We start from the raw sequence: 121896 nt of genomic DNA on the forward strand, positions 1-121896 counted from the left end.
ACAAGCACTGTGACACTAACGTATGTGAAAATGATACAAAAACTGGTTTAGAAAGACATGACACACTTATAGTCTAAAACTGCAGTTCTCAATTTTGTCAGTAGGATGCAGTGCAATACAAGAAGTAAAGTCGTCCACAGTGACTCACAGTCACAGAATGCTTTTTTTTTTTTTTTACTTCTCAAAACTTTATCAGGCACTCTATAAACAATCAAGATATATTGCTTATGGTTCATCTTCACTGGATAAACACTTCACAAACACTTTTATTTTATTAGTCTTTCTCCTTTAAGTGCACGTAAGCTACATATATATATATATATATATATATATATATATATATATATATATATATATGATATATGAATTTAAGCACTTAGCTACAGATATATGAATTCATATATTCAGTTCGTATATCATATATACAGTCAAGCCAAAAACTATTCAGTTTTAATATTTAATATACTATAATATTTTACTAGTGGGTGCAGGACGTTCTAATTTATATCTTAATGCACTAATTTAATAAATCTCCTGTCAAAAATGGTTTGGAATTTTTAGAGGACATTTTCTCAAAAGAAAAAAAGAAAAAAAAAGAAAGGGTTTTATGACAGCCATGCACCATTTAAATTATTATATCTTGACAATGGTTTGAAACATGATTATTATGTCATTAGACAGCAAGCATAGACTTTCCATTTTCATTCCGTGTAATAAAATCAATGTTTTCAGGCCACAATGATTTAAATGATTCTAGCCTACTGATTTTTATTAATAAATTATTGTTTTGACATAATTTAACTAAAGAAAAAAAGCAACAACTAATACATGTGTTTATGTAAATTTTTTGCCTGAGATATAACCAGTGGACACGAGTCAGTTCATCTGATCTCTAGAGGAAGGGAAGAACTGTTCCTTTTCATTCAATCTGTCACGTCACCATGTTCTCTGCAGTTTCAGTCTTGCTTCTGGCAAGTGTAAACTGTAAGTTTTTTTGAACATACAATTTTCTTGCAGATTTAGATGAAGCTTGTTAATAATCATTTTGTATGATTATTATTTTTCCCAACAGGTATTGATTCATATGAACTCACTCAGCCTGAGTCTCTGACTGTCCGTCCTGATGCCAGTCTAACTATCAGCTGTAAAGTCTCCTATTCAGTTACTAGCTATTATACAGCCTGGATTCGTCAGCCTGCAGGAAAAGCTCTGGAATGGATTGGATTGATCTATTATGATGGAAGCTTAGCCTACAAGGATTCACTGAAAAGCAAGTTCAGCATCACCAGAGACACCTCCAGTAACACAATAACACTGCAGGGAAATAATATGCAAGCTCAAGACACAGCTGTGTATTATTGTGCCAGAGAATCACAGTGACAGACGCCAACAGCCTCCCTGTACAAAAACGTAAATTAGGGTATTCATCATGTTTTTCATTAACAACAGATAACACATTTACAGAACAAGAGATTTACAGATAAAGTATTATATGTTTCAATAGGAAGTCATTAAAATCAATAATCTCTTCTATCTGTCACATTGGCTTTGCTTTCTTTGCCTAAGCCAGACTCAAAGGAATATTTTGATGATTTCTATGGCTCTGCCTTTTGGTCAATAAAGTTCTGTATTGATGGCTTGTTTTCACAGTGTGTTCGAGTTTTTAGACACTGTTTCATCACCACAGATTTATGTCAATGAACTAAAATCTTTCTGTGTGATATGAGTCGCTTACAACAGTATTGATCAAAATTGATCTTCAACATTGATTTTAGTGATTTTAAAATTGCAATGCTGTTTTATTTTAAAAATGTAGACTTACTATTCTTGTAATTTCATATTTTATAATATTCATATCTGAATTTTATATTATAATTAATAGCAATTACATTAAAATCCATTAAAGAATTTAAAAGTAATGACTTTGTTCTCTAATAATAGAAAAATAACAGTATGTTTATACAGATCTCAAACATTAAAATCTAAATCTGGACCAAACATATGTCAGCCTTTCATACCACCAGTTCTTTGATTTGAATATATGCAAATCACCTTCCCACTTTAAATGTGTCAATGTCTTGTTCAATGATCTAACCAGACATCTGAACTCTAGGAACAAAGTCTGTCTTTCTGGTTTAAACTTAACATACACCATGTTTAAAGAGTTTCTTGTATTTGTAATTCTGGCAGTTTTACCATGTAAGTCACTGCATAGAATAATCATTATGAGTGCAACAATTTAACATGATTACATCTTCATAAATGTAATATTGTTTCTTTTTCCACAGGTATTGAATGTCAGACATTCACTCAGTCTGAGACAGTGGTTAAAAAACCGGGAGAGTCTCATAAACTTACATGTACAATAACTGGATTTACATTCAGCAGTCTCTATCTTCATTGGATCAGACAGAGCCCTGGGAAAGGTCTGGAGTGGATTGCATACATCAGCACATCCAGTTCTTATATCTACTATTCCCAGTCAGTCCAGGGAAGGTTCACAGTGTCCAGAGATGACTCCAGCAGTAAACTGTATCTACAGATGAACAGCCTCAAGACTGAAGACACTGCTGTGTATTACTGTGCTAGAGAGTCACTGTGAATGAGTTCAGGGTCAAAGCAATACAAAAACCACTTCCTCATTCACATATACAGATGAGGAATATTGACTTTATCAGCTGCATTGAATAGAAATATTAAATAAAAAGCTCGTTCAGTTCTGCCCCTATTTTGTGTTTGTAGAATTCTTCTGGTCTAAAATACTCATGGATGCTTTTTACTGAATCAGAATCACAGTGGCTACTGTACGCTTCCCTTGGTCATCCAAAAACCAACATGCTCATATAATGACAAACTTAACAATACACAAACAATGTTATCAGCACAGCTGTGAGTAGTCATCACAGATGTGATTATAGGCCTATTCAGAACAAAGGCACAATTGTGATATTGCTTTTAATTCAATAGTTTGATAAACACTAAGTTAATACTGAGTAACTTACTTTGCCTATTTTCGGTCTATCAACGAAGATATTTCCAAACGAAGCTACAAAAGAATTAACCATCACGTCTCCGAGCAACACACACACTTATTACTTCCTGAATGAATCAGTGTTTTTGAACGAATAGGTTAAATGAATGACTTATGAATGATTCACTCAGAAACTTGTCGCCACCTACTGGCGTAACGCTTTATCCTGCATAAAGAATCGCGGCTCTCCCACACCAAGGCAAACTAGTCCGTCTGGATCGAAGAAATACATGACAAAATGGAAATCAAATTCGACGAACAGCATATATTTTGTATAATTTGAATGAGCAAACATATAGTTAATTATATCTTTATTTCCCTTCCAAAAACATGACATTATTTCCACAGAATAAACAAACTGCTTTTAACAGAGTGTGCAGGTGCTCCTAACCATACATGTTACAGCAAGACTTTTTCATCATTAAAGAAAACATTTATTTAAAATAAAGTTCATCCTGCAATAATTTAAACATTTTTGTTGTTTGAGCATAGAGGCCATTAGCTCTGATGAAAGTTGGATCTATGTTCAGTGTAAATGACAATTCACAAATACATAAAAAACTTTTTGAATGAATAAAATATAGAACATTTGAACATACTGATATGTGCAGAACTGTATGCAAATATTCTTTCTCCTCCTCTTTGTTTTAGTATTAAGGGGAAAAGAAACAGCTTACTCTCTCACTTCTCAAACCATGGTCTCCTCATCTCTCTGGTTGTTTCTGCTGCTAGCAGCCGTCTCTCGTAAGTCTTCATAGTTTCTATAGAAATATTTCATAATAAAAATTTATTATATGGTTATACAAAATGTTTCCATGTCTCTAAGATGTCAGGCCATATTTGTTTTCCCAGGACACATCTGTGTATTTCTGCGCCAGAGAGTCACAGTGACACAAACCACAAGCAGCTTTGTTCAAAAACATCTTGAATGAAAAGAGCAAGAGAAAGTTCCCCTACAGTAGGAATACAAAAATAACTTTTCCAAAAGATTTTTTTTCTGAATGTAATAACTATATATAGCCTATATATATATATATATATATATATATATATATATATATATATATATATATATATATATATATATATATATATATATATATATATATATATATATAATTTAATTGTACAAGTTTGAAACATCAGTGTTTGCAGCCCAACAAACGTTTGAGAAATGAGCTGCAGACCGGTCTTTGTTGGTGTAACCTAAGACAGTCATGTTGGTTCAATTAGATTAAATAATATTTTTGACTTAAATGCAACTAGTTCGTTAGAAGCCACATGAAATATATCTTTCATGTCATGACTTCTAATGAACTGGTTATGACCCCTTTTTGTTGCTGTGTTCAGTCACAGTAAAGTTATTAATCTCTAATGAGAATACTGCTGATATTACAATAGAGGGCACTGTCTGCCTTTGTGATGCCCAGTCCAGCAGATCAGATACTGTAGTATTAATGTAAATGGCCTTTTTATTTTTCTCTTGCTACATTTTCAAGCAATGAAACATACTGCTAATTTTAAAAGTTTTTTTAAAACATTGAAAAATCCCAACAAAACAGTCAAAAGAAACACACACACACACACACACACACACACACACACACACACACACACACACACACACACACACACACACACACACACACACACACACACACACACACACACACACACACACACACACACACACGTAATTCATATACATACACAATTCATATACAAACACATTCATATCTTCCAAACATAAATATAAAATATGGAAAAATTTACAAAAAACAAAAAACAAAAAAAAACAAACAAAGGAGAATTACTCAAGTTCAGGAGCTTAAATTAATGAGTAAAGAGAAATAATAAATCAGATAAAGAAAAGTGATCATCTCAACCAGGCTTTCAGTGCCTCATCAACAGTGTGCCAACTACAGAGATTCTTTAAGTAGATTCGAGCAGTAGCAGATATCCAACATTTAACAGAAAGTGAATGATGTGAACATTTCTTAAAGCTTGCAAATAAACACGCCCCTATTAGGAAGTTTAGGATTAAAAACAGAGACAACCCTTGGTTTTCTAGAGATATAGCTGACCTAATTCATGCCAGAAATAATCAATGGTCAATAGCTAGAAAAACACAGAGTGCTACCGATTGGCGTCTTTTTAGATCTCTTAGAAATCAGTGTACAGCGCTCATTAGAAAATCTAAAGCTGAATACTATTTGGCACAAACGTCAATTAGTTTGCATGACCATTCTAAATTCTGGAAAACTATTAGAGCATTACAAAATAAGAAAGTTAACGGCTTCCCTCACCAGTTGAAAATAGGAAATGCTGTGATAACAGAGCAGAGGGATATGCTGCTTTTAATGAGCACTTTGAAAAGGCAGGACATATCTTTGAGAAAACATTGGGTGAAACCTCTATTGTTCAACATAGTTCCCAGGTAGAAACAGGTGAAATTCCCCATGGCAAAACCAACATGCAGGAATCTTGGAAAAATCTATTCCTGGCGGAACCTAGATCCCAGTCACTACCAGGGGAAGTGGTTGCTGATATTGTTTCTTCTTCGATCCTTGAGTTTACGCCATTCTTGGAATCAAAAGTTTTACATGTTTTACAGAGCATTGATTCCAGGAAGGCAGCTGGGCCAGATGGTCTTGATCCTGGTTTGTTAAAAATGGCAGCAGAAATTATAGTGAAACCACTCACTTATATCTTTAACCTGTCCATTTGCACAGATACAGTGCCTATTTCGTGGAAGCAGGCTTACGTCACACCATTATTAAAATCTGGGGATCCATGTGATGCAAATAATTACAGACCTATCTCAAATCTTTCGGTTTTAGCTAAGGTTTTGGAGATTTTAGTGTCTGATCAATTAAAAACTTTTCTGGTTTCACAAAATATTCTTAACAACATGCAATCTGGTTTTAGATCTGGCCACAGCACAGTTTCTGCCTGTCTAAAAGTTATCGATGATATAAAAACGGCAATTGATAAAAAGTTATTCTGTATGGCTGTGTTGACCTTACAAAGGCATTTGACACAGTGGACCACTTCATGTTAATCAAAACTCTGTTGAATATTGGTGTTGGTCATAGAGCTGTAAATTGGTTTCACATCTATCTCTCTGAACGGATGCAAATTGTAAGACATGGGAATGTAACATCTGACCCTGTCGTCCTAAAAAAGGGTGTCCCACAAGGATCAGTTTTAGGTCCTTTGCTTTTTATCATCTATATAAATAATGTTTGTAGTGAATTTAATTACTCACATGTATCATTTGTATGCCGATGACACAATTATGTATTCTTGTGCCTCTACACCTGAGACTGCCTGTGCGAATTTGCAGTCAGATTTCGCCTCAATCCGCCTTGTTTGATTTGCAGCTACTTTTAAATGCAAAAAAGACGAAGGCAATGATATTTGCCCCCATAGGTACTAAAGTCCCAGTTCTTGCTATTAAAACACTCCAAGATGAAGCTATTGAACTTGTTGATACTTACAAGTATTTGGGTATCTGGCTTGATAAAGGTTTTACCTTTAAAAAACACATTGAAGCTCTCGCTATGAAACTTAAATTCACTCTGGCATTCTTATATAGATTAAAATCTTGCTTTTTTAGGACTATAAGAAAAAGACTGGTTGCAGGACTATTCCTGTCTCAGATAGATTATGGGGATATCATCTATCAATTTGCTTGTCCATCTACTCTGTCAATACTAGACCCTCTTTATCATGCGGCTCTCAGGTTCATTACAAATGCTGGCTATCAGACGCATCACTGCATCTTATACAATATGGTAAATTGGCCGTCACTTAAATCGCGCAGGATGCGACATTGGTACATTTTTATTTATAAAGCGATTTTAGGTATCTTGCCGTCTTATATTTGTTTAAAATTTGTTCGTACTCAAAGTACATATCAATTAAGATCTAGTGATGTACTACTTTTTAAGGTACCAAGAATGAGGACAGAAGCAGGAAAGAGGGGTCTGTCTTACTATGGTCCTTCGTCCTGGAATGAACTCCAGTCTAGACGTAAGATTGGTGCGCTAATTTCCTTAGCTGCTTTTAAAAAAAGAATATCTGATATGCGGACGGACATGTGCCATTGTTTTAATTAATGGTGGGTGGATATTGACTTCTAGCCCTTATTTTGTTTGTTTATATATTATAACCTCATTGCATCTTCACATGCAAATATTTTGTATATTTTGTGTAAATCTGCTTTGTATTTTATATTGTAATTTATTGTCTTGCAACCTATGATTGAACATGCTATACAGGACTCCCTTGTAAAAGAGAGTGTCTCAATGGGACTTTTCCTGTTTAAATAAAGGTTATATATATGATGAGGTTTCCATCTCAATGCAATCGTCTTTTTAGCAGCTGTGAGGCCAGCTAGTACTGTGTGTTTATGCTGATAATTAATATTCAACATTGTTAGCTTATTCAATAACAAGACAGGCCCTGTTACAGGTATTGTTGCTGAAACCAGATCAGACAATCTGATGATACAATAAAAATGTATTGCAATTCACTGATATGGGGAGAAAAGCAAATGTTTCTGATGTAGGCTCAACAGAAACGTATATACAGTATGTATACATATGCATACATACAATACACACATACATATGTGTAAATATATTATATATTTACACTATAAACAGAAATTCAAGGGGTAACAATTCTTTCTTTCTTTCTTTCTCAAAACACTGAGTTTTGATGTCTAAGTGATCAATTCATGTCTAAGTGTTTCACACATGATCACTGGGTGTTGGTCATCAGTAAATGAATGTGGCATTTAAATGGCAGTGTTTCCCAAATGAAACAAAAGAGCTGTTAGTTTTTAATGATGTGTCTAATGTAGAAAACTGTGAGATATTTTTCAATTGCAAACTGAGTGTAAAGCGTATAATGTGCTTGCAGTTTTGCAGACTTGGTCTGAAGAGAAGGACCATGAGTGAATGGTTTCTGTGAGTGGGTCTCAAGATCCACAAGCAATGTGAAAAAAAACTAATTATTTTTTGTCACTTTGGTGTTCAACTCCAAAAAAATACAACATTAAATGAGGAAAAATAAATAAAAATAATATAAAATAATAATAATTAAAACATTAATGTTGGTAATGTTTATGTAAAAGGCCAAATAATGCAAGAAAAAAGCTAAATTCTTTCAAATCAGATTTTGCTCTCATTAAATGTAAGTTTTGCATGATTCAGAGTGATACTATAATAATTCCATCAAAGAATACTTCCTTCATTTTATATTTTGATAGTTTGAATCACTTCAGTCATTATAATCTGTTTGTATTTTCTGCTAATGGACTTCAAATAAATAATGACTGACATCAAATTAAAAACTTAAAGGCTTGGACAGTGTGATGCCTTTTCATGTAATCCCAATATTCATGTTTGAGCATGTGAAGTTGGTTAGTTACTCTGTATGTTTATGTAAATCATCAGTTGCATATATTTAAACACCAGGCATGAGTCAGTTTATACATTCCTCTGATCACTAGAGGGAGGGAAGAACCGCTTCAGTCCATTCAAACTGTGCCGTGAAACCATGATCTCTTTATCTTTAGTGTTTCTGGCTGTAGTATCCTGTAAGTTTAGTCGACTTTTCTGTGTGATACATCATTTTGTTGCAAAAAAACTTCATGCTATTACTAACAGGTATTATTTCATTTGATACAGGTATTGATTCATATGAACTCACTCAGCCTGAGTCTCTGACTGTCCGTCCTGATGCCAGTCTAACTATCAGCTGTAAAGTCTCCTATTCAGTTACTAGCTATCATACAGGCTGGTTTCGTCAGCCTGCAGGAAAAGCTCTGGAATGGATTGGATGGATCTCGAATGGTGGAAGCTTAGCCTACAAGGATTCACTGAAAAGCAAGTTCAGCATCACCAGAGACACCTCCAGTAACACAATAACACTACAGGGAAAGAATATGCAAGCTCAAGACACAGCTGTGTATTATTGTGCCAGAGAATCACAGTGACAAACGCCAACAGCCTCCCTGTACAAAAACATCATCATATCACAAATAAAGGCATTTAATAAATTAAAATTTCATTACAACAATTCTATCCTTAAAAAACATATTACACTAGTTCATAAAAGTGTGAGATTTTGTGGTTCTCCTTACATTTTGTATTACAACCATGATGACTAGATTAAACGCTTACAAAAACTAGATAGATAGATTTTTTGAATACTTTTATTTACTCTGCAATGCAAAATAGGTCATAATAAAGCATGTGAATTCTAAAATGTTTAGAATTAAAAAAATGGATCCAACATTGTTTAACACACATTGACATGCACCTGTTCCCACTTCAGATTACTAATTTTTCGATTCTCTTTTCTGTTGATTCAGTTCAATTCAAGAATAAATATATCATGTTATCTAGTTGACACTGCAAACAGCAGGAGCACATGTGTGGATGTGACACAATCAACAAACAAAAAATGAAATGAAGAAAATATACATTTCTTAATTGTGTCCCATTTACAGAGAATTCTGTATTAAACATAACGGTGAACGGAAAGGTGTATGTTCACATTCACGTCATACTGTTCTTAAATACTTTGGCCCTTCAGTCATGATTATACCTTGTGACCCTCCCAATGCAAATCAAATCAATCCTGTATGTTTGCTTAGTATTTATGTGCTTCTGATTGGAGCTGGAGCGTTACATCACCACTCTCAAGATGAAGAATTTACTCTGCTTATTGCTGCTCTCATTCAGCGCATGAGTTTTCTCATGAGACACATTTCTATTATCAGCTCTAATACATATATATTTCAAATTAAATCAGTCTTTTCAATCTTCCTTTTAGGTATAAAATGTCAAAATATGGAGTCCATTGAAAGCACGGTTCAGAAAAAGCCTGGAGAAACTCTGACTCTGTCCTGTAGAGGATCTGGGTTCAGCTTTGGCTGCTGTACTATGCACTGGATCAGACAACAAGCTGGAAAACCTCTTGTGTGGATGGGCCTGGGCTACAGTTCGGGAAGTGGACACAAGGCAGAATCCTTTAAGGAAAGACTTGAAATCAGCAGAGATGATTCGAAAAGCATGATGTATCTGAAACTGTCCGGACTGACAGAAGAGGACTCAGCTGTGTATTTCTGTGCAAAACAAGCACTGTGACACTAACGTATGTGAAAATGATACAAAAACTGGTTTAGAAAGACATGACACACTTATAGTCTAAAACTGCAGTTCTCAATTTTGTCAGTAGGATGCAGTGTAATACAAGAAGTAAAGTCGTCCACAGTGACTCACAGTCACAGAATGCATTTTTTTTTTTTTTTTACTTCTCAAAACTTTATCAGGCACTCTATTAACAATCAAGATATATTGCTTATGGTTAATCTTCACTGGATAAACACTTCACAAACACTTTTATTTTATTAGTCTTTCTCCTAATACGTAAGCTACATATATATAATTTATGAATTTAAGCACTTAGCTACAGATATATTAATTCATATATTCAGTTCGTATATCATATATACAGTCAAGCCAAAAATTATTCAGACTCCAGATATAATATTTTACTAGTGGGTGCAGGACGTTCTAATTTATATCTTAATGCACTAATTTAATAAATCTCCTGTCAAAAATTGTTTGGAATTTTTAGAGGACATTTTCTCAAAATAAAGAAAGAAAAAAAAGAAAGGGTTTTATGACAGCCATGCACCATTTAAATTATTATATCTTGACAAAGGTTTGAAACATGATTATTAGCCTACTGTATGTCATTAGACAGCAAGCATAGACTTTCCATTTTCATTCCATGTAATAAAATCAATGTTTTCAGGCCACAATGATTTAAAATGATTCTAGCCTACTGATTTTTATTAATAAATTATTGTTTTGACATAATTTAACTAAAGAAAAAAAGCAACAACTAATACATGTGTTTATGTAAATTTTTTTGCCTCAGATATAACCAGTGGACACGAGTCAGTTCATCTGATCTCTAGAGGAAGGGAAGAACTGTTCCTTTTCATTCAATCTGTCACGTCACCATGTTCTCTGCAGTTTCAGTCTTGCTTCTGGCAAGTGTAAACTGTAAGTTTTTTTGAAAATACAATTTTCTTGCAGATTTAGATGAAGCTTGTTAATAATCATTTTGTATGATTATTATTTTTCCCAACAGGTATTGATTCATATGAACTCACTCAGCCTGAGTCTCTGACTGTCCGTCCTGATGCCAGTCTAACTATCAGCTGTAAAGTCTCCTATTCAGTTACTAGCTATTATACAGCCTGGATTCGTCAGCCTGCAGGAAAAGCTCTGGAATGGATTGGATTGATCTATTATGATGGAAGCTTAGCCTACAAGGATTCACTGAAAAGCAAGTTCAGCATCACCAGAGACACCTCCAGTAACACAATAACACTGCAGGGAAATAATATGCAAGCTCAAGACACAGCTGTGTATTATTGTGCCAGACGTACACAGTGACAGACGCAAACAGCCACTCTGTACAAAAACATCATCATATTCACATTAGGGTATTTATCATTTTGTCCTCAAAGGTTCACAACCGATATTCATAAACTATTCATCATTCACAGCTGATATTCATTTGATGACATTAAAATGTATGTATACCAAATAATTTAGAGTCTCATAGAGATCATAGAGTCTCATCCACAGATCTGTGTCCGCCAATGAACTGAAGTGCTTATTCTGTTTCTGTGTGCATGGAATATAGGCATTATAATGATTACAGTTTTTTTACGATTGCTATGACAGATTTTTCAATACTTTTAACAATTTTCCAAAACTCTTAACACAGTTAGCACTACATCCGTCTGTGTAAGCTATACTATTAACACATTTCTTGTTGCTTTAACACAAAATGCATACAATTAACACAAATTTAAAATGCTTGGACTTCTTTTACACACAAGTTCAAACAAGACCAAAACAATGGACTTTTACTATGGGGCGCCATTTGTAAAGCGGCTCACGCTGAAAATAACAGCAACATTTTGTCACATTTAGCTTCAAACGATGTTTAAAAAACTGGTAGGAATTTTTGACTGTCACTTTTTAGCACATTTACAACAATATTTGTCAACTTAGAGATATTTTAAATAGTTAAATCTAAATATTAAATGTTACACCTAAATGTTAAATGTTAAATCTAAATGCTAAATCTAAATCTAAATGTTAAATCTAAATCTAAATCTAAATGTTAAATCTAAATATTAAATCTAAATGTTAAATCTAAATATTAAATCTAAATCTAAATGTTAAATCTAAATCTAAATGTTGAATCTAAATGTTAAATCTAAATCTAAATGTTAAATCTAAATCTAAATGTTGAATCTAAATGTTTATCATTTATCAAATCTAAATTTGCATATTAGTTAAATATTTAGTTTCACCCGAAACATTTAGATTCAACATTTAGATTTAGATTTAACATTTAGATTCAACATTTACATTTAGATTTAACATTTAGATTTAATATTTAGATTTAGATTTAACATTTAGATTTAACATTTAGATTTAGATTTAACATTTAGATTTAGATTTAACATTTAGATTTAGATTTAACATTTAGATTTAACATTTACATTTAGATTTAATATTTAGATTTAACATTTAGATTAAGATTTAGATTTAACATTTAGATTTAACATTTAGATTTAGATTTAGCATTTAGATTTAACATTTAACATGTAGGTGTAAAATTTAATATTCAGATTTACTGTAAAGGTCCCATGACATGAAATTTTCAATTTCTGAGGTTTTTTAACATTAATATGAGTTCCCCTAGCCTGTATATGGTCCCCAAGTTTCTAGAAATTTCAATCGGTATAAATCGTACTCGGTTACTAACGTAACCTCGGTTCTCTAGAGAGGAAACGAGTACTGCGTAAGTCTTACGCTAGGGGAAAATCTCTTTTCCGCGAGATACTGAAGCCAAAAATTATCCTTAATTTTGAAATAATGTAAAACGCGTTGCGGCAGCATGCAGACACAGGCGAGACGGCTTGTGCGCCTATTGGCTGCCCTGCGGCAACTGCAGCAGCCTATCGATAAGGCCTTTTCGTGACGTCAGCTCCAATGGGGGCGCTTCGCGCCCAATACGTCACGTCCCGCCAGAATGGGCGTGGTCTAGGGCTATAAATATAGCTTCGAGAGGCTAGCTCACTGGTTTTTCATCGCCGAAGCGAACCAGAGCGTGTGCAGGCACGGCAAGATACGCAGTACTCGTTTCCTCTCTAGAGAGAACCGAGGTTACGTTAGTAACCGAGTACGTTCTCTTACGAGAGGTACTCTCGTACTGCGTAAGTCTTACGCTAGGGGAAACAGTGTAAAACGCCGTGCATGCTAAGATCCAGCACCAAAGTCCCAAGGGCAAGTGCCCGGGCTCATATAGTACATGATCATAAGGGACTCACAGAGAGCCCAGGAAAGAGTGGCTAGAATAGCATAATTCCTGTAATAATATAACATCCTATAAGGAGCAGTTATACTGATGATGTGTCGTACAGTCAGGGCGACCCCCGGCCTGGACTGACGAATATAGTGGGTCTTACACACTGCCCATAGAGCTGCGCGATCAAACAGCGAGCATTTGCTCAAGCAGTTTCAGTATTCTGGCCCGAACACATCAGGGCAGACAGTACCGATTTTAGACCGAAAGCAGCTTAGCCTGCAAGGCGGGAACCTCTAGGTTATAAAACCTTATAAATGTAGACGGGGAGGCCCAGCCTGCCGCCATACAGATATCTTGCAAGGCAATCCCACTAGACCAAGCCCACGACGAGGCCACGCCTCTCGTGGAGTGTGCTCTGACTCCAAATGGGCACTGTAAGCCCTTAGAGGTATAAGCCAGCGCTATAGCATCAACTATCCAACTGGATAGGCTCTGTTTCAACACGGCAAGTCCCTTAGAACGTCCGTAGAGTGAAAACAAAGAGCTGCTCTGTCTGTCTGAAAACAGACGTGCGAGACACATAAGCTCTTAATGCCCTGACTGGGCAAAGGAAGCTTGCGTCTCCTTCCTCGTCAGAGACCGGTAGGGCTGACAGGGAATGACCTGCGCCCTAAACGGTGTGTTGAGGGATTTTGGAACATAACCGTGCTTAGGTTTGAGTATAACTCTTGAGTCATTAGGCCCAAACTCCATACACGTCGCGCTTACTGAGAGCGCGTGTAAGTCCCCTGTGCGCTTCACTGAAGCGAGAGCCAGAAGAAACACTGTCTTGAAAGACAGGTGTTTAAGATCAATCGTCTGTAAAGGCTCGAATGGGTCACCTTTCATGGCTTCCAGCACTGTAGAAAGGTTCCATACAGGGACTGAGGGAGGTCTGGGAGGATTCAGTCTCTTAGCTCCTTTAAGGAAGACGATGACTAAATCGTTCCTTCCTACTGACTGACCCAGCGTTGTTTTTGAGAACGCTGCTATGGCCGCCACATACACTTTGAGCGTGGAAGGGGTCCTGCCCTTGTCCAACAGTTCTTGTAGGAAGGAGAGAACCTCCGTCACCCCACAGTCTAGGGGCGACACGCCACAAGCTGTGTACCAGCTGGAGAACACTGACCATTTCGAGGAATAGAGACGTCGCATAGACGGAGCTCTAGCCTGCGTGATCGTGTTTAACACTCCGCTTGGGAGGTCAGCGGGTACCCGTTGATGGCCCAAACATGAAGGGACCACAGCTCTGGGCGCGGATGCCAAAACGAGCCCTTGGCCTGAGAGAGGAGGTCCCTCCTCACTGGCACTGGCCATGGGGCAGTGCTTGCTAGCTGCATCAGAACTGGGAACCAGGGTTGGTTTTTCCAGAACGGCGCTACGAGTAGCACTGAGCATCCTTCTCTGATCCGTTCTATCACCTGAGGCAGGAGAGAGACGGGAGGAAAGGCATAGAGCGGCCGGCGGGGCCATACGTGAGCCAGCGCGTCCCTGCTCTTGGAGAAAAATTCCAGACAGTGAGCGTTTTCTTGAGACGCGAACAGGTCTACTTCCGCTCTGCCGAATTTCTTCCACAGCAGCTGGACTGTCTGTGGGTGTAGAGGCCACTCGCCTGTCGGAACATTGTTCCTGGACAGTCTGTCCGGTCCTACGTTTAGGAGCCCTGGCACATGCGCTGCTCTCGGCGAGAGCAGGTTGCGCTGAGCCCACACCAGGAGGCGTTCTGTCAGCCTGTGCAGGTTTCGGGACCTGAGGCCGCCCTGGCGATTTATGTAGGACACCACTGACATGTTGTCCGAGCGGACCAGGACGTGGTGTCCTCGTATTTGGGGACAAAAACGCGTCAGTGCGTTGTCTACTGCCAACGTTTCGAGGCAGTTTATGTGTAGAAGCTTCTCCCGTTCTGACCATTGGCCGAAGAACGGTCTGCCCTTGAGCAGTGCTCCCCATCCCAAGGTGGAGGCGTCCGTAGACACTACCTTCACACTCGAGGAAGTCCCCAGGCTAACACCTGATTGGTACAAGTCGTTTGCTTTCCAAGGTTTCAGAGCTGCGATGCATTTCTGATTGACCTTGAGACGAAGCAGACCGGAAGCCCACGCTCGGCGCGGTACTCGCGCTTTCAGCCAGAACTGTAGCGGGCGCATGCGAAGCAAGCCCAGCTGAAGTACTGATGATGCTGAGGCCATGAGACCTAGCATCCTCTGAAATTTCTTGAGCGGGATAGATGCGCCGCAGCGGAAAGAGCTCGCTGCGCGCTGAATGTCTAGTACGCGCTCTGGTGACAGTCGCGCTATCATAGACAGCGAGTCCAGTTCTGTGCCCAGAAAAGATATTATCTGTCTGGGAGACAGAGAACTCTTCGCCCAATTGACCCAGATTCTCGAGGTGATCGAGCAAAATGGTCCTGTGCTCTATGAGCACCGAGTGAGATTGAGCTAGAATCAGCCAATCGTCCAAGTAGTTCAATACTCGCATGCCCTGTAGTCTGAGGGGTGCGAGCGGCTAGAGACAAGCCGAACGGTAGGACTGAGCACTGACATGCCTGGCCCTCGAAGGCGAATCTCAAACGTCGCCTGTGACGTGACGCTATTTATATTTGAAAATATGCGTCTTTCAGATCTATTGACACAAACCAATCTCCTCGGCGAATCTGCGTGAGGATTTTTCTGGTCGTGAGCATTCTGAACTGTTGCTTCGCAAGCACTCTGTTCAGTTGCCTTAGATCTAGTATGGGTCTGAGACCCCCGTCTTTTTTCAGTACCAGGAAGTATCTGCTGTATAGCCCTCCTTCACTCTGAGCTTGAGATAAAGGCTCTATGGCCCCTTTGCTCAACAGTTTCAAAATTTCGGCTCGAAGTAGGTGGTGCTACTTCTGTTTTTACCGTAGCTTCGACGCGCGTCATATAGCGGCGAGGGCGTCGGCGAAACTGTAGCGAATAGCCTCTTTCTATAATGTCTAGCACCCACTTCAAAACCCCCGGGTAGCCTTGCCCATGCATCTGCACGAATGGCTAGGGGCTGAATGCGGAGCGCGCTCTGGTCGCTCAGCGACAGAGGGGCTTCGGTGTGCTGTAACATAAGCGTCGCGCTTCGAGGCAGGGGGCGCGCTGATAACAGCGGGCAGATTGCCCGCGCTCGACTCCTTTGCGGTGGTCAACCGAGAGGGGAGGGCTGGGCGAGTCCCGTAGGACCTGTCATGTCTATGTGTGAATGTGGGCGCGGGATAGCGGGCACATTTACAACACTGAGAGCATTGTCCGCCTGAGCAGAGCGAATGCACGTTGGTTTTGTTTTTACAGAAACCTTGAGATATGCGGAACGTAGTGTTTGTGGGCACTGGGCACATTTACCACGTTTAATGCGCAATCGACCTGGGTCGATTTCATGTGCGCGAGCCCTGTGTGACGGGCTGTGTTTGTGTATGAGCACTGGGCAGTGGGCATTTCGTCTACATTCGTAACACCATCGGCCGTGGCCGGGACACCAGAAAATACACTCTTATGGGATTTATCTGGGTAGCCGTAAAAGCGGCGTTTGTGTGCAGGCAAGCGGGCTGCTTCGCCGACTTGTTTACTGCAGAATACACTGGAACAGTCGCATTTACTGGAACTGAACGAGCGAGAAGTTGCCATAGAAACAGAGAGCGTCAACATGCTGGCGTTTGTTTGCAGGCGTGCGTGTATTACAGCAGGCTTGTTCACTGCAATATTGACATTTCCAGTCGTCTGAACTTCAGAGGCGGAAACCATAGAAACAGAGTTTGGGTGCAGGCGAGCGGGTTGTACCACGCGCTCGTTGGCTGCAAAATACACATCTGCAGTCGCCTTTTCAGGGAACTGCCAGAGCGAGAATTGACGGCAAAAAATTTTTTGCCAGTCTCAACCTGATGATCTACCACTGGACCACAGAGGAAGACACATAGACATTCAGTAGCGCGAGTATTATCAAAGAGCGTCAACATGCTGGCGTTTGTTTGCAGGCGTGCGTGCAAAACAACAGGCTCGCTCACTGCAATATTGACATTTCCAGTCACCTGAACTTAAGAGGGGAATGAGAAATGTGTCAGGAGTGGAGGTCGGCCCGGCCGCAGCGGGGCTAAAAACACCCTTTTCTCCTTTCGCTAGTGACGCACGGGAACCATAGAAACAGTGTTTGGGTGCAGGCGAGCGGGTTGTACAGCGCGCTCGTTGGCTGCAAAATGCACATCTGCAGTCGCCTTTCAGGGAACTGACAGAGCGAAGCATTGGCGGCATAATATATCTGCCGTTAGACCGGGATTCGAACCCCGGTCTCTCGTGCGAAAAACCTAAGATTCCGCCACTGAGCCACAGGGGGGAACACAAAGGTGTATAGATGCGTGAGCATATAAGAGAGCGTCAACATGTTTTCTTCGGCGTTTGCTTGCAAGCGTGCGTGTTACAACAGGCTCGTTTGCTGCAATATTGATATTTCCAGTCGCCTAATCAGGGAACTGAGTTCTCTTTTCGCCGGTGAGTGACGCGTGAATGGGGCGCAAGGGCAGGGTAGCTTTCTTGTAACGTAAAGAAAAACTAACCCCGACCGTCCGCTTCCGGCTTCTCTCCGGATCCAGCGATGCGAGAGCTTCGCTGAAGAGATGAAAAATCAGTGAGCTAGCCTCTCGAAGCTATATTTATAGCCCTAGACCACGCCCATTCTGGCGGGACGTGACGTATTGGGCGCGAAGCGCCCCCATTGGAGCTGACGTCACGAAAAGGCCTTATCGATAGGCTGCTGCAGTTGCCGCAGGGCAGCCAATAGGCGCACAAGCCGTCTCGCCTGTGTCTGCATGCTGCCGCAACGCGTTTTACATTATTTCAAAATTAAGGATAATTTTTGGCTTCAGTATCTCGCGGAAAAGAGATTTTCCCCTAGCGTAAGACTTACGCAGTACGAGAGTACCTCTCGTAAGAGAACGAGCTTTTCCTATCTTTCTCTGCCTTTGAGAAAATGGAGGCTCAATCAGGCTGATCTTGAATCCCCTCTTTATGACGTTACAAGGAGAAATGTTACCTCCCCTTTCTCTGCTTTGCCCGCCCAGAGAATATTTCTCGCCCATGAGAAAACGGCTAGGAAACAGGAACGCGCCCGCGCGATTTTAGTTTGTCCACGAGAGACATAATGGCTTTTGAGCGAGCAAAGCATAACAATTGCTCAATAATTGGATGTACAAATGAACACTGAAGGGTCAATACAAAGCTGGACTTGCTGAACGTCTGAAACTAAAGTCTGGATCAATCTCTTTGGCTCAGCTACACACCTCGGACAAGTAAGTCAACTAATGATATATAAGTGTGTTGCTTTACTGTTTATGGTTACCTAGCTTGTTACACGTAGAATGTGGCTGTCACATGAGCTATGCAGTTTATGTGTGTGAATACACACACTGTAACGCGAGTGTTGTACACTTCTTTGTTATTTGGATAACCGTTTTCCTGTTGGTTATATGGCGCGCGCGATATCCGCATTTCAAGATCGCAGAGCTTGATGTAATTGTAATAAGATAAATGACAGACGTTACAGATCTCTCATGAAAAGGCAACAGTAGGTTAGCGTTAGCTACATGATAATAACTGTAAACCATCCGAATAAAGTACCGTATCCAAACATAATATTTTAAACTTACCATTCGGAAACGTCCTGCTGGAGCTGCTGAGTTGCAGCTTCTCCATCTGGATCAGATTCTGGGTCAAACTGAAATGCTTGAACGACTGCGTGTCTTCCTGCCATTGCAATATATCCAACATAAACAAACATGCATGGTATCGTTGCGCAAGATGGTCAAGGCCACGCCCACCCTCCACCTTGCGCCGCCTTTCTCCTCCTCATTATCATTTAAAGCTACAGACACCGAAACGGCCTGTCTGAAGGAAGCTCTTTCTGGGACTGGTTTGTAGTGGCTATAATTCTGCACCGAGGCTGAATTTTTGGAAAGAGATTTCAGATACAGTACTAGGGACCACTAAGGTCTATATTAAAGCCTACAAAAAGTAGCATGTCATGGGACCTTTAACTATTTAAAATATCTCTAAGTTGACAAATATTGTTGTAAATGTGCTAAAAAGTGACCGTCAAAAATTCCTACCAGTTTTTTAAACATCGTTTGAAGCTAAATGTGACAAAATGTTGCTGTTATTTTCAGCGTGAGCCGCTTTACAAACGGCGTCCCATATTTTACTGCCAAATTTACCAATGCTTAACAGTTTTTTACAATCGCTATGACAATTTTTTCAATACTTTTAACAAATTTCCTAAACTCTTAACACACCAACACACCTACAACACACAATTGGCAAAACAGTTAATTTCATGCTCAAAATCACAGATTGTAAACTAAACTCCAACACTAATTTTCAAAATACAATAATACACTAGCAACAATACACTATGTCTACCAAAACACTGCAAACATGTCTCAAAATTAAATATTTTTTCAAAACACTAACATATGTTCTCGTCCAACAGGAAGATTTAGTCAATCATAACACAATGTCATAAAAACACTATTATCAGATGGAATTACAACTGCATTATTTTATATGTGTCAGGTCTGCCCTTATACAACAGACAGTATATTGTATTGATCATAAATTGTGTTTTGCACTGCAGTTTCTTTTGAAGCCTCTCTACATTTTTGTTTTGTTGGGTTTAGGTCTTTCGCTGCAGAAATTCAATAAAAAAAGACCCATCTCAGAGTGCTTTATAGAATGTACTGTTACTGTATGAAAAAACAAAGACAGAGACAGAATTGCTGCAATAAAGACTTTATTTGCAAAAGGACATTACTGCAAGATAACAAAAATATGCAATATAGCTGCCATTTATTATGTGAAAATACAAAATATACGAATAGAAAAAGCACCAGAAGAATAAGAATAAAAAAATTTTAAAAAAGAGTAATCTTCTAAAGATCTATTTGCATAATTCAATCAGCTGTTTCTCAGTAACAATAGAATAAAATACAGGGGATATATTTGTGTTTCAGTTCACAATATAAACAGCTGTTTACCTTGACTTCAGTCTGTAAGGTTAGGTTTAGAACATGGTGTTATCTGTTCTGACATACAGTGTTAAAGCATTGGTAAATTTGGCAGTAAAAATCCATTGTTTTGGTCTTGTTTGAGCTTGTGTGTAAAAGAAGTTCAAGCATTTTAAATGTGTGTTAATTGTATGCATTTAGTGTTAAAGTAACAAGAAATGTGTTAATAGTATAGCTTACACAGACGGATGTAGTGCTAACTGTGTTAAGAGTTTTGGAAAATTGTTAACTTAAAAGTATTGAAAAATCTTTCATAGCAATTGTAAAAAACTGTAATAATTAAAACATCATGTAAAAGGCCTGATATATTCAAATAATGAAAGCATGAGAAAAAAAAGCTAAATTCTTTCCAATCAGATTTTGCTCTCATTAAATGTAAGTTTTGCATGATTCAGAGTGATACTGTAATAATTCCATCAAAGAATACTTCCTTCATTTTATATTTTGATAGTTTGAATCACTTCAGTCATTATAATCTGTTTGTATTTTCTGCAAATGGAATTCAAATAAATAATGACTGACATCATCAAATTAAAAACTAAAAGGCTTGGACAGTGTGATGCCTTTTCATGTAATCCCAATATTCATGTTTGAGCATGTGAAGTTGGTTAGTTACACTGTATGTTTATGTAAATCATCAGTTGCATATATTTAAACAGCAGGCATGAGTCAGTTTATACATTCCTCTGATCACTAGAGGGAGGGAAGAACCGCTTCAGTCCATTCAAACTGTGCCGTGAAACCATGATCTCTTTATCTTTAGTGTTTCTGGCTGTAGTATCCTGTAAGTTTAGTCTACTTTTCTGGGTAATCATTTTGTTGCAAAAAAACCTTCATGCTATTTTACTAACAGGTATTATTTCATTTGATACAGGTATTGATTCATATGAACTCACTCAGCCTGAGTCTCTGACTGTCCGTCCTGATGCCACTCTAACTATCAGCTGTAAAGTCTCCTATTCAGTTACTAGCTCTCATACAGCCTGGATTCGTCAGCCTGCAGGAAAAGCTCTGGAATGGATCGGATGGATCTCGAGTGGTGGAAGCTTATACTACAAGGATTCACTGAAAAGCAAGTTCAGCATCACCAGAGACACCTCCAGTAACACAATAACACTGCAGGGAAATAATATGCAAGCTCAAGACACAGCTGTGTATTATTGTGCCAGAGAATCACAGTGACAAACGCCAACAGCCTCCCTGTACAAAAACATCATCATAACACAAATAAAGGCATTTAATATATTAAAATTCATTACAACAATTCTATCCTTAAAAAAACATATTACTCGTTCATAAAAGTGTGAGATTTTGTGGTTCTCCTTACATTTTGTATTACAACCATGATGACTAGAATAAACACTTAGATAAAACTAAATAAATAGATTTTTTGAATACTTTTATTTACTCTGCAATGCAAAATAGGTAATAATAAAGCATGTGAATTCTAAAATGTTTAGAATTTAAAATATGGATCCAACATTGTTGACATGCACCTGTTCCCACATCAGATTACTAATTTTTTTTTATTCTCTTTTCTGTTGATTCAGTTCAGTTCAAGAATGAATATATCATGTTATCTAGTTGACACTGCAAACAGCAGGAGCACATGTGTGGATGTGACACAATCAACAAACAAAAAATTAAATGAAGAAAATAACATTTCTTAATTGTGTCCCATTTACAGAGGATTCTGTATTAAACATAACGGTGAACGGAAAGGTGTATGTTCACATTCACGTCATACTGTTCTTAAATACTTTGGCCCTTCAGTCATGATTGTACCTTGTGACCCTCCCAATGCAAATCAAAACAATCCTGTATGTTTGCTTAGTATTTATGTGCTTCTGATTGGATCTGGAGCGTTACATCACCACTCTCAAGATGAAGAATTTACTCTGCTTATTGCTGCTCTCATTCAGCGCATACCGTGAGTTTTCTCATGAGACACATTTCTATTATCAGCTCTAATACATATATATTTCAAATGAAATCAGTCTTTTCAATCTTCCTTTTAGGTATAAAATGTCAAAATATGGAGTCCATTGAAAGCACGGTTCAGAAAAAGCCTGGAGAAACTCTGACTCTGTCCTGTAGAGGATCTGGGTTCAGCTTTGACTGCTGTACTATGCACTGGATCAGACAACAAGCTGGAAAACCTCTTGTGTGGATGGGCCTGGGCTACAGTTCGGGAAGTGGACACAAGGCAGAATCCTTTAAGGAAAGACTTGAAATCAGCAGAGATGATTCGAAAAGCATGATGTATCTGAAACTGTCCGGACTGACAGAAGAGGACTCAGCTGTGTATTTCTGTGCAAAACAAGCACTGTGACACTAACGTATGTGAAAATGATACAAAAACTGGATTAGAAAGACATGACACACTTATAGTCTAAAACTGCAGTTCTCAATTTTGTCAGTAGGATGCAGTGCAATACAAGAAGTAAAGTCGTCCACAGTGACTCACAGTCACAGAATGCTTTTTTTTTTTTTTACTTCTCAAAACTTTATCAGGCACTCTATTAACAATCAAGATATATTGCTTATGGTTCATCTTCACTGGATAAACACTTCACAAACACTTTTATTTTATTAGTCTTTCTCCTTTAAGTGCACATAAGCTACATTTTATATATATATATATATATATATATATATATATATATATATATATATATATATGATATATGAATTTAAGCACTTAGCTACAGATATATGAATTCATATATTCAGTTCGTATATCATATATACAGTCAAGCCAAAAATTATTCAGACTCCAGATATAATATTTTACTAGTGGGTGCAGGACGTTCTAATTTATATCTTATATCTAATTTAATAAATATCCTGTCAATAATTGTTTGGAATTTTTAGAGGACATTTTCTCAAAATAAAGAAAGAAAAAAAAGAAAGGGTTTTATGACAGCCATGCACCATTTAAATTATTATATCTTGACAATGGTTTGAAACATGATCATTATGTCATTAGACAGCAAGCATAGACTTTCCATTTTCATTCCGTGTAATAAAATCAATGTTTTCAGGCCACAATAATTTAAAATGATTCTAGCCTACTGATTTTTATTAATAAATTATTGTTTTGACATAATTTAACTAAAGAAAAAAAGCAACAACTAATACATGTGTTTATGTAAATTTTTGGCTTCAGATATAACCAGTGGACACGAGTCAGTTCATCTGATCTCTAGAGGAAGGGAAGAACTGTTCCTTTTCATTCAATCTGTCACGTCACCATGTTCTCTGCAGTTTCAGTCTTGCTTCTGGCAAGTGTAAACTGTAAGTTTTTTTGAAAATACAATTTTCTTGCAGATTTAGATGAAGCTTGTTAATAATCATTTTGTATGATTATTATTTTTCCCAACAGGTATTGATTCATATGAACTCACTCAGCCTGAGTCTCTGACTGTCCGTCCTGATGCCAGTCTAACTATCAGCTGTAAAGTCTCCTATTCAGTTACTAGCTATTATACAGCCTGGATTCGTCAGCCTGCAGGAAAAGCTCTGGAATGGATTGGAGTGATCTGGAGTGGTGGAGGCTTAGCCTACAAGGATTCACTGAAAAGCAAGTTCAGCATCACCAGAGACACCTCCAGTAACACAATAACACTTCAGGGAAATAATATGCAAGCTCAAGACACAGCTGTGTATTATTGTGCCAGAGAATCACAGTGACAAACGCCAACAGCCTCCCTGTACAAAAACTTAAATTAGGGTATTCATCATGTTTTTCATTAACAACAGATAACAGATTTACAGAACAAGAGATTTACAGATAAAGTATTATATGTTTCAATAGGAAGTCATTAAAATCAATAATCTCTACTGTCTGTCACATTGGCTTTGCTTTCTTTGCCTAAGCCAGACTCAAAGGAAAATTTTTATGATTTTTATGGCTCTGCCTTTTGGTCAATAAAGTTCTGTATTGATGGCTTGTTTTCACAGTGTGTTCGAGTTTTTAGACACTGTTTCATCACCACAGATTTATGTCAATGAACTAAAATCTTTCTGTGTGATATGAGTCGCTTACAACAGTATTGATCAAAATTGATCTTCAACATTGATTTTAGTGATTTTAAAATTACAATACTGTTTTATTTAAAAAATGTAGACTTACTATTCTTGTAATTTCATATTTTATAATATTCATATCTGAATTTTATATTATAATTAATAGCAATTACATTAAAATCCGTTAAAGAATTTAAAAGTAATGACTTTGTTCTCTAATAATAGAAAAATAACGGTATGTTTATACAGATCTCAAACATTAAAATCTAAATCTGGACCAAACATATGTCAGCCTTTCATACCACCAGTTCTTCGATTTGAATATATGCAAATCACCTTCCCACTTTAAATGTGTCAATGTCTTGTTCAATGATCTAACCAGACATCTGAACTCTAGGAACAAAGTCTGTCTTTCTGGTTTAAACTTCACATACACCATGTTTAAAGAGTTTCTTGTATTTGTAATTCTGGCAGTTTTACCATGTAAGTCGCTGCATAGAATAATCATTATGAGTGCAACAATTTAACATTATAACATTTTATAACAAATTTTATATTGTTTCTTTTTCCACAGGTATTGAATGTCAGACATTCACTCAGTCTGAGACAGTGGTTAAAAAACCGGGAGAGTCTCATAAACTTACATGTACAATAACTGGATTTACATTCAGCAGTCTCTATCTAAACTGGATCAGACAGAGCCCTGGGAAAGGTCTGGAGTGGATTGCACACATCAGCACATCCAGTTCTCCTATAAGCTATTCCCAGTCAGTCCAGGGAAGGTTCACAGTGTCCAGAGATGACTCCAGCAGTAAACTGTATCTACAGATGAACAGCCTCAAGACTGAAGACACTGCTGTGTATTACTGTGCTAGAGAGTCACTGTGAATGAGTTCAGGGTCAAAGCAATACAAAAACCACTTCCTCATTCACATATACAGATGAGGAATATTGACTTTATCAGCTGCATTGAATAGACATATTAAATAAAAAGCTTGTTCAGTCCTGCCCCTATTTTGTGTTTGTAGAATTCTTCTGGTCTAAAATACTCATGGATGCTTTTTACTGAATCAGAATCACAGTGGCTACTGTACGCTTCCCTTGGTCATCCAAAAACCAACATGCTCAGATAATGACAAACTTAACAATACACAAACAATGTTATCAGCACAGCTGTGAGTAGTCATCACAGATGTGATTATAGGCCTATTCAGAACAAAGGCACAATTGTGATATTGCTTTTAATTCAATAGTTTGATAAACACTAAGTTAATACTGAGTAACTTACAATGCCAGTTACTTTGCCTATTTTCAGTCTATCAACGAAGATATTTCCAAACGAAGCTACAAAAGAATTAACCATCACGTCTCCGAGCAACACACACACTTATTACTTCCTGAATGAATCAGTGTTTTTGAACGAATCAGTTAAATGAATGACTTATGAATGATTCACTCAGAAACTTGTCGCCACCTACTGGCGTAACGCTTTATCCTGCAGAAAGAATCGCGGCTCTCCCACACCAAGGCAAACTAGTCCGTCTGGATCGAGGAAACACATGACAAAATGGAAATCAAATTCGACGAACAGCATATATGTCGTATAATTTGAATGAGCAAACATATAGTTAATTATTATCTTTATTTCTCTTCCAAAAACATGAAATTATTTCCACAGAATAAACAAACTGCTTTTTACAGTTTTTTTCAATTGCTTACACACTAAATTAAAACTTTCCCACAATTAGTAAAACCTTACACTCAAGGAGCAAAACACAAGGCTAGATTTGCACAACTGTAAGCACATTGTCAGCTTCACACTTTTTGCAAAACATTACACACAGTGATTTGCAAAACACTAAACACACTTGTATGCATTTGACACAGAAATTTATCACAATGTCATTTCCTTGCAATTTCAAAGCAAAGGCTTTCAAATGAACACACTGAACCAATTGGTTAAACACAGCCACCAGGAGTGCACACACACTGGTGCTTAATTGTAGACACACCAATCAGGTTTAAGCACTATAAAAACTAACACTGAGGCTGGACTGAGAGTAAAGCCTAACCTAAGCAGGTACACGGTGGCATCAATAGTTCGGACATTTTGTCAAGAGCACAGGTGAGAAACTTCTCTTCAGTCAACAGAAAATCCATTGCTTACTGCATGTACTATATCAACAGTTTTGGTATATATTCCTGTATGTATCATTTTACAGTAAGCTATGTATTTTGTTTGGCCAACATAGGATTGAACGTCGTGAACACCAAGGAGGGAGGGGCCCCATATTCACACAGGAACAAGAGAGAGAGATCATAAACCTCATTTTGGCCAATAATGCAATCAGACTTCGAGAAATTCAAGCCCATATTGTCAATGATCACCTAATTTTCAATAATGTCCAACAGGTCTCTCTGTCAACAATAGCCCGTATCCTTAAAAAGCATCAAGTTCTGATGAAACAACTGTATAAAGTGCCATTTTAAAGAAATTCAGACAGGGTGAAAGTCCTGCGGCGTGAATATGTGGTGGTACGTTTTGTTCACTGACTGTAGTATTGTGTACTGCACACATAACCTTTTTACTGTATGTAATTTTACTGTACAGCAGACCTACAGTATATTGATCTACACAATGTGATCTTTTGCTGTATTTCAGAGAGTTTTGCAAATGGATGCGGAGGAAGTCCCGCATGAGTTTATATACATTGAGGCTGGATTTAACCTGACAACAGTGCGAAGAAGGGGAAGAAACATCATTGGCCACAGGGCTATTGTCAATGTACCAGGGTAACGTGGGGGTAACATTACCCTTTGTGCTGCCATTACACAGAATGGGGTCCTCCACCGCCATGCCAACTTGGGTCCTTACAACACTGACCTCATTCTTAAATTTTTAGACAGATTACACAATATTATCACAGCAGCAAACCAAAGGGACCAGATGCAATACATTGTCGTCTGGGACAATGTAGCTTTCCAACGTTCTGCTCTGGCCCAAAACTGGTTTCATCAACACCCAAAATTTACAGTTCAATACCTTCCACCATACTCCCATCGAGGAGTTCTTCTCAACATGGTGGTGGAAGGTTTATGATCTCCGGCCCTATGTCCAGATGCCCCTCATTCAAGCTATGGAGGAAGCATGTGATCAAATTGAACCAGCATCCATACAAGGGTGGATTCGTCACTCGAAAAGATTCTTCCCACGTTGCCTTGCAAATGAAAATATAGCCTGTGATGTTGACGAGGCCCTGTGGCCAGATCCAGCAAGGCGGAGATATTATTATTATTACAGTTTTTCTCGATTTTTTACACACATTTTCTGAAAGCATGCCTCATATTCTCAGAACTCTACACACAAATCCCAAAAAAACACACACAATGGGCAAAACCCCTCAATTCTCCTGCAAAATTAAACTTTACATTCAAAACAATGTTATTTCTTCTCAAAATGGTATTTTGTTTTCAAATGACACACACAAACCATCTGTCACATGCCTGTCCTGTCTTGTGCTGCACATGGGTGTTTTGTTATTTTGGGACATGTGCTTGTATCATTGTCTGATCCCTCCCCCTTGTTATCTGATTATTGTTTGAGTTCATCCACCTGTTCCCTCCTGATTAGTTTCCCTTTATAAGTCCCCTCTTGTTTGCAGTCTGGGACATGAACATGAACATTTTTAGGATGTTCATGTTCATGTTCATGTTCAGTATTTATTAGTTATGTTTTCCCCCTCGTGGGTTTTCTTTTGTAATAAACACCATTCTCCAGCACTTGAGTCCTCACACCTTTTTGCATTACACCAGCCGTGACACCATCACATGAATAGACATTTATAAGAACAAGTTGAACACTATGATGAATGGAAAACACTTCTTCTCCATTCATCATAATGACTTAGGCCTTTTTTTGTTCAGTGTTACACTTACTACAGACAGTAAATACATAAGTGTGTTGTAAAATATTTGAGAATATTGTTTTTATACTCAGAACACACAAATACATGGTAACAAATATATTTAATTTTTCCCACAAAAACAATGTACACAGTGTAGCGTAAATGCCTCTGGGTAAATGTGAATTAGCTCAAGAATATAGGGAATTTTGGCAATATTAATATTTATGACTCATGGTCATAATTCATAAGTCGCATGTACATTTATTTTATCAATTATCGAGATTACCTTGTTCTGTACTGTCTGATCATTACAGTTAAGAAGGGGGTATCTCTTTTCAAACTCCAAGAAAGTTTTATCTTCTGGCCGCGAATATCAAACTTTCTGAGTTTAGGAATTAAAACTACTCAAGGTAGTCAATATCGAGCTTGTAGCTTAGATCTTTTACAATTTCATTGACTTTATAAGGTGGGTTTTCAAACACAGAGACAATTAAAAGTATACATGGGTTTATTAATAAAATGGCACACACTAGAGATTATATAAACTACAAACATAAACGTACGTAAAAATGCAACCAAACAAATAAACATTTAACCGAACAAAAACATAAAACATAGCATGATCAGAATGAAATGAAATGAAAGAAAGAAAGATATAGAGGGAAGATAGAGGGTAACTTAAATCACAGACCTAAGACCTAGACACCTGGGACAGCTTTTATAGGAATCAATATACTTGCGAGTGCTCTTTCTGGTCAGGCTAGAGAGGGGGGGGGGGGGGCGCGCGTGCTCGTGTCCGGCTGGTTTGCGTCTAGCTTCGTCTTCTGGGTCGTTTCGCAAGACGATGTAAAGGCTCACTTGAATTTAATGTTACCGGAAAATAAGGTTCATCTCCCGGGATGGGAGAGGTTTACAGTCTTTGTTGCAAAGGACGCAGCTACGACTCGAACATGTGCTCGCTCGATGGAGAAGGCCAGGGCCTCCTCCAGATGTTCCTTTGGAGAAGCGCTGCGCCGAGGAAGAGGGTCCAGAGAAGTTGGATGAGTTGAGTTGGAAGAGATGAGAGAGCGAGTTACTGAAGGTCTGGACTTTTATCAGTGTCTAATGTGCCGTCCCCTCCTTCGTGTAGGACGAATCAGCTGTCGAGATTTTTCGAGCGGGAAGGTTCCTTTGTCCGGTTAGACACGCCCACTCGAATGAGTCATGATTGACTTTAACTTGAGAGGATTTTCTCCAGACATATGAACTTATTAAACAATGCGCATCACTGAATTCTGCTATCGGAATTCAACTCCGCCAGCTGGAGAGGATTACAGAGATATCAAAAATAGAATATAGGCTTTGTAGCCATGCAAAGATACATTATTATGCATTTGTATAGGCACTAGCAGTCCTATTAATGTTACAAATAGGACATATGCTTTCCTATGGTTTACACACACCTCTTAACACACAAATATATATATATAGTACATTTAAGAGTGACTTTATGGGTAAAAGTCCTTTTCTGTAGGGGGTTTCTGTTTCAAAGTCCAGAGTGTGTTTGTGTGTGTGGGTGTTGGAATGTTGCGACCCTGTTATCTCATGCATAGGGCTGGCTGATCTTGGTGGTCAAATTTTATGACCTGCCAATGAGCTCGGGTTACGGGATGCGATTCTACTGGGAGAACATTCTTCAAAAATACATTTCAGATCCAAACACTCGAAGATCATAACTATATGATCAAAACAACATTAATCACACATACATACAGGAAGTTCAGATACAAGTCTGAGTTACACACATTTAAAAGAATGTTAAGTTACACACAACGGATGTTTGTGTGTGTGTGTGTGTATGTGTGTATGTGTGTGTGTGTCATGAGACTGTAAAAGTCACAGGGAGTCCATGCTGAAATGGGGGTTTTAGAGGGGATTCTAAGAAAACAGGGTTTCCTTATGTGACTCAAATGTCCCTCGGGGGAGCCACAAAGATGCAATTTTGACCGTTCAAGCAGACTTGGAGACGCCATGAACAACTCGTTGTCTGTTTGGAGATCAGGATTTACTAATTTGAACAGCATGTGACCGCATGTCATAGTCATTGTCGTTACAACAGTGTACATCCCAACCAACACAAAGTTGTACATACAGTGGTCTACATAAAAAACAACAGAAGAATTTACTGTATACAGTTTCAGTAAAAAAAAAAAAAAAAAAAAATCCAATGTTGGCATCCATTGCACTATTGAAGAGCTGACCTGTTGCCCTTTTATGCTAAAGCTCTGATTGCTAATTGTAAAACTGTGTGACGGGTGTTTGCCCATGTGATGAGTCAGTGTGCATATTTGAATGGCAGTGTGTTCCTTGTGAAAACAAGAGATTTTCTGCATGAAAATTGTGTGTAGTGTTTTGAAAAAAGTGTGTTTTAGAACTGCAATTTGAGTGTAAAGCAGGAATTGTGCTTGTAGTTTAGCAGAATTGGTTCAGGGGGTTGGTGAATGAGTTACATGTTGTGGTCATTGTGTCTCAAGTACCAGAAAATGTGTGTAAACAATCGAGAGAAACTGTATTATTATTTTTTATTTTTGGTACTGAACTGGATATGCAATTTATGTTACAGTATTACTGTAAGCTTATACAATGGTATGTTCAGTAATACTGTATGAAAACTGGAAAATGTTTTGTTATGAATGTTTTGTTGAAATGTTCAGTACTGACTGACTTGAGTACATGAAAAGAAATAAATATTTTCATTAGTCTGCACAATTGGTGTCATGTGGTGTTGGTGAATTTATTTTTACACTTTCTGTGTAAATGCTAAAAGTGTTTTAGGTTGAGTACAGGAGTGTTTAACTGATTCAAACAGAGTCAGACCATATGATGGTTGTGTTTATGTTATGACAACAAAATAAGGTTTTTATAAGACATTGTATAGTTTTGACAAAAGTGTTCCATTTTGCAAATGATCTGAGGTGTTGTGCTAATTGTGTGTAGTGTTTTGACAAACCGGGCCCTGTTTTCAAAATTGTGCTTAAGCAATTGAAAAAAACTGTAACAGAGTGTGCAGGTGCTTCCTAACCATACATATTACAGCAAGACTTTTTCATCATTAAAGAAAACTTTTATTTAAAATAAAGTTCATCCTGCAATAATTTCAACATTTTTGTTGTTTGAGCATATAGAGGCCATTAGCTTTGATGAAAGTTGGATCTATGTTCAGTGTAATTGACAATTCACAAATACGTAAAAACTTTTTGAATGAATAAAATAGAACATTTGAACATACTGATATGTGCAGAACTGTATGCAAATATTCTTTCTCCTCCTCTTTGTTTTAGTATTAAGGGGAAAAGAAACAGCTTACTCTCTCACTTCTCAAACCATGGTCTCCTCATCTCTCTGGTTGTTTCTGCTGCTAGCAGCCGTCTCTCGTAAGTCTTCATAGTTTCTATAGAAATACTTATATGATTTTACAAAATGTTTCCATGTCTCTAAGATGTCAGGCCATATTTGTTTTCCCAGGTGTCCACTGTGTTGAACTGACCCAGACTGAATCTATGGTCTTAAGGCCTGGTCAGGTTTTGTCACTGTCCTGTAAGATCTCTGGATATTCAGTGACTGACAGCAGCTACTGCACTGGCTTCATTCGACAGCCTGCAGGAAAAGCTCTAGAATGGGTCGGAGAGATATGTTGTAGCGGTAGCACATATTAGACTACTAGATTTCAAGTTACCAGAGACTCTTCCAGCAGCACAGTGACTCTACAAGGACAGAATATGCAGACTGAGGACACATCTATTTCTGCGCCAGAGAGTCACAGTGACACAAACCACAAGCAGCTTTGTTCAAAAACATCTTGAATGAAAAGAGCAAGAGAAAGTTCCCCTACAGTAGGAATACAAAAATAACTTTTCCAAAAGATTTTTTTTTCTGAATGTAATAGGCTATATATAGCCTATATATATATATATATATATATATATATATATATATATATATATATATATGAAGAGTTCAGATGCAAAGACCTCTAAGTGCCATCTGAAAATTTCTTCTGGAACGATAATTTTTATCAAGCTGGTATATTTAAGGTCAGTAATTTCACTTAAATGGCAATTAATAGGTCATTTTCATAGCCATTTAAGTGAAATTACTGAATTTAAATATACAAGCTTGATAAAAATGATCATTCTAGAAGAAATTTTCAGATGGCACTTAGAGGCTTTTGCATCTGAACTCTTCATATATATATATATATGTATATATAATTGTACAAGTTTGAAACATCAGTGTTTGCAGCCCAACAAACGTTTGAGAAATGAGCTGCAGACCGTTCTTTGTTGGTGTAACCTAAGACAGTCATGTTGGTTCAATTAGATTAAATAATATTTTTGACTTAAATGCAACTAGTTCGTTAGAAGCCACATGAAATATATCTTTCATGTCGTGACTTCTTATGAACTGGTTATGACCCCTTTTTGTTGCTGTGTGAAGTCACAATAAAGTTATTAATCTCTAATGAGAATACTGCTGATATTACAATAGAGGGCAGTGTCTGCCTTTGTGATGCCCAGTCCAGCAGATCAGATATTGTAGTATTAATGTAAATGGCCTTTTTATTTTTCTCTTGCTACATTTTCAAGCAATGAAACATACTGCTAATTTTAAAACTTTTTTTTAAAACACACACACACACACACACACACACACACACACACACACACACACACACACACACACACACACACACACACACACACACACACACACACACACACACACACACACACACACACACACACACACACACACACACACACACACACACACACACACACACACACACACACACACACACACACACACACACACACACACACACACACACACACACACACACACACACACACACACACACACTTCATATACAAACACATTCATCACTTCAAATCAGTACTCAAAACCCACCTGTTCAAACTAGCTTTTCCTTAAAACCCCCTTTTTTTTTTCTTTTTTTTTTTTCATGTGAAGTGTCTGTCCAGAAAAGCGCTATACAAGTGTGATATATTATTATTATTATTATTATATCTTCCAAACATAAATATAAAATATGGAAAAATGTACAAAAAAACGAAAACAAAAAAACAAACAAAGGAGAATTACTCAAGTTCAGGAGCTTAAATTAATGAGTAAACAGAAATTAAAAATCAGGTAAAGAAAAGTGATCATCTGAACCAGGCTTTCAGTGACTCAGCAACAGTGTGAAACTACAGAGATTCTTTAAGTAGATTCGAGCAGTAGCAGATATCCAACATTTAACAGAAAGTGAATGATGAGGTTTCCATCTCAATGCAATCGTCTTTTTAGCAGCTGTGATGCCAGCTAGTACTGTGTGTTTATGCTGATAATTAATATTCAACATTGTTAGCTTATTCAATAACAAGACAGGCACTGTTACAGGTATTGTTGCTGAAACCAGATCAGACAATCTGATGATACAATCAAAATGTATTGCAATTCACTGATATGGGGAGAAAAGCAAATGTTTCTGATGTAGGCTCAACAGAAACGTATATACAGTATATATATATATACACATGAATATATACATATGCATACATACAATACACATGTGTAGATATATTATATATTTATAAACAGAAATTCAAGATCACTGGGTGTTGGTCATCAGTAAATGAATGTGGCATTTAAATGGCAGTGTTTCCCAAATGAAACAAAAGAGCTGTTAGTTTTTAATGATGTGTCTAATGTAGAGAACTGTGAGATATTTTTTTAATTTGCAAACTGAGTGTAAAGCGTATAATGTGCTTGCAGTTTTGCAGACTTGGTCTGAAGAGAAGGAACATGAGTGAATGGTTTCAGTGAGTGGGCCTCAAGATCCACAAGCAATGTGAAAAAAAACTAATTCTTTTTTGTTACTTTGGGGTTCAACTCTCAATACAACAACAAAAAATATATAAAAATAATATAAAATAATAATAATTAAAACATTAATATTGGTAATGTTTATGTAAAAGGCCTGATATATTCAAATAATGAAAGAATAAAAAATAAAAAAAAGCTAAATTCTTTCAAATCAGATTTTGCTCTCATTAAATGTAAGTTTTGCATGATTCAGAGTGATACTGTAATAATTCCATCAATAATACTTCCTTCATTTTATATGTTTGAATCACTTCAGTCATTATAATCTGTTTGTATTTTCTGCAAATGGAATTCAAATAAATAATGACTGACATCATCAAATTAAAAACTAAAAGGCTTGGACAGTGTGATGCCTTTTCATGTAATCCCAATATTCATGTTTGAGCATGTGAAGTTGGTTAGTTACTCTGTATGTTTATGTAAATCATCAGTTGCATATATTTAAACACCAGGCATGAGTCAGTTTATACATTCCTCTGATCACTAGAGGGAGGGAAGAACCGCTTCAGTCCATTCAAACTGTGCCGTGAAACCATGATCTCTTTATCTTTAGTGTTTCTGGCTGTAGTATCCTGTAAGTTTAGTCGAGTTTTCTGTGTGATACATCATTTTGTTGCAAAAAAACTTCATGCTATTTTACTAACAGGTATTATTTCATTTGATACAGGTATTGATTCAAATGAACTCACTCAGCCTGAGTCTCTGACTGTCCGTCCTGATGCCACTCTAACTATCAGCTGTAAAGTCTCCTATTCAGTTACTAGCGAGAATACAGCCTGGATTCGTCAGCCTGCAGGAAAAGCTCTGGAATGGATTGGAGCGATCTGGAGTGGTGGAAGCTTAGACTACAAGGATTCACTGAAAAGCAAGTTCAGCATCACCAGAGACACCTCCAGTAACACAATAACACTGCAGGGAAATAATATGCAAGCTCAAGACACAGCTGTGTATTATTGTGCCAGAGAATCACAGTGACAAACACCAACAGCCTCCCTGTACAAAAACATCATCATAACACAAATAAAGGCATTTAATATATTAAAATTAATTACAACAATTCTACCCTTAAAAAAAACATATTACACTCGTTCATAAAAGTGTGAGATGTTGTGGTTCTCCTTACATTTGTATTACAACCATGATGACTAGAACAAACACTTACAAAAACTAGATATATAGATTTTTTGAATACTTTTATTTACTCTGCAATGCAAAATAGGTCATAATAAAGCATGTGAATTCTAAAATGTTTAGAATTTAAAATATGGATCCAACATTATTTAACACACATTGACATGCACCTGTTCCCACTTCAGATTACTCATGTTTTCCGATTCTCTTTTCTGTTGATTCAGTTCAATTCAAGAATGAATATATCATGTTATCTAGTTGACACTGCAAACAGCAGGAGCACATGTGTGGATGTGACACAATCAACAAACAAAAAATGAAATGAAGAAAATATACATTTCTTAATTGTGTCCCATTTACAGAGAATTCTGTATTAAACATAACAGTGAACGGAAAGGTGTATGTTCACATTCACGTCATACTGTTCTTAAATACTTTGGCCCTTCAGTCATGATTGTACCTTGTGACCCTCCCAATGCAAATCAAAACAATCCTGTATGTTTGCTTAGTATTTATGTGCTTCTGATTGGATCTGGAGCGTTACATCACCACTGTCAAGATGAAGAATTTACTCTGCTTATTGCTGCTCTCATTCAGCGCATACCGTGAGTTTTCTCATGAGACACATTTCTATTATCAGCTCTAATACATATATATTTCAAATGAAATCAGTCTTTTCAATCTTCCTTTTAGGTATAAAATGTCAAAATATGGAGTCCATTGAAAGCACGGTTCAGAAAAAGCCTGGAGAAACTCTGACTCTGTCCTGTAGAGGATCTGGGTTCAGCTTTGACTGCTGTACTATGCACTGGATCAGACAACAAGCTGGAAAACCTCTTGTGTGGATGGGCCTGGGCTACAGTTCGGGAAGTGGACACAAGGCAGAATCCTTTAAGGAAAGACTTGAAATCAGCAGAGATGATTCGAAAAGCATGATCTATCTGAAACTGTCCGGACTGACAGAAGAGGACTCAGCTGTGTATTTCTGTGCAAAACAAGCACTGTGACACTAACGTATGTGAAAATGATACAAAAACTGGTTTAGAAAGACATGACACACTTATAGTCTAAAACTGCAGTTCTCAATTTTGTCAGTAGGATACAGTGCAATACAAGAAGTAAAGTCGTCCACAGTGACTCACAGTCACAGAATGCTTTTTTTTTTTTTACTTCTCAAAACTTTATCAGGCACTCTATAAACAATCAAGATATATTGCTTATGGTTCATCTTCACTGTATAAACACTTCACAAACACTTTTATTTTATTAGTCTTTCTCCTTTAAGTGCACGTAAGCTACATATATATATACAGTATATACATATATATAATTTATGAATTTAAGCACTTAGCTACAGATATATTAATTCATATATTCAGTTCGTATATCATATATACAGTCAAGCCAAAAATTATTCAGACACCAGATATAATATTAGTGGGTGCAGGACGTTATAATTTATATCTTAATGCACTAATTTAATAAATCTCCTGTCAATAATTGTTTGGAATTTTTAGAGGACATTTTCTCAAAATAAAGAAAGAAAAAAAAGAAAGGGTTTTATGACAGCCATGCACCATTTAAATTATTATATCTTGACAATGTATGATTATTAGCCTGTATGTCATTAGACAGCAAGCATAGACTTTCCATTTTCATTCCGTGTAATAAAATCAATGTTTTCAGGCCACAATAATTTAAAATGATTCTAGCCTACTGATTTTTATTAATAAATTATTGTTTTGACATAATTTAACTAAAGAAAAAAAGCAACAACTAATACATGTGTTTATGTAAATTTTTGGCTTCAGATATAACCAGTGGACACGAGTCAGTTCATCTGATCTCTAGAGGAAGGGAAGAACTGTTCCTTTTCATTCAATCTGTCACGTCACCATGTTCTCTGCAGTTTCAGTCTTGCTTCTGGCAAGTGTAAACTGTAAGTTTTTTTGAACATACAATTCTCTTGCAGATTTAGATGAAGCTTGTTAATAATCATTTTGTATGATTATTATTTTTCCCAACAGGTATTGATTCATATGAACTCACTCAGCCTGAGTCTCTGACTGTCCGTCCTGATGCCAGTCTAACTATCAGCTGTAAAGTCTCCTATTCAGTTACTAGCTATCATACAGCCTGGATTCGTCAGCCTGCAGGAAAAGCTCTGGAATGGATTGGATTGATCTCGAATGGTGGAAGCTTATACTACAAGGATTCACTGAAAAGCAAGTTCAGCATCACCAGAGACACCTCCAGTAACACAATAACACTGCAGGGAAATAATATGCAAGCTCAAGACACAGCTGTGTATTATTGTGCCAGAGAATCACAGTGACAGACGCCAACAGCCTCCCTGTACAAAAACATCTTCATATTCACATTAGGGTATTTATCATTTTGTCCTCAAAGGTTCACAACCGATATTCACAAAATGTTCATCATTCACAGCTGATATTCATTTGATGACATTAAAATGTATATACACCAAATCATTTGTAAAAACAAGAATTACCTAATAAATACTTTGTAAACTGTCATTAACAGAAATTAATACAGCATTATTTGTATCAACAAAAAGTCAATATTTCAGGCCATGACTCCATCAGCTCTTGCATCACTTTGCTTTCATCGCTTGTCAGTAAAGTTCTGTTTTGATAGAGCTTGTTTTGACCCAGTGTTACTGTTGTCTCAGAGGAAGGATTGGAGTTTGCAGCCACTGTTTGAGCACTTAGAGTCTCATCCACAGATCTGTGTCCGCCAATGAACTGAAGTGCTTATTCTGTTTCTGTTTGCATGGAGTAGAAGCATAATAATGATTACAGTTTTTTACGATTGCTATGACAGATTTTTCAATACTTTTAACAATTTTCCAAAACTCTTAACACAGTTAGCACTACATCCGTCTGTGTAAGCTATACTATTAACACATTTCTTGTTGCTTTAACACAAAATGCATACAATTAACACAAATTTAAAATGCTTGCACTTCTTTTGCACACAAGCTCAAACAAGACCAAAACAATGGACTTTTACTGCCAAATTTACCAATGATTTACAGTTTTTTACCATCGCTATGACAATTTTTTCAATACTTTTAACAAATTTCCTAAACTCTTAACACACCAACACACCTACAACACACAATTGGCAAAACAGTTAATTTCATGCTCAAAATCACACATTGTAAACTAAACTCCAATACTAATTTTCAAAATACAATAATACACTAGCAACATTACACTATGTCTAACAAAACACTGCAAACATGTCTCAAAATCAAATAATTTTTCAAAACACTAACATATGTTCTCGTCCAACAGGAAGATTTAGTCAATCATAACACAATGTCATAAAAACACTATTATCAGATGGAATTACAACTGCATTATTTTATATGTGTCAGGTCTGCCCTTATACAACAGACAGTATATTGTATTGATCATAAATTGTGTTTTGCACTGCAGTTTCTTTTGAAGCCTCTCTACATTTTTGTTTTGTTGGGTTTAGGTCTTTCGCTGCAGAAATTCAATAAAAAAAGACCCATCTCAGAGTGCTTTATAGAATGTACTGTTACTGTATGAAAAAACAAAGACAGAGACAGAATTGCTGCAATAAAGACTTTATTTGCAAAAGGACATTACTGCAAGATAACATAAATATGCAATATAGCATTTATTATGTGAAAATACAAAATATACGAACAGAAAAATCACCAGAAGAATACGGTATTGTATTTTGAAAATTAGTTTTGGAGTTTAGTTTACAATGTGTGATTTTGAGCATGAAATTAACCGTTCTGCCAATTGTGTGTTTTAGGTGTGTTGGTGCGTTAAGAGTTTAGGAAACTTGTTAAATGTATTGAAAAAACTGTCATAGCAATTGTAAAAAACTGTAAAAAAAGAGAAGAAAAAAAAGAGTAATCTTCTAAAGATCTATTTGCATAATTCAGTCAGCTGTTTCTCAGTAACAATAGAATAAAATACAGGGGATATATTTGTGTTTCAGTTCACAATATAAACAGCTGTTTACCTTGACTTCAGTCTGTAAGGTTAGGTTTAGAACATGGTGTTGTCTGTTCTGACATACAGTGTTAAAGCATTGGTAAATTTGGCAGTAAAAGTCCATTGTTTTGGTCTTGTTTGAGCTTGTGTGTAAAAGAAGTTCAAACATTTTAAATTTGTGTTAATTGTATGCATTTAGTGTTAAAGCAACAAGAAATGTGTTAATAGTATAGCTTACACAGACGGATGTAGTGCTAACTGTGTTAAGAGTTTTGGAAAATTGTTAAAAGTATTGAAAAATCTTTCACAGCAATTGTAAAAAACTGTAAGAATTAAAACATCATGTAAAAGGCCTGATATATTCAAATAATGAAAGCATGAGAAAAAAAAGCTAAATTCTTTCCAATCAGATTTTGCTCTCATTAAATGTAAGTTTTGCATGATTCAGAGTGATACTGTAATAATTGCATCAAAGAATACTTCCTTCATTTTATATTTTGATAGTTTGAATCACTTCAGTCATTATAATCTGTTTGTATTTTCTGCAAATGGAATTCAAATAAATAATGACTGACATCATCAAATTAAAAACTAAAAGGCTTGGACAGTGTGATGCCTTTTCATGTAATCCCATTATTCATGTTTGAGCATGTGAAGTTGGTTAGTTACTCTGTATGTTTATGTAAATCATCAGTTGCATATATTTAAACAGCAGGCATGAGTCAGTTTATACATTCCTCTGATCACTAGAGGGAGGGAAGAACCGCTTCAGTCCATTCAAACTGTGCCGTGAAACCATGATCTCTTTATCTTTAGTGTTTCTGGCTGTAGTATCCTGTAAGTTTAGTCGACTTTTCTGGGTAATCATTTTGTTGCAAAAAAAACTTCATGCTATTTTACTAACAGGTATTATTTCATTTGATACAGGTATTGATTCATATGAACTCACTCAGCCTGAGTCTCTGACTGTCCGTCCTGATGCCACTCTAACTATCAGCTGTAAAGTCTCCTATTCAGTTACTAGCGAGAATACAGCCTGGATTCGTCAGCCTGCAGGAAAAGCTCTGGAATGGATCGGATTGATCGATTATGATGGAGATTTATACTACAAAGATTCACTGAAAAGCAAGTTCAGCATCACCAGAGACACCTCCAGTAACACAATAACACTGCAGGGAAATAATATGCAAGCTCAAGACACAGCTGTGTATTATTGTGCCAGAGAATCACAGTGACAAACGCCAACAGCCTCCCCGTACAAAAACATCATCATAACACAAATAAAGGCATATATTAAAATTCATTACAACAATTATACACTGTTAGACTTTTCTGTAATTTCTACAGTTATTTACTTTAAATCCCCCAGTATTATACTGCTATTTCTCTTTACAGTAAATAACTGTGATTACAATTGCATCATGGGAATTTTCTGTGACGTCTAACACCACATACAGAGACTTACTGTATTTTTTAAATTTGCTGTATACTACTGTATTTGACGTAACTGCCTCTCTGGCTGGCACCATTCCACCGTGCTTTTTATTTCCTAATTTTTGCCTTACACCACGTGTCTACAACGCTATAATAGCCAGAGGCTGTCTATATTGGACACATTGAAGCGACCGGACCTTTAAATGCAAACCTGTTTATCCCTTGTAAGAACTAGTGCGAGCGCTTGGACTCGTATCGGACTACGTCTGAAATATAACGGCCGCGGCGCATCACTACACTGTCTGGGATTTGTCGTGTCGCGTCAGACAGACATCCAGTGTAGGTAATGGGGTCTGTCTTTTGTTGGATCGCGACGTTCGTGTCTGGCCCGGGGAAGAGACGGAATTCACTTCACCGAGAGAGAGAGATCAGCAAGCAAGGTAAAAAAAAAAAAAAAAAAAAAAAAAACATTCTGTGTATGTTGACAGGATTGTGCCCAGTTTAACGTATGTTATAACGTTAACGTTAGCCTAACGTTACTCGTCGTCAACATGGCGGTAACGAACTTTACCATGGTAAACTGAGCTAACGTTTCATTTTACACACTTTGTTAGATTATTGAATTGTCGAGTTAAAATATGCCAACGAGCAACGCGTTTACATTAACAATAAATGTGAATAAACTAATGTGAAATTCTGTTTATATCTTAATGTTGGCCTACTGATGAGAACCTTTATAGTTTTAGCATTAGTTTGCAAACTATACCATATTATAGTTTTTTTTTTTTTATGGAATTTAATATTTACTTCCATTTTTGTGTTTAAAGGCAACTGCAACAAAGCGCCAATTCGCGCCAGTGACTTAGCAAGATTCCAGAGGTAGGCCAGCCCATTTGTGATATATTTTGAAAAGTTTGCTGAAATGATTAGCATACACTATGTGAAAATTGCTTTTGAGCCACTGGTGCAGACTAGGTAGCTAACAATATCTTATAAAATCTCTATAAAATTGGCTAACTTTATATCAAATAAGTGACCTTTGCATTATGTCTAACTTTATTACACAGCAAATGAACCAATCAGAAGATGGACCATTGTCTTTGTTCAGTCTCACCAGATTAAATGTATCCAGGTAAGCACTGCAGTAAAACTCTCACTAAGACCAAATCTAGCATTCTAAACTTAAGTTTATATTTTTGCATTATTTTTATATTTTATTAGCCAGCGACTCTACCATTGCAGTTCCACCTGACTAGGAAGGTCCTAATATCAGCGCACAGGTGGGTTAACTACTGTAGGAAGGAGAACGATCATCACACAGTGATTTCTTGCATGTATCTTACTGTGTATTTGTCTCAAACAGGTACTCCTTCACTGCAGACAAGCTGAAATGGGCTAAAATCATCTATTTCAGTCGTTCAACTTCTTTCTATGCATCTCAGCATTTTTGGACAGAATTTAGGATTTGTAAGTATTAAAATTTAATCTGGCATAATTTAATTTAGTTCTTTTGTATGCTATTTATTGACAAAAGCTGTTTACAAATATATATTCTTAAGTTTTTGTGAAAATAATAATAAAAATTAACAAAAAAGGAGGTTAAAAATAATGTGACACTAATATTCTCTCTCTCTCTCTCTCTCTCTCTCTCTCTCTCTCTCTCTCTCTCTCTCTCTCTCTCTCTCTCTCATATAGTGTTGGAACCGGGATCTCCTCTGAAGGACTGAGTACATTTGTGTTTGTGGGCACGCATGCAGACCAGGGAACACTCTGATGTTGTCAATCAAGTTCTGAACAGGAACCAATCTTTGGAGAAGTTCATTTATTCACAAAGGTGGACAAAAACATTGTGTTGGCTTTTTAAAGATTATTTTGATGATGACTTTTACTCCTATGCTGTAGAAAAGATGGAGTAGACAGTCAGACATTGATAATAATAATAAATGTTTCTTGAGCATCAAAGAGACTTCTTTCAAAAACATTACGCCACTTAAATACTTCTTTTGGCCACCAGTGTACATGAATCCAACACATTTTTGGAAATAAGTGAAATTATTTTTAAGGTGGGGTTATGTGTCTTGTATTGTGAAAAGAACTGTGTTTTGTCCTGTTTTGGACATTTCCTTTTTGAATGCTTAAAAATGTATTTATATTCTGCAGTTTTATGAATGTAATGGTTGATATTTCATTATAATACTTGTATAAGCTAAACAACCAATGACTCTACATTCATTTAGTCAAATGCTAATGTTTTGTTTATGATTTTATGTATGTTTTCAAAAATGTTTGCAGTGAAGGACAGCACATAATGTGTTAATTTAACACGTTTACACATCTTTGTGCTAACCTCTCTGACATATTTACTTTGTTAAAATCATTAACACAATGAATGAGTTAAAATTAACACAAAAAAATTTGTCTCTAAACTTACCCATTAATGTGTAAAAATTTCACACATCATTTCCAGCATTGGCATGTTTATTTTGTGATATATATGAAATGTTTTAAATAAAAAAATGGTATTTTGTGATAACTTTGTCTAATTGGTTTGTATGAAAGTAGTACTTATGTAGGATAAAAATAAAATTAATCATATATCAAAATGATCAAATCTAATTTATATTTAGTACAAATAAAAATAATTACAGTAGTGTACTGATTAGCTTAGTTTTTACAGTAATGCACTGTACTGATTAGCTTCGTTTTTACAGTAATGCACTGTATTACACAAAACTGAAATACGGTTTGGTACTGTAACTCTTAATTACAGTAACTTACTGGCAACAGTGTTGCCAGTAAGTTACTGTAAAAAACCCTTGAAAAGTCTAACAGTGTATCCTTAAAAAAACATATTCATAAAAGTGTGAGATGTTGTGGTTCTCCTTACATTTTGTATTACAACCATGATGACTAGAATAAACACTTACAAAAACTAGATAGATAGATTTTTTGAATACTTTTATTTACTCTGCAATGCAAAATAGGTCATAATAAAGCATGTGAATTCTAAAATGTCTAGAATTTAAAATATGGATCCAACATTATTTAACACACATTGACATGCACCTGTTCCCACATCACATTACTAATTTTTCGATTCTCTTTTCTGTTGATTCAGTTCAGTTCAAGCAGAATGAATATATCATGTTATCTAGTTGACACTGCAAACAGCAGGAGCACATGTGTGGATGTGACACAATCAACAAACAAAAAATGAAATGAAGAAAATATACATTTCTTAATTGTGTCCCATTTACAGAGGATTCTGTATTAAACATAACGGTGAACGGAAAGGTGTATGTTCACATTCACGTCATACTGTTCTTAAATACTTTGGCCCTTCAGTCATGATTGTACCTTGTGACCCTCCCAATGCAAATCAAAACAATCCTGTATGTTTGCTTAGTATTTATGTGCTTCTGATTGGATCTGGAGCGTTACATCACCACTCTCAAGATGAAGAATTTACTCTGCTTATTGCTGCTCTCATTCAGCGTATACCGTGAGTTTTCTCATGAGACACATTTCTATTATCAGCTCTAATACATATATATTTCAAATGAAATCAGTCTTTTCAATATTCCTTTTAGGTATAAAATGTCAAAATATGGAGTCCATTGAAAGCACGGTTCAGAAAAAGCCTGGAGAAACTCTGACTCTGTCCTGTAGAGGATCTGGGTTCAGCTTTGACTGCTGTAGCATGCACTGGATCAGACAACAAGCTGGAAAACCTCTTGTGTGGATTGGACGTGTTTATAGTGATGGCAGCGGACATGACTACGCAGAATCATTCAATAGACGGACTGAAATCACTAGAGATAATTCAAAGAATATGGTATATCTGAAACTATCAGGCCTGTCAACAGAAGACTCAGCCACATATTACTGTGCAAGACAAACACAGTGACACAAAGTTATTGCACGGCTGAACAAAAACAACTTTGAGTGTTTCATCTCTTGTTGAGTTCAACAGGTGGCAGCAGAGAATAAACAATCCTGAAAATACAGACTAATGAGAAGATATACCATCACTGGTACTGTCACAGTATTATTATAGCCTATTATATTACAGTTAAATTTACAGTGAAGTACATATGCTCAGACATTACACAGCACAAAGGTATATCTGACTCCTTTACCACAACACATATTTTTTTATATAGATTTGTGGTAGTGGCTACACATTTTACAGTGACAAAGTAAAAAGTATGTTTCAGGTAACCAGAGACTCTTCCAGGAGTCTACAAGTGAAAGTGACTCTAAAAGGGCAGAATATAATAATGAATATCAGCATCTTACTGTGCAGTGAATACAGTAATGAACTACAGGCAGTTCTGTTCTAAAACATCTTGAATGAAAGTATAAAAAAAATCTGACATAGGAATATATATAAAAATGCATATTAATCGTATCATAATTCAAGGAATTCCCCCCCTTTTTTTCTATTTAAGTTTGCTAAATTATTACAGGTAAAAGTGAGGCCTTTAGACTATCTGATGCAGGTCCAACTGACCTACTGCTATTGTTGCTTTCCAATATTGCAATATAAGTTATATCAACCCCTGACAAAGAATTAAAATAGATGGAAAATTATTTAAAATGTCCAGTAGAGAAACAAATCTTGATAAAACAAGTTTGATGTCATAAAATTCTCTAACGAAAGCAATAAATTATATGAATGTATGCAGAGTTGGTTAGTTACTCTGTATGTTTATGTAAATCATCAGTTGCATATATTTAAACACCAGGCATGAGTCAGTTTATACATTCCTCTGATCACTAGAGGGAGGGAAGAACCGCTTCAGTCCATTCAAACTGTGCCGTGAAACCATGATCTCTTTATCTTTAGTGTTTCTGGCTGTAGTATCCTGTAAGTTTAGTCGACTTTTCTGTGTGATACATCATTTTGTTGCAAAAAAAAAACCTTCATGCTATTTTACTAACAGGTATTATTTCATTTGATACAGGTATTGATTCATATGAACTCACTCAGCCTGAGTCTCTGACTGTCCGTCCTGATGCCAGTCTAACTATCAGCTGTAAAGTCTCCTATTCAGTTACTAGCGAGCATACAGCCTGGATTCGTCAGCCTGCAGGAAAAGCTCTGGAATGGATTGGAGTGAGCTTGAGTGATGGAAGGTTATTCTACAAGGATTCACTGAAAAGCAAGTTCAGCATCACCAGAGACACCTCCAGTAACACAATAACACTGCAGGGAAATAATATGCAAGCTCAAGACACAGCTGTGTATTATTGTGCCAGAGAATCACAGTGACAAACACCGACAGCCTCCCCATACAAAAACTTAAAGGGATAGTTCACTTTGAAATTAAATTTTGGTATGTTTTAGCTTACCTCAAGGGCATCCAAGATGTAGGTGTCTTTTTTTCCGCAGTAGTTTCAATTTTGATATTTTTAGGTCAAACCGTTCTTGTCTGTCAGTCATATAATGCAGGTCGATGGTCACTTGTCTCAAACAGCATGCACAGAGTCCAAATTAAAACAATTGCACAGAGTCCAAATTAAAACAATTCCCCGTCGTCCAAATTAAACAATTCCCCATCGTAAGTACACATTGATGGCCTAAGACACGAAACGAGCCGTTTGTGTGAGAAAACGAACAGTTTTTATATCGTTTTTACCTCTTGAACTCAGCCACGTCCAAATGATCTGAGAGCGCGGGCGGGTATAGATATATACAATAGATGTCGCCTTGGCTACGGTTTCGCAGTAGCCAAGGCGACATCTATTGTATATATCTATACCCGCCCGCGCTCTCAGATCATTTGGACGTGGCTGAGTTCAAGAGGTAAAAACGATATAAATGCTACCTGGTCTCACAGGATTCCGTGAAATGTCCACGGGCCCTTAACTCAAAATCCGTGGAGCCATCACGGAATCGCCCCAAATTCCGTGATGCGGCCACGGATATTACTCCAATGCAAGTCAATGACATTGACCTTCCGTGGTCCACACACGGATACCCGTTTCAATGACGGAGTACAGATCTCACTCAATCGACGTGCTTTCTCATTTGGAAACGCAACATTTGAAGTATTTGTGAACTTTTCCAACATCAAATGCCATAATGACGTTAACCTCTCTGTTATTGAAGCTATTGCATTGTCCTGTCATCATAAAATTTCGGTTTGTTTCAGTTAGCCTAACCAAAGTCCCGTGATGGCACCACGGACCTCAACAACCTGACCTCACTCATGGACGTTGTAATGTTGCTGGCTTGTTTAGGAACTTATAAGCTTTAGGTCGACTGTGTTGCAATGGCATGTAATTAACTTGACATTTTGTCTCATCCTGTCATCATAAAATCCAGTTTGATGGCGTTTTACACCTATTGCTCGCTTGGCTATAGTCAGATCTAAAATCTGTGATAGGAGCACGGAGTGAGTCTGTGGTGAGACCACGGATAACTCCAACGCGCAAGTCAATGACACTCATCTTCCGTGGTCCACACACGGATACCCGTTTCAATGACAGAGAACAGATCTCACTCAATGGACGTGCTTTCTCATTTGGAAACACAACATTTTAAGTATTTATTTATTTTCCAACACCAAATACCATAAAGACTTTAACCTGTCTCTGTTATTGTAGCTAATGCATTGTCCAGCCATCATAAAAATTCAGTCTGATTCTGTTAGCCAAACTGAAGTCCCGTGATGGCACCACGGACCTCAACAACCTGACCTCACTCACTGGATGGTGTGATGTTGCTCACTTGTTTAGAGACTTGAAAGCTTTATGTCGACTGTGTTGCAATTTTGTCTTGTCCTGTCATCATAAAATCCAGTTTGATGGCGTTTTACACCTATTGCTCGCTTGGCTATATAGTCAGATCTAAAATCTGTGATAGGAGCACGGATTGAGTCTGTGGTGAGACCACGGATAACTCCAACGTTCGTGATATGGTCACGTAATTTAATCTATTGATTCGTGCCACGGACACGTTTATTTCGTTATTTTTCGTCTTTCGTGATAACAGCTCGATTATTTCTGCCTGTCGGCTGCAGCAGAGAAGCTGTTTAATCAACATTTATTCACGAGATCTTATCGTGGTTTATGTATTTTTTTTAATGTTATTATTTCGGTCTTATTGCCAGGGAAGCTGGATTGTTTTGCTGTTTATTGATATTTTTTAAATGATATTTTATTAGTAGGAAATCGCGCTGAAGAAGTCTCGTTCCGAACACATCGCGATATTTGGCATCAGTTCACGTGTGTCAGCTGTTGGTAAGTAGCCTAGTAAATAAATACCTAAATACGCTGTCCTAATAATGTGTGATATAATGTCTTTTCTGTTTGTCGATATTAATCTGCCAAATATATCTGCCATTTCCACGGAGACTTTGCGTTTCATTGCTTTCTAATTCAAAATATATGATTAAACACTGCCTGTCACGTGACGTGCTATAGGCTTAGATATTCATATCAGATTAAAAATAGTACAATTAGTTCCAAAGTTGTATTTGTAGTAGAAGCACAGTAAAAACAACACTTACCACTACTATTGGTAGTTTTAATGTGATACTTATTGTAAATGCACAGTAACCACAACACTTACCATGCTTTTACCACAGTAACCCTAGTTTTACTGTGATAGGGTGTGGTAAAAGGACAGTAACCACAAAACTTACCATGCTTTTACCTCTGTATTGATAGTTTTAAAGTGATATTTGTTGTAAATGCATATTAACCACAACACTTGCCATGCTTTTAACGCTTTATAATGTAACATCCAATATTTGTAAGGTAAATCAGTACTTTTTCCTTTAAATAATCCTATATATTATACATAATTATATTTTCTTTTCTCTTTTTTCAGCTGAAAAGACCAAAAGGGCCTTTCGGACTCAGTCAGCCCATTATTGTTTGAGGAGAAGTAAACGGAGGAGACGGACAGCTGCAAAGGCAAATATTCACGATGGTATGTATGTGTTGGTTTTAACCCTAAATCAAACATTTTATCAAGCATTTGTTGTTTCTTAAAACTTTTCTCACAAAACCCATAGCCCAATCAGTACAAACATAGTCTGAAAGTCTTAATAATTCACAAGATTTAACAAGTTGTCAAATTCGTACGATACTCGTACATATTTGTGTACTCGTACACAATCCTGCAGCTTTTACTCCTAGTGCTGTCATTGGCTACTGCCTCAATTCCTGTACATATTTATCGCGATATTTGTAAATCAGTTGCGCCACTTCTTGGAAAGTTGTCGGATATCACACACACTGTCAGAAAGTTTATATTAATTGCAAATTGGTCCCCGTCTGTTCATGTTCCAGTGATACATGATGTCTCTCCACACCTCATAACCTACCTCTGTTTGCAAGAGTGGAAAAGCTTATCTGACTTGTCACATGACATCAGATACTGGATTAGTTTGTCATAATCAGAATGTTACACTGCTGATAACTGTCCCGTTTGCATGTAAATCATTTTCATATGATTATTGCTTGCTATTAAAGACATACTTTTATTCATAGAAATGCCCACATATCAGTGAACTTATAACATAAAAATGCTTTTAACATTTAATTATGCAACACTCTTTACAGAAAACATATCCCACAGTTATGGATAAACTCACAACGTCATCATCAAGTGCTGTGCTGGGCACATTGGGCAACAAGTGTCCTCCAACGTATTCGATCCGTGGCCAAGTTCTCCACATCTTCCCATGGGACACTGACATTCTTCAGGTCTTCATGAAACATCTGTCTCTGTGTCTTCCTTGGTCTTCCCTGTCTCCTGCATCCTCCTGGTGGTGTCCACTTCATCACTGTGTTTGGGTGTTGTTGTTTGGGCATGCGTAGGATGTGTCCAGCGAGGTGCACCCTTTGCTCTGTCACAGTTTCTGAAAGTCTTCATGTGGAGTCCCACTCCTCCTCAGGATCTCTTTGATATATGCAGAACCAATATTGAAAATAGTGATTTATCTTTTTCCATATTGTTAAAGCATTTTGTTTTCTCTTTTCAGCTTCATAAACTGTACTTGATTTCTGCCTAATGCCTTTATAAAAAAGGGTCAGTGCTCATCAGGTGTTTTGCTAAAGGACATATTTATTGCATAGTTACAATAAAAGTGACCAATAATCACAAGGATATAGAATGAAAGTTGAGAATGTAAAATGTTGTGCTTATGTTTTTGCCTATTTGTTCTTTAAAGCGACGAAAACAAATGTATTTTCACATAACAAAGTTTAATCTCATATTTTGGTTTGTAAATATATAACTTCATCATAGCAATTTTTTTAACTTTAATGTATGTGTCACTATAATAGATTGCCCCTGTATCTGGATATTTTAAATTAACTGATTTTTATACTGTTGTGCAGTAGTTTTGGCGCTACATTTGTCTTTAAACAGTTTGACATGAAATATTGGAATAAGCTTTCAAAATTGTGTCCATTCATTGTGCTTTTGTTACATTTATTTGAATATAATTGATATATCTTTGACTATACATACACTGTAAATGTTAGAAGCACTTTAGTAGGCCTACATGCAATTATCTTTAATTAAAATACTGCAAAACTACTCCTGCTGTAGGCCTTTGCTTAGAAAAAAGTTTCTCTTTCAAATGTATTTATGCATCAGTCTAATCAAATAAGCAAATTTGTGTCATTGATCATGTGAACTCGTTTTTGGACGGTAACCACACAAAGAGTCTTTTGTTTTTAAATATGAGTTTTATAATTTAATTAGAAATAATACATGTTTAACAGCCTTAATTAAATATTTAAGGTATCTATCCCTGCAGCCGGAACCAGAAGAGATCTGTCATCATTTGCCATAAATGGGCATGTAAGTGTGACGCATTTATTCAGCTGGGTTTGTATTGGCTGTGACTTTATCGCAGAACTCGCTGTGATCGTTTAACCCATATAAACTGGCGCTTCATGTTACAAAGTATGGTTTGGTGTTATTATTACATTAGTTATACATTAAGCTAACTATAAAGTGTCTCTATAATGTGAGAAATTACTCCTTTACTGTGTTGGTTTTAACCCTAAATCAAACATTTTATCAACCATTTGTTGTTTCTTAAAACTTTTCTCACAAAACCCATAGCCCAATCAGTACAAACATAGTCTGAAAGTCTTAATAATTCACAAGATTTAACAAGTTGTCAAATTCGTACGATACTCGTACATATTTGTGTACTCGTACACAATCCTGCAGCTTTTACTCCTAGTGCTGTCATTGGCTACTGCCTCAATTCCTGTACATATTTATCGCGATATTTGTAAATCAGTTGCGCCACTTCTTGGAAAGTTGTCGGATATCACACACACTGTGTTCATGTTCCAGTGATACATAATGTCTTTCCACACCTCATAACCTACCTCTGTTTGCAAGAGTGGAAAAGCTTATCTGACTTGTCACATGACATCAGATACTCGATTATTTTGTCATAATCAGAATGTTACACTGCTGATAACTGTCCCGTTTGCATGTAAATCATTTTCATATAATTATTGCTTGCTATTAAAGACATACTTTTATTCATAGAAATGCCCACATATCAGTGAACTTATAAAATAAAAATGCTTTTAACATTTAATTATGCAACACTCTTTACAGAAAACATATCATACAGTTATAAACTGACTATTTGCAAGTAATGTATTAAAATTACCTTCCTTTCTGTTTTGCAGGATTGCTTAGTCCTTTTTTTTAAAGCTCTACAATATCAAACTCAACAGCTCTTTTAGGAGCCAACCATTACAAGAGCTACTAGTGAGTCGCAGCGAATCTTGCCGTGATCAGCCCTTCCCAGGTGAAGTTTCTAGAATATTGCAATCAGTATTTACTCATCAAATGCTCTCTCCTGAATCATATGGTAAATTAACTTATTTAATACTGTCTTAATTTATGTTTCAGGAACAATAGTAATTGCACATAGAGTAAGTCGAGACTATCTTGTTTTACAGCAGAGAAGGAAGACCAGTCCTTATATCAACGCAAGCTAATCGAATAAGTCCTTTGTTTCGGGTGAGGAAGGAACATCTGGTGCCCAAAGAAGACAGAAAAGTGAGCGAGTCCATTGGTATGTCTTGAATTGAAACAATGCTGTAAAATGTAGTACATAATTTGATGTTGACAATTTTACATTGTACAGGTTTTCACTTGGTTTTTGATCATGTGAAGCTCTTGAAACAAGTGACAGAAGAGTATGTTGTCTGGAAAGAAATCAAGCATCACTGGCAAAGGCTCAAAAGAGACAATGCCTTTCTTAAAAATCTTTTAAAATAGGTTGCTGTTGATATGGGTAAAACAGTTTTTGTTCAGTACTTAGCTTATATTATGTGCTCCAATATATATATAATAAATACTTCAATGTGTATATTATATAATGTACTGACTGCTGCTTTGTAAATTTATGTAAGGAACAGGCAACTCTGGCCCTTTGCATTCTACTTTTTGAGGTTAGTTAAGAGTTAACCTCCAACCCTAATCGAGCACATCTGAAAATTTTAACCAAAGTCTTCAGGTTTATTTCTAGACAATAGGCAGGAGGGTTTGAGGTCGGAGCAAAATCTGCTGGACAGTGGACGCTGAGGGCCAGAGTAAACCATCACTGCTTTAAATAATGCAGAACATAAGCTGACCCGACTGGCCATTAAACAACTTTATTTGAATGGTTTCTGTTTTCTGTTTTACTTTCAGACCAGCACTGGAGAACGCCTGACAATGGGATGTTGAGACTTCTTCTCCTGGTTGAGAAAAAGCTACACCACATCAGTGATCACATCTTCTGTTCTTCTGTTCTTCAACTGAACAAACTGTTTAGACGAGGAAGAAGAACACGAACATGATAGAGACGTACAGGGAAGAGCAAGAAACCAGTTTAGCTGTGATAATGAATCATTATTTTCCAACACAATATCAAATCTGTTTTCTGTAGGTGACTGAATATGATTCTCTGGCACTAATTTTATGGCTTCAGCAGCTGTGAATGGACTATTATGATGTTAATGTATTTTTGAAGACACATTTTTATTTATCTTGAATCTCATTTGTCTTTATGCTACTTTATTAACTTTATTCTGTGTCCTCCAATAAAGTGTTGTTTAATAAAGTATGGTGACTATTGTGTATTGAAAGTGGTGTTTGGTACAGTAAATAAACATTTTTATTTGAGAAATTGTAATTTCTTATTTCTTTAGTTTAATTAATTAAAAAATAACTAGGCCTACATATAATTAATAACTTATAAATTACTACATATAATTAATGACCATGATTCTTTTACTTGGGACATAAAAAAATGTAGATCTGGTTAATGATATTTGGGACAACAATGCAACAAAAGTTGCACATACTTGCATGTGTGCCAGTTTGCAGTGAAATAAAAGGAAGCTATGTGAATAACAAGAGGCTACAGTGGGCTATCTTGCTATAAATACTTAACGCTTAATTGAAGATGATCCATGTTGATCATTCTAGCACATCTACAACTGCTTTTTGAATGAAAGCATATATCACTGATGTCAGGCATATAAGCAGCAATCAGAGGGGGGGTGAAAAGGAAATGTTGGCACTGTTTTTTTGTTGTTTTACTGAATGGTGCATTACCCTTGTGTAATAGTAATAGTGTGTGTAGATCTGTGTAGATTGTATGGCCCAGCAATGGCCCCCAGAAGAGCAAACAAATGCACATTTCAAATGGCTGTAACTCGAAGTCCGGTTAGTGTATCAAAGAGAAAATCGGCAGGACGACTGCTTATGCTATTGTATAATAAATAATGTTGGCCACAGTTTTCAGATATATATGAAAAGCTGGCATAAAGGTTATTTTTAAAGTGCTCACAGTAAAATATCAAATTTCAGCCTGTCCCTCATATATGTCATAAAGGTTTGCGCAATGAAGATATCCAGTTGTCCATTAAATATATAATTTATTTAACATTTATTGTTTTATTACTAAACGTTTTATACTACATTACCCACATATCTCTGTCATTCTATCAGTGGAACAGGAAGCATTGTTCTGTAGTTCATTGAAATGTGCAGACATGCTTAGGGTTAGGGTTAGGATCTCGGTAAAGGAGTAATTTCTCACATTATAGAGACACTTTATAGTTAGCTTAATGTATAACTAATGTAATAATAACACCAAACCATACTTTGTAACATGAAGCGCCAGTTTATATGGGTTAAACGATTGTCCAATCACAGCGAGTTCTGCGATAAAGTCACGGCCAATACAAACCCAGCTGAATAAATGCATTACACTTACATGCCCATTTATGGCAAATGATGACAGATCTCTTCTGGTTCCGGCTGCAGGGATAGATACCTTAAATATTTAATTAAGGCTGTTAAACATGTATTATTTCTAATTAAATTATAAAACTCATATTTAAAAACAAAAGACTCTTTGTGTGGTTACCGTCCAAAAACGAGTTCACATGATCAATGACACAAATTTGCTTATTTGATTAGACTGATGCATAAATACATTTGAAAGAGAAACTTTTTTCTAAGCAAAGGCCTACAGCAGGAGTAGTTTTGCAGTATTTTAATTAAAGATAATTGCATGTAGGCCTACTAAAGTGCTTCTAACATTTACAGTGTATGTATAGTCAAAGATATATCAATTATATTCAAATAAATGTAACAAAAGCACAATGAATGGACACAATTTTGAAAGCTTATTCCAATATTTCATGTCAAACTGTTTAAAGACAAATGTAGCGCCAAAACTACTGCACAACAGTATAAAAATCAGTTAATTTAAAATATCCAGATACAGGGGCAATCTACACTCTAAAAACTCCTGGGTCAAAAATAACCCATAATGGGTTATTTTTGACCCAACTCCTGGGTTAAAAAGGGACCAACTAATTTATGGGTTATTTCAACTCAGAAAATTGGGTTATGCTTTTTGACCCAAATTATGGGTTAAATACCTGACCCAAATGTTGGGTTTAAAAAACCCAACATCTGGGTAGTGTAGCCACAACGACATCTGCTTCTCGCGTTAAGTGATCATATGGGAAGACACATCGTCTTGTGTCCGTACTGGTTAATAATTGCCCCACGAGGAGCAATTTGCCAGCGCCAGTTCGGCTGGCCTCGTGACATTCCAGAAGACACACACACACACACACACACACACACACACACACACACACACACACACACACACACACACACACACACTCGTGGACTTTCAACCAGAAACCCACCACGAGATGCAACTGAAGCACATTTCCATATATGGACTTCCACATAGTAAAATTTCATTTTACCATTCATTACAAATTTATAATAGAGGTGTGGTTTGCTAGAGTAAAATCTTTAATTCCGAAGATTCATTGAAAGGAAATCACTCCATAGTGTCTTGTAACTCGAACCTGGTCATAAACTTTTATGGCTCCAAAGCTGCAGCTCATCCAGCTCCTTTGCAAGCCAACATTCCAACACCTTAACACACATGGAACATTTCAGAGAAAACTCTTCAAATGTTTGATATGTATTCCTGTGTTTCTCAAGTGTCTTCACATGCCATAACGGAAATACTGACCATTTTATTGTGTGTTTAAGCAAGCTTTATTTGTGTGTAATGATGCATATGAACATAATGTTATGTGTGTCCAATATCTACCTGTAATTCTTGGTATCTGTCTGACCGCCCTGTTTTAATTCAACCAGTCCCGCACATAGTATTACAGTAAGATGTATTGTTCCAGGTGTACAATCTTAAGAAGAAATATGAATTCTTTCTCTCATAAGACATATGGTGAAAGTAGGCGTTTTCTTCTTCACACAAAGAGAATTTTCCCGCTTCAGAAAAGACAATCTGATTCGCTGTCGTTCCAAGAGAAGGCGTAAACAGATGTTTGTTAAAAGGCAGAAACCCCCTCATCTCTTCTCTTCTCTTCTCTTCTCGCTTCCAACTCAACTCATCCAACTTCTCTGGACCCTCTTCCTCGGCGCAGCGTTTCTCCAAGGAACATCTGAAGGAGGCCCTGGCCTTCTCCTCGGACCAACACATGTTCGAGTCGTAGCTGCCGTTCGTTGCAACTAAGATTTCCAGCCTCTCCCATCCCGGGAGACGAATCTGAACTTTTCCGGTAACGTTAAATTCAAGTGAGCCTTTACATCGTTTTTCGAAACGACCCAGAAGAAGAAGCTAGACGCAAACCAGCCGGACACGCGCACGCGCGTCCCCTTTTCAGCATCACACTGAAAGAGTACCACATCTCGCAAGTATATTGATTCCTATAAAAGCTGTTCCAGGTGTCTAGGTCTTAGGTCTGTGATTTAAGTTACCATCTATCTTCTATATCTTTCTTTCTTTCATTCCATTTTCATTCCGATCACGTCATGTTGTTTAAATGTTTATGTGTTTGTTTGCAATTTTACGTACGTTTATATTTGTAGTTTATAATCTCTAGCGTGTGCCATTTTATTAATAAACCCATTTATACTTTTAACTGTCTCTGTGTTTGAAAACCCACTTTTTATAAAGTCAATGAAACAAAAGATCTATAAAGCTACAGGCTCTATAATATTAGACTACATTCAGTAGTTTTAATTAATAAACTCAATAAAGTTTAATGTTCTTGGCCAGAACCTAAACTTTAGTGGAGTTTGTGAATACCCCTTCTTAACTGTACTGACCTTACATCTACTCGCTGGCCGAGTTAAAGGTTGGTCAGACCAGTTACAGAACGAGGCATTTCCTATAATAAAAAAATAAATAAATGTACATGCGACTTATGAATTATGACCATGTGTCATAGATATTAATATCCCAAGATTCCCCATATTCTTGAGCTAATTCATATTTACCCAGATGCATATTCGCTACATTTTGGTGGAGATATTTCGAGCAGTTTCAAACTTCATTTTTGTGGGCAAATTCAGTTTCAGTTGAATGTGTATTATTGGTATTAATAATTGTAGGCTATACGCGCGTTTTGAATTGTGAGAAAAGTCGCCAAGGCGAACTCACCCAGCTGATGGCGGGCACAAAGCCAGCCCAGCTCTGCTAAAACTGCAGTTCATGACATTACATCTGTCTCTGTAAAGACGAAACAAAACTCTTTGCATTTGATACATGTAACATGATTTAAACCGACTAAATGAAGACGAAGGATCTCTTTTAGGACGAAGACGTAAATCTGATAGTTTTTCAGTCGTAATAGGCCTTATTAATACGTTAACGGTAAACTCCTGGTCAGAAATTGGCCTCGCGATCCAATTTCGTAAACCTACGCAAAAATCATAAAAGTGCTAATTTGATTAATGCTTATGGGAGATGAGCAGATGATAAGTCCTGCTCACAGCTGTTCTGATGCCTGGTGTGCTCACAGCTTAAGTAAATAGATGTTCAACGCCTGTTTGCTCACAGTTTCTAGTGATTAAAACACGAAGTTTTAATACCTGTTGTTATTGTAAACCATGTATAATATGTAATTGGAGGCCAGTTTTATGAATTAAGAAAACGGATGATAATCCCTGTTCTCCTTCTTTAAACCGTCTCATGTGTATAATATATAATGTGTAAATTGGAGACCAGTTTTATGAATTAAGAAAAGATGATAATCCCTGTTCTTATTCTAAAACCGTCTCAATGTGTAATGCATAATGTGTAATTCCTGTTAGTCACATGTTGTGAAACTCGCGTCAGTCTTCCGCATGCAACAGAAGCGCAAAACACCACGTGATTCCACAGAAAAAAAAAAAATCTGCTGAATTACGCCACTGACCGACACTAGAGGGCAGCCTCTAAGTCTGGGGCAGTTCTCAAATTACGCGCCCCCACCGACGTCATCCTGCGTGAGCGTCGCCTCCCACTGACGTCAGCCTGCGCGAGCGCAACTACGCCATCTCGTGGCGTTCTAAGATAATACCTGCTTTCAATTTCTTTTTCTCTCTGCATTCATTTTCTCTCTCAAATACTTAACTGCATTCAAGCTTAGCTTATGCTGATATTATTTGGAGTTAGACAATTCCTTTTTCTGTTTTTGACTGTCACACTTTAAGTTAAGTTCGAAAAAAAGGGAAAACTTTTCGAATTAAAAACTTAGATTCGATTCACTCAGTTCATTGATAGGTCCACCTAGGAAGAAGCACGCCACCGTGTGGCGATCTTGGGTCGACTTATCAATATCTGTTTAACCCCCAGTCTGCAATTGAAGTGTCTCATTGCCACCCTTTTCGTTTGATTATTATTTTTTTTTTTAATCAATACTAATAACTTCAGTGTTATTGTAAGGATTATAGGAAGTCATTCTGAATTTCAGTTTTGATTATTTTTAGTATGGATACATCACTGTTATCATTCTAATTTTCTTTCCTTCCTTATTATTAGTATTTTGGACCTCTCCTTGCATGCTTATTTGAATTTTAATTTAAACAAGTTTGCATTTTTCAAATTGTGTCTATTCAACCAGGTGGACCACTGAGAGGAAACACGGCCCTCACCCTTGTGGCACAAACCCACTGCCGGGGCCTTTTCCTCTGCCTGCGTCTCAAACCTGTGTTGTTTATTCAAATTTTATTTCATTGATAATTATTTTTCTCTTCCCTCTTTCTCCAGTCTCTCCAAGGGGGGGGGGGGGGTAGGTTATTCTGATAATTACAACCAATTATCGTAATTTCCTTTTTGTTGTATCATTATTTTAGTAAAGCCTTTGCCTCTGACTCCTGCATACCTACTTACTCAATTTGATGAAACCAGAAAGCCTTAATTTACTTTAAGTCTAACATTTTAATCCCTTATTGTGTATCTATTGGCAGGACTCAGTCAGTGCACTGTGGTAATCCAAAAGTCATCCCTGGTGGTTTCCGGTGGGCGGGGATCATCTGTCCGGCGTTACTGACACGGCGCTCTGTCTGGTGTTGGAACCGTCGGAGAGTCTGACCGCGCCCGCTGGTTTCCACCTGGATAACCTCTATTCACCCCAGGTAAACTAAAATTTGATAGAACCCATCCACTTATTAGGAACCACAGAATACTAGCTATTCCTTCGGGTGTATTTTAAGTGCTTGGACTCACCTTTCTCTCTCTAAGACACACCGTCTTTCGAGGTCCTGTCCCGATAACCCACGCATCTCCTGGCCCGATCAGGAACTCTCGCAGTGTTAATAAGGCTTAGGCCTCTTTATTTTTATTTTATTTTTATCTTATTTGATTTATTTTCCTTAAATAACGCTCCCCGTGTTATTGTTTGCGACATTTCATTGCAGACCAATTCACTTCCTTGTGTTGTGTTTCCCTCTGATCTTCCCTACCTTCAACCTTGTCTCTTTCTCCACTCTGTGTGATTTGTTCCTTTCATTTCACTTAGACACAGAACCTAAGAGAGACCCCAGGAAAAGCTGAATAATAGAGTGACGATCAAAGCGGGCGTCGCTAGACGACCCCCCCAGGCTACCGCCTGTCCAAATTTCTATTGTGGGTTTCATCCATACCCACGAAATTGGCTCAGCTAACTGTCGGCATCAGTTAGCCCCGAAATTCTCATAAACGGCATAGCCCGTATGAGTATAGCTCATTAACCCTAAAACAAACTTGCATTGTGTCTCTTTTTGTGTGTGCTGTGCTTCTCTCACCACAGTAAGCAGAGATGTCGAGCTAACCCAGAAGTACGACCACGAGCAGCTGGCCAAAATCTTCGGAAAATCGCACCCAACCTCGTCACCAAGGCCTGGGCCAGCGAAAGGCTCAGCCTCGATATGGAAGAGAAGGCAGCCGCACTACAGCTCCAGGCCACAGAAGCCCGGAAGGACCGAGCCCACACACAGAGTCGGCTAGACCAGCTAATCTTCCTGACAGAGGAAGAGGACGAGACGGACACAACGCTACAACAGGAAGTTGAAAGACTTCAAAGAGCCCTGGACGATCTTCGTCTGCACACAGATCAAAGACAGCAGTCGGAGGAAAACACCCGGAAGGAACTCAACGAAAGGCTCCAACGGGCTGAAGCTCTCCTTGAGAGAGCAGAGACTAAAATCCATCAGCTCATTCAGCAGAGACACGATCTCGAAGACGAACTAGACATGGTTCGCAGAGAACTGAGACATGCTTACAGTTTCAACCGCGACCGGGAAGGGGAAGAACATCTCACACCATTTCCCCCTTCCAGCGAGTCTGCGCCTTTCAGCCACACACCCAGAGCTGAAAAGGGGGGCGAAAGCCCACTGCACAACACCACGCCTGTCAGCCAAACACCAAGAGCTGTAAAGGGTCAGAATCCTCTCCAGACGGATTGGGCCCCCAGCAACAGCTCTCGTCCAACAAACCTCAACAAGATGGCCAGAAACATTCCTACGTTTGCCGGAGACTGCAGTGTTCATGCGTACCTTCAAGACATTGACTTTCACCTGCAAACTGTCGCCAACGCGACAGCTTGGGACAAATTGTACCTGGTAAGAATCACCTCAAGCAGAGAGGTGCGTAGTTTTCTGGATCGCCAACCACAGCCTGTCAAAGCAGATTACAAGCAACTGCGACAAGCGTTGATCCGCGAATTCTCTGACCCAGAATCAGACCAAGGGTTTATCACGGCCCTCGACGTGAAACAGGCCCGACTTGAACACCCACACTCCTATTATGACCGACTCCGACAAACGTTCTTCGGAGCAACCAACACACCAGATATGGAAGAAGATATAACCTTTAGAACTTTGTTTCTGCGGAACCTGCATAGCACCGTGAGTAAACATCTCGGCGTGCTCGTCTGCCCACGAACCATGTCTACTCGAGAACTCAGAGACTTAGCCCACAAGGCTTACACCAAGCAAAGGGCCATGGATGAAAAGACGGTAAAGACACACACAATTCACTCCGTCTCTGAGCACCGCTCAGAACCAGACAGCAGGTGGCGGCACGACTGTGACGGTGCCCGTCCAAAGCGTCGGACCGACCGCTCAGAAAGATTCTGGAACCAGCATCACCCGCCGTCCAGAACTCCAAGCCCAGACCGTCGAACCTGTAACCACTCTCTCCAGAACACTGGTGAGGCAGAGTCTTCTTACATCACAGATGAAGACAGTGCAGCCACGTCTGACACAGACACAGAAAACGAACACTGACACCTACTGCTTCAAGGTCCTGACTGACCTGCAGTTGAGTAACCAAACCAATGTCTGCGCCACATACAGACAACCCATCCACCCACCCTAACCATTGCAGTGATTACACAGCACAAACGAACTTTACCAACTACACTGCACGCCTCAGAGCCGCTAAAACGCTACCTCCGCTGTGTACAAAGAAAGTCATGCGGGCCTCTGATGAACAGACTTTTCCTATGCCACCACTTACCCCTCCACCACCCTCACAGGCCATCCGAGCTCACTGACAACCAGTGCCTCAGACAGCTGTCTGCCACCACGCACATGTTGCGTTCACAAGACTTCAATACGCATTGTGCACCTGTTGCCATCACAGCGCCACAGCTCGTAAAGCCACAAAGCACAAGGGGGGCAGGCGTAACAATGACGCCACATGTGCCAAAAAGCCATGCATGGGACATCAAAGCATGTGGCATACCAACCTCAGCGAACCAAAAAGACTGTCCTAAACCAACTAAGGACCTCCATCGCTGGAAAAAATTTTTTTTCTCCTTCTCTCTCTCTCTCTCCCTATCGCCTCTAACAGGATGCAGGCCGCAGTGGTTCGCGAGAAAGCAGCCACACTCACCAGGTCTGGCATCCGACATCGCATGGAGAGAGAACACCCCCGACTCCTGACTGCCAAGGCAGGACTCACACTCAGAGAAGTCTAGCACGGTGATGTGCATCTCCACGGTCACCGACAACGCCCTGACACTCGTTGTGCCTATTTGTTGTTCAACGAATTCCATCCCGAATTTCGTTTAACAAAAAGGGGGAATGTAGCCACAACGACATCTGCTTCTCGCGTTAAGTGATCATATGGGAAGACACATCGTCTTGTGTCCGTACTGGTTAATAATTGCCCCACGAGGAGCAATTTGCCAGCGCCAGTTCGGCTGGCCTCGTGACATTCCAGAAGACACACACACACACACACACACACACACACACACACACACACACTCGTGGACTTTCAACCAGAAACCCACCACGAGATGCAACTGAAGCACATTTCCATATATGGACTTCCACATAGTAAAATTTCATTTTACCATTCATTACAAATTTATAATAGAGGTGTGGTTTGCTAGAGTAAAATCTTTAATTCCGAAGATTCATTGAAAGGAAATCACTCCATAGTGTCTTGTAACTCGAACCTGGTCATAAACTTTTATGGCTCCAAAGCTGCAGCTCATCCAGCTCCTTTGCAAGCCAACATTCCAACACCTTAACACACATGGAACATTTCAGAGAAAACTCTTCAAATGTTTGATATGTATTCCTGTGTTTCTCAAGTGTCTTCACATGCCATAACGGAAATACTGACCATTTTATTGTGTGTTTAAGCAAGCTTTATTTGTGTGTAATGATGCATATGAACATAATGTTATGTGTGTCCAATATCTACCTGTAATTCTTGGTATCTGTCTGACCGCCCTGTTTTAATTCAACCAGTCCCGCACATAGTATTACAGTAAGATGTATTGTTCCAGGTGTACAATCTTAAGAAGAAATATGAATTCTTTCTCTCATAAGACATATGGTGAAAGTAGGCGTTTTCTTCTTCACACAAAGAGAATTTTCCCGCTTCAGAAAAGACAATCTGATTCGCTGTCGTTCCAAGAGAAGGCGTAAACAGATGTTTGTTAAAAGGCAGAAACCCCCTCATCTCTTCTCTTCTCTTCTCTTCTCGCTTCCAACTCAACTCATCCAACTTCTCTGGACCCTCTTCCTCGGCGCAGCGTTTCTCCAAGGAACATCTGAAGGAGGCCCTGGCCTTCTCCTCGGACCAACACATGTTCGAGTCGTAGCTGCCGTTCGTTGCAACTAAGATTTCCAGCCTCTCCCATCCCGGGAGACGAATCTGAACTTTTCCGGTAACGTTAAATTCAAGTGAGCCTTTACATCGTTTTTCGAAACGACCCAGAAGAAGAAGCTAGACGCAAACCAGCCGGACACGCGCACGCGCGTCCCCTTTTCAGCATCACACTGAAAGAGTACCACATCTCGCAAGTATATTGATTCCTATAAAAGCTGTTCCAGGTGTCTAGGTCTTAGGTCTGTGATTTAAGTTACCATCTATCTTCTATATCTTTCTTTCTTTCATTCCATTTTCATTCCGATCACGTCATGTTGTTTAAATGTTTATGTGTTTGTTTGCAATTTTACGTACGTTTATATTTGTAGTTTATAATCTCTAGCGTGTGCCATTTTATTAATAAACCCATTTATACTTTTAACTGTCTCTGTGTTTGAAAACCCACTTTTTATAAAGTCAATGAAACAAAAGATCTATAAAGCTACAGGCTCTATAATATTAGACTACATTCAGTAGTTTTAATTAATAAACTCAATAAAGTTTAATGTTCTTGGCCAGAACCTAAACTTTAGTGGAGTTTGTGAATACCCCTTCTTAACTGTACTGACCTTACATCTACTCGCTGGCCGAGTTAAAGGTTGGTCAGACCAGTTACAGAACGAGGCATTTCCTATAATAAAAAAATAAATAAATGTACATGCGACTTATGAATTATGACCATGTGTCATAGATATTAATATCCCAAGATTCCCCATATTCTTGAGCTAATTCATATTTACCCAGATGCATATTCGCTACAGTAGAAATAACCCAAAAATTAGTTGATCATTTTTTAACCCAGGAGTTGGGTCAAAAATAACCTAACTTGGGTCACTATCCCAGTATGCCTTATTTCAGAAAATAAAACTTTGTTTTACATTATATTACACACTTCAAGCACTTTTACATTTTTATTGCATTAAATAAAAATCTATAAGAAAAAACACACACTTGGACATGTTTATTTTCATATTTATTTTAGGTCACACTGTAATAACAATATTAGAAATAAAAAATAGAAAAATAAACAACAATTCTCAGAGGAGCCTCAGGAATTTAAGCCTGGGGCCAACTTTGGGGACAAGATTTTTGATAGTGTCCTCATCAAAGAGAAGAAATGCCTCCTCATCTATCTGAAAGACAGAAAACAAGACAACATGAGTATTGTTAATAAGTCGAGACAATTGTGAACCACTCACCAGACACTCTTTCATTATCAAGCTAACAAATAATCACTTTTAAGGTAATGCAGTGGCTTTTTTTCTTTCTTTTTTTTTTACATGGCCCAAATTGCTAGTTAACTAATGTGGTTATTTTGCAGCATTAACATTACCCATTTTGTGTGAATGACATATTTTCTTTCATTCAAAAGTGTAATGACAGCCCATTCTTATGCATAACAGCTTAAAGACAAGGCACAATAATATTTTAGGGTTGTACATACCCCACTGTCGAAGAAGTTGTGACTTTCACAAAATCTTGCACTGACACATTTAAGTCTTATAAAAAAAAAAAAAAATGTAGGTATAGAGAGATGATATAAGGGCAATAAGAGTAAAATGCTCACCTCTAAAATTCTCTGTCAGCTCAGACAGCTGCCACTCAGTTAGCTTATCAGCGACAAAACTGTCCATTCAAAATGACCTGGAGAAAACATAGCAATATAGAGGTTAGCAACAATTTGAAGACTTGACCCGCTTCTTTAACTCTCACTACTTCAGCCAGTAGAGCACTGTATAATATGATAAGCATGGCACAGCTGGTAAACATAACTCAACTATTGTGTTGCCTCGTCGCTCTGTAACCGCGGCTATGGGGCTCGCACACCGGACGAGAAGCGCCGCGTCGCGTCTAGGACAACTCGAGGTATCGCTCACCGGGACGTGCACTCTCTCAAGGGGCTCGCACACCGGCCGCGAAGCGCAGCGCCACGTCTTTAAAATTCGAACACATTATTCTCTATGAGTGTAACGGACACACACACACACACACACCGGCGGTCTGTCCGCGGCACCCAGCAACGGCTCAGGACCGTGTTCAAAATCGCGTCCGGTGTGCGATAACGTTACCTCGAGTTGTCCTAGACCTAACGTTAGATGTTGTCGTGATAGCCGCGGCTACATGCCAACCACAGAATTACCACGGCTAACGCTAGTCTCAACGTAGCAACGTATTTTTTTTTTTTTTTTAGCAAATGGTGCTAAACTAGCAACAGGGTCATGGACACAGAAAAGTTAACATTACATCAACACTGAAAATACTCTCTTACCTTGAATATAGATGAAGTTGCACCGATGAAGCACAGGCCAAAACGGATCGAGCGCGAAGCGACGGTTATTTCAAACGACTGTTGTGAGAAAATTCCAGAACAGAAAATTCTGCGAGAGAGAGAGAGAGAGAGAGAGAAAGCCAACCCTATAACCCAGAACATGGGTTACTCTTTGAAAAATAACCCAGAAACCCAAACAACCCATAAATTGGGTCAAAATATTAGCCCTATAACCCAGAAAATGGTTACTCTCTGAAAAAATAACCCATAATTTTAACCCAACACAAATAACCCAGAAAATGGGTTGAAGAAATAACCCAGGAGTTTTTAGAGTGTATTATAGTGACACATACATTAAAGTTCCAAAAATTGCTATGATGAAGTTATATATTTACAAACCAAAATATGAGATTCAACTTTGTTATGTGAAAATACATTTGTTTCGTCGCTTTAAAGAACAAATAGGCAAAAACATAAGCACAACATTTTACATTCTCAACTTTCATTCTATATCCTTGTGATTATTGGTCACTTTTATTGTAACTATGCAATAAATATGTCCTTTAGCAAAACACCTGATGAGCACTGACCCTTTTTTATAAAGGCATTAGGCAGAAATCAAGTACAGTTTATGAAGCTGAAAAGAGAAAACAAAATGCTTTAACAATATGGAAAAAGATAAATCACTATTTTCAATATTGGTTCTGCATATATCAAAGAGATCCTGAGGAGGAGTGGGACTCCACATGAAGACTTTCAGAAACTGTGACAGAGCAAAGGGTGCACCTCGCTGGACACATCCTACGCATGCCCAAACAACAACACCCAAACACAGTGATGAAGTGGACACCACCAGGAGGATGCAGGAGACAGGGAAGACCAAGGAAGACACAGAGACAGATGTTTCATGAAGACCTGAAGAATGTCAGTGTCCCATGGGAAGATGTGGAGAACTTGGCCACGGATCGAATACGTTGGAGGACACTTGTTGCCCAATGTGCCCAGCACAGCACTTGATGATGACGTTGTGAGTTTATCCATAACTGTGGGATATGTTTTCTGTAAAGAGTGTTGCATAATTAAATGTTAAAAGCATTTTTATGTTATAAGTTCACTGATATGTGGGCATTTCTATGAATAAAAGTATGTCTTTAATAGCAAGCAATAATCATATGAAAATGATTTACATGCAAACGGGACAGTTATCAGCAGTGTAACATTCTGATTATGACAAACTAATCCAGTATCTGATGTCATGTGACAAGTCAGATAAGCTTTTCCACTCTTGCAAACAGAGGTAGGTTATGAGGTGTGGAGAGACATCATGTATCACTGGAACATGAACAGACGGGGACCAATTTGCAATTAATATAAACTTTCTGACAGTGTGTGTGATATCCGACAACTTTCCAAGAAGTGGCGCAACTGATTTACAAATATCGCGATAAATATGTACAGGAATTGAGGCAGTAGCCAATGACAGCACTAGGAGTAAAAGCTGCAGGATTGTGTACGAGTACACAAATATGTACGAGTATCGTACGAATTTGACAACTTGTTAAATCTTGTGAATTATTAAGACTTTCAGACTATGTTTGTACTGATTGGGCTATGGGTTTTGTGAGAAAAGTTTTAAGAAACAACAAATGCTTGATAAAATGTTTGATTTAGGGTTAAAACCAACACATACATACCATCGTGAATATTTGCCTTTGCAGCTGTCCGTCTCCTCCGTTTACTTCTCCTCAAACAATAATGGGCTGACTGAGTCCGAAAGGCCCTTTTGGTCTTTTCAGCTGAAAAAAGAGAAAAGAAAATATAATTATGTATAATATATAGGATTATTTAAAGGAAAAAGTACTGATTTACCTTACAAATATTGGATGTTACATTATAAAGCGTTAAAAGCATGGCAAGTGTTGTGGTTAATATGCATTTACAACAAATATCACTTTAAAACTATCAATACAGAGGTAAAAGCATGGTAAGTTTTGTGGTTACTGTCCTTTTACCACACCCTATCACAGTAAAACTAGGGTTACTGTGGTAAAAGCATGGTAAGTGTTGTGGTTACTGTGCATTTACAATAAGTATCACATTAAAACTACCAATAGTAGTGGTAAGTGTTGTTTTTACTGTGCTTCTACTACAAATACAACTTTGGAACTAATTGTACTATTTTTAATCTGATATGAATATCTAAGCCTATAGCACGTCACGTGACAGGCAGTGTTTAATCATATATTTTGAATTAGAAAGCAATGAAACGCAAAGTCTCCGTGGAAATGGCAGATATATTTGGCAGATTAATATCGACAAACAGAAAAGACATTATATCACACATTATTAGGACAGCGTATTTAGGTATTTATTTACTAGGCTACTTACCAACAGCTGACACACGTGAACTGATGCCAAATATCGCGATGTGTTCGGAACGAGACTTCTTCAGCGCGATTTCCTACTAATAAAATATCATTTAAAAAATATCAATAAACAGCAAAACAATCCAGCTTCCCTGGCAATAAGACCGAAATAATAACATTAAAAAAAATACATAAACCACGATAAGATCTCGTGAATAAATGTTGATTAAACAGCTTCTCTGCTGCAGCCGACAGGCAGAAATAATCGAGCTGTTATCACGAAAGACGAAAAATAACGAAATAAACGTGTCCGTGGCACGAATCAATAGATTAAATTACGTGACCATATCACGAACGTTGGAGTTATCCGTGGTCTCACCACAGACTCAATCCGTGCTCCTATCACAGATTTTAGATCTGACTATATTGCCAAGCGAGCAATAGGTGTAAAACGCCATCAAACTGGATTTTATGATGACAGGACAAGACAAAATTGCAACACAGTCGACATAAAGCTTTCAAACAAGTGAGCAACATCACACCATCCAGTGAGTGAGGTCAGGTTGTTGAGGTCCGTGGTGCCATCACGGGACTTCAGTTTGGCTAACAGAATCAGACTGAATTTTTATGATGGCTGGACAATGCAATAGCTACAATAACAGAGAGGTTAAAGTCTTTATGGTATTTGGTGTTGGAAAATAAATAAATACTTAAAATGTTGTGTTTCCAAATGAGAAAGCACGTCGATTGAGTGAGATCTGTACTCCGTCATTGAAACGGGTATCCGTGTGTGGACCACGGAAGGTCAATGTCATTGACTTGCATTGGAGTAATATCCGTGGCCACATCACGGAATTTGGGGCGATTCCGTGATGGCTCCACGGATTTTGAGTTAAGGGCCCGTGGACATTTCACGGAATCCTGTGAGACCAGGTTGTCGTTTTCTCACACAAACGGCTCGTTTCGTGTCTTAGGCCATCAATGTGTACTTACGATGGGGAATTGTTTAATTTGGACGACGGGGAATTGTTTTAATTTGGACTCTGTGCATGCTGTTTGAGACAAGTGACCATCGACCTGCATTATATGACTGACAGACAAGAACGGTTTGACCTAAAAATATCAAAATTGAAACTACTGCGGAAAAAAAGACACCTACATCTTAGATGCCCTTGAGGTAAGCTAAAACATACCAAAATTTAATTTCAAAGTGAACTATCCCTTTAAATTAGGGTATTCATCATGTTTTTCATTAACAACAGATAACAGATTTACAGAACAAGAGATTTACAGATAAAGTATTATATGTTTCAATAGGAAGTAATTAAAATCAATAATATCTTCTATCTGTCAGATTGGCTTTGCTTTCTTTGCCTAAGCCAGACTTGAAGGAAAATTAAAAAGATTTTTATGGCTCTGCCTTTTGGTCAATAAAGTTCTGTATTGATGGCTTGTTTTCACAGTGTGTTCGAGTTTTTAGACACTGTTTCATCACCACAGATTTATGTCAGTCAATGAACTAAAATCTTTCTGTGTGATATGAGTCGCTTACAACAGTATTGATCAAAATTGATCTTATCTCATTTTTTTTTCAACATTGTTTTTAGTGATTTTAAAATTGCAATGCTGTTTTACTTAAAAAATGTAGACGTAATATTCTTGTAATTTCATATTTTATAATATTCATATCTGAATTTTATATTATAATTAATAGGAATTACATTAAAATCCATTAAAGAATTTAAAAGTAATGACTTTGTTCTCTAATATTAGAAAAATAACGGTATGTTTATACAGATCTCAAACATTAAAATCTAAATCTGGACCAAACATATGTCAGCCTTTCATACCACCAGTTCTTCGATTTGAATATATGCAAATCACCTTCCCACTTTAAATGTGTCAATGTCTTGTTCAATGATCTAACCAGACATCTGAACTCTAGGAACAAAGTCTGTCTTTCTGGTTTAAACTTAACATACACCATGTTTAAAAAGTTTCTTGTATTTGTAATTCTGGCAGTTTTACCATGTAAGTCGCTGCATAGAATAATCATTATGAGTGCAACAATTTAACATTATAACATCTTCATAAATGTAATATTGTTTCTTTTTCCACAGGTATTGAATGTCAGACATTCACTCAGTCTGAGACAGTGGTTAAAAAACCGGGAGAGTCTCATAAACTTACATGTACAATAACTGGATTTACATTCAGCAATCTCTATCTTCATTGGATCAGACAGAGCCCTGGGAAAGGTCTGGAGTGGATTGCATACATCAGCACATCCAGTTCTCCTATAAGCTATTCCCAGTCAGTCCAGGGAAGGTTCACAGTTTCCAGAGATGACTCCAGCAGTAAACTGTATCTACAGATGAACAGCCTCAAGACTGAAGACACTGCTGTGTATTACTGTGCTAGAGAGTCACTGTGAATGAGTTCAGGGTCAAAGCAATACAAAAACCACTTCCTCATTCACATATACAGATGAGGAATATTGACTTTATCAGTTGCTTTGCATAGAAATATTAAATAAAAAGCTCATTCAGTCCTGCCCCTATTTTGTGTTTAGCACAGGTAAGCTGTCCGTGTGGAGTACAATGGAGGGAGCAGGAAGAGTGAGAAGAGTGAGAATTAGAGGAGGAAGAGGAAGAGGACACGGAGGTGAAGAAGTAGGAGGAAGAGGAGGAGGAAGAGGATGCGGAGGTGAAAAAGTAGGATGAAGAGGAGGAGGAAGAGGACGCGGAGGTGAAGAAGCGAGAGGGAGAGGACGACAAGGACAAGGAGGTGAAGTTAGAGGAAGCTGAACTTGAGCCGATACACTATAGCAACTAGCAAGCATCATGAAGACATTTTGAAATGAGAGTACAGTCACTTTGCACTAAGTTTTGTAGCACTGCCATAATGAGAAACACAACAATACCATACATGTAAAAATACTGAAATTGTTACTTTACAGGATTGCTAGACGTCCAGATGCTGGGGGCAGAGGAAGAATGTTCACTGCAGAACAAGAGACCCATATAGTCAATATGGTGATTGCAAATTATTCCATAAGGCTACGAGAAATACAGCAGTGCATAACTGAGGATGACACCACCTTCCAAAACATACACAATGTGAGCATTTCTGTATTATGTCGTGTACTTGCCCGCAACAGAATCTGAATGAAACAAATCTACAGAGTCCCTTTTGAAAGAAACAGTGAACGTGTAAAACAACTGTGATATGACTATGTGCAGGTAAGCTATAGTATCACTGGTACTGAATCTGGAAGTGCACACTGTAGTGCTGTGCATGGGCCTGCTGTGCTGCATTTGTTTTGTCTTGTCCAGAGAGTGATGGAGCTAGAGGCAGATGCCATGGGTCATGAGCTGCTTTTTGCCGATGAGGCAGGTTTTAACCTCACTTAAACAAGGAGACGTGGCAGGAACATTATTGGACACCGTGCCATAATCAATGTCCCAGGACAACGTGGTGGTAACATAACTTAATGTGCAGCTATAAGTCAAAATGGTGTTGTTCACCACCATGCAACCCTAGGCCCATATAACACTGCACAGATTATTACATTCCCACATGCTCACTAATGTTCAGAGACCAGAGCAGACCAGTGTAGATTTAAAAATCTTCCTTTCTCCTGTTGTTTGATTTCATGGAAACAGACACCAGTGATTTTGCCAAGAGATTTATTTTAGATAAGACATAGGAGGAAGAGACTATAGACAAACGAAGGTCTTGATTCAGCTTCTCAGTCATCTTCTCTGACCTAGACAAATACTTTCAGTTCTTATATATGCTGAACAGAAAAACTGCATTACCAAAGAAACATGTGGTTCCCATTAACATAGGAATGTATCCCCTATGCCATACTCGGTGGAAAAACTGCATTTACATTTCAGTCTAACTTCAGCACACATATGATTCACAAAATACAATGATTACAAATGATTATGAATGTATATAACACGTATAAAACAGATACATAATACTACTGATTATGAATATTAATAAAAAGTAATAATAATACTAAAAACAATATTAAATGATGAGATTTGAGTCTTCACCAGATACGTCATCATATGGGACAATGTTAGTTTCAATAGGGCTGCTTTGGTCCGCAACTGGTTTACAGATCACCCACTCTTCACTGTACTCAACCTCCCCCCATACTCTCCATTCTTGAATCCAATTGAAGAGTTCTTCTCTGCCTGGCACTGAAAGGTCTATGACCGTCATCCCCATCAACGCATAGCCCTTTTACAGGCAATGGAGGAGGCATGTAGGGATATTGACCAGGCATCATGTCAGGCCTGGATACGACATTCCAGAATATATTTTCCCCGTGCCTTGGACTAGAGGACATCGCATGTGATGTAGACACAATTTTGTGGCTGGACCCAGAGAGACGACACAATGTAGACAGATTTAAAAAAAAATTCTCAGTGAAATTACTATTTTGTGTTTTGACTTGGAAAACAACACTTGTGTTTGTTTTGATGTTTGTAAATAAACACCGATACTTGAAGTTTGGATCCCTGTATGTTTACAGAACTATGACAAAAGTATGACCTCAAACGGACATAGCCTACCTTGTGCACAGAGAAAGCAAAAGCCAGATGTGTTTTTATTCATCAGTGTGTAGTTGGCGCATTGTGTGCTTTTTAATGTGATGGCTTGTGTTAACTGATTGATACGAAAATACAATTTTTACGAAGGTTTGAAGAGTTAAGCAAGGTTTATTAGCTTTTGTAAGAGAACTACAATGTTTTGCTGATTTGGTGAAAGGTTTTCTTATTTGTGTGTATAGAGTTTTGCAAAAAATAGCCAATAGTTACAAAAAATTTGCTTAAGCCATCAGAAAAAAACTGCAAATGTAAAATTATATAAAATAATAATAATTAAAACATTAATGTTGGTAATGTTTATGTAAAAGGCCTGATATATCCAAATAATGCAAGCATAACAAAAATAATTAAAATTCTAAATTCTTTCAAATCAGATTTTGCTCTCATTAAATGTAAGTTTTGCATGATTCAGAGTGATACTGTAATAATTCCATCAAAGAATACTTCCTTCATTTTATATTTTGATAGTTTGAATCACTTCAGTCATTATAATCTTTTTGTATTTTCTGCTAATGGACTTCAAATAAATAATGACTGACATCATCAAATTAAAAACTAAAAGGCTTGGACAGTGTGATGCCTTTTCATGTAATCCCAATATTCATGTTTGAGCATGTGAAGTTGGTTAGTTACTCTGTATGTTTATGTAAATCATCAGTTGCATATATTTAAACAGCAGGCATGAGTCAGTTTATACATTCCTCTGATCACTAGAGGGAGGGAAGAACCGCTTCAGTCCATTCAAACTGTGCCGTGAAACCATGATCTCTTTATCTTTAGTGTTTCTGGCTGTAGTATCCTGTAAGTTTAGTCGACTTTTCTGTGTGATACATCATTTTGTTGCAAAAAAACTTCATGCTATTACTAACAGGTATTATTTCATTTGATACAGGTATTGATTCATATGAACTCACTCAGCCTGAGTCTCTGACTGTCCGTCCTGATGCCACTCTAACTATCAGCTGTAAAGTCTCCTATTCAGTTACTAGCGAGGATACAGCCTGGATTCGTCAGCCTGCAGGAAAAGCTCTGGAATGGATTGGAGTGATCTGGAGTGGTGGAGGCTTAGCCTACAAGGATTCACTGAAAAGCAAGTTCAGCATCACCAGAGACACCTCCAGTAACACAATAACACTGCAGGGAAATAATATGCAAGCTCAAGACACAGCTGTGTATTATTGTGCCAGACGTACACAGTGAGAGACACCAACAGCCTCCCTGTACAAAAACATCATCATAACACAAATAAAGGCATTTAATATATTAAAATTAATTACAACAATTCTATCCTTAAAAAAAATATTACAATCGTTCTTAAAAGTGTGAGATTTTGTGGTTCTCCTTACATTTTGTATTACAACCATGATGATAGATTAAACGCTTACAAAAACTAGATAGATTTTTTGAATACTTTTATTTACTCTGCAATGCAAAATAGGAAATAATAAAGCATGTGAATTCTTAAATGTTTAGAATTTAAAATATGGATCCAACATTGTTTAACACACATTGACATGCACCTGTTCCCACATCACATTACTCATGTTTTCCGATTCTCTTTTCTGTTGATTCAGTTCAATTCAAGAATGAATATATCATGTTATCTAGTTGACACTGCAAACAGCAGGAGCACATGTGTGGATGTGACACAATCAACAAACAAAAAATGAAATGAAGAAAATATACATTTCTTAATTTGTGTCCCATTTACAGAGAATTCTGTATTAAACATAACGGTGAACGGAAAGGTGTATGTTCACATTCACGTCATACTGTTCTTAAATACTTTGGCCCTTCAGTCATGATTGTACCTTGTGACCCTCCCAATGCAAATCAAAACAATCCTGTATGTTTGCTTAGTATTTATGTGCTTCTGATTGGATCTGGAGCGTTACATCACCACTTTCAAGATGAAGAATTTACTCTGCTTGTTGCTGCTCTCATTCAGCGTATACCGTGAGTTTTCTCATGAGACACATTTCTATTATCAGCTCTAATACATATATATTTCAAATGAAATCAGTCTTTTCAATCTTTCTTTTAGGTATAAAATGTCAAAATATGGAGTCCATTGAAAGCACGGTTCAGAAAAAGCCTGGAGAAACTCTGACTCTGTCCTGTAGATGATCTGGGTTCAGCTTTGACTGCTGTACTATGCACTGGATCAGACAACAAGCTGGAAAACCTCTTGTGTGGATGGGCCTGGGCTACAGTTTGGGAAGTGGACACAAGGCAGAATCCTTTAAGGAAAGAGTTGAAATCAGCAGAGATGATTCGAAAAGCATGATGTATCTGAAACTGTCCGGACTGACAGAAGAGGACTCAGCTGTGTATTTCTGTGCAAAACAAGCACTGTGACACTAACGTATGTGAAAATGATACAAAAACGCCTCGGTTACGACTGTAACCTCGGTTCCCTGAAGAGGGAACGAGCGTTGCGTCGAGAAATGACGCTGTGGGAACGCTTTGCGTGATGACGTCTTGAAGCACATGTAAAATCAGTCCAATGGTGTGGCGGAACGTCAGAGGCGGGTGACGTCACGTACCAGGAAACTATAAAAGCCGGCCCAAAACAGAAAACGAAAGCTTCGTAAAAGTCTGAAGTCGAGCTGACAGGCATGAAGGAGATATGGCAGGGCGACGCAACGCTCGTTCCCTCTTCAGGGAACCGAGGTTACAGTCGTAACCAACGCCTCCATAGCTACAAATGTCTGTCCTGTGTGAAATCCGTAGAGCAGCACTAGGAAGACAAAACATGAGACCCTGGAGCAGAGTCTAGATCCAGAGAGTAAAACCTGACGAAAGTGTGCGGTGAGGACCAGCCTGCCGCATCACAGACGTCCTGTAAAGAAACTCCTGAAATAAGGGCCTTAGAGGCCGCCATACTCCTCGTCGAGTGCGACCGGACAGCCAAAGGAGAAGGCTGCCCAGCCGCCTCATAAGCAAGTGAGATAGCCTCGACCACCCACTTGCTCATCCTTTGCTTAGACACCGGGCCCCCTTTGTTAGGGGACCCAAAGCACACAAATAATTGATCACTTTTACGCCACAGGGCAGCTCTGTGGACGTAAGCGTCTAACGCCCGCACAGGGCAAAGCAAATTATTAGCCTCCTGGTCAGCATTTTGAAAGGGAGGAGGACAGAAGGCCTGCAGAACAATAGGTCTAGCCACATTAGTGGGGACCTTGGGGATATAACCCGGTCTCGGATGAAGGAACGCTTTAACCATACCCGGAGCAAACTCTAAGCATGACGGAGCCACCGACAATGCTTGAAGATCCCCTATTCTCTTAAGAGAAGAAATAGCCAGAAGGAAAAGAGCTTTCAGAGTAAGAAACTTCTCAGGAACCTCCTCAATGGGCTCAAAGGGGGCCTGGGATAAGCCTTGTAGCACAAAGGACAAATCCCAAGGTGGCACCCTAGAGCGAACTGCAGGCCTCAGCCTCCAAGTGCCACGAAGGAAACGAGATACCAGAGGGTCTTTCCCCACAGACATTCCACCCAAAGGAATGTGGTAAGCACCTATGGCCGCCACATAAACCTTTAAAGTGGACGGGGTCAGACCTGCAGTGAACCGGTCCTGCAGGAACTCCAGCACTGTACCAATTGGGCAGTGGACTGGGTCCAACCGACGGTCACTACACCAGGAAGTGAATACTCTCCACTTCAGGGCATAAAGTTTCCTCGTGGAGGGAGCTCTGGACTGTAGAATGGTCTCAGCAACCTCAGTTGAGAGACCTGACTCTATGAGCTGGGCCCCCTCAGAGGCCAAGCCCACAGATTCCACAGTTCTGGCCGAGGGTGAAATATCGAGCCCTCTGCCTGGGACAGAAGGTCCCTCCTGACGGGTAACTCCAGAGGATGCCCGTCGAGGAGGGACACAAGATCGGGAAACCATACTCTGCCCGGCCAGCGCGGGGCTATAAGAAGTAGATGGACCCGGTCCCTGCGAACTCTTTCCAGAACTCCCGGGAGCAGAGCAACTGGGGGAAAGGCGTACAGACGTAGCCTCGGCCACGTCTGTACCATAGCATCCAGTCCCAGAGGAGCTGGATGCGTGAGGGAGAACCAAAGTGGACAGTGAGACGTCTCTCGAGACGCAAACAGATCCACTTGTGCTTGGCCAAACTCCCTCCATATCAGCTCCACCACCTCGGGGTGGAGCCTCCATTCCCCGGGCCTCGGCCCCTGCCTCGACAGAGTGTCTGCTCCTATATTCTGTACCCCGGGGATGTAAGCTGCCCTGAGTGACAGTAACTTCCCCTGGGACCACAAGAGGATATGGCGTGCCAAGTTGGATAACGGGCGCGAGCGCATACCCCCTTGGTGGTTGATATAGGCGACTACCGATGTGTTGTCCGTATGTACTAACACATGGTGCCCCTTGAGATCTGTGATAAAGCTCCTCAGAGCCCGGAAGACAGCTAACATCTCTAGGCGATTGATATGCCAGGAACGATGATGGTCTTCCCACAGACCTTGAGCCGCGCGACCCTCCAGGATCGCTCCCCAGCCCGTGAGGGAAGCATCCGTCGTTAGCAATTTGCGACGACAAGGAGCTCCCAACACTGGGCCCTGGGACAGGAACCAAGGCTTCTTCCACATAACCAAGGCACGTAGGCATCGCCGCGTGACCTTGATTGTGCGAAATGGGTTGCCCCTCGGGGAAAACCCCCTGGTCCTGAGCCACCACTGCAGGGGCCTCATGTGTAGCAGTCCAAAAGGTATCACGTTGGAAGCTGCTGCCATGAGACCCAACAGTCTCTGGAACTGTTTGACAGTGAGTAGCTGGCCTAGCTTTACACTTTTCACAGCTGCAAGGATGGAAACTATCCGTGGCGGTGACAGGCGCGCCTGCATCGACACAGAATCCCAAACCACGCCTAGAAAAGTGGTCCTCTGTAATGGAGAAAGCACACTCTTCTTGGCGTTCAGCCGTAACCCCAACTCTTTCATGTGGGCGAGAACAACATCTCGATGTTGAACCGCCAACTGATGCGAATGAGCTAAAATCAACCAATCGTCGATGTAGTTCATAATGCGAATACCCTGGAGGCGCAGTGGCGCCAGAGCTGCATCCATGCATTTGGTGAAAGTGCGGGGTGATAAAGCTAGGCCGAATGGAAGAACTCGATATTGGTATGCTTTGCCCCCGAAAGCAAACCTCAGGAACTTCCAATGACACGGACGGATGGATATGTGGAAATATGCGTCCTTGAGGTCTATCGTGACAAACCAGTCCTCGGACCTGATCTGTGGCACGATCTGCCTCAATGTTAACATTTTGAACTTGAGCTGCATGACTGACTCGTTCAGAACTCGAAGATCTAAAATGGGACGCAATCCCCCGTCCTTTTTTGGAACTATGAAGTACCGGCTGTAAAACCCGGTTTCCCTGCTGGAGGGAGGTACATATTCTATGGCCCCTTTCTCTAACAGAGTGTTCACTTCCTGTTCCATAACCAGAACCTGCTCGGGGCCCACCACTGTGGGCAGGACCCCCATAAACCGAGGTGGGCGTTTCTTGAATTGTATCTGATACCCTTTTTCCACGGTCTGCAGGACCCAACGAGAAACATTTGACAGTAGCTTCCACGCTGTCAAAGATTCTACTAGAGGTACCAGCCTCTCGAGACTGGTTTCTGGATTTTGTTGCTGTTGAGTAGTCGGTTCGACGCCCTGTAACGGCGAACCGGCAGGGAACGACCGAACAGACTGCTCTAGCACCCTCCTCGGAGGGGGCGGGCATCCCGAGGCCACTACGTTTCCGGGTGGACCTTGAGATATGTGCTCGCCGGAGACCGCTGCGCCCTGTAACACCAGAGGTGGCAGGGTTGGCAGAACGGTCCCCTGAGGGCACCGAAGAGAGACGGGCACCGTAAAATGAGGTGTTAACCGCTCTACTTCGGGGGGGACTACCCTCATTTGTCCTGGGTCCTCGGACGTCAGGACTTTTTCCCAGCAGCCTTCTTGGCGGTAATAACGGTCCGCAGATCCGTTCTACCCCTCGAAGACTGCTGGGTTTGAGCGCGCCCTCCGTGTCCCCAAGGTTTTTGTGGGGGAGCACGGGAGGAAACGCTCTGTTTTTGAGTGGCACGGTGCTCAGCGCTCTTTTTAGAGGAGTGAGGCTGCTCCCGCTCAGCAGCCTCATAGAAAGAACGGCGGGGGAGGAGTTTCTGCAATGCAGCTGCCTGTTTAGCAGCTTCCTGAGATTTAGCTACTGCACTGTTTACTGCATCGCCAAATAAACCCACAGTGGAAACCGGAGCATCTAAGAGAACATGTTTTTCTTTCTCTTTTATATCACTCAGGTTGAGCCACAGATGCCTCTCAGTGGCCACCAGGGCTGCCATAGACCGCCCGATTGATTTAGCGGTCTCCTTGGTGGCCCTGAGAGACAAATCTGTGGCTCTGCGTAGTTCAGCCACTGTATCGGGACCAATTCCCCCGCCCTCCTCTAAATCCCCCAATAATTCTGCTTGATATGCTTGCATAATGGACATCGTATGCAGACACGCTGCTGCTTGACCAGCGGCTGCATAAGATTTATGAACCAGGGATGAAGTATATTTTACTGGCTTAGAGGGAAGTGAAGGAGCTTTCAGGGAAGATGCCGTTGCTGGAGAGAGATAGCTCGCAAGCGTCTCCTCCACCTTCGACATCTCCCCATAACCATAATCTTTATATTTCTGAATAGATGAATAATGAGATGTTTGTGGTGCATATACTCTGTATGAAACCGGTTTTCCCCACGATCTCGACACCTCGGTGTGGAGATCGGGGAAAAACGGCAGGCTTCTTCGCTGAGGCTGAGCACGAGATGGCAGGAAGCGTTCGTCGAGCTTACTTTTCGAGCGAACGTCCTGCCTATCCTCTGGCCACTCAATAGAAAGTCTGTCAACTGCTCTAGTAATAACATCGAGCAGTTCCTCAAACGCATGAGACTGAGGTGGCGAATCCTCAGACTCAGCTTCAACACTCACAACATCCAACTCCTCAGAGCTGGACAATTGCAGTATTGGTGCCTCTATCAGGGGGGAAGAAACCGCATCGCGTGCTTCCGCACCCTGATGAGAGGCACTGGATCTGTCAGATTGATGCTGAGATAAGGCAGAGCCCGTCTCAACATCCACTGACAGATCCATTTGCGAACCCCAGGTCTGAGATCGCCGCCGAGCCTCAGCCGCGGCGGGACCCGAGCCCTGGGGAACGTGGTCGGGATTGAACCGAGCCAAACGGGATCGGAGCGTACGCAATGGAAGCGCACAGCAATGCTCACAGTCACCACCCTCGAGTGCTGACTGGGCATGCTCCTCTCCCAAACAAACAACACAAAGAGTGTGTGTGTCACCTCCCGTTAAATAACGCGGGCAGGGATGGACACACACTCGATACTGCTGCTTGCTCGCCATAACTGAATCAATATATATATATAGAGACAGACAACACCAAATAACAAGGACAGATTTCAACACAGAGCGCAACTGAAGACTCAGAAAGCTTTCGTTTTCTGTTTTGGGCCGGCTTTTATAGTTTCCTGGTACGTGACGTCACCCGCCTCTGACGTTCCGCCACACCATTGGACTGATTTTACATGTGCTTCAAGACGTCATCACGCAAAGCGTTCCCACAGCGTCATTTCTCGACGCAACGGGAGTTCCCTTGAAAGGGAACTGGTTTAGAAAGACATGACACACTTATAGTCTAAAACTGCAGTTCTCAATTTTGTCAGTAGGATACAGTGCAATACAAGAAGTAAAGTCGTCCACAGTGACTCACAGTCACAGAATGTTTTTTTTTTTTTTTTACTTCTCAAAACTTTATCAGGCACTCTATTAACAATCAAGATACATTGCTTATGGTTCATCTTCACTGGATAAACACTTCACAAACACTTTTATTTTATTAGTTTTTCTCCTTTAAGTGCACGTAAGCTACACACACATATATATATATATATATGATATATGAATTTAAGCACTTAGCTACTACAGATATATGAATTCATATATTCAGTTCATATATCATATTATGAACAGTCAAACCAAAACTTATTCAGACTCCAGATATAATATTTTACTAGTGGGTGCAGGACGTTCTAATTTATATCTTAATGCACTAATTTAATAAATCTCCTGTCAAAATTTTTTGGAATTTTTAGAGGACATTTTCTCAAAATAAAGAAAGAAAAAAAAGAAAGGGTTTTATGACAGCCATGCACCATTTAAATGATTATATCTTGACAATGGTTTGAAACATGATCATTATGTCATTAGACAGCAAGCATAGACTTTCCATTTTCATTCTGTGTAATAAAATCAATGTTTTCAGGCCACAATAATTTAAATGATTCTAGCCTACTGATTTTTATTAATAAATTATTGTTTTGACATAATTTAACTAAAGAAAAAAAGCAACAACTAATACATGTGTTTATGTAAATTTTTTGCCTGAGATATAACCAGTGGACACGAGTCAGTTCATCTGATCTCTAAAGGAAGGGAAGAACTGTTCCTTTTCATTCAATCTGTCACGTCACCATGTTCTCTGCAGTTTCAGTCTTGCTTCTGGCAAGTGTAAACTGTAAGTTTTTTTGAACATACAATTTTCTTGCAGATTTAGATGAAGCTTGTTAATAATCATTTTGTATGATTATTATTTTTCCTAACAGGTATTGATTCATATGAACTCACTCAGCCTGAGTCTCTGACTGTCCGTCCTGATGCCACTCTAACTATCAGCTGTAAAGTCTCCTATTCAGTTACTAGCTATTATACAGCCTGGATTCGTCAGCCTGCAGGAAAAGCTCTGGAATGGATTGGAGTGATCTCGAATGGTGGAAGCTTATACTACAAGGATTCACTGAAAAGCAAGTTCAGCATCACCAGAGACACCTCCAGTAACACAATAACACTGCAGGGAAATAATATGCAAGCTCAAGACACAGCTGTGTATTATTGTGCCAAACGTACACAGTGACAAACGCAAACAGCCTCCCCGTACAAAAACATCTTCATATTCACATTAGGGTATTTATCATTTTGTCCTCAAAGGTTCACAACCGATATTCATAAACTATTCATCATTCACAGCTGATATTCATTTGATGACATTAAAATGTATGTACACCAAATCTTTTGTAAAAACAAGAATTAATTACCTAATAAATAATTTCGTTAGCTTAATTGCCTAAGTCATATTTCAATGTCTTTGGAAAACAAGGAAAAAGAAAAAATGACTTAGGCAATTATGCTATGAGGCTAACGATTTATAAACTGTCATTAACAGAAACTAATACAGCATTATTTGTATCAACAAAAAGTCAATATTTCAGGCCATGACTCCTTCAGCTCTTGCATCACTTTTGCTTTCATCGCTTGTCAGTAAAGTTCTGTTTTGATAGAGCTTGTTTTAACCCAGTGTTACTGTTGTCTCAGAGGAAGGATTGGAGTTTTCAGCCACTGTTTGAGCAGCACTTAGAGTCTCATCCAGATCTGTGTCCGCCAATGAACTGAAGTGCTTATTCTGTTTCTGTGTGCATGGAATAGAAGCATAATAATTATTGCAGTTTTTTACGATTGCTATGACAGATTTTTCAATACTTTTAACAATTTTCCTAAACTCTTAACACAGTTAGCACTACATCCGTCTGTGTAAGCTATACTATTAACACATTTCTTGTTGCTTTAACACAAAATGCATACAATTAACACAAATTTAAAATGCTTGAACTTCTTTTGTACACAAGCTCAAACAAGACCAAAACAATGGACTTTTACTATGGGGAGCCATTTGTAAAGCGGCTCACGCTGAAAATAACAACAACATTTTGTCACATTTAGCTTCAAACGATGTTTAAAAAACTGGTAGGAATTTTTGACGGTCACTTTTTAGCACATTTACAACAATATTTGTCAACTTACAGATATTTTAAATTGTTAAGAGTTTACAGTGTTAAGAGTTTTGGAAAATTGTTAAAAGTATTGAAAAATCTTTCACAGCAATCGTAAAAAACTGTAATAATTAAAACATTAATGTTGGTAATGTTTATGTAAAAGGCCTGATATATTCAAATAATGCAAGCATAACAAAAAAATTTAAATTCTAAATTCTTTCAAATCAGATTTTGCTCTCATTAAATGTAAGTTTTGCATGATTCAGAGTGATACTGTAATAATTCCATCAAAGAATACTTCCTTCATTTTATATTTTGATAGTTTGAATCACTTCAGTCATTATAATCTGTTTGTATTTTCTGCTAATGGACTTCAACCATATAAATAATGATGATGAACCATCATCAAATTAAAAACTAAAAGGCTTGGACCAGGGGCGTCACTAGGCCCTTTTTAGGGGGGCTTCAGCCCCCCTAAACTTCTGCCCAGCCCCCCTAAAAAATATTTGATTAATATATTTTTTATCGCTTCAGTCCCCTTTAAAAAAACTCATTTGAAACGGCGGCAAGCTGCGTCAAGTTTCGGCTCCTCCCCTTATCTGAGTCTGCTTGGATTTAGCGCATTTTTCAATCTGCAGTGGCGCCGAGCAGAGCGAGGTGTGTCGTGAGTGCATTTATTGATAGATTGCTATGATATTACATCTGCATCGGTGCAGTTCTTTGTCATTTATGCATTGCAGTTTACATAATGTAATGTTACTGGAGCATTGGGAGCAACACGGGACGGTTCGGTTTCTCTTCCAATACCAATACGTTTCGCTGCGTTCACCTTCAGCCCTTATCAGTGTGATAGTTGTTTTTTTCTACAAAACAAAAATGAAGCGATTAACACCCATGAAAACATACTTTAGAAAACGATCATGATTTATTTTAATTTACTTTTTAAACTTTAAAACATATTATTTTGTATTTCGTTATTACATTATGCTGCTGTGGCAGGTGAAATATATATGGCTGGGCTTAGACCCAGGCAAATAGCAGACTACGCCACGATGGGACTTACACCCAAAGACTTAATGGTTTTTCGCTAACAAGGCACTCAGGTTCGTGAAGGGATCAGCCAGAGACAGTGGTCGAATACAAAAATATAATTTTATTATTAATTTCTCCTCTTTTACTTTTTATAAAAATGTACAACCAATGGAGCCATACACACCAGAGTCACTCAAAAAATTCAAGATTTCACAACAAACATTTAGTACGAATTTCACAGCAAATAGAATGTAATTGACACCAAATCAAATAAACACACAGTATACTCTAGTCACAATGTACACACACACACGAGGTGAAGCTAGGGCTGAAACTTACCAGTGGGAGGCTAGTGGCCCGAGCAATGAACATCCATAACACAACACTCACACGTGATAGATTTCACACACGCACCACAAGGGAAATGATCATATTTGGTGAACGCACCGCCACTGCACACACCAAGGGACCCACCACCACAAGGGGCACTGCTCCCACTGGCGGTCTTCAGCACCTAGACAAAAGACAAACACGTGAAAATCAACCAAAACTACACACAACAATTGCAAAACACTATTAAACCCAAGATGGTACTAGAGTTAAAGATATGGGTAGCAATTAAATCACAACTCGAAATACAAATTAAACAAACAAAATATCATAGCCCATCCAGCACAATGGGGCAAAAATGCCCTCTGGCTTAACGATCTTTGGTCGGGGTAGACAAAGCAAAACAAATAAATAATCAACCCAAATAAATCAAAATAATGCTCTTGTATATCAGCAGCAGACAAAAGCCTCCATACAAGAGTTTAAATAAACAAACAAAACACTGAGCCTATAAAATAGACCAAAATAATTACAGTTAGTGGTGTCAGTCCATCCAACACTCCACACTTAAACCATGAAACTGGCCATATGATGCTGAATGAAACCAATTCACGGTATAACAGGAGGAACGAGATCACCAGGAAGCTGCCGATTAACCACGGTTCCACTTATTCTAGGTCCCGGGTAAAAAAGGCAGCCGCAGCTGTTGACATGAGCATATTATATCCGCAAACAAATCGTGACATTAAAACGTAAGCAAAGCAGCAGATGTTCAGTGTCGATGTAGTCAACTGGCGGCTGCACCCCCGGTTAAATAGCACTCCCTAAAAATGCACAGGATGTCCATTTACAAATATGTCCCACATTAACCATTCAACCATTACTCAGTATAGCAACATACCCATGATTAACAGCGTTGCGTCACAGGCCCTGAGCTCTGATTGCTGATCGCAGGGCGCACACTCAGCTGGTGAAAGGGCTGCTGCCGCACCGGGGATTCTATGGCATGGAACATTCCCTATAAGCTCACGTTATAAAGTTAACAAGTGGAAAGAGAAACGACGCTAACCATACCTGCAGCGCTACGGTAGACAGATAACCAGGCAGACATCAGGTCGCTGGGCAGGTAAACAAGACAAGTCGCGTACCGGTGACATCATTTGTCAAAAGAAAAGTCCCGGTTTATAAAGGGGTGTAGCCCTCGTGATTGGCTCAAAGTTAACTGCCCAGAACCACTCACAGCTGCAGCAAATTAAGCGTCACTTAAGGAGGCATGAGCCAGACAACTGCATCCTGCTACACTGCCATGCACAGAAATGATTAAAGACACACATCATTGTCTGAAAGCACTAGATGGCCTTGAGAGAGAAACATCATGTGGAGTTATTTGGTTTTGTATTAATAAATATAGTTTTGTATTAAGTAATAATGAATCAGTAGAAGTGTATAGCCTACATATATTAGAGTAAGAGTAGAGTAAAGGGATTTGTGCTTTTCTTTTAAGCACTTGATTTATAGAAGTGGCAAATTGATAATTCATGTTGTTATTTTTAATAAATAGAAATAAATATAGAACAGATTAATCATATTGCCAATAGACAGTTACATTAATACACGTTTAGCTGGTTAGTTAAATGATTTGAAATTAAATAGATTTTCACGGGGTGACTTGATGAATAACCAACCGTATTGTTGATTACAAAGGCTAAAAAGCTTAAAAAATAAAATAAATAATTTATATTTCATTGTAGATGGACTTAGTTACCTAGCTTTCCTGGTAGCTTTGTCTGAGAAAATGATTCATAAATCAACCTATCAGTGGACCCTATGTTTACTTTCTTCACTGACAGACAAAAATTAAAAGCCTGTATCAGTCAAAGCTCAGCTTTAGGAGGGGAAAAGACAGAGCAAGATAAAAACAAAGAGAAAAAGAGTGTGATGCTGATGAGGTGAGAAAAAAACAGCTGCCCGCACATGGTTTTAAAGCTATTGTCATCCAATTTTTTTGGCCTTCAAAACATCTTAAAATGCACATATGTAGATCAGAGAAATCAAAATTTTCTCGCGGGAGCATGCCCCCGAACCCCCCTAACTACCTCACATTCGGTACCTCAGTGATTATAAAACCGTGCCATATGCATGTTACTGGATGAATGAATGAAACTACTTAATAATGAGCATTAGACCATAAACTAACCTTTTTTTTTTTTTTTTTTTTTTTACATCATACCCTCATTGGGGGCTGAGCCCCCCTAAAATGAAAATCCTAGAATCGCCCCTGGCTTGGACAGTGTGATGCCTTTTCATGTAATCCCAATATTCATGTTTGAGCATGTGAAGTTGGTTAGTTACTCTGTATGTTTATGTAAATCATCAGTTGCATATATTTAAACACCAGGCATGAGTCAGTTTATACATTCCTCTGATCACTAGAGGGAGGGAAGAACCGCTTCAGTCCATTCAAACTGTGCCGTGAAACCATGATCTCTTTATCTTTAGTGTTTCTGGCTGTAGTATCCTGTAAGTTTAGTCGACTTTTCTGTGTGATACATCATTTTGTTGCAAAAGAAAATTCATGCTATTTTACTAACAGGTATTATTTCATTTGATACAGGTATTGATTCATATGAACTCACTCAGCCTGAGTTTCTGACTGTCCGTCCTGATGCCACTCTAACTATCAGCTGTAAAGTCTCCTATTCAGTTACTAGCTATTATACAGCCTGGATTCGTCAGCCTGCAGGAAAAGCTCTGGAATGGATTGGATTGATCGATTATAATGGAGGCTTAGCCTACAAGGATTCACTGAAAAGCAAGTTCAGCATCACCAGAGACACCTCCAGTAACACAATAACACTGCAGGGAAATAATATGCAAGCTCAAGACACAGCTGTGTATTATTGTGCCAGAGGATCACAGTGACAAACACCAACAGCCACTCTGTACAAAAACATCATCATATCACAAATAAAGGTATTATTACAATTCATTAAAACAATTCTATCCTTAAAAAACATATTACACTCGTTCATAAAAGTGTGAGATGTTGTGGTTCCCTTTCAAGGGAACTCGCGTTGCGTCGGAATTGACGCTATGGGGAACGCTTTGCGTGATGACGTCTTGAAGCACATGTAAAATCAGTCCAATGGTGTGGCGGAACGTCAGAGGCGGGTGACGTCACGTACCAGGAAACTATAAAAGCCGGCCCAAAACAGAAAACGAAAGCTTTCTGAGTCTTCAGTTGCGCTCTGTGTTGAAATCTGTCCTTGTTATTTGGTGTTGTCTGTCTTTATATATATATATATATTGATTCAGTCATGGCGAGCAAGCAGCAGTATCGAGTGTGTGTCCATCCCTGCCCGCGTTATATAACGGGAGGTGACACACACACTCTTTGTGTTGTTTGTTTGGGAGAGGAGCATGCCCAGTCAGCACTCGAGGGTGGTGACTGTGAGCATTGCGGTGCGCTTCCATTGCGTACGCTCCGATCCCGTTTGGCTCGGTTCAATCCCGACCACGTTCCCCAGGGCTCGGGTCCCGCCGCGGCTGAGGCTCGGCGGCGATCTCAGACCTGGGGTTCACAAATGGATTTATCAGTGGATGTTGAGACGGGCTCTGCCTTATCTCAACATCCTTCTGATAGATCCAGTGCCTCTCATCAGGGTTTGGAAGCACGCGCTGCGGTTTCTTCCCCCCCGATGGAGGCACCAATACTGCAATTGTCCAGCTCTGAGGAGTTGGACGTTGTTAGTGTTGAAGCTGAGTCTGAGGATTCGCCACCTCAGTCTCACGCTTTTGAGGAACTGCTCGATGTTGTCACGAGAGCAGTTCACAGATTATCTATTGAGTGGCCAGAGGATAGGCAGGACGTTCGTTCGAAAAGTAAGCTCGACGAACGCTTCCTGCCATCTCGTACTCAGCCTCAGCGAAGAAGCCTTCCGTTTTTCCCCGATCTCCACACCGAGGTGTCGAGATCGTGGGGAAAACCGGTTTCATACAGAGTGTATGCACCACAAACATCCCACTATTCTTCTATTCAGAATTATAAAGATTATGGTTATGGGGAAATGCCGAAGGTGGAGGAGACGCTTGCGAGCTATCTCTCTCCAGCAACGGCATCTTCCCTGAAAGCTCCTTCACTTCCCTCTAAGCCAGTAAAATATACTTCATCTCTGGTTCATAAATCGTATGCAGCCGCTGGTCAAGCTGCAGCGTGTCTGCATACGATGTCCATTATGCAAGCCTATCAGGCAGAATTATTGGGGGATTTAGAGGAGGGCGGGGGAATTGGTCCTGACACAGTGGCTGAACTACGCAGAGCCACAGATCTGTCTCTCAGGGCCACCAAGGAGACCGCTAAATCAATCGGGCGGTCTATGGCAGCCCTGGTGGCCACTGAGAGGCATCTGTGGCTCAATTTGAGCGATATAAAAGAGAAAGAAAAGCACGTTCTCTTAGATGCTCCGGTTTCCACTGTTGGTTTATTTGGTGATGCAGTAAACAGTGCGGTAGCTAAATCTCAGGAAGCTGCTAAACAGGCAGCTGCATTACAAAAACTTCTCCCCCGCCGTTCTTTCATTGAGGCTGCTGAGCGGGAGCAGCCTCACTCCTCTAAAAAGAGCGCTGAACATCGTGCCACTCAAAAACAGAGTGTGTCCTCTCGTGCTCCCCCACAAAAATCTCGGGGACACGGAGGGCGCTCTCAAACCCAGCAGTCTTCGAGGGGTAAAACGGATCTGCGGAACGTTATTACCGCCAAGAAGGCTGCTGGGAAAAAGTCCTGATGTCTGAGGGCTCAGGACAAATGAGGGTAGTCCCCCCGAAGCAGAGCGGTTAACACCTCTTTTCACGGTGCCCGTCTCTCTTCGGTGCCCTCAGGGGACCGTTCTGCCAACCCTGCCACCTCTGGTGTTACAGGGCGCAGTGGTCTCCGGCGAGCATATATCTCAAGGTCCACCCGGAAACGTAGTGGCCTCGGGATGCCCGCCCCCTCTGAGGAGGGTGCTAGAGCAGTCTGTTTGGTCGTTCCCTGCCGGTGCGCCGTTACAGGGCGACGAACTGACTACTCAACAGCAGGAGAAAAATACGGTGCCGTCTCTCTTCGGTGCCCTCAGGGGACCGTTCTGCCAACCCTGCCACCTCTGGTGTTACAGGGCGCAGCGGTCTCCGGCGAGCACATATCTCAAGGTCCACCCGGAAACGTAGTGGCCTCGGGATGCCCGCCCCCTCTGAGGAGGGTGCTAGAGCAGTCTGTTTGGTCGTTCCCTGCCGGTGCGCCGTTACAGGGCGACGAACCGACTACTCAACAGCAACAAAATCCAGAAACCAGTCTCGAGAGACTGGTACCTCTAGTAGAATCTTTGACAGCGTGGAAGCTACTGTCAAATGTTTCTCGTTGGGTCCTGCAGACCTTGGAAAAAGGGTATTAGATACAATTCTATTAACGCCCACCGCGGTTTATGGGGGTCCTGCCCACAGTGGTGGGCCCCGAGCAGGTTCTGGTTATGGAACAGGAAGTAAACACTCTGTTAGAGAAGGGGGCCATAGAATATGTACCCCCCTCCAACAGGGAAACCGGGTTTTACAGCCGGTACTTCATAGTTCCAAAAAAGGACGGGGGATTGCGTCCCATTTTAGATCTTCGAGTTAGCCATGCAGCTCAAGTTCAAAATGTTAACCTTGAGACAAATCGTGCCACAGATCAGGTCCGAGGACTGGTTTGTCACGATAGACCTCAAGGACGCATATTTCCATCCGTCCGTGTCATTGGAAGTTCCTGAGGTTTGCTTTCGGGGGCAAAGCATACCAATATCGAGTTCTTCCATTCGGCCTGGCTTTATCACCCCGCACTTTCACCAAATGCGTGGATGCAGCTCTGGCGCCTCTGCGCCTCCGGGGTATTCGCATCACGAACTACATCGACGATTGGTTGATTTTAGCTCAGTCGCATTAGATGGCGGTTCAACATCGAGATGTTGTTCTCGCCCATATGAAAGAGTTGGGGTTACGGCTGAACGCCAAGAAGAGTGTGCTTTCTCCATTTTAGAGGACCACTTTTTTAGCCGTGGTTTGGGATTCAGTGTCGATGCAGGCGCGCCTGTCATCGCCACGCTTCGATTCCATCCTGGCAGCTGTGAGAAGTGTAAAGCTAGGCCAGCTACTCACTGTCAAACAGTTCCAGAGACTGTTGGGTCTCATGGCAGCAGCTTCCAACGGGATACCTTTTGGACTGCTGCACATGAGGCCCCTGCAGTGGTGGCTCAGGACCAGAGGGTTTTTCCCCGAGGGGCAACCCATTTCGCACAATCAAGGTCACGCGGTGATGCCTACGTGCCTTGGTTATGTGGAAGAAACCTTGGTTCCTGTCCCAGGGCCCAGTGCTGGGAGCTCGTTGTCGTCGCAAACTGCTAACGACAGATGCTTCCCTCACGGGTTGGGGAGCGATCCTGAGGGTCGCTCATCTCAAGGTCTGTGGGAAGACCATCATCGTTCCTGGCATTCTATAGCCTAGAGATGTTAGCTGTCTTCCGGGCTCTGAGGAGCTTTATCACAGGTCTCAGGGGACACCATGTGTAGTACATACGGACAACACGTCGGTAGTCGCCTATATCAAGGGGGTTTGCGCTGGCATGCCATATCCTCTTGTGGTCCCAGGGGAAGTTGCTGTCACTCAAGGCAGCCTACATCCCCGGGGTCCAGAATATAGGAGCAAACACTCTGTCGAGACAGGGGCCGAGGCCCGGGGAATGGTGGCTCCACCCCCGAGGTGGTGGAGCTGATATGGAAATTATAAGTGGATCTGTTTGCGTCTCGAGAGACGTCTCACTGTCCACTTTGGTTCTCCTTCACGCATCCAGCTCCTCTGGGACTGGATGCTATGGTACAGACGTGGCCGAGGCTACGTCTGTACGCCTTTCCCCCAGTTGCTCTGCTCCCGGGAGTTCTGGAAAGAGTTCGCAGGGACCGGGTTTGCCTGCTTTTTATAGCCCCGCGCTGGCCGGGCAGAGTATGGTTTCCCGATCTTGTGTCCCTCCTCGACGGGCATCCTCTGGAGCTACCCGTCAGGAGGGACCTTCTGTCCCAAGCAGGGGGCTCAATATTTCACCCCCGCCCAGAACTGTGGAACCTGTGGGCTTGGCCTCTGAGGGGGCCCAGCTCATAGAGTCAGGTCTCTCAACTGAGGTTGTTGAGACCATTCTACAGTCCAGAGCTCCCTCCACGAGGAAACTTTATGCCCTGAACTGAAGAGTATTCACCTCTTTGTGTAGTGACCGTCGGTTGGATCCAGTCAACTGCCCAATTGGTACAGTTCTGGAGTTCCTGCAGGACCGGTTCACTGCAGGTCTAACCCCGTCCACTTTAAAGGTTTATGTGGCGGCCGTAGGTGCTTACCACAGTCCTTTGGGTGGAATGTCTGTGGGGAAAGACCTTTTGGTATCTCGTTTCCCTCGTGGCACTTGGAGGTCCTCCTCCCTTTCGAAATCGGACCAGGAGGCGAATAATTTGCTTTGCCCTGTTCGGGCGTTAGACGCGTATGTCCACAGAGCTGCCCTGTGGCGTAAAAGTGACTTTTGCTCCCCTAACAAGGGAGGTCCAGTGTCTAAGCAAAGGATGAGCAAGTGGGTGGTTGAGACTATCTCACTGGCTTATGAGGCGGCTGGACAGCCTTCTCCTTTGGCTGTCCGGTCGCTCTCTACTAGGAGTATGGTGGCCTCTAAGGCCCTTATATCAGGAGTATCGTTACAGGACGTCTGTGATGCGGCAGGCTGGTCCTCACCGCACACCTTCGTCAGGTTCTAGTCTCTGGATCTAGACTCTGCTCCAGGGTTTTGTCTTCCTAGTGCTGCTCTACGGATTTCACACAGGACAGACATTTTCTAGCTATGGAGGCGTTGGTATAGACGTTCCCCATAGCGTCAATTCCGACGCAACGCGAGTTCCCTTGAAAGGGAACGCCTCGGTTACGACTGTAACCTCGGTTCCCTGAAGAGGGAACGAGCGTTGCGTCGCCCTGCCATATCTCCTTCATGCCTGTCAGCCCGACTTCAGACTTTTTACGAAGCTTTCGTTTTCTGTTTTGGGCCGGCTTTTATAGTTTCCTGGTACGTGACGTCACCCGCCTCTGACGTTCCGCCACACCATTGGACTGATTTTACATGTGCTTCAAGACGTCATCACGCAAAGCGTTCCCCATAGCGTCAATTCCGACGCAACGCTCGTTCCCTCTTCAGGGAACCGAGGTTACAGTCGTAACCGAGGCGTTCTCCTTACATTTTGTATTACAACCATGATGACTAGAATAAACACTTACAAAAACTAGATAGATAGATTTTTTGAATACTTTTATTTACTCTGCAATGCAAAATAGGTCATATGTGATTTCTAAAATGTTTAGAATTTAAAATATGGATCCAACATTGTTTAACACACATTGACATGCATCTGTTCCCACTTCAGATTACTCATTTTGTTCGATTCTCTTTTCTGTTGATTCAGTTCAATTCAAGAATGAATATATCATGTTATCTAGTTGACACTGCAAACAGCAGGAGCACATGTGTGGATGTGACACAATCAACAAACAAAAAATGAAATGAAGAAAATATACATTTCTTAATTTGTGTCCCATTTACAGAGGATTCTGTATTAAACATAACTGTGAACGGAAAGGTGTATGTTCACATTCACGTCATACTGTTCTTAAATACTTTGGCCCTTCAGTCATGATTGTACCTTGTGACCCTCCCAATGCAAATCAAAACAATCCTGTATGTTTGCTTAGTATTTATGTGCTTCTGATTGGATCTGGAGCGTTACATCACCACTGTCAAGATGAAGAATTTACTCTGCTCTCATTCAGCGCATACTGTGAGTTTTCTCATGAGACACATTTCTATTATCAGCTCTAATACATATATATTTCAAATGAAATCAGTCTTTTCAATATTCCTTTTAGGTATAAAATGTCCAAATATGGAGTCCATTGAAAGCACGGTTCAGAAAAAGCCTGGAGAAACTCTGACTCTGTCCTGTAGAGGATCTGGGTTCAGCTTTGACTGCTGTAGCATGCACTGGATCAGACAACAAGCTGGAAAACCTCTTGTGTGGATTGGACGTGTTTATAGTGATGGCAGCGGACATGACTACGCAGAATCATTCAATAGACGGACTGAAATCACTAGAGATAATTCAAAGAATATGGTATATCTCAAACTATCAGGCCTGTCAACAGAAGACTCAGCCACATATTACTGTGGAAAACAAACACAGTGACACAAAGTTATTGCACGGCTGAACAAAAACCACTTTGAGTGTTTCATCTCTTGTTGAGTTCAACAGGTGGCAGCAGAGAATAAACAATCCTGAAAATACAGACTAATGAGAAGATATACCATCACTGGTACTGTCACAGTATTATTATAGCCTATTATATTACAGTTAAATTTACAGTGAAGTACATATGCTCAGACATTACACAGCACAAAGGTATATCTGACTTTACCACAACACATATTTTTTTATATAGATTTGTGGTAGTGGCTACACATTTTACAGTGACAAAGTAAAAAGTATGTTTCAGGTAACCAGAGACTCTTCCAGGAGTCTACAAGTGAAAGTGACTCTAAAAGGGCAGAATATAATAATGAATATCAGCATCTTACTGTGCAGTGAATACAGTAACGAACTACAGGCAGTTCTGTTCTAAAACATCTTGAATGAAAAGTATAAAAACAAATCCTCTGACATAGAAATATATATAAAAAATGCATATTAATCGTATCCTAATTCAAGGAATTCCCCCCCTTTTTTTCCATTTAAGTTTGCTAAATTATTACAGGTAAAAGCGAGGCCTTTAGACTATCTGATGCAGGTCCAACTGACCTACTGCTATTGTTGCTTTCCAATATTGCAATATAAGTTAAAAACAACCCCTGAAAAAGAATTAAAATAGATGGAAAATTATTTAAAATGTCCAGTAGAGAAAAAAATCTTGATAAAACAAGTTTGATGTCATAAAATTCTCCAACGATAGCAATAAATGATATGAATAACATAAATATTTTTGAGCATGCAGAGTTGCTTCGTCACTCTGTATGTTTATGTAAATCATCAGTTGCATATATTTAAACATCAGGCATGAGTCAGTTTATACATTCCTCTGATCACTAGAGGGAGGGAAGAACCGCTTCAGTCCATTCAAACTGTGCCGTGAAACCATGATCTCTTTATCTTTAGTGTTTCTGGCTGTAGTATCCTGTAAGTTTAGTCGACTTTTCTGTGTGATACATCATTTTGTTGCAAAAAAAACTTCATGCTATTTTACTAACAGGTATTATTTCATTTGATACAGGTATTGATTCATATGAACTCTCTCAGCCTGAGTCTCTGACTGTCCGTCCTGATGCCACTCTAACTATCAGCTGTAAAGTCTCCTATTCAGTTACTAGCTATCATACAGCCTGGATTCGTCAGCCTGCAGGAAAAGCTCTGGAATGGATTGGAGTGATCTGGAGTGGTGGAGGCTTAGCCTACAAGGATTCACTGAAAAGCAAGTTCAGCATCACCAGAGACACCTCCAGTAACACAATAACACTGCAGGGAAATAATATGCAAGCTCAAGACACAGCTGTGTATTATTGTGCCAGAGAATCACAGTGACAAACACCGACAGCCTCCCCGTACAAAAACTTAAATTAGGGTATTCATCATGTTTTTCATTAACAACAGATAACAGATTTACAGAACAAGAGATTTACAGATAAAGTATTATATGTTTCAATAGGAAGTCATTAAAATCAATAATCTCTTCTATCTGTCAGATTGGCTTTGCTTTCTTTGCCTAAGCCAGACTCAAAGGAAAATTTTGATGATTTCTATGGCTCTGCCTTTTGGTCAATAAAGTTCTCTTACGAGAGGTCTCTCGTACTGCGTAAGATATCTTACGCTAGGGGAAAATCCTTTTTCCGCGAGATATTGAAGCCAAAAATTATCCTTAATTTTGTTATAATGCAAAACGCGTTGCAGCAGCAATGCAGACATAGGCGAGACAGCTCGCGCGCCTATTGGCTGCTCTGCGGCAACTGCAGCAGCCTATCGAGCGAGGCCTGGCGTGACGTCAGACCCAATCAGGGCACTTCGCGCCCGCTACGTCACGTCCCGCCGAAATGGGCGTGGTCTAGGCCTATAAATATCGCTCGCAGGCAGCTATTATCTGATTTTTCATCCTTCAAGCGAAGCACACGCATCGCTGGAGCTGGATTAGGAGCCGCGCCGTCGAGAGAGAGCACCTTCAGCGGGACGAGTCACTGAAGTCGCTGGCCGCGCCGCCTTCCTGCCTTCCTGCTGCGCTTTCCGGCGCTTATATCCTTCTCTTTTATTACACTGTATTTCTGTGTGTGTGTGTCGCCGCTGCGACACACATTTCTAAAAGAGCTAGCGTCTTTTTAAAGATGCCTTCCTGCGGCTCGTGCAGAGCCACACTCAGCGACGGGGACCGCCACGTGATCTGCGTTTCCTGCCTGGGTGAGGAACATGCAGCTCTCGCGCTCGCTGACGGCGGATGCCCTCACTGCGAGCTGATGGCAATGGCGACTCTGAGGACTCGCCTAGCCGTCTTCACCGAGACTGCTCCCCCGCCCGCCGCGGCGTCGCGCCGTAAAAAGCGCCGTGCCCAGCGGGCCCCGGAACCCTCCCTCAGCCGCCAAAGCTCGCCGGTTCGCCCGCTTGCTTCCCCGGCTTCTTCTATTTCGCTTCCTGACGGACAGCGGCCGCCGTCTGCCGCCGCTTCCGTTGATATCGCGGATGAGGAAGCCCTGCTGGGAGAGGATGATTCCTGCTCTATCCTGGCGTCAGGCAGTGAGGATTGGGCGGGCTCTGAGGACCCCGCGCCCCCTGCCCGCACTTCGTCAGGCAAGAGAGCTTCCATAGAGACGGAACTCATGCGAGTACTCGCACAGGCCGCGGCGAGCCTCGGCCTCGAGTGGTCTTCGCCTGAGCAGCCCGCTCACAACCGGCTGGACGGATTTTTCCTGCCTGGGGAGCGCGCTTCACCTGTGTCCAGGCCGGCGCCCTTTCTTCCTGAGTTACACGAAGAAGTCGCCAAGTCCTGGAGCGCCCCCTATTCTGCTAGAGTGCGTCCTGCTGTTTCTTTGGCATTCTCCGCTGTTGACGATGCCAAGAACAAAGGATACCTCTCGCTGCCGCCGGTTGAAGAGGCGATAGCGGCCCACTTATGCCCGCCCTCCGCTGGACGGCGCGCTAAGCCGGCCCTACCCTCTAAAGCTTGCCGCACGACGTCGAGCTTGCTCCACCGCGCTTTCTCCGCCGCCGGGCAAGCTGCGTCAGCGTTGCATACCATGGCAACGCTCCAGATCTTCCAGGCCGATCTCCTCCGTAAGCTGGATGAGGAAGGACCTGACGCGATCTGCGTGCCGGACTTAAGGAGTGCCACGGACCTCGCCCTTCGTGCTACTAAGTCCGCAGCGCAAGCCATTGGACGGACTATGGCTTCTCTCACCGTGTCTGAGAGACATCTATGGCTGACGCTCTCGGAAATGGCCGAGTCTGAGCGCACCGCGTTCCTCGACGCCCCGCTTTCCGCCGCAGGCCTCTTCGGATCCTCCGTCAAAGATTTCGCGGAGAGATTCGCAGAGGTACAGAAAGCGTCTCAGGCTATGAAGCACTTCCTCCCGAAGCGCTCCAGCTCTGCAGCAGGCCGTGCGAAACCGTCTGCTCAGAGCTCACAGCCACAGCCACCGTCCACTGCCTCCACTTCACAGCGCCGCCAGGCCAGAAGCGCGAGACCGCGCTCCCGCTCATCCGGTCGCCGCCCCGCAGGACGCGGCCCGCGACCTAAGGTTACGGTGAAGCCCGAGGCCCCGAAGTCGTCCTAGCACAGCTAGGAAAACGACGGTGTTCCAGTCCCGCTGCGGCCGGACTCACACCAAAGCTATTCGCTCGTCCAGTTCCAGAAAATGTGACTGTTCCAGTGTTTTCTGCAGCCAACAAGTCGGTTCTGTCACCCGCTTGCCTGCACACAAATGCCGTTTTCACGGCTACCCAGATAAATCCCCAAAAGAGCGTATTTTCTGGTGTCCCGGCCACGGCCGATGGTGTTTCGTGTGTAGTAAGAATGCCCACTGCCCAGTGCCCATCCCTACACATAAGCACAGCCTGTCACACAGGGCTCGCGCACATAAAACCGACTCAGGTCGGTTGCGCTTCAAACATGGTGAATGTGCCCACTACCCAGTGCCCACTAACACCACGTTACGCATGTCTCACGGTTTCTGTAAAAACGAAACCAACGTGCACTCGCTTCACGCAAGCGAACGATGTTTTCGGTGTGATAAATGTGCCCGCTGTCCCGCGCCCACATCCACACATAGACATGACAGTTCCCACGGGAACCGCCCAGCCCTCCCCCTCGCGGTTAACCACCGTAGAGGAGTCGAGCGCGGGCAATCTGCCCGCTGTCATCAGCGCGCCCCATGCCTCAAATGTCACGAGCGACACGCTTGTGTTACAGCACACAGAAGCTTCTCCATCGCTGAGCGAGCAGAGCGCGCTTCGTATTCGACCCCTAGCTATCCATGCAGACGCATGGGCAAAGCTGCCCGGGGTTTCGAAGTGGGTGCTGAACATCATAAAAAGAGGCTATTCGCTGCAGTTTCGCCGACGCCCTCGCCGCTATGTGGCGCGCGTCGAGACCACGGTAAAAACAGAAGTAGCACATCTACTTCGAGCCGAAGTGACGAAACTATTGAGAAAAGGGGCCATAGAACCCCTCTCTCAAGATCAGAGCGAAGGAGGGCTATACAGCAGATACTTCCTGGTACCGAAAAAAGACGGGGGTCTCAGACCCATACTAGATCTAAGGCAACTGAACAAAGTGCTTGTGAAGCGACAGTTCAGGATGCTCACGACCAGGCAAATCCTTGTGCAGATTCGCCAAGGAGATTGGTTTGTGTCAATAGATCTGAAAGACGCGTATTTTCAAATACAGATAGCGTCACGTCACAGGCGATTTTTGAGATTCGCCTTCGAGGGCCAGGCATATCAGTACACAGTCCTGCCGTTCGGCTTGTCCCTAGCACCCCGTACATTTACGAAGTGCATGGACGCGGCGCTCGCACCCCTCAGAATGAGAGGCATACGAGTGCTGAATTATTTGGACGATTGGCTGATTCTAGCGCAATCTCGCGCAGTGCTCATAGAACACACGACCATTTTACTCGATCACCTCGAGGATTTGGGTCTGAGTGTCAATTGGGCGAAGAGCTCCCTGTCACCCAGTCAGAAAATATCTTTCCTGGGCACAGAACTGGACTCACTATCCATGATAGCGCGACTATCACAACGGCGCGCGGTAGACATTCGACGCACAGCGAACTCTTTTCGCTGCGGCGCGTCTGTCCCGCTCAAAAGATTTCAGAAGATGCTAGGTCTCATGGCCTCAGCATCGTCAGTACTCCAGCTGGGTCTGCTCCGCATGCGCCCGCTGCAGTTTTGGCTGAAAGCGCGAGTCCCACGCAAAGCGTGGGCACCCGGTTTGCTTCGCCTCAGGGTCAATCAGAAATGCGTTACAGCGCTGAAACCCTGGAAAGCGAACGACTGGTACCAATCAGGTGTAAGCCTGGGGACTTCCTCGAGGGTGAAAGTGGTGTCCACGGACGCGTCCACCTCGGGATGGGGAGCGCTGCTCGAGGGCAGACCGTTCTTCGGCCAGTGGTCAGAACGGGAGAAGCTCCTGCACATAAACTGCCTCGAAATGCTGGCAGTAGACAACGCGCTGACGCGTTTTTGTCCCCAAATAAAAGGTCACCACGTCTTGGTCCGCTCGGACAACATGTCTGTGGTATCCTACATAAATCGCCAGGGCGGCATCAGATCCGAGAAACTGTACAGGCTGGCAGAACGCCTCCTGGTATGGGCTCAGTGCAACCTGCGCTCGCTCAGAGCAGCGCACGTGCCAGGGATCATGAATATAGGACCAGACAGACTGTCCAGGAACAACGTTCCGGCAGGCGAATGGTCCCTACACCCACAGACAGTCCAACTGCTGTGGAAGAAATTCGGCAGAGCGGAAGTGGACCTGTTTGCGTCTCAAGAAAACGCTCACTGTCAAGAATTTTTCTCCAAGAGCAGGAGCGCGCTGGCCCATGTGTGGCCCCGCCGCCCGCTCTATGCTTTTCCCCCCGTCTCTCTCCTGCCTCAGGTGATAGAACGGATCAGGGAAGAAGGATGCTCAGTACTGCTGGTAGCACCGCTCTGGAAAAACCAACCTTGGTTCCCAGCCGTGATGCAGTTAGCAAGTACTGCCCCGTGGCCAGTACCAGTGAGGAGAGATCTCCTCTCACAGGCCCGCGGCTCGATCTGGCATCCTCACCCGGATCTATGGTCCCTTCATGTCTGGGCCATCAACGGGTACATGTTGGACTCCCTAAAGGAGTATTAAACACGATCACGCAGGCTAGAGCTCCGTCTACAAGACGACTCTATTCTTCGAAATGGTCAGTGTTTTCGGGCTGGTGCACAGCCCGTGGTGTGTCACCCACAAATTGTGATGTGACGGAGGTGCTTTCCTTCCTACAAGAGCTGTTGGATGGGGGCAGGGCCCCCTCCACGCTCAAAGTTTATGTGGCGGCTATAGCAGCGTTCTCAGAAACAACGCTTGGTCAGTCAATAGGAAGGAACGATTTAGTCATCCGCTTCCTTAAAGGAGCTAGGAGACTGAATCCTCCCAGACCTCCCTCAGTCCCCGTATGGGACCTTTCTACGGTTCTGGAAGCCATGAAAGGTGCGCCATTTGAGCCTTTACAGTCAATCGATTTGAAACACCTGTCTTTCAAAACGGTGTTTTTGCTGGCTCTCGCTTCGGTGAAGCGCATAGGGGATCTGCACGCGCTCTCTGTGAGCGCGGCGTGCATGGAGTTTGGGCCCAATGACTCAAAAGTTATACTCAAACCTAAGCACGGTTATGTTCCAAAATCCCTCAACACACCGTTTAGGGCGCAGATTATCTCTCTGTCAGCCCTACCGGTCCCTGATGAGGAAAGAGACGCGAGCCTCCTTTGCCCAGTCAGGGCATTACGAGCTTATGTGTCTCGCTCGTCTGTTTTCAGACAGACGGAACAGCTCTTTGTTTCGTTTAGCGGACGTTCTAAGGGACTAGCCGCGTCGAAACAGAGCCTATCCAGATGGATAGTTGATGCTATAGCGCTGGCATACGCCTCCAAGGGCATGCAGTGCCCTTTGGGTGTCAGAGCGCATTCCACAAGAGGCATGGCCTCTTCGTGGGCTTGGTCGAGTGGGATTGCCTTGCAAGATATTTGTATGGCGGCAGGCTGGGCCTCCCCGTCTACATTTATAAGGTTCTATAACCTAGAGGTTCCCGCCCTGCAGGCCAGGCTGCTGTCGGTCTAGACTACCAGTATTATCTGACCTGATGCGTTCAGCTCAGAATGCTGCGTTTACTGAGCACAGCTCAATTTTCGACAGTTTAAAGCTGGGCAAACTGTGTAAGACCCACATTTTTTCCATCAGTTCAGGCCGTACCCCGCCCTGTCTGTATGATGAAATTTGCGTCCCTTCGACGCTACTCTATGTGGAAAGTGAGGCTGCACCCCTCCTTCTCCCGGACTCTCTGTGAGTTCACTGAGTGATTGTGCACTATATGTACCCCGGGCTTTTCGCCCTTGGGTCTTTGGTGTCAGATCTCAGCACGCACGCCGTTTTACACTGGGTCCCCTAGCGTAAGATATCTTACGCAGTACGAGAGACCTCTCGTAAGAGAACGTACTCGGTTACTAACGTAACCTCGGTTCTCTCTAGAAGAGGGACCGAGTACTGCGTATCTTGCCGTGCATGCACACGCTCTGGTTGCTTCGATGATGAAAAACCAGATAATAGCTGCCTGCGAGCGATATTTATAGGCCTAGACCACGCCCATTTCGGCGGGACGTGACGTAGCGGGCGCGAAGTGCCCTGATTGGGTCTGACGTCACGCCAGGCCTCGCTCGATAGGCTGCTGCAGTTGCCGCAGAGCAGCCAATAGGCGCGCGAGCTGTCTCGCCTATGTCTGCATTGCTGCTGCAACGCGTTTTGCATTATAACAAAATTAAGGATAATTTTTGGCTTCAATATCTCGCGGAAAAAGGATTTTCCCCTAGCGTAAGATATCTTACGCAGTACTCGGTCCCTCTTCTAGAGAGAACCGAGGTTACGTTAGTAACCGAGTACGTTCTGTATTGATGGCTTGTTTTCACAGTGTGTTCGAGTTTTTAGACACTGTTTCATCACCACAGATTTATGTCAGTCAATGAACTAAAATCTTTCTGTGTGATATGAGTCGCTTACAACAGTATTGATCAAAATTGATCTTATCTCATTTTTTTTTCAACATTGTTTTTAGTGATTTTAAAATTGCAATGCTGTTTTATTTAAAAAATGTAGACATAATATTCTTGTAATTTCATATTTTATAATATTCATATCTGAATTTTATATTATAATTAATAGGAATTACATTAAAATCCATTAAAGAATTTAAAAGTAATGACTTTGTTCTCTAATATTAGAAATATAATGGTATGTTTATACAGATCTCAAACATTAAAATCTAAATCTGGACCAAACATATGTCAGCCTTTCATACCACCAGTTCTTTGATTTGAATATATGCAAATCACCTTCCCACTTTAAATGTGTCAATGTCTTGTTCAATGATCTAACCAGACATCCGAACTCTAGGAACAAAGTCTGTCTTTCTGGTTTAAACTTAACATACACCATGTTTAAAGAGTTTCTTGTATTTGTAATTCTGGCAGTTTTACCATGTAAGTCGCTGCATAGAATAATCATTATGAGTGCAACAATTTAACATTATAACATCTTCATAAATGTAATATTGTTTCTTTTTCCACAGGTATTAAATGTCAGACATTCACTCAGTCTGAGACAGTGGTTAAAAAACCGGGAGAGTCTCATAAACTTACATGTACAATAACTGGATTTACATTCAGCAATCTCTATCTAAACTGGATCAGACAGAGCCCTGGGAAAGGTCTGGAGTGGATTGCATACATCAGCACATCCAGTTCTCCTATCTACTATTCCCAGTCAGTCCAGGGAAGGTTCACAGTGTCCAGAGATGACTCCAGCAGTAAACTGTATCTACAGATGAACAGCCTCAAGACTGAAGACACTGCTGTGTATTACTGTGCTAGAGAGTCACTGTGAATGAGTTCAGGGTCAAAGCAATACAAAAACCACTTCCTCATTCACATATACAGATGAGGAATATTGACTTTATCAGTTGCATTGCATAGAAATATTAAATAAAAAGCTCATTCAGTCCTGCCCCTATTTCAGCCCGTTCTCATCCCAAGGCGTCATATATTGACGCTTTTGACATTTCGTCTACATCGAACGCACATGGCACCCTTTAGCGTCAATATGAGACGCAGATAGAAATGGGCCAGAAGGCGCCTCCTAGCGGTCTAACCCTATCCCTACACTACACCTAAACCTACCCATAACCAAACAAAGCTCTGTGCGTCTCATATTGACGCTAAAGGGTGCCATGTGCGTTCGATGTAGACGAAATGTCAAAAGCGTCAGTATTATGACGCCCAAGGATGAGAATGCGTCCTATTTTGTGTTTAGCACAGGTAAGCTGTCCGTGTGGAGTACAATGGAGGGAGCAGGAAGAGTGAGAAGAGTGAGAATTAGAGGAGGAAGAGGAAGAGGACATGGAGGTGAAGAAGTAGGAGGAAGAGGAGGAGGAAGAGGATGCGGAGGTGAAAAAGTAGGAGGAAGAGGACGCGGAGGTGAAGAAGCGAGAGGGAGAGGACGACAAGGACAAGGAGGTGAAGTTAGAGGAAGCTGAACTTGAGCCGATACACTATAGCAACTAGCAAGCATCATGAAGACATTTTGAAATGAGAGTACAGTCACTTTGCACTAAGTTTTGTAGCACTGCCATAATGAGAAACACAACAATACCATACATGTAAAAATACTGAAACTGTTACTTTACAGGATTGCTAGACGTCCAAATGCTGGGGTCAGAGGAAGAATGTTCACTGCAGAACAAGAGACCCATATAGTCAATATGGTGATTGCAAATTATTCCATAAGGCTACGAGAAATACAGCAGTGCATAACTGAGGATGACACCACCTTCCAAAACATACACAATGTGAGCATTTCTGTATTATATCGTGTACTTGCCCGCAACAGAATCTGAATGAAACAAATCTACAGAGTCCCTTTTGAAAGAAACAGTGAACGTGTAAAACAACTGTGATATGACTATGTGCAGGTAAGCTATAGTATCACTGGTACTGAATCTGGAAGTGCACACTGTAGTGCTGTGCATGGGCCTGCTGTGCTGCATTTGTTTTGTCTTGTCCAGAGAGTGATGGAGCTAGAGGCAGATGCCATGGGTCATGAGCTGCTTTTTGCCGATGAGGCAGGTTTTAACCTCACTTAAACAAGGAGACGTGGCAGGAACATTATTGGACACCGTGCCATAATCAATGTCCCAGGACAACGTGGTGGTAACATAACTATGTGTGCAGCTATAAGTCAAAATGGTGTTGTTCACCACCATGCAACCCTAGGCCCATATAACACTGCACACATTATTACATTCCCACATGCTCACTAATGTTCAGAGACCAGAGCAGACCAGTATAGATTTAAAAATCTTCCTTTCCCCTGTTGTTTGATTTCATGGAAACAGACACCAGTGATTTTGCCAAGGGGTTTATTTTAGATAAGACATAGGAGGAAGAGACTATAGACAAACGAAGGTCTTGATTCAGCTTCTCAGTCATCTTCTCTGACCTAGACAAATACTTTCAGTTCTTATATATGCTGAACAGAAAAACTGCATTACCAAAGAAACATGTGGTTCCCATTAACATAGGAATGTATCCCCTATGCCATACTCGGTGGAAACACTGCATATACATTTCAGTCTAACTTCAGCACACATATGTGACCCTGGACCACAAAACCAGTCTTATGGGTAATTTTGTTTTTATTGAGATTTATACATCATCTGAAAGCTGAATACATAATCTTTCCATTGATGTATGGTTTGTTAGGACAGGACAATATTTGGCCGAGATACAACTATTTGAAAATCTGGAAACTGAGGGTACAGAAAAATCAAAATATTGAGAAAATCACCTTTAAAGTTGTCCATTTATATTGGCGACAGTGCCGCATCCATTCACAAAAATAAATGTTTTATATATTTAAGGTGGGAAATTTACAAAATATCTTCATGGAACATGATCTTTACTTAATATCCTAATGATTTTTGGCATAAAAGAAAAATCTATAATTTTGACCCATACAATGTTTTGTTGGCTATTGCCACAAATATACCTGTGCAACATAAGACTGGTTTTGTGATCCAGGGTCACATATGATTCACAAAATACAATGATTACAAATGATTATGAATGTATATAACACGTATAAAACAGATACATAATACTACTGATTATGAATATTAATAAAAAGTAATAATAATACTAAAAACAATATTAAATTATGAGATTTGAGTCTTCACCAGATACGTCATCATATGGGACAATGTTAGTTTCAATAGGGCTGCTTTGGTCCGCAACTGGTTTACAGATCACCCACTCTTCACTGTACTCAACCTCCCCCCATACTCTCCATTCTTGAATCCAATTGAAGAGTTCTTCTCTGCCTGGCACTGAAAGGTCTATGACCGTCATCCCCATCAACGCATAGCCCTTTTACAGGCAATGGAGGAGGCATGTGGGGATATTGACCAGGCATCATGTCAGGCATGGATACGACATTCCAGAATATATTTTCCCCGTGCCTTGGACTAGAGGACATCGCATGTGATGTAGACACAATTTTGTGGCTGGACCCAGAGAGACGACACAATGTAGACAGATTTTTTTTTTAAATCACCGTGAAATTACTATTTTGTGTTTTGACTTGGAAAACAACACTTGTGTTTGTTTTGATGTGTGTAAATAAACACCAATACTTGAAGTTTGGATCCCTGTATATGTTTACAGAACTATGACAAAAGTATGACCTCAAACGGACATAGCCTACCTTGTGCACAGAGAAAGCAAAAGCCAGATGTGTTTTTTATTCATACCATCAGTGTGTAGTTGGCGCATTGTGTGCTTTTTAATGTGATGGCTTGTGTTAACTGTTTGATACGAAAATACAATTTTTACGAAGGTTTGAAGAGTTAAGCAAGGTTTATTAGCTTTTGCAAGAGAACTAAAATATTTTGCTGATTTGGTGAAAGGTTTTCTTATTTGTGTGTAGAGTTTTGCAAAAAATAGCCAATAGTTACAAAAAATTTGCTTAAGTCATCAGAAAAAACTGTAAATGTAAGATTATATAAAATAATAATAATTAAAACATTAATGTTGGTAATGTTTATGTAAAAGGCCTGATATATCCAAATAATGCAAGCATAACAAAAATAATTAAAATTCTAAATTCTTTCAAATCAGATTTTGCTCTCATTAAATGTAAGTTTTGCATGATTCAGAGTGATACTGTAATAATTCCATCAAAGAATACTTCCTTCATTTTATATTTTGATAGTTTGAATCACTTCAGTCATTATAATCTGTTTGTATTTTCTGCAAATGGAATTCAAATAAATAATGACTGACATCATCAATTAAAAACTAAAAGGCTTGGACAGTGTGATGCCTTTTCATGTAATCCCAATATTCATGTTTGAGCATGTGAAGTTGGTTACTCTGTATGTTTATGTAAATCATCAGTTGCATATATTTAAACACCAGGCATGAGTCAGTTTATACATTCCTCTGATCACTAGAGGGAGGGAAGAACCGCTTCAGTCCATTCAAACTGTGCCGTGAAACCATGATCTCTTTATCTTTAGTGTTTCTGGCTGTAGTATCCTGTAAGTTTAGTCGACTTTTCTGTGTGATACATCATTTTGTTGCAAAAAAAACCTTCATGCTATTTTACTAACAGGTATTATTTCATTTGATACAGGTATTGATTCATATGAACTCACTCAGCCTGAGTCTCTGACTGTCCGTCCTGATGCCACTCTAACTATCAGCTGTAAAGTCTCCTATTCAGTTACTAGCTCTCATACAGCCTGGATTCGTCAGCCTGCAGGAAAAGCTCTGGAATGGATTGGAGCGATCTGGAGTGGTGGAGGCTTAGACTACAAGGATTCACTGAAAAGCAAGTTCAGCATCACCAGAGACACCTCCAGTAACACAATAACTCTGCAGGGAAATAATATGCAAGCTCAAGACACAGCTGTGTATTATTGTGCCAGAGAATCACAGTGACAGACGCCAACAGCCTCCCTGTACAAAAACATCATCATATCACAAATAAAGGCATTTAATATATTAAAATTAATTACAACAATTCTATCCTTAAAAAAAAAACATATTACACTCGTTCTTAAAAGTGTGAGATGTTGTGGTTCTCCTTACATTTTGTATTACAACCATGTTGACTAGAATAAACACTTACAAAAACTAGATAGATAGATTTTTTTAATACTTTTATTTACTCTGCAATGCAAAATAGGTCATAATAAAGCATGTGAATTCTAAAATGTTTAGAATTTAAAATATGGATCCAACATTGTTTAACACACATTGACATGCACCTGTTCCCACATCACATTACTAATTTTTCGATTCTCTTTTCTGTTGATTCAGTTCAGTTCAAGCAGAATGAATATATCATGTTATCTAGTTGACACTGCAAACAGCAGGAGCACATGTGTGGATGTGACACAATCAACAAACAAAAAATGAAATGAAGAAAATATACATTTCTTAATTTGTGTCCCATTTACAGAGAATTCTGTATTAAACATAACGGTGAACGGAAAGGTGTATGTTCACATTCACGTCATACTGTTCTTAAATACTTTGGGCCTTCAGTCATGATTATACCTTGTGACCCTCCCAATGCAAATCAAAACAATCCTGTATGTTTGCTTAGTATTTATGTGCTTCTGATTGGATCTGGAGCGTTACATCACCACTTTCAAGATGAAGAATTTACTCTGCTTATTGCTGCTCTCATTCAGCGCATACCGTGAGTTTTCTCATGAGACACATTTCTATTATCAGCTCTAATACATATATATTTCAAATGAAATCAGTCTTTTCAATCTTCCTTTTAGGTATAAAATGTCCAAATATGGAGTCCATTGAAAGCACGGTTCAGAAAAAGCCTGGAGAAACTCTGACTCTGTCCTGTAGAGGATCTGGGTTCAGCTTTGACTGCTGTACTATGCACTGGATCAGACAACAAGCTGGAAAACCTCTTGTGTGGATGGGCCTGGGCTACAGTTCGGGAAGTGGACACAAGGCAGAATCCTTTAAGGAAAGACTTGAAATCAGCAGAGATGATTCGAAAAGCATGATGTATCTGAAACTGTCCGGACTGACAGAAGAGGACTCATACAAAAACTGGTTTAGAAAGACATGACACACTTATAGTCTAAAACTGCAGTTCTCAATTTTGTCAGTAGGATGCAGTGCAATACAATAAGTAAAGTCGTCCACAGTGACTCACAGTCACAGAATGCTTTTTTTTTTTTTACTTCTCAAAACTTTATCAGGCACTCTATAAACAATCAAGATATATTGCTTATGGTTCCTCTTCACTGGATAAACACTTCACAAACACTTTTATTTTATTAGTTTTTCTCCTTTAAGTGCACGTAAGCTACATATATATATACATTTATATAATTTATGAATTTAAGCACTTAGCTACTACAGATATATGAATTCATATATTCAGTTCGTATATCATATATACAGTCAAGCCAGAAATTATTCAGACACCAGATATAATATTTTACTAGTGGGTGCAGGACGTTCTAATTTATATCTCAATGCACTAATTTAATAAATCTCCTGTCAATAATTGTTTGGAATTTTTAGAGGACATTTTCTCAAAATAAAGAAAGAAAAAAAAGAAAGGGTTTTATGACAGCCATGCACCATTTAAATTATTATATCTTGACAATGGTTTGAAACATGATCATTATGTCATTAGACAGCAAGCATAGACTTTCCATTTTCATTCCATGTAATAAAATCAATGTTTTCAGGCCACAATAATTTAAAATGATTCTAGCCTACTGATTTTTATTAATACATTATTGTTTTGACATGATTTAACTAAAGAAAAAAAGCAACAACTAATACATGTGTTTATGTAAATTTTTTGCCTGAGATATAACCAGTGGACACGAGTCAGTTCATCTGATCTCTAGAGGAAGGGAAGAACTGTTCCTTTTCATTCAGTCTGTCACGTCACCATGTTCTCTGCAGTTTCAGTCTTGCTTCTGGCAAGTGTAAACTGTAAGTTTTTTTGAACATACAATTCTCTTGTCGATTTAGATGAAGCTTGTTAATAATCATTTTGTATAATTATTATTTTTCCCAACAGGTATTGATTCATATGAACTCACTCAGCCTGAGTCTCTGACTGTCCGTCCTGATGCCACTCTAACTATCAGCTGTAAAGTCTCTTATTCAGTTACTAGCTCTGGTACAGGCTGGATTCGTCAGCCTGCAGGAAAAGCTCTGGAATGGATTGGAGTGATCTCGAATGGTGGAAGCTTATACTACAAGGATTCACTGAAAAGCAAGTTCAGCATCACCAGAGACACCTCCAGTAACACAATAACACTGCAGGGAAATAATATGCAAGCTCAAGACACAGCTGTGTATTATTGTGCCAGGGAATCACAGTGACAAACGCCAACAGCCACTCTGTACAAAAACGCCTCGGTTACGACTGTAACCTCGGTTCCCTGAAGAGGGAACGAGCGTTGCGTCGAATTGACGCTATGGGGAACGCTTTGCGTGATGACGTCTTGAAGCACATGTAAAATCAGTCCAATGGTGTGGCGGAACGTCAGAGGCGGGTGACGTCACGTACCAGGAAGCTATAAAAGCCGGCCCGAAACAGAAAACGAAAGCTTCGTAGAGTCTGAAGTCGTGCTGACAGGCATGAAGGAGATATGGCAAGGTGACGCAACGCTCGTTCCCTCTTCAGGGAACCGAGGTTACAGTCGTAACCGAGGCGTTCCCTTTCAAGGGAACTCGCGTTGCGTCGAATTGACGCTATGGGGAACGTCTATACCAACGCCACCATAGCTACAAATGTCTGTCCTGTGTGAAATCAATTGCGCAGCACTAGGAAGACAATAACGAGTAGAACCTGACGAAGGTGTGCGGTGAGGACCAGCCTGCCGCATCACAAACGTCCTGTAAAGATACTCCTGATATAAGGGCCTTAGAGGCCGCCATACTCCTAGTAGAGTGCGACCGGACAGCCAAAGGAGAAGGCTGTCCAGCCGCCTCATAAGCAAGTGAGATAGCCTCAACCACCCACTTGCTCATCCTTTGCTTAGACACTGGACCTCCCTTGTTAGGGGACCCAAAGCGAACAAACAATTGATCACTCTTACGCCACAGGGCAGCTCTGTGGACATATGCGTCTAACGCCCGAACAGGGCAAAGCAAATTATTCGCCTCCTGGTCCGATTTTGAAAGGGAGGAGGACCTCCAAGTGCCACGAGGGAAACGAGAAACCAAAAGGGTCTTTCCCCACAGACATTCCACCCAAAGGAATGTGGTAAGCACCTATGGCCGCCACATAAACCTTTAAAGTGGACGGGGTCAGACCTGCAGTGAACCGGTCCTGCAGGAACTCCAGAACTGTACCAATTGGGCAGTTGACTGGATCCAACCGACGGTCACTACACAAATAAGTGAATACTCTCCACTTCAGGGCATAAAGTTTCCTCGTGGAGGGAGCTCTGGACTGTAGAATGGTCTCAGCAACCTCAGTTGAGAGACCTGACTCTATGAGCTGGGCCCCCTCAGATGCCAAGCCCACAGGTTCCACAGTTCTGGCGGGGGTGAAATATTGAGCCCCCTGCTTGGGACAAAGGCCCCTCCTGACAGGAAGCTCCAGAGGATGCCCGTCGAGGAGGGACACAAGATCGGGAAACCATACTCTGCCCGGCCAGCGCGGGGCTATAAGAAGCAGGCAAACCCGGTCCCTGCGAACTCTCTCCAGAACTCCCGGGAGCAGAGCAACTGGGGGAAAGGCGTACAGACGTAGCCTCGGCCATGTCTGTACCATAGCATCCAGTCCCAGAGGAGCTGGATGCGTGAGGGAGAACCAAAGTGGACAGTGAGACGTCTCTCGAGACGCAAACAGATCCACTTGTGATTGGCCAAACTCCCTCCATATCAGCTCCACCACCTCGGGGTGGAGCCTCCATTCCCCGGGCCTCGGCCCCTGTCTCGACAGAGTGTCTGCCCTGAGATCTGTGATAAAGCTCCTCAGAGCCCGGAAGACAGCTAACATCTCTAGGTGATTGATATGCCAGGAACGATGATGGTCTTCCCACAGACCTTGAGATGAGCGACCCTCTAGGATCGCTCCCCAACCCGTGAGGGAAGCATCCGTCGTTAGCAGTTTGCGACGACAAGGAGCTCCCAGCACTGGGCCCTGGGACAGGAACCAAGGTTTCTTCCACATAACCAAGGCACGTAGGCATCGCCGCGAAATTGTGCGAAATGGGTTGCCCCTCGGGGAAAACCCTCTGGTCCTGAGCCACCACTGCAGGGGCCTCATGTGCAGTAGTCCAAAAGGTATCCCGTTGGAAGCTGCTGCCATGAGACCCAACAGTCTCTGGAACTGTTTGACAGTGAGTAGCTGGCCTAGCTTTACACTTTTCACAGCTGCAAGGATGGAATCTACACGTGGCGGTGACAGGCGCGCCTGCATCGACACTGAATCCCAAACCACGCCTAAAAAACTGGTCCTCTGAAGTGGAGAAAGCACACTCTTCTTGGCGTTCAGCCGTAACCCCAGCTCTTTCATGTGGGCGAGAACAACATCTCGATGTTGAACCGCCAACTGATGCGACTGAGCTAAAATCAACCAATCGTCGATGTAGTTCATGATGCGAATACCCTGGAGGCGCCGAGGCGCCAGAGCTGCATCCACGCATTTGGTGAAAGTGCGGGGTGATAAAGCCAGGCCGAATGGAAGAACTCGATATTGGTATGCTTTGCCCCCGAAAGCAAACCTCAGGAACTTCCAATGACAAGGACGGATGGAAATATGGAAATATGCGTCCTTGAGGTCTATCGTGACAAACCAGTCCTCGGACCTGATCTGTGACACGATTTGTCTCAATGTTAACATTTTGAACTTGAGCTGAATGAATAACTCGTTCAGAACTCGAAGATCTAAAATGGGACGCAATCCCCCGTCCTTCTTTGGAACTATGAAGTACCGGCTGTAAAACCCGGTTTCCCTGTCGGAGGGAGGTACATATTCTATGGCCCCTTTCTCTAACAGAGTGTTTACTTCCTGTTCCATAACCAGAACCTGCTCGGGGCCCACCACTGTGGGCAGGACCCCCATAAACCGAGTTGGGCGTTTCTAGAATTGTATCTGATACCCTTTTTCCACGGTCTGCAGGACCCAACGAGAAACATTTGACAGTAGCTTCCACGCTGTCAAAGATTCTACTAGAGGTACCAGCCTCTCGAGACTGGTTTCTGGATTGTGTTGCTGTTGAGTAGTTGGTTCGTCGCCATGTAACAGCGCACCGGCAGGGAACGACCGAACAGACTGCTCTAGCACCCTCCTCAGAGGGGGCGGGCATCCCGAGGCCACTACGTTTCCGGGTGGACCTTGAGATATGTGCTCGCCGGAGACCGCTGCGCCCTGTAACACCGGAGGCGGCAGGGTTGGCAGAACGGTCCCCTGAGGGCACCGAAGAGAGACGGGCACCGTGAAAAGAGGTGTTAACCGCTCTGCTTCGGGGGGGACTACCCTCATTTGTCCTGAGCCCTCGGACGTCAGGACTTTTTCCCAGCAGCCTTCTTGGCGGTAATAACGGTCCGCAGATCCGTTTTACCCCTCGAAGACTGCTGGGTTTGAGAGCGCCCTCCGTGTCCCCGAGATTTTTGTGGGGAAGCACGGGAGGAAACGCTCTGTTTCTGAGTGGCACGGTGCTCAGCGCTCTTTTTAGATGAGTGAGGCTGCTCCCGCTCAGCAGCCTCAATGAAGAACGGCGGGGGAGAAGTTTCTGAAGTGCAGCTGCCTGTTTTGAAGCTTCTTGTGATTTAGCTACAGCACTGTTAACTGCATCTCCAAATAACCCTTGAGTGGATACCGGTGCATCTAAAAGAACATATTTTTCTTTGTCCTTTATGTCACTTAAGTCGAGCCACAAATGCCTCTCAGTGGCCACCAGGGCTGCCATAGAGCGGCCGATGGATTTAGCCGTCTCCTTGGTGGCCCTGAGAGACAAATCCTTGGCTCTACGTAGTTCAGACACCGTATCAGCACTAAAACCCCCGCCCTCCTCAGAATCACCCAATAACTCAGCCTGGTAAGCTTGCATTAGAGACATTGTGTGTAAACACGCTGCAGCTTGGCCGGCGGCGGCATAAGCTTTATGAACCAGGGAAGATGTAAATTTTACTGGCTTGGATGGAAGTGCAGGAGCCTTCAGAGAAGATGCCGTTGCTGGAGAGAGATAGCTCGCGAGCGTCTCTTCCACCTTCGGCATCTCCCCATAACCATGCTCTTTATAATTGTAAAGGGATGAATAGTGTGATGTTTGTGCAGTATACACTCTATATGACACTGGTTTCCCCCACGATCTCGACACCTCGGTGTGGAGATCGGGGAAAAACGGAAGGCTTCTGCGCTGAGGCTGTGCACGAGATGGCAGGAAACGCTCGTCGAGCTTGCTTTTCGAACGAGCGCCCTGCCTATCTTCTGGCCACTCAATAGATAATCGCTCGACAGCTCTAGTGATAACATCAAGAAATTCTTCAAACGCATGAGACTGAGGTGGCGAATCCTCAGACTCAGCGTCAATACTAACAATGTCCAACTCCTCAGAGCTGGACAATTGCAGTATTGGTGCCTCCATCGGGGGGGAAGAAACCGCAACGCGTGCTTCCACACCCTGATGAGAGGCACTGGATCTATTAGAAGGAGGCTGAGATAAGGCAGAGCCCGTCTCAACATCCACTGATAGATCCATTTGCGAACCCCAGGTCTGTGATCGGACCAGAGCCCCGGGGAACGCGATCGGGATTGCGATCGCGATCGGGATTGCGATCGCGATCGGGATTGAACCGAGCCAAGCGGGATCGGAGCGAACGCAATGGAAGCGCGTCGCAATGCACACAGTCACCACCCTCGAGTGCTGACTGGGCATGCTCCTCACCCAAACAAACAACACAAAGAGCGTGAGTATCACCTCCCGTTAAATAACGCGGGCAGGGATGGACACACACTCTAAACTGCTGCTTGCTCGCCATACTGAATATATATATATATGATATAGACAGACAACACCAAATATACAGAGACAGATTTCACACAGAGCGCAACTGAAGACTCAGAAAGCTTTCGTTTTCTGTTTCGGGCCGGCTTTTATAGCTTCCTGGTACGTGACGTCACCCGCCTCTGACGTTCCGCCACACCATTGGACTGATTTTACATGTGCTTCAAGACGTCATCACGCAAAGCGTTCCCCATAGCGTCAATTCGACGCAACGCGAGTTCCCTTGAAAGGGAACTTAAATTAGGGTATTCATCATGTTTTTCATTAACAACAGATAACAGATTTACAGAATAAGAGATTTATGTTTCAATAGGAAGTCATTAAAATCAATAATCTCTTATCTGTCACATTGGCTTTGCTTAATTCGTTTGGGGCGGGACTGAATGAGCTTTTTATTTAATATTTCTATGCAATGCTGCTGATAAAGTCAATATTCCTCATCTGTATATGTGAATGAGGAAGTGTTTTTTGTATTGCTTTGACCCTGAACTCATTCACAGTGACTCTCTAGCACAGTAATACACAGCAGTCTTGAGGCTGTTCATCTGTAGATACAGTTTACTGCTGGAGTCATCTCTGGACACTGTGAACCTTCCCTGGACTGACTGGGAATAGTAGATAGGAGAACTGGATGTGCTGATGTATGCAATCCACCCCATACACAAAATAAATATATTTGAAATATATTTTCAAAATATATTTTTGGAATATATGCAAATATATGATATTGGCCCAATAAATATATTTTAGTTCAATATATGTAAATATATTTTCATATATGTTTACATATATGTTCATATATGTTTTAACTTTTGCAAATTGTTTCATTTGAAATTTAAAAAGTTAACATTTTCACAAACAACACATTTTCAGTTTATTTTTTTAGATAGACTACTTCATCTGTGGATAGTGCTCTACCACTTCCCCCAGCCACATTTTTCCTTCTGGTCGGTGATCGAACCGGCAACCCTTCGGTTACAAGCCCGAAGCCCAAAGCCCTAACTAGTAGGCCACGGCCCTTTACTGACTTTATTGGTCTAAAAGGACAATTTTATGTAGGAAAGAACACACAGAATGCAGAGTTTCCCCCCTATTTTTACAGAATTGATTACAGTTATTTAATAGTGTGTGTATGCAGTGTTAGACACTGAGTTCTATCTATTGTTTAAGTGTACTTCACTGTTGGAGTGTCACTGTTATACTTGCATCATAAATATTGTGCATATTTTCAATATTTAAATGACTTCAGGAAAGATGTCAATAAAACAACAATAAATCTAATAATTGCACTTAGTGTTAGGTACGTGCCACCTAATATGGCCTAATAGTCAGGAAAGCAACTATCTTACATTGCAGTCATTTAAATGTAAGTACAGTATTTATTATAGCTGTGTGTCATAATACAGTAGTGAAATATGGTAGCCTACTGTTGTATATAGGGGAAAAGGTAGAGGAATTACTATGATCAAAATTAATTTTCGACCCTTCTTTAGCAAGCTAAACATTTTATGACCATATATTTTGTCATATATTTTACATTACATGTTATAAATGTAAATATATTTCACACTTAACATCATATGAAGAGTTCAGATGCAAAAGCCTCTAAATGCCATCTGAAATGTTCTTATAGAATGATCATTTTTATCAAGCTCGTATATTTAAATTCAATAATCTCACTTAAATGGCAATGAAGATTACCTATTAATTGTAATTTAAGTGAAATTACTGAACTTAAATATACAAGCTTGATAAAAATGATCATTCTATAAGAAAATTTCAGATGGCATTTAGAGGCTTTTGCATCTGAACTCTTCATATATTTTTGTTATATTTCAGAATATATTTCAAAATGATAAATATAAGTGAACAACAATGCAAATATATTGTATTTGGACATGTATTTGGAATATGTGGCACATATATTTTTGACACTTTAAAATATATTTCAATATATTTATTTTGTGTATGGGACTCCAGACCTTTCCCAGGGCTCTGTCTGATCCAGTTTAGATAGAGATTGCTAAATGTAAATCCAGTTATTGTACATGTAAGTTTATGAGACTCTCCCGGTTTTTTAACCACTGTCTCAGACTGAGTGAATGTCTGACATTCAATACCTGTGGAAAAAGAAACAATATTAAATGGATGAAGATGTTATCATGTTAAATTGTTGCACTCATAATGATTATTCTATGCACAGTCCCTCCAGAAAAACGCGGAGTTTTTTAGTGATTGTTGCGGGCAAAAATCCTTGATTATGCGGCAAGATTTCTTAAAAAATGCGATGGAATATGCGGGATATTTATGCAATTTTATGCGATGAAATTGCGGGAACTTGCAAAAATTGCGGGAACTTGCGAAAATTGCGGGAACTTGCGAAAACTGCAGTTTGATGAAAAAGAGAAAAAAAAAGTGATTGCCCAACACCAATTACATTAATAGTGTAATAAATGTCTTCATTTTAGTTTGAATGGGAAAGACGAGGTGTAGGCTATTCACCCTGCTTAGGGGGATGCGATCAAAGCCTGGAGTGGAGCAAAAGCATGTTCCTCTCTCCACTCTAAGCGTTCTTTTATCACTCCGCTCATGATCCACTCCGGGTTTTCCAGTCCCGCTCACGGAAAAACTGCTCCATGTTCACTCATTTTTAAGAAAGTTACAGAAAACAACTTCTACAAACAATTTTAATTTGCCAACATTTGATAATAATAAATAAAAGTGCATGACGTGCAAATCAGATAACAATCAAGTGCAATAAACATGTTTTGTCAGGGCATCACTCCCGAACCAGCATCAACACTCCATTTTCAACATCTGCTTAACTTACTCCTTCACACCACAGACACGTCTTTTTGCCTTCTGTGTCTGACGTGATTTAACTTCTCCCCAGTTGTTCCATGAAAACATGCAAAGCACGGCCTGCGGTGTAAGATACGACCGGATTTTTGTGAAATAGGCCTATCGCGGGGTTTGCAGCTTTTCAATGATGTCGCATAATTACGTCACTTCATAACGTTCCCATGGCAACAGGGGAAATGGCTGCGCTTGTGTGAAGTAAACCCAACATTTGTCAACTTTCTGCTGACTTTTTGCAACGAAAATGCGGGGATTATGAAATCATGCAAGCCCGCATATTTTGCACGCGGAAATCTGCAATTTATGCGGCAAAAGTGCGGCGTATTTAAAAAAATGCGCCCCCCGCATAAATATGCGGACTTTGGCTGATTATGCATGGAATCATGCGATCGCATAATCGCGTTTTTCTGGAGGGACTGTATGCAGCGACTTACATGGTAAAACTGCCAGAATTACAAATACAAGAAACTTTTTAAACATGGTGTATGTTAAGTTTAAACCAGAAAGACAGACTTTGTTCCTAGAGTTCAGATGTCTGGTTAGATCATTGAACAAGACATTGACACATTTAAAGTGGGAAGGTGATTTGCATATATTCAAATCAAAGAACTGGTGGTATGAAAGGCTGACATATGTTTGGACATTTAGATTTTAATGTTTGAGATCTGTATAAACATACCGTTATTTTTCTATTATTAGAGAACAAAGTCATTACTTTTATATTATAAAATATGAAATTACAAGAATATTATGTCTATATATTTTAAATAAAACAGCATTGCGATTTTAAAATCACTAAAAACAATGTTGAAAAAAAAATAGATAAGATACATTTTTATCAATACGGTTGTAAGCGACTCATATCACACAGAAAGATTTTAGTTCATTGACTGACATAAATCTGTGGTGTTGAAACAGTGTCTAAAAACTCTAACACACTGTGAAAAAAAGCCATCAATACAGAACTTTATTGACCAAAAGGCAGAGCCATAAAATCATCAAAATGTTCCTTCGAGTCTGGCTTAGGCAAAGGCACAACAGAATTAACCATCACGTCTCCGAGCAACACACACACTTATTACTTTCTGAATGAATCAGTGTTTTTGAACGAATAGGTTAAATTAATGACTTATGAATGATTCACTCAGAAACTTGTCGCCACCTACTGGCGTAACGCTTTATCCTGCAGAAAGAATCGCGGCTCTCCCACACCAAGGCAAACTAGTCCGTCTGGATCGAGGAAACACATGACAAAATGGAAATCAAATTCGACGAACAGCATATATTTTGTATAATTTGAATGAGCAAACATATAGTTAATTATTATCTTTATTTCTCTTCCAAAAACATGAAATTAGAATAAACAAACTGCTTTTTAACAGAGTGTGCAGGTGCTCCTAATCATACATGTTACAGCAAGACTTTTTCATCATTAAAGCAAACATTTATTTAAAATAAAGTTCATCACAGTATAATGCCAAATAATTTCAACATATTTGTTGTTTGAGCATATAGAGGCCATTAGCTCTGATGAAAGTTGGATCTATGTTCAGTGTAAATGACAATTCACAAATACATAAAAAACTTTTTGAATGAATAAAATATAGAACATTTGAACATACTGATATGTGCAGAACTGTATGCAAATATTCGTTCTCCTCCTCTTTGTTTTAGTATTAAGGGGAAAAGAAACAGCTTACTCTCTCACTTCTCAAACCATGGTCTCCTCATCTCTCTGGTTGTTTCTGCTGCTAGCAGCCGTCTCTCGTAAGTCTTCATAGTTTCTATAGAAATATTTCATACTAAAAATGTCTTATATGATTATACAAAATGTTTCCATGTCTCTAAGATGTCAGGCCATATTTGTTTTCCCAGGTGTCCACTGTGTTGAACTGACCCAGACTGAATCTATGGTCTTAAGGCCTGGTCAGGTTTTGTCACTGTCCTGTAAGATCTCTGGATATTCAGTGACTGACAGCAGCTACTGCACTCATTGGATACGACAGCCAGGGACGGATCATGGCGATGATGTGCCCTGGGCACGGATGTTTCAAAGGCCCCCTTCACCAATTTGTTGGACAACAGTGTTGCACCTGTATGCACAGGCGCCGCAATAGGGCATGCAAGCCAGGCATTTTAAGGGGGCCCCCGAGGGCTGATCATTTAAACAATCAGAAATGTTAACACTAGAAGTGCCAAAATTCCATAACTACTAGAACTGCCGCAAGCGGTCATTTTGACCGCTAGATTCAAAACTCTATATCTTTAATGATAAATACCCAATTGAGAGATTAATGCATTTATTGTATTAGGATGTCTTTTAAAAACAAAACAACACCAAACTGTACATTTAAACAAGTTTAATTATACATCTATCAATAATAATATCAGTAGATGTCCTGAACAAAATGAGTAGCCTGTTTTCATGTTTACACTCGATCGCGTCCGCGCCCGCCGACACACAAACACACACACGCACACACACACACACACACACACACACACACACACACACACACACACACACACACACACACACACACACACACACACACACACACACACACCATATTCCATTGCAATCTTGACATCGCAGCCCGTTCATTACAGCCATAATAAAATATAATAATAAAATAGCCTAGTCAACCTAACATATAAAAATTCCACTGCTCGATATAGTCAGTAGCCTAGGCTACAATTCGTACCATTTTGCGCATGTGAAGGATGATTTTTTCCGTCGATTTTGGAACACGAGTGAAGTACAAAGCCTATAATAAAGAATAGTTTACCATCCAAATACATCGCATGTTGAAACATTTTAATTCTAATTAGAGAGTTACGTGAGCCCAACGGCGCTTACTTTCACTTTCGCTTGAAAGTAGCCTAACCGATTTCATTTTGGCTTGTTATTTATTTGTTATTGTTCTGTTCTGAATATCATTACATTTAAATGATTTGTTGTAGAATATGTTTTGTGTATTTTTTACCACTTTTTATTGTTGTGTATATTGGTATATGTATAATAATACCGCGAAATTCAGTGCGGTCAATATGACGGTTTATGGCCGAAATAGGTAAATATGTTCATTTGTTTTTTTGCCTTATGTGTAATTTATATGAAAAGCATTTTAAATGAAAATACAGACACTTTTAGGAAAAGTCAGGTACCAGCAGGATTTTATTTATTTTTTCAACAAAGTTATTGCAGATATAAAATTCAAAACGGTCAAAATGACCGCCATGGCAGTTCTAGTGTTAAAGGAGCTGTATGTAAGAAATGTATTTCAATTAATCATAAAATGGCCCTGATATGTCACTAGACATTAAGAAATCATGTTCATTTCAAATACTTATATCACTGACAACAGTAGTCCGGCCAGGATATTGTCATTTAAAAAGTGAAGTTGCAGCCCTCAACTGATGTTGATGTTGTCATGTTGTGTTTTGGCCTGATGCTCCACCCTCCACCTATCTACCAATCACGAAGTCAGTAGTGTTTCGGCATCGGGGTTGCCAGCTCTGCTCTAGTTACCACAGCTACGTAGCAGCCTACGTTCCTGCTGGATCCTGCAGCCTATCTGGCAACCTCGAGTCAGGGGGGAGGGGGAGGGGACACACCGCTCTACAGTAATTTGAAAGTGATTGCAGTACCAGTTTTGGCCACAATCTTACATACGGCTCCTTTAATATAAAGACACAGCAACATCTCTGCATCCCCCTTAGTGGGCCCCCTCTCTCGTTAAGCTCGTTATGCTTTTACCTTTTTCAATCTGGTGCAGCGCTTACTCGCGGTAGGTAGAAAATGCATGATTTGATTTGTTAAACATGAAAAGGACTTATCCGTCAGGCATGGCAGCTCGCTCTAACTTTAACCTAGATAAATATATATCCAAAGTGTTTGTGCGGAGTGTGCAGCGCGCACTGCATGGCAGGCGTCGGCGCGAACACTTGCATTTTCCAATCAACAGTGGAAACAACTTGAAATACTCAATCTTTTCTGGTCATATACAGAAAAGAATAATACATCAGTCGCAAGTAGCTACTTTTATTTTTGTAAACTAACTCACAATAACAAGAAAACGTTGTGCTTTTGTAAAATAAAATAAAACAAACGGCGCGCTTTCATGGTCTCAAAAATGGACTGAAACACAGTGTATAGCATCACAGACATGATGAATATTTCTATATAAAGCTTGAAATGTCCACTTTTAAACGAAAAAATTTGAATCGAAAGCAAATACCGGCTGATTAGGCTGATATGATATGAAAGGTGCATTTCTCTCTAAAGGCGCATCCACTTTACAGCGGAGATATAGATATGTTTGCAGCCGACACTGATTTAGAAATATATATTTTTTATTATTAAACAATAAACAATAAAAATGTCTAGTTTTTTTTTTTTTTTTTTTTGACATAATCATTAGCCTGCTTTTGCCGGTGCTTTTGCGGCAAGATTTATGCATGCGCTTGAGCGCGGAATAGGCTATATGCCTCCATGCACTCAGTATTTAAGCAGAAATTAATATTAACATGAGATTAGTCGACTAATTGCTTAAATGAATGACTACTAGTCGACTAGAAAAATATTTATTTATTTTTTAAAAAGCTGGAGATTGTTGGTAGCTTTTGTAGTAATTGAGCTTCTCTTGCTTCTTTGTCATTTTTGTGCTTTCTTTTTATTGATCCACTTGGTTGTGGTTTTAAACTAATTTTTATTTTGGTTTTTGAGTAACCGTCTTCTACGCGTGACTTTTATTACGTAATGCTTTTCACTCGCCTCTAGATGTCCCTCTCAACAGCGCAGCAATACATTAAAATTATTTATTTGATTTATTTTCTAGTTAATACTTTGCAACTGCAAACAAAATAATCATATTATTCCTCAATATTTAACACAATTTTACTGAAAATAAAAATAATTATTTGAAAAGAATAGACACAGTAAATTTGACAGGGCCCCCTGCTGGCCCAGTGCCGTGGGCAAGTGCCCAGTAGGCCCGTGCGTTAATCCGTGCCTGACGACAGCCTGCAGGAAAAGCTCTGGAATGGGTTGGAAGGATATGTGGTAGCGGTAACACATTACAGTGATAAACTGAAAAGTAGATTTGAAGTTACCAGAGACTCTTCCAGCAGCACAGTGACTCTACAAGGACAGAATATGCAGACTGAGGACACATCTGTATATTTCTGCGCCAGAGAGTCACAGTGACACAAACCACAAGCAGCTTTGTTCAAAAACATCTTGAATGAAAAGAGCAAGAGAAAGTTCCCCTACAGTAGGAATACAAAAATAACTTTTCAAAAGAGTTTTTGAATTTTTTCTGAATGTAATTATTTTTAATTATTTTTTTATATATTGTACAAGTTTGAAACATCAATGTTTACACAAATGCAACAAACGTTTGAGAAATGAGCTGCAGACCGGTCTTTGTTGGTGTAACCCAAGACAGTCATGTTGGTTCAATTAGATTAAATAATATTTTTGACTTAAATGCAACTAGTTCATTAGAAGCCACATGAAATATATCGTTCATGTCGTGACTTCTAATGAACTGGTTATGACCCTTTTTGTTGCTGTGTGCAGTCACAGTAAAGTTATTAATCTCTAATGAGAATACTGCTGATATTACAATAGAGGACACTGTCTGCCTTTGTGATGCCCAGTCCAGCAGATATTGTAGTATTAATGTAAATTGACTTTTTATTTTTCTCTTGCTACATTTTCAAGCAATGAAACATACTGCTAATTTAAAAACTTTTTTTTAAAACATTGAAAAATCCCAACAAAACAGTCAAAATAAACACACACACACACACACACGCACGCACGCACGCACACACACACACACACACACACACACACACTCACACACACACACACACACGTAATTAATATACATACACATTCATAAAAATACTTCCAAACATAAATATAAAATATTGAAAAAATAACAAAAAACTAAAACAAAAAAACAAACAAAGGAGAATTACTCAAGTTCAGGAGCTTAAATTAATGAGTAAACAGAAATAAAAATCAGGTAAAGAAAAGTGATCATCTGAACCAGGCTTTCAGTGACTTGGTGTCACCCCCCTTTTTGAGAATGGACATTAAAATGCACTATTCAAGCTTAAATGGTTGTAATTCAA

General features: G+C 40.2%; 11 long non-coding RNA genes across 12 annotated transcripts; 7 read left to right on the forward strand and 4 right to left on the reverse strand.

Moving 5' to 3' along the window:
* Window positions 1-504: 504 nt before the first annotated feature.
* On the forward strand, window positions 505-2541 carry LOC309508621. 2 transcript variants are annotated; one of them, XR_014209613.1, is made up of 3 exons: window positions 505-984; window positions 1073-2199; window positions 2289-2541. It is a non-coding gene; the product is annotated as an uncharacterized lncRNA (long non-coding RNA). The 2 variants fall into 2 exon arrangements; XR_014209612.1 differs by having other exon boundaries at window positions 505-2199.
* An 18382-nt stretch (window positions 2542-20923) lies between these two features.
* Window positions 20924-21717, forward strand: LOC309476322. The gene is made up of 2 exons (XR_014198011.1): window positions 20924-21333; window positions 21424-21717. It is a non-coding gene; the product is annotated as an uncharacterized lncRNA (long non-coding RNA).
* A 19320-nt stretch (window positions 21718-41037) lies between these two features.
* LOC309508862 lies at window positions 41038-43346 on the forward strand. The gene is made up of 5 exons (XR_014209730.1): window positions 41038-41417; window positions 41805-41856; window positions 42045-42257; window positions 42341-42444; window positions 42673-43346. It is a non-coding gene; the product is annotated as an uncharacterized lncRNA (long non-coding RNA).
* A 4271-nt stretch (window positions 43347-47617) lies between these two features.
* On the forward strand, window positions 47618-50164 carry LOC309510197. The gene is made up of 3 exons (XR_014210255.1): window positions 47618-48225; window positions 48818-48919; window positions 49555-50164. It is a non-coding gene; the product is annotated as an uncharacterized lncRNA (long non-coding RNA).
* Window positions 50165-51644: 1480 nt separating this feature from the next.
* LOC309505313 lies at window positions 51645-53122 on the forward strand. The gene is made up of 3 exons (XR_014208387.1): window positions 51645-51779; window positions 51934-52049; window positions 52670-53122. It is a non-coding gene; the product is annotated as an uncharacterized lncRNA (long non-coding RNA).
* A 10585-nt stretch (window positions 53123-63707) lies between these two features.
* LOC309476214 lies at window positions 63708-65543 on the reverse strand. Its single transcript, XR_014197966.1, has 3 exons — window positions 65206-65543; window positions 64504-64580; window positions 63708-64069 (listed from the first exon to the last, which is right to left on the reverse strand). It is a non-coding gene; the product is annotated as an uncharacterized lncRNA (long non-coding RNA).
* Window positions 65544-65575: 32 nt separating this feature from the next.
* On the reverse strand, window positions 65576-68331 carry LOC309476240. Its single transcript, XR_014197980.1, has 3 exons — window positions 67594-68331; window positions 66900-67001; window positions 65576-66264 (listed from the first exon to the last, which is right to left on the reverse strand). It is a non-coding gene; the product is annotated as an uncharacterized lncRNA (long non-coding RNA).
* A 13057-nt stretch (window positions 68332-81388) lies between these two features.
* LOC309476302 lies at window positions 81389-117123 on the reverse strand. Its single transcript, XR_014198000.1, has 3 exons — window positions 116184-117123; window positions 114873-115010; window positions 81389-81730 (listed from the first exon to the last, which is right to left on the reverse strand). It is a non-coding gene; the product is annotated as an uncharacterized lncRNA (long non-coding RNA).
* On the reverse strand, window positions 83228-84702 carry LOC309480864. Its single transcript, XR_014199800.1, has 3 exons — window positions 84531-84702; window positions 84358-84455; window positions 83228-83640 (listed from the first exon to the last, which is right to left on the reverse strand). It is a non-coding gene; the product is annotated as an uncharacterized lncRNA (long non-coding RNA).
* LOC309512397 lies at window positions 92306-94308 on the forward strand. Its single transcript, XR_014210978.1, has 3 exons — window positions 92306-92324; window positions 92413-93713; window positions 93808-94308. It is a non-coding gene; the product is annotated as an uncharacterized lncRNA (long non-coding RNA).
* LOC309508846 lies at window positions 101196-101635 on the forward strand. The gene is made up of 2 exons (XR_014209727.1): window positions 101196-101293; window positions 101383-101635. It is a non-coding gene; the product is annotated as an uncharacterized lncRNA (long non-coding RNA).
* Window positions 117124-121896: the final 4773 nt, after the last annotated feature.

Source organism: Leuciscus leuciscus, assembly GCF_965113295.1.
Source record: "Leuciscus leuciscus genome assembly, chromosome: 1".
Lineage (NCBI taxonomy): Eukaryota > Metazoa > Chordata > Actinopteri > Cypriniformes > Leuciscidae > Leuciscus > Leuciscus leuciscus.